Here is a 122,019-nt window from a genome sequence, read left to right on the forward strand (position 1 = left end):
ATCAATGAACTTGTTTTCTGATAGCCTGTATTTAATCAGTTTGCTACCAACCGTAGTGTCAGCCTATATGACACTGGACAAAAACTCAATTACTCTCTTAATGATTCAAGTCAGATCCCTGTTTAAAAGAATGAGCTTGGAGCCATGAGTTTGGCCTAGTGGTAGAGTGCTTGCCTAGCATGCGCAAAGACCCAGGTTCGATTCCTCAGTACCACATACATAGAAAAAAAGCCGGAAGTGGTGCTCAGGCTCAAGTGGTAGAGCTCTAGCCTAGAGAAAGTCCAAGGACAGTGCTCAGGCCCTGAGCTCAAGCCCAGGACTGGGAAAAAAAGGGGGGGGAGATGTGGGGCACATCACATCAGGGAAATGGAAACCTGTGCTGTAAAAGGAGGCCTAACTCGTGGCCTAGTGCTCATTCCCTGGTCTTGGGACCACACCTGGCTGAGATGGTGCCTGCCGCCCGGTTGGACCAGGCTCTCCCCCTCCTGAAGTAAGGCCACCTTTGGGATAGGCCCCGAACCCTTCTGCCCTCTCGGACAGCACGCGCATCCTATGTTAGCTGAATGGACTTCCTCAATAAGAGTACCTCCCCTGCCCTGCCCACATTTGTGCTGACAGGCTCCTGCACCCAATATTAGCTGAATGGACTTCCTCAGTAAACGAGTTCTGCCTTGATGGGTCTCCCTTACACGTCTGATTGTGCTCTGGCGAGGGAGGGCTGGGTGCGGGCAGTCAGTCAGCCCTCTCCTTTCTTGTCCTGGTCAGGGTGTGTACTCCCTATCCCTCCTGTGGGTCGGGAGGGTACGAGGACTAAAATGCCCGACAAGTAATAATGTGAGAAAATGGCTTTAAAGGGATATATTTGACTACTATGCTTTATTCAGCCTTTCATCCCCTCAGCATCTTCCTGGGGCACAGATATGAGGATGAATATACAGTAACTACCTACCCGGGTCTTCATACATGCTACACAAGCATTCTACCACCAGGCTAAACTGCCGGCCCTGCATTTGTTGTTTTTAAGATTGGGCTTTGCTACACCTAGCCCTTGATCTCCCCCACTCCATTAAATGACTTTGAACACATTTGCGCCCACGTGTTGGCTAAGATGGATTCCTTTTTTTTTTTTTTTTTTGTCAGTTGTGGGACTTGAACTCTTGGTCTGGGCGTTATCCCTGAGCTCTTCAGCTTAAGGCTAACATCCAACCCCTTGAGCCACAGCCCCACTTCTGGTTTTCTAGAGGTTAATTGGAGATAAGAGTCTCAGGTCCTTTTGAGCCCAGGCTGGCTTTGAATCTTGATCCTCAGATCTCAGTCTCCTGAGTAGCTAGGATCATAGGCATGAGCCACCATGCCCAACTCAAAAGTTTAATTTTTTGGCCAGCCCTGGGCCTTGAACTCAGGACCTGAGCACTGTCCTTGGGCTTTCTCAAGGCTAGAGCTCTACCAGTGGAGCCACAACACCACTTTCAGCTTTTATCCATACATGTGGTACTAAGGAATTGAACGCAGGTCTTCGTGCATGCTAGGCAAGCACTCTTACCACTAGGCCAAACTCATGGCCCTCAAAGGTTTATCTTTCTAATACTATCATCCTTAGGGATTAAGATGGCAACATATGAAATTGAAGTAGATACAAACTTTAAGACATTGGAACATGTATGAAAGGCTAAATTATATGTATAAAAAAGTTGATAGAAAGAAAATGCCTACATTTCTTTTTTTCATATATTTTTATTGTAATTAATAGAAGGGTTACATTATATTCACCAGATAGAAGGTGCATTATTGATACTCTTTCTCATGTCTTGGTCCCCATTTCCCTCCCTCCACCTCGACCTTCATCTTGTTTTCCCCTTCCCTATCCTATTTCAAATAACCAATTATGCATATGTACAATATATCAGATAACAAGGTAAAAAACTATAACAATATGAGATAACCAAGGGACAGCAAAAGAGATGAGAGATAATGTAGTACATTAAGGACAACAATCACTCATTATATGTCTTTTGTTTCTATATCCTGGCAGTCTTTTCATTTAGCATCATACTATATGGCCTTATGTATCTAGGTTTTGCTCTATTGTAAATCTCTGCTAGGAGAGTCCAAGGTTTCTACTGATTATGACAAACCATTGAGCCTATGTTCCTTTGAGTCTGGCTTACTTTACTTAATATAATTTTTTCTAAATCTTTCCATTTCCTTACAAATGGGTTGATGTCGTTCTTTTTGACAGCAGCATAGAATTCCATTGTGTATAAATACCACATCTTGTTGACCCATTCATAAACTGAGGGGCATTTGGGGCATATCTTTGCTATGGTAAATAGTGCTGCAATGAACATTGTTGTGCTAGTGGATTTAGCATGTCCTTGTTTCTGGATGATTGGGTAAATGCCAAGTAGTGGAATTGCTAGGTCATGGAGCGCTCTATGTGTAGTCTTTTGAGGAACTGCTACACTGCTTTCCATAGTGGTTGGATGAGTTTGCAACCCCACCAACAAGAGTGTAGTAGTGATCCCTCCTGGCCACATCCCCACCAGCATCTGTTGTTATTAGATTTCTTGATCATGGCCATTCTAACTGGAGTAAAGTGGAATTTTAGAGTTGTTTTGATTTGCATTTCTTTTATGGCAAGAAATGTCAAGCATTTCTTAATGTGTCTATAGGCCATTGTTATTTCTTCTTCAGAGAAGTCTCTCTTTAAGTCTTTGGCCCATCTTTTACTGGGATGGTTGTTTCTTGGGAGATTAGTTTGGGAGTGATTCAATTTTTTGAGCTGTTGATATATTTTAGCTATGTGAAAATGCCTATATTTCTTTAAGAGCGCAATGACAGAAATACAAACATTCCAAGGTATGAAAATGGGATAACTAAAATGTTTATATAATAATTCAATAATATTAAATAAGTCAGAAATAAGAAGAGAAATCCCCAACAAAGCTGAATTAGGATGAAATCAATAAAACTGACAAACTTTTGTCCAGGCTGATCAGTAATAAGATGATCATCATTAATAAGTTGATAGTGTATTGTTTATTTTATTTTTGCTAGTCCCTAGATCCTGGACTCTATGCCTGAGCATCCCTGTGCTCAGAGCTCAAAGCTACTACTCTACCACTTGAGCCACAGCACCATTTCCAGCTTTTTTCTGTTTATGTGGTACCGAGGAATCAAACCCAGGGCTTCATTCATGCTAGACAAGCACACTACCACTAAGCCACATTTCCAGCTCTCATTATAGAATTTAAAGATCTCAGATATGTCACAGGAACATTGCGAACAATACTACAATAATAAATTTGACAACTTGAATAAAAAGAGACACATTTCCAAAACAGCACAAACTCCCAAGACTAACAAACTTGAGAAAAATGAGTATTGGTGTCATGCATTCAGCCATCTCATCCAATTTAAGGGAAAGTAATCCCCTTAACTCACAGGAAGAAGACATGTGCACAACGGCTGGCAGTCTGCTGTGAAGTAGAAAGGAACCCCTTAACAAGTCATCAAGGACCCTCGGATCCTTGATCCTCTTCATTTTGTTCCACTTCGCTACTCATCTGCTTCCAGCTAAGCTTGTCAGCTGGCGAGGTATTAGCTACTGTCTTACAGACTAGTAGTTGTCCAGAGCAAACCTTTCCAGAGTTGCCAGCCAACTGTGCTTCCAATTCACTATAGGACACACCACTTAGATATGCTTTAGGTTCTTCACTTCAACACAGCCTTAGATGCACTATGCTCCTCCATCTCATCACTGGAGAAACTCTATTTTTCCATCTATGAATAACCAGCTTAGTGACTGTGGTTCAATCCCTCCTGCTACTTTATTCTAGTTCAGAAGTTCTTAAACATTACCATGCTTAAGATCCATCAATGAAATTTGTCAAAACACTCTATCGTGAGGAGCAGTCATAGGCATTTTGGTTGAGTAGGTCAAGTCGAGCACATGAGCTGGCGTATCTAACAAGCCTACAGGTGACGGAGGGTCACCTGGTGAGTCACTCTGCTTTGGATTACACATTGTATGGTCGCAGGTCTCCTGAGCTTTAGATGAATGCCTTGGAATGATCATGCTCTCTTTTAGTAAATCATTTGGATATTCTGATACCTCAGTTATTCTGAAAACTGATAGCCAGCAATCACAGTTATATGCAACTTTTCTAGTCCTCCTTCCTTGCCTAAACTGAAGGTTCTAAGCTACCATTGACACTAACGTTTGTAAAGGCTGGAGTCCAAAGTGGCATTGTAGAATGCCAAATTTATAAAAGACAAGAATCCTGGGCTGGGAGTTTGGCCTAATGGTAGAGTGCTTGCCTAACATGCATGAACACCCAGGTTCGATTCCTCGGGACCACATACGTAGCAAAAAAGCTGGAAGTGGTGTTGAGACTCAAGTGGTAGAGCTCTAGCCTTAAGAAAGTCCAAGGATAGTGCTCAGGCCCTGAACTCAAGTCCAGGACTGGCAACAAACAAACAAACAAATAAACAAACAAAAAAGACAAGAATCCTCAGGGTCTGCTTAAGATACACACGTTATCAAAGCTCCTCTCATATGATGAATCTGGAGAAAATGATGACATTCTACAAACCCAACTGCGAAGTTGGAGCAAGAAAATTCTGAAAGCCATAGAACTAATTAAAGAAATCAGTCATAGAAACGAGGTTATTTTTAGCTGGGTGCTGATGGCTCACGCCTATAATCCTAGCTACTTCAGGAGGCTGAGATCTGAGGATCTCGGTTCAGAGCCGGCCCAGGCACGAAAGTCTGTGACACTCTTATTTCCAATTAACCACCAGAAAATCAGAAGTGGCACTGAGGCTCAAAGTAGTAGAGAGATAGCTTTGAGCTAAGTAAGAGCTCAGGGACAGTGCCCAGTCCTTGAGTTCAAGTCTCATGACCAACCAAAAAACAAACAACAACAAAAACAAAAAGAAATGAGGTTACTTTTATGTTGAACCTCAATATATATGGAAGCACAATGGCTAACAATGAACATAAACTAAAGAGGTGTGAGTTATAATATTAATTTTTGTCCGCTATAAGACTTCATAATGCTCAGAACTTTTGTCCTCTCACCTATAATAAGGGACTGATATTAAACTACCTATATAGGGCTCTTAACAAGATGGACCATAAGAAACAATCTCTAAAGACTTGGTATAATACCTGGCCTATATTAAGATTAACCAGTGCAAATCTTATTTCTCTCCCTCCACATGGATGTATAATATATTTCCCAATAAACCTTTGGAAACTTCCCAAAAAGTGTCACTTAAGGAAAACCAATAAAAATGGTCCTTTCAGCCAGACACTGGTGGCTCATTCCTGTAATCTTAGCTACTCAGAAAGCTGAGCCTGAGGGCAGTAGTTCAAAAGCAGCGCAGGCCGGAAAGTCTGTGATACATTTATCTTCAATTAACTGCTGGGGGATGGGGGACCAGAAGTGGAGCTGTGGCGCAAGTGGTGCAGGGCAGGGGAAATATAAGGCTCAGGGACAGAATCTAGGTTCTGAGTGCAAGCCCAAGCCCCAGGACACTCTACCCTTTCTTTTCTTTTTCTTTCTTTCTTTCTTTCTTTCTTTCTTTCTTTCTTTCTTTCTTTCTTTCTTTCTTTCTTTCTCTTTCTTCCTCTCTCTCTCTCTCTCTCTCTCTCTCTCTCTCTCTCTCTCTCTCTCTCTCTCTCTCACACACACACACACACACACACACACACACACACACACACACACACAGGTTCTTTTCTGTTCCTTTGACTCAAAGGGACTGGTAAATGTTGCCACATTTCAGAAGACTTCTGCCAAACAAATAAATCCTTAAAGGACCTCTTAAAGTAAGCATATACAAAAAAAGTAACTAAATATTTTCATGTTTTTTTGAAGCTTGTAACATGATATGTTTCCCTTGCGCAATATTGGCCTTTGCTTCTATCCAAAGAACACTTAGTCTGTAACATTAAACAAACACTTTGGAATTTGGGGATGAGCCTCAACTGGAACCACCTGATTGATTTTCAGTATGCAATCTTCAGTAAGTATTTAAGAATTTGAATAACAATGTAAACATATTATTAGTAATTTAGTTTCATATAAGTGCAACTTCTGATACAGAATTTTCCTCTCTTTTTTCCCCCTGGAATTATCAGCATTTTGTTCCCATTCAGTAAGTACCAAGTATTTGAAATTCAACTGTTTAAAGCAGTGATCTCATCAATGACATGATCTTGCTCCTGACCAGAAAGGAATGAGAAAGTCATCATTTTAAGGCATACCAAACTTGTGGAGAAATACTGCCTTGTTTTAATTCTAGGAAACCCAAAGAACATACTTTCTGTAAGATGAGAGACTCTAGATCAATTTGGCGAATAAATCTGAGAAGCTGGAGATGCAGTTGCTCGGCTTGTACTTTCTCTATTACCGGCCCTGCTCTCATGCTTCTGAACAGGAATGTTATACTAAGAACAGATTGTAAAATCACCCAAATTGTATTTCAGAAACTTTGAAATTGTTCTCTCAGTATTTCACAAAGTAGACTCCCCCACCAAAAAATCACTACAGGTAACAGAACACTTTAACAACACTATTAATCAGATTGATTGAATAGATTTTTTATAGAACACTCTATTCAACAATATAGTAGAACATATTTACAGGGTATGCAGATCATTCCCCAAAAAAGAAATGCAAAGGGACTCTGATCACACTGAAATTAAATTGAGTCTTTATTTCCCATTTTCCTGTGTGGGAGGCAGGAAATGTTTCTCTTTTTTATTGTTTCTCCCTATTTTATCCTGTTATGCTAAAGTAAATCTCTACTAAAACTTTTAAGAAACAAATTTAATTAGAAATCAAAAAGATGGAACTACTTAGAAAATCTTCAAATATATGGCAAATAAGCATAACACTTCTAAATAATCATAGGATGAAATTACAGTAGAAAGTAGAAACTGTTTCATTTAAATGAAAACAAAATGATATAGCAGTTGTTAGGACTTTCCAGGAGAATGGTCCTTCTCCCTCCTGTTGTGAAGGATAACAGCTCACCTGGAACTGTTAAGAACAGAAGTTAAGCTTGACCAATAAATACTTTTAAGAGGCATTTATCCCTCTGTGGGTCTGACCGCAAATGCAAAGGATCAAATCTGTAATAACAAAGCTCAATCATAGTAGTAATAATAAGATCTCTGAAGCAACAATTGGTTAAACAATTTAGTTGATTTTTAACTAAATATAGCACTTTAGGGTGCTAAGATTGAAACCATGGTCAGATCTTTATCCAGTTCTACATCAGAATTCAAGGTCCAGGATCAGCATACACAAAGAAGGAAGAAGAAGAAGAAGGAAGAAAAAGAATGAGAAGAAAAAAAGAGAAGGAGAAAGAAGGAGGAGGAAGAGGAGAAGGAGGAGGAAGAGGAAGAGGAAGAAGAAGAAGAAGAAGAAGAAGAAGAAGAAGAAGAAGAAGAAGAAGAAGAGGAGGAGGAGGAAGAGGAAGAAGAGGAGGAGGAGGAGGAGGAGGGGAGGAGGGGAGAAGGAGGGGAGAGGAGAAGAGAGGGGAGGAGGAGGAGGGGAGGAGGGGAGGAGGGGGAGGGGAGGAGGGGGAGGAAGAGGAGGATACAAATTCTCAGTATCAACAGCAAAAACATCTGAACATTCATTTTTATTGCAGCCAAGTTATGGAAACAGCCCAGATGCCCTACAATGAATGATGAATCAAGAAAATTAATATAGATAGATAGATAGATAGGATAGATAACTATACATATATGGGGTGGAATTTCATTTATCAGGACAAATTATATTGTGTCATTTGCAAGGACAGGGATGGACCTGGAAAAACTCATAGTGTGAATGGAGTAAGCTAAACTCAGGAAAATATAGGCACACTTTTTTTTCTCATGTTAGATTTAAAATATAAACGCATATGTAAATGAATTCAAGGCCATGAGTGTGTGTACACACACACGCACACACACACAAACTGACATATGGTATATGCAGGAGTAAGATTTCATGGTGTAAATCCGTTTAACAAAATTAATAATAGGAACCTGAGATATGTCTTGTCTAGGGAGTGGGGTGAAACTAACAGAAAGTGGGCAGAAAACGGAGAGAGGAATGGGGGGGTAAATACAATCAGAATCCTAAATGTACATACAAGGAAATAAAAGTAGGAACGAAACTGGTGAGGATGGGATACTTGGGAGGAGAGAAGGATAAAAGGAATGACTGATGAAGATGCACTGTGCATAAACTGACATTTTAAGTCCATGTATAACTACTTGAAGATAATTTTTAAAAGTTACAAGTATCTGGAATAGAAGGGCCACCACCACAGACCTCCAGGACCAGAGCACTATTTAATAATGTAGATAAATGGATAAATCTTTGAAATAATTACCAAATCTAACTCAAGAAGAAACATAATTTGAATCTATCTATCTATCTATTAAAGAAGTTAAAATTATAGTTAAAACTTTGCCACAAAGAAAACTCCAGACCCAGATGACTTCATTGGTAAATTTTGTCAGACAGCCAGGCAAGAAGTAATACACACTTTACATAAATTCTTACAGAAAACAGAAGCAAGGAAAAAGCACACACTTATTCCATTCAAACCCAGAAATGTTCTTGTTTGTTTGGTTTAATTTGTTTAGTGTTCCAACTGAGATCTGAATTCAGGGCCTACCACTTAAGCCCCAGCTCCAATTCTGGCTTCTTGGTGGTTAACCAGGCTCATGGGCTTTCCTGCCTGGGCTGCTTTGAATCAAGGAGTTAGTATTATAGGTTTGAACTGCCAGCAGTCAGCCTTGAGTGAAAAAGCTAGTGTCCAGCATTGCCCAGGCCCTGAGTTCAACCCTTGGTATCCACACATACACAAAACTCAAGGTCAGCTTGAGCTACACAGTCTCAAAACAAACAAAAGGAGGAGGAGGAGGAGGTGGAGGAGGAAGAGGGGGAAGAAGAGGAGGAGGAGGAGGAAGAGAAGAGGAGGAGGAGGAAGAAGAAGGGAAGAGGAGGAGGAGGAAGAGAGGAGGGAGAGAAACGGATTAGTAATGAGAAATGGAAATGTATGAGGAAGCCAGGCATTAGTGGTTCACACTTATAACCCTAGCTACTCAGGAGACTCAGATCTGAGGATTGAGGTTCGAAGCTAGCCCGGGCATGAAAGTCTGTGAGATTCCAATTAACCACCAGAAAACTGGGAGTGGCACTGGAGCTCAAATGGTAGAGCACTAGCCTTGAGCTGAAGAACTCAGGGACAGTGCCAAAGCCCAGAGTTCAAACCCCACAACTGACAAAAAAAAAAATGCACGAAAGAAAAGACCAGGAGAGACTTACAACTTTTTCAGAATATAAATCTGGTCTGAATGGCAAAGAAGAATCCATGAGAAAAAAAATATTCAGGCCCAGGAGTTTGGCCTAGTGGTAGAGTGCCTGCCAAGCATGCACAAAGACCTGGGTTCAATTCCTCAGTACCACATACATAGAAAAAGCTGGAAGGGTGCTGTGGCTAGGTAGAGCTCTAGCCTTGAGAAAGCCCAAGGACAGTGCTCCGGCCCTGAGTTCAAGCCCCAGGACTGGCAAAAAAAAAATTGCCAAAGATGATATAAACATCAGCAATCACCTTTTGGCAGTTAGATTCAAAATATGAAGCTAATTAAATGGCATAAGTGAAATCTTGTCCTTTCTTTAGTTTCTCTGGATTCATTGCAAGTTCTTTTCCACTGACAGCTCAGGACCAGAAGGTGCCACACTTCAGAGCCAATCGTGGATATGTGAAACAGTGAGTTCACATGGGAGAGAACATGGCCACAAATCAACCCCTCACAGGCTTATGCTAAATTCTTTTTTTTTTTTTTTTTGCAGTGGGGGGTGGTTCATGGAGCTTGACCTGTGCTCTTCAGCTCAAGGCTACCACTCTAGATCTTGAGCCACAGCCCTACTTCCCCTTTCCTAGTGGTTAATTGGAGATAAAAGTCTCGAGTTCTTTAGTGCCCAGGCTGGCTTTGAACCAAGATCCTTAGATCTCAGCCTCCTAAGTAGCTAGGATTACAGACGTGAGCCACCTAGCCCAACTCAGAAGTTAAATCCTTAAAGTCAAACAAACAAAAAAAGAAAAGTTACAAGAATAGAAGTAGTAAATACAATACACATACACACCAATTCTCCTCCTCTTTTCCTTACTGAAACTTCAAAAGCAGCAATCGCAGTGAAAACAAAGGAAAGAAAATAGAAAAGAAGATAAACAAGTATTCACAATAACAAAAAAAAATCTGTTTTTAAAGTTGATTTCAGAGCATCACTTTTACTTCAAAGTGTTTGATCCATAAGCAGTTGATTTCCGGTGCAGGGACACAGATAAGGATCCACTAGTCTTTTTTTTTTTTTGATGGGTTACGGAGCTTGAACCAGAAGTGGCCCTGTGGCTTAAGTGGTGGAGTGCTAGCCTTGAGCTGGAGAACTTAGGGACAGCACCCAAGCCCAGAGTTCAGAAAAAGAAAAAATGATTTTACAGGTCCTAGAAAGCAACTATCTGGGTGCCAGATGCTGGTGGCTCACGTCTGTAATCCTAGCTACTCAGGAAGCTGAGATCTGAGGATCTGCCAGTGAAGCAGAAAAGTCTGTCAGATTTATCTCCAGTTAACCAACAAAAAGCGAATTGTACATAGTTTGTTTAATGGTAGCCCATCTGCACAACAAATTAATATAATAGTAATAATAAACTAGGGGGTGGGGGCTGAACTAGAGATGTGAGTGTGGCTCTAATGGAGGAGTGAAGCCTTGAGCAAAAAAAGCCAAGCAAGAATGAAAGGCCCTGAGTTCAAGCACCAATACTGGCACAAAAGAATCTGCCAAAGACAAACATTTCCTATCAAAAAAGAGAGATCTTCTGGGAACAAAGGGGGAAAATATCCATCTTTCCAAATCTCTCTTCTACACAAATGATTAAAAGATATCAAATTGCAAAATGCACACTGCATATAATATCATCTAAAACAATTTCTTCAGGATGAGTACAAGGTTCATCTTACCCACACAAAAAAATGATAGTGTGAAAGTGCAAATAAAGTATACAAACCCGAATTCATCTCAGCTAAACAAAATAGTCTACAATCAGAAGAGCTGACACTGCCATCTAGTGGTTCATTCAAGAAAAGGACATTTCTACCCTTCAAAATCTTCAGACTAGACACTCAACCTAGAAACTATAAACAGACCTTTGTCCTGAGGAAGGGAAAACTTGCTAAGCTCAAGAAACAATCAGTTTTACAGAGTGACAACAGACAGACAATTATACTGAAAGACTAAGATTTCTATCCTTTCTTTGAAATCTGCTATTCACAGTTACATGAAAGTGTCAGCACATGAAGTCAAACATCTCATTTCATCAAAGGGTAAAGGAGATTGGTCAGGAGTTGAATGCTCTTACTCCTTCCAGGCTAGACTATAAAAGTTAGTGACTAGGGCCCAGAGTTTGACCTAGTGGTAGAGTGCTTGCCTAGTATACATGAAGACCTAGGTTTGATTCCTCGGTACCACATACATAGAAAAAAAGCCAGAAGTGGTACTGTGGCTCAAGTGGTGGAGTTCTAACATTGAGAAAGCTCAACGGTGGTGCTCAGGCCATGAGTTCAAGTCCCAGGACTGGCAAAAACATCTTTTTTTGTTTGATTTGTCAGCCTTTATTAACCAAGAGTGAAGCCAAGCCCTAGAGTTTCCTTTTTAAAAAACTAAAAACAAAACAAAAAAATCCAAAACCCAAACAATTTAACTCTTAATGACTTTAGACTATATGTTCAATACCAGAGCAAGAATTGTTTGCTTTCCAACCATGTTTCTTCTAAGAATAAAATGCAAGTGTTAAACAGGTTAAAGTCAGTGACTATACTCCTTTATCAAAAGTAACAACATTAAAAATAACATCTCTCCAGGAACTTCTCTGATCATTCTCTCCCATAATCATTCAGACCTAGTGACAGAAATGGCTTTTTGTTGCTATCCCTGGCTCACAGCACTCTTTAAACCTTTTTAACCTCTTTTGAATTATTCATTTTGAGTAAATCATCTATTTCTAACTAGGATCCTGATCATGCTGCCACTGAAAAATCTGGTTTTGCTGCTATACTGTAGAGTGCTTTAGGGGTTTCGCTTAAATTTATGCAGTCAATATCCCACCAAAGAATATCTAAATTTGTTTCTAATCTTGATAAGGAGTCTGACTCCTGGCCAGACCTCTGTGTATGTGATCTTTCAGGCTTGACCACAGGCAAATCAAACGCCATACCTGGCACAACTTATAGGAAAATCTACTCTCCAGACTTGGTACTCTGCCAGTGCATTATAGTCTCAGTCATGGTCAAGGTCTTATGACTCCCTGCCTTTCCACCAGCCAGGCTCTTTTATCTATCTGAACTCCTCACCCATGCACCTCCTTCTGGAGACCCCTGTATGAGGAGTCCTCTGAACCCTCTGTCAACAAAGACCTTTCCCAGCTACTTTTTCTTTTTTGTCTTTTTGTTATTGTTGTTGCCAGTCTGGGGCCTGGACTTAGGGCCTGAGCACTGTGCTTGGGCTTTCTCAAGGCCTAGAGCTCTACCACTTGAGCCACAGCACCACTTCTGGCTTTTTCTACATATGTGGTACCAAGGAATTGAACCAGGGTTTTTGTGCATGCTAGGCAAACACTCTACCACTAGGCCACCTCCTAGCCCTTTCCCAGCTACTAATACTGAGACATTATTATGAGGAAGAGTGCTTGAAGACACTTCATTTTTCCAGTTGGATTTCAGCACTCAGTGCTTTTCTAATTCTAGCCCTTTCCCTTTTCCTTCCCCAGCTCCTGGATGCAAACAAGGCAAAATCTTGAACCCTACCTTGTGTCGGGAGCCGAGTAACGCCATGTCTAATAACTTTCTGCTAAGACCTGTAGTGGGGGTAAACACGTGGACCTCTTTGTCCTGCCCACCTGTTGTGCTGATAGGCTATGGCACCAAATATGAGGAGGGATTTGAGGAATAGAGAGAGATTTTCCTGCCTTGATGAAGCTGCATGGCGTCTCTGTTCATGCTCTGGGGGGGAAGGCTGAGTGTGGGAGGTCAGTGAGCCCTCTCCTCTCACGGCTCGTCCTGGTCGGGTGTGTTTCCCCATCCCTCCTACTAGTCGAGAGGGACCGGGGACGAAGGACCCTGACAAGCTGGTACTACTTCATGGGAGAAGAAAGGAACATTGTGATACCATTACTTCATTTGTATTACAGCAGCAACTGAAGGCTTGATTGCTATTATTTTCACTGGACAGTTAAACTCTCTTCAGTTCAGCTGTCTCATGACATTATTATAGACACTGTACCATTAATTATCCGGTATATGCATACTATCTCATATGTAGGATTACATACTAAAATAAATTCCTGGAATGTGGCTTCGTGGTAGAGTGTTTGCCTGGTATTATGAAGCCATGGGTTCTATTCCTCAGTACCATATAAACAGAAATAGCTGGAAGTGTTGTTGTGGATCAAATGGTAGAGTACTAGTCTTGAGCACAGAAAGGCTCAGGGTCAGTGCCCAGGCCCTCAGTTCAAGCCCCAGGACTGGCAAATAAACAAACTTCTGAAATACAATTGTTGGTCAAAGAGTAAATGATATCTTTATTTGACAGTAGTGAGGCTTGAACTCTAGGCCTGGGCATTGTCCCTAAGCTCTTTGGCTCAAAGCTACCTCTTGAGCCACAATGCCACTTCTGGTTTTCTAGTGGTTAATTGGCAGTAAGATTCTCATGGTCTTTAGTGCCCAGGCTGGCTTTGAACCTTGATCCTCAGATCTCAGCCTCCTGAGTAGCTAGGATAACAGGCGTGAGGCACCTCGCTTGGCAGTAAATGATAATTCTGAGAGGTATTACCCAACTTCTCTCCACAGAGATGATAGAAGTCTACTGTCTCCCAGCATTATATGACTACTGCCTTGCTAACCCAGAACATGAGTTTATTCTTGTGAATCCAGTAAAAAAAAAAAATCTCAGTGAAGCTGTAATTGGCATTCACTTAACAAGACCAAGGCAAGCATTTAATCACATGCTTATATACTGACATAGAATCTCTAATTCTGCTTTTTAGTAAAGGAAGCAAAAGACAAAAATAGGGCAGTATGCTAAGATTTATGAATAAAGGGAAAAATAATGTACATATTCTTGTATATGTTTGTGTAGAATAGCTCCAGAAGGACATACTGGAAACTGGATCTTTGGGCTGTGCAGTCCTAAAGCAGGGATAGGAGAGAGGGCCTTCAGTGTACACCCTTTTATAACTTTGAGTTTGTGTCTTCTGAATGTTGTTCATACTTCCTTACCACCAGCACCAAAAAAACCCAAAAATGAGCCGGGAGTTTAGCTTAGTGGTAGAATGCTTGCCCTAGCATGTACGAGGACCAGGGTTCAATTCCTCAGTACACATACACAGAAGAAAAAAAAAACCAAAAGTGGTGCTGTGGCTGATGTGGTAGAGTGCTAACCTTGAAGAATGTCCAAGGACATTCAGTGTTCAGGCCCTAAGTTCAATTCACAGGACTGGCAAAAAAAAAATGAGAATAATTTAAAATAAAAAGTGTTTTATAAATATTCTTAAATAACTTAAAGGAATGTATATTTAATGACATGAAAAACTGCTGAGGGAAAATAACAAGTTATAAAGCTGAAATGTCTATATAATCCAAATTATATGTGCCTAGAAAAAGACTAGTAATATACATTCAAAGGCTTTTTAAAAATAAAAACATAGTACTGTTTTTTTTAACTTCAAAAACATTTCAACATTCTAAACATACAAAAAATAACAGAACTTTGCAAATTGTGTTTAAGTACAGAAGGTTCTTGAACATTCCTTTGTTGACAATGAACAGTTCCAGTTTGTGTAAAAACAAAGGGTTTAAAACCCACCACACTTAACTGAAAAATAAACTTCTCATGCCAGCTGACCTTCCCTTTTTCACAGCTAAGAATGGCAGCAAATGCTATGTCACTATATACAAAAACAAGACAACCAGAAGGTAAATGGAGGCCCACTGCAGTGTCAACAGGTCCAGCCTCAAAGAGCGTGCCTCCTGAGCTATGGACCCTCCAAAAGGCATCTTCCTCCATAGCTTCCTTGCCAGGCAAGGGGCAGCGAGAGTCTGTCTTGGATGTTTTGCTCTTTTTACCAACTATAGACATGTACAGCTGGTAACTCAGGATTTCTAGCTCATAGCCATAGAGTTAATACTGCCTTACAGATTGAAAACAAAATGCCAGAAATATCTTCAATGTTTTGTCACACCCACAGCAAAGTGCACAAAGAGAACATGAGTGCCTTTTTTCCATAGTTCCTGTCTATTACTATAACAGCTGTATGAAACAGCACATTTATGCTATCTTTCTACAGTTCTGAGGTGTTATTCCATAATCAGTTCAACACTCACAAAGACCAACTTTGACTAACTCCTGAAATGAGAGCAGGAAGTTCTGTTACCAGAAGGAAGAGCCCCAAACTACAATGTTGGACAAGGAGATATTTGAAAGATTTTCAAGTAGAGAGGGTGACATGGGCAAAAGTGTTGAGACAAAAGAGCATAGTAAACTTGGAGTTTGTGCAATACAGTAATTTAGTATGCCTGAAGTACAGCATAGAGTGAATGGTGGGATGTGGTAAGAAATGAAGATTAGCCTCTCAAACACGCTTCAGGGTGATTTCAGGAAAAAGTCTATAATGAACAAATACATCACTAATGCAAGAAAACACTTTGTATATTATAGGACTAGACTTTAAACAAGTCTAAAGTTGGGAAAGGTGAAACAACAGAGTATCTTGTAAACTTTCATTAATGATAAAAATGCACTCATATGTTGTGATTATAGCATACGCGAAGCAAACATCATTGAAAATGGATATATTGTAGGCACACTATCAACATAGATAAATCTTAAAAACAATGGGCAGGCCCAGCACAGTGGCTCATGCCTGTAATCCTAGCTACTCAGGAGGCTTAGATCTGAGGATCCCAGTTCAAAGCCAGGCTGGGCACTAAAATCCATAAGACTCTTATCTCCAATTAACCACCAGAAAAACCAAAGTGGTGTTGTGGCTCAAATGGTAGGGTGGCAGCCTTGAGCTGAAGAGCTTAGGGACAACACTAAGGCCAGAATTCAAGTCCCACAATTGACAAAAAAAAAATCAATGGACAAGTGACAGAAAAATATATATGGCATGATTACAGACATACAAATGTACAAAATATTTAAAATTAACACACAGATGGTAATATCATATTAAAATGAAGGAAGAAGGTTAATGACTGGCTAATTTAAAATTTGTAGTACAGATTAACTGTGGCCATTATCAAGAAAATAAGCAATAACAGATGACACAGAGGAAGTAGTTGAAAAAGAACCCTTTCATATTGTTTAACCACTTTGGAAAGCAGTATGGAGATTCCTTAAAAAATTAAACAGAGGGCCAGGAGTTTGGCCTAGTGGTAGAGTGCTTGCCTAGCATGCACAAACACCCGGGTTAGATTCCTCGGTACCAGGTACATAGAAATAAAGCCAGAAGTGCAGCTGTGGCTCAAGTGGTAGAGCTCTAGCCTTGAGAAAGCCCAAGGACAGTGCTCATGCCCTGAGTTCAAGCACTAGGACTGGCAAAAAAAAATTAAACAGAATTACTCTATGATGCAACAATTCCACTCCAGAGGATTTGTCAAAAAGTTCATGAAACCAGGTGTGGTGGCTCATGCCTGTAATCCTAGCTACTCAGTGAGGAGCTAAAAAGCGCCGCCCCCCATTCTGATGCAGTAACCATCTTGCTGTTTATATAAACTATGAATGACCCAAAAGCACACATAAATTAAAGAAACAGAATTGTGGTGCCCATAAGTCCCAGGAACTGACCTGGCTGTGTTAAAATTAATCAGAAATCACATAAATTCCAGGGATGGCATTTGTTTTCTAAGCCATAAAACTACCCTCAGACAGATAATTAGGACTCTACTGGTGTGGGAACCTCCCATTAGCTCCAATTGCCCTGGAATGTCCCTAACCGCCCCCCCCCCCAACCTTATCTTACTCAGACACCTAGTTGCTGTAAATCTGTGGTCTTTGCCTTTAAAAGCCCTGTAAAATTTCAGCTTGGGGCTTCCTCCTAAGCTCCATTGTGTCAGGGTGTAGGGCAGAGGCCTGAGCTGCAGCCCGCCTGAATAAAGCCTTGTTTTTGCATTTCGAGAAGTCAGACTCTCAGTGGTCTTCTTGGTGGTCATTTCGCAACTTGGGCATTACACTCAGGAGGCTGTGGTCTGAGGATCAAGGTTCAAAGCCAGCCCAGATATTAAAGACTGTGAGACTTATCTCCAACTAATCACTAGAAAACAGGAAGTGGGTATGTGGCTCAGGGGTAGGGTGGTGGCCTTAAACAGAAGAGCTCTGAGACAGCACCCAAGCCAAGTTCAAGCCCCATGACCCACAAAAAAAAGTTCATGAACCAGCACAACGATGTTCATTGCAGCACTATTCACCATAGCCAAGGTACAGATCAGCCCAGATGCCCCTGAATGAATGAATGGATCAAGAAAATGTGGTATATATACAGAATCGAATTTTACTCATCCATTAGAAAGAATAATATTGTACCATTTGTAAAGAAATGTAAAGACAAGGGGAAAAAATCATAAGTGAAGTCAAGCCCAAAGTGTCAAAGGTTTTGTGGTTTTATTTATTTATTTATTTATTTATTTATTTATTTACTTGTGGGTCATAGGGCTTGAACTTCGCCTGGGGCCTGCCCCTGAGCTCTTCATCTCAAGGCTACCACCCTACCCTTGACCCAAGTCTCACTTCCCATTTTCTAGAGGTTAATTGGAGTCTCAGGTTCTTTTGTGCCTGGGCTGGCTTTGAAACTTGACCCTCATATCTCAGCCTCCTGAGTAGCTCGGATTACAGGCATGAGCCACTGCACCTGGCTGTGGTTTCCTTTATGTACAGAAGCTAGAATGAGCCTATAAACCTATAAGTGAACACCTGGGTGGTGTGTATGTGGTTTTACAAATGTATTAATTGAAATATGAAGATTCAAGGGAGAACTCAAATTGTGTAATTCCTTAGAAAGGCACAGTCAAAGCCCAACAAAATAAGTGCCAAGAAACAAGTACTTGCAAGAGAAAAAATAAGGTCAAGGAAAATGGTGTAGATGAATGAAGGGAAAAAGGGAGAAGGGAATACAATGAAGAATTCAATGTATATACTATAAAATTAAGAAAAGTAAGAGAGGGGATGGATTGGGAGAAGTGACTGAAAAGGCTGAAAGGGATGATACTGATCAAGATGCATTATATTCATGAACTGCTCTGTTAGATGACAACACCTTTGTAAAATTACTTAAAGATAATTATAAAATGACTGAGGAAAGGGAAGAAATGAAGATACTACATAAAGAACTTCAAAAATGTACAACTTCAATAAATTACTAATTATAATTTTCAAAGATCCATATGTATTTGCATGTGTGATCCATTTCTACTTTTGATGAAAGTAAAACTTTGAAAAATTAGTTTTATTTTGTTTTAATCTAATCAGCTTTACTATTGGACAGTAACATCCCAAGTTTGCCAGTTACAGAACCTGTGACTACAGATAATTGGAATCTATGCATCTCCATTTTCTGATCTCCAAAAATGGGGAAGTCTCACAAAGATTAACAGTATACCTTTTTTTTCTTTTTGGCTATGCTAAGGGCTTTGTGCATGCTGTCAATTTATTATTTCACTAAATTCCATATCCAGTCTTAGTAGTATTGCTATACTTATATCTCAAGATTATAAAAATTAAGTGAAATTATATGTGAAAGTACTTATTACAATTCAGTCAGTAGACACTGGGGACCTCCATTACTTTTATTATTAGGAAATATTTATTAAACAGTAATTCTATCTTTTTTCTTAGGAAGTGAAGAAGAACCAGTAAAAATGAAGATCCAGTCTAAATTTCAGAAGAAGAATCAAGCAAACCCATTAATTAATGTTTCTAACATTGGAATTGCATCTTAAAATCAAGTTACCATTTAATTTTCTTGGTTTTCCTTCCAGAAACCTCTTATTAAAATGAAGCTGTGTCTTACAATTAATTGTATCCCAGAATTGAGGAAAAACGTAATTATTATGCTGTTACCATAGCAAGCCTGACAGCTTTAAGACAAGAATAACTAAACTCCTAGGGAGTGTAGTCCAGACCATAGGGTTGGGGTCTTTTTGTGTTTTGTTTGTTTTTCATCCACTACAATGATCCCAACCTTCAAAATGATTGTGCATTTTGTATTAATAACCCAAACGTCCTCACGCTTCTGCAATTTGTAGAAGCAAGTGAATCAAATAGCTTTGACCCCATTTTTTGCCTCTAATCCCTCAATGCAAAGGGAATACATACCCCTAACCCCCCAAGACATACATTCACTCTCTCCCCCTTTCTTATGAATAGTCTCTATTTCTTCTCCCTCCTCTCTCTCTCCCTCTCCATCTTCCTCTGGGTCTATCTAGAAGTCTGCTATGCACAGTGTTATCATTCCATGGACTTCTGTCTTCTCTGTACATGCCCACACTGTGCTCAGCTACTTAAGGAAAGTGCTCCTGCTACCACTCCTAATCCTGACCCAGGCAGGAGGTACATATCTTGGTACTCAAAATCTATATATCCTTCATGTAAGTTTTCCCATTTATCTTAGAATTGTACATACAGAAACACAACACTAATTTCCTTATGTAACCTGGGTCTCTTTTAGACATTGTAGCAGTCCAATCTATGCCTCTGTTGGAAATGCATGTCACTCATGAAGTGTTGTGGGGAAGAGAAGGAAGTGGCAATCTTAAATAGGTTTTCTCATATCCATGCTCCTTGTTAAAAGGGCATCCTCTAAATTTCTACATCATGACTCGAGAAACATGTCATGTCCTTGGTTCTTAGGTAGAATAGAGAGAAACAATATCCACCAGCATAAAATTGACCAAGTCTTTCCTAACTCACACACTAACCTTGCTCACTTTTATTTTATCTGACTCGCCTCACTATAAAAGTCCTAAGGAGGACTCTATTTTCCCAGATGCTGTTATTTCCAACAGATAAAAAGAGAACTTTGAGCCCGGTGCTGTGGGGCCTCCTAGCTGGTGGTATAGAAGCCCAGGTTGCTATCTGTGCTTCTGTGATTCTGTGCTGGAAGGCAGGTACACTCGTGGGCACTCAGTGATGTGGGCAGTCCGGAACCCGAGAACCCTGACTACTTCCGCCTTGAGCAGGAGCTCCTGGAAACTCCCAGTAAGTGGAGCATGTCTCAGGACACCATTGGCTGACAGTTGTTTCAGGAAGGTCCCTATTTGCTGCTGGTATGAGATGGCAGCCATTGCATGATCTGTATTTAAGCAAGCATGTATTTTATTTTTTATTTATTTTTCTTTCTTTCTTTATTTTTTTTGCCAGTCCTGGGGCCGGAACTCAGGGCTTGAGCACTGTCCTTGGTTTAAGCAAGCATGTATTTTATTTTTTATTTATTTATTTATTTTTTGCCAGTCCTGGGGCTGGAACTCAGGGCTTGAGCACTGTCCTTGGGCTTTCTCAAGGCTAGAGCTCTACCACTTGCGCCACAGCACCATTTCCAGCTTTTTCTATATCTGTGGTACTGAGGAATTGAACCTGGGTCTTCGTGCATGCTAGGCAAACACTCTACCCCTAGGCCAAACTCCCAGCCAGCAAGCATGTGTTTTAAAATAAAGTTAGATCTGCACCTGGAGTCTGGTCTCTGGAGTCTGTGTTCCTGGGATTATTCGTGGGCTCCATTGCCATTTCACCCCCACCCAGACGTCTGAGAAGGACCCCAACGACAACAAGTGGTGCCCAACGTGGGGCACAACTAGCGGGTAAGTGGACCTCTTCAAGCAACTATGGGGAATGCAAACGCTCAGCAAAAGGAGAGTCAGATTCGCATTCTTCAAGGGAGCACCTTCACTTTTCTGATAGAAAGCTTGAGCAATTTTATGAAACTGTTCTATCCCTCTGCCCATGGGTTCTTGCAGGCCATATATGGAATGAGTCCACCTGGGAGAGGGTAGCCTGGCGGGATCAGAAAGGGGAGTATATTGATGACTTGCCCCCATATTTATTCCTCATTGTGGCCGCCATTTTGAGTTGCCTCTGGGGTTTGGCCACCTCAGTCCTGGCGCTCGTCACCATGACTAGGGGCCCCCTGGGAGAGTGTTCTGCTGCCCCTGTAGATAAAGGCACAGCCTTGCCCACGATGGCTGTGGCACCTGTAAATAAGGGACCAACCACCAACCCTAGCCACCCTGCCCCTGTAGATAAAGGCCAGCAAATTTATCCATCTCTGATTGATCTCAAACTTGAAAATGAAAGCAGACCTCCCCCTCATCCTGGTGGGTTGTCTATGGAGTTTCCCTCATGCCCCTCAGCCTCCTGGGGAATCTCCTGGGGTGGGGAGCCCTTCCCTCAGTAATCTTCTCCCATGCTTCCTTTACTTGAGACCAAGCTGAGCCCTCAACATGGCCTTCCGGAAGGGTTCCCTGTGCTTTCGGGATACAGTTTTTACAGTGGAAATCCGCCTTTTATGATGAAGCTCAAGTCAGGGGCAACACCAACACCTCTCATGGAATTCAGACCTCCTCCCACACCTTCATAGATACTGGAGCTGAAAGAACTTGCCTTAGGAAGCAGGAAGTTCCCCCCTCCTAGAAACTCCCTGCAGGCCCCGGCTCTAGGGCTTAGGCAGCCTAGCAGCATCCTGGCGGATGGCACGCCCTCTGCCCTGGTGAGAGCCATTCGGCCGCTGGTTTTAGAGGACCTGCCCAATAATCTCTTGGGAGAAACATTTTGCATTTGTGGCATTCTATGATGACTGCATTATTTATGAGAAAATTGGCATAAAACTGCTCCCCCAATTCTAGGGGCCACAGTCTCCCACAGTTTCTATTTCTCCCTACTGTTAACTTGGAAATCACATGGGTGGAGCAGTGGCCTATTGGCAGAAAAAACAATTGAAGCTACTAAAATTAATAGAGGAACAGCTTCAGAATTCCCCATTTTTGTTATCAAAAGGTCAGGCAAATACAGGTTTCAAATACAGGTTTCTTCATGATCTCCGTGTAGTAAATAATATGCAGCCCATGGGGGCCACCCAACCAGAGCTCCCAAGTCTTTCATCAATTCCTAATAATTTGTATATTTATGCTATTGAGATAAAGGATTGCTTTTTTTTTTTCTATTCCCTTTCACCCGCTGGATAAGCAATGGTTTGCCTTTACCACCCCTCCTATAACAACCTTTTTTTGGGGAAAAGATGCCCAGGTGAAAAGCAAAGGCCTCCAGAGGTAAGTAGAAGTCGGTCGACCCCCCCCCACCCCCCGTATGTTTGTATTTTTTTCTATAAAGTGCTCTGTGGGCCTAAAACAGAGAGGAAAAGCTGGACACTGTAAGCTCTCTAAGGCCTGGGTGGTCAGGAACGCCTTAACTCCCTTCTGGGTTTCTTGTTGATAATAGGGCACATCTGAGAGGACGTGTGGGTTCGAGTCCCACCGGCAAGATATTTCTAAATCTAAATAAGCTGTTTGGTGAGAATATTCATCTGAGTTCATGTTTTTGTGTTAAGTGTATCTGATTGAGTCCAATTTTCTTGTTATGAGTTCTGAATTACTGTCAATGTCTGGTTTTGTGTTCCCTTTTGCTTGAGAACCTTTCGTGGGTTAGGATGGCCTCCGCTGGCCGGCTACCAAAAAATGGAAATCTCCAAAGGGAAGGTGCCCCCTGAGTTCAGGGCCCTATGGTCTTTCCATCACTCTGATAGTTTAAGGCCAGGCATGCCATCAGAAGTTTGGGGGATACTTAAAAGTCTCTGCTTCTCTGTCTTGTTCTTGTTACATGTTTTTCCTTATCCTGTTTTGTCTTTGAAACTGGTACCAGTCCTAAATATGGATCCTTGTGGTTTCTGTGTATGTGTGTGTGCGCGCATGTGCACATCTTTGTTATCTATTTGAATATTTCTGGGGAATAAAAGTTTTGGCCCCACCTGGGGTAATAGGTCTCAGGCCTGCTATGACCCCTCCCACTCAACTGTGGTTGAGGAGAGTCTAGGTCAGACACGGCAGCTGCAGGCCTAGTCTAGTTGCTTTTTCCTAACAACCTGGTGAAGTGACAGTCTGGAGACAGTTGTTGGCAGGACGCAGACTTCAGTCTTAGTTACCCTAGGTTTAAGACTCCCACCCAGCTTTCATCTGCAAAAGGTATTATGGTAATATGTCTGATATCAGGAACAAGCTCTGAAAAAATAAATTTCAGCTAAGTTGCCTTGTTAGAAAGGTTTGTTTTAAAACTTGGTTGTCACCTGCAAGAGTTAAGGTTGGCAAAAAGAAAAAAAAGCTCTTGATACTAAAACTTCAAAAATGTACGGCTGATATTAATTTTGTGCGCTTTAAGATGTTTGAGTGTGAATGCATGTGAATGTGCATGTGAGTAAACATGTTCAAGATTAAATTGTCAGCATGCTGTGTAAAACAATGAGTGAGTTTATATTTGAAAAAAAAAAAAGGTAGTTGGTTAAACTTAAGTCTAAACTCCAAGAAAAGTCAAATGCCTCAAGGGATAATTATATTTTGTTTTATTTTGTTTTGCTTTTTGCCAGTTCTGGGCTTGAGTTCAGGGCCTGAGCACTGTCTTTGGACTTTCTCAAGGCTAGAGCTCTACCACTTGAGCCTCAGCACCATTTTCAGCTTTTTTCTACGTATGTGGTATGGAGGAAATGAACCCAGGTCTTTGTGCATGCTAGGCAAGCACTCTACCACTAGGCCAAACTCCTGGCCTTATTGTATTGTTTTAAAGAGGAACTACTTTAAAAAAATCTTTCTGAAATTTGCATTTTTAAAATTTGCAAAGAGCTGTTTACATTGTAAACATGGTATCCTGTTTAGCAAAAAGGCATCAGGGAACTTGGAATTTATTTCCTTGAGTTTAAATTTGTAGATAAGTATCAGAAATTTAAATGTGAATTTATCAGTTTCAGAAACTTTGCCTGTCAGTTTTTTAGAAAGGACAGGGCTTCATCCTGTCTCATTTCCTTGCAGACTGACACCGGAAATCTGACAGTAAAGTGGGTGATGTGATTAGTATTTCTTAAACTTGCCCCCTAAAATGTATTAAATTGGGTAAAAAGAGTTTTAAGAGAAATGCTTAAAGGTTTATCTCCTTATGACTTGGTTTCATGCTACTTCACAGTTGGATGTATTTTTTAAAAAAGAAAGAAAGAAAGAAACTAAATCTGGACTTTTGGTGCAAGGATGATGTTTGCAATTCTTGCATTAAGGAAAAACTGTTATTGGAGTTTAAACTGTTATTGGAGTTCTAAGCAGTAACTTAAACTGAAAAAAAAAAAAAAGCCTCTTCTAAAAGAAGGCCTGGAAGCCAAGGGAGTGCCTTGAGCCTACAAGGGTTCTTCAAATGCAAATTAGAAATGGGTTTCTGGACAAAATTTGGAAGAGGTTATCCTGTTTGTTTCAAAAAAGAGAAAAAAGGAAAATTAGGGCTAACAAAATGATTGTTTAATTGCTATTTCAGTTCACCCTTATAGGTTTGTTTGTAACTGTTTCAAGCAGACCCACAGAGAAGAACAGCAGATCCTTATTCAGATGTAATTTTGGTCCTTACCAAGTTCCAGGTAAGATCATTCTTAGAGACTACTTCTGTGTTGACCACCTGTTTCTTTAATTGGAGTAAAGTGGCCTTTTAAAGGAAACTGAAAACTGCAGTTTGGAGCCAGCATGGGCAGAGCAAAGTCCCTGTGAGACTGTGATCTCTAATCTGCCAGCAGAGTGCTAGTGAGGCAGAGTTGTTTTGGAGCTCAAGAGGCAGAGTGCTAGTCTTGAACTGGAGAGCTAATGGACAGTGCCCAGGCCCCGAGTTCAAGTCCAACAACCAACCAAGTGATGGGACATTTATGCCTGTGTGAAGAGACACTCCTGCGACAAAAGCTATGAAGCATCCAGAGGCAGTAAGCCAGTGCTTAGATGGTAGAGATGGCACCAGATCCTACAGTCACTTGTGCTTGGCCATTCAAAATTATCAGAGCCAGGAGGTCATAGAATAGTTTGTAAGCATGCCTTACTAATGCCTGTGACTACTGGGCAGGAACTTGTCAGTCATCTATAATAGTGGGTAGTTAAAACTTATAAGGTTGTCAAAATAAATGGGTAGTTTACAATTATAATTTTGCTCAAAGCCCTAACTGAGCAGATTTTGGGTTGACCCCAGCCACAAATTCAGGAAAGAAGTTTGTGAACCTGAGGCTGTGTGCCTATCAATCTGTAAAATAGCCTAAGTTTTTAGGGTCCCTGGCCAAGTATAGAAACAATGCCCCTGAGTCAGCTTGAAGAAGTTATACAAGATGGATTTTCACCCAGATTCTACTCTTGGGGCTTGAGCTAACCCACTCTTGCCCCTAGTCCCCCTTAAAAAAAACAAATATAAAAGGGGGAATACAGGCACCTAGGCATGAGGACTCAAAATAAGGTCCTTGATGTTTTATTTACATTAAACCTTCTAAATTTTTACTTTCCCCCACTGTGCTACCTCACCCAACCCCCTTGTCCAACTACCAACACCTGGCAGGAGCTGGCTTCTCCGTTAACAATGGGGGCTAGGGTTTGCTTGTGTCTTTCCAGATGAAGCAGAATATACACCCCCACACAGCCCAGGGAAAGGGAACCAATGCGACAAGTGCTACAGGAGATGAGCCTGATGGAGGGGAACAATTCTGAGGACCACTTTGAGGACAGCCCTGGAGCAGACAGAGAAACTACTTCGGATGGCTGCTCTGCCTGATGGACACTGCCTCCACACTCACCTCCAGGCTACCTCATTTTATGTCTGCCCCATCACGGGAACTGGACCTTATTAAGGTGGTCTGAAATTCCACCTCCTCAGGCATGGGACCATGATTATCAACAATGCAGTCCTAGGAACTGTAACCCTATTGTCATTTTCCCACAGATCAGGAAAAGCAGGATAGATATATGAAAAAAATAGAAAGATCTATTATTCAGTTGGAGAACTCCCTCGATTCCTTTGCAGGGGTTACCCTTCAAAGTTGAAGGGGCCTTTATCGTCTCCTACAACAGGAGGGCCTTTGCACAGCCCTAGGAGAACAATGCTGCTTTTACTCAGGAATTAGGCATGGTTTGATTAGTCCCCTTTGGCCCACCACACTCATTCCACAGCAGCAGGACCCATGTTTGCTTTCACTAAGTTGGTACCATTTAGGCCCCATCCTGAGTGTCCACAAATAAAGAAAAAGGGGGAACTGTGGGGCCTCCTAGCTGGTGGCGCAGAAGCCCAGGTTGCTATCCGTGCTTCCATGACTCTGTGCCGAAAGGCAGGTACACTCCTGGGCACACTCAGTGAGGTGGGCAGTCTGGGACCCGAGGACCTTGGCTACTTCGGCCTTGAGCAGGAGTTCCTGCAAATTCCCAGTAAGTGGAGCGTGTCTCAGGACACCATCGGCTGACAGTTGTATCAGGAAGGTCCCTATTCGCTGCTGGTATGAGATGGCGGCCATTGCATGATCTGTATTTAAGCAAGCATGTGTTTTAAAATAAAGTTAGATCTGCACCTGGGGTCTGGTCTCCAAAGTCCGTGTTCCTGGGATTATTCGTGGTCTCCATCGCCACTTCACCCCTCTCCCAGATGTCCAAGAAGGACCCCGACGACTACAAGGTGCCGTGGCTAACGCCTGTAATCCTAGCTACTCAGGAGGCTAAGATCTAAGGATCACGGTTCGAAGCCAGCTGGGGCACTTAAAATAGTGAGACTCATCTCTAATTAATCATTAGAAAACTGGAAGTGGGGCTGTGGCTCAGGAGAGAGAGAGAGAGAAGGAGGGAAGGAGGGAGGGAGGGAGGGAGGGAGAGAGAGGGAGAGAGAGAGAGAGAGAGAGAGAGAGAGAGAGAGAGAGAGAGAGAGAGAGAGAGAGAGAGCGAATGAACTATGGGCAAAACTTCTAAAAATGAGGACTCTGTTCCCTCTCATTTCCAAAGTGAAATGAAAGATCATTTCATTCATTCATGAAATAAGCCTTCATTTCATTGTGGATTTCTCTCCCCCATGTCTTTCCATGAAAAGCCAAAGTTCCTAGGCTTCTTTGTTTTATATTTTTAGTACTAAGAAAACTATTTCTAATTCAAAGTCTGAGAGAATTCCTAAAGACACGAGCATTTCTGCAATCAATGGAGGGAAACTCCGTTTGTTGGAAAAAATAGTTTAGGAAGTCCTTGTTACTAAATATAGGCCTTATATATACATAATCCTCTGCTAGATGCCAGTCGCTCATACCTGCAATCCTAGCTCAAGTAGTGGAGTCCAGTATATGGCTCTGATAATAATAAATAATAAACAAAAAATAATCCTTGTCAGATTCTGGTGGCTCACACCTGTAATCCCAGCTGATTGAAAGGTTGAGATCTGAGAATCGTGGCTCAAAACCAGCCAGGGCAGGAAACTCCATGAAACTCTTATCTCCAGTTAACCACCAGAAAACTGGAAGTGGAGTTGTGGTTCAAAGCCGTAGAATGCCAGCTTCGAGCTGAAGATCTCAAGGACAGTGCCCAAGCCCTATCAAGTCCAAAGGCCAACAAAAAAATGAGGAGAAAGAAGAGAAGGAGGAGGAGGAGGAGGAGGAGGAGGAGGAGGAGGAGGAGGAGGAAGAGGAGGAAGAAGAAGGAGGAGAAGAAAGAATCCCTTCTCTACACATCCCGTATCAATCTTCTACCTCTAAGATCTGTTAAATGGAATTCTAAGCCGGGCAAGGTGGCTCATACCTATAATCCTAGCTACTCAGGAGGCTGAGATGTGAGGATCAAGGTTCAAAGCCAGCCCAAGCACTAAAGACCATGAGACTCTTATCTCTAGTTAACCACTAGAAAACTGAAAGTGGCTCTGTGGCTCAAGGAGTAGGGTGGTAGCACTGAGCTGAAGATCTCAGGGACAGCTCCCAGGCCCAGAGTCCAAGCCCCATGACTGACAAAAAAGAAAAAGAAAAAAATTCCATATTGAAAAATCTGTTCCTTTATTATATAATATCTGGTGCCAATGGACAGTTTGGATGAGGAGAATACAGCTGGTTCTTCATATACATATAGATTTTTCAACCTTGACTTCAGCTGTAACCCTCTGCCGTAATTATGTACATAGCACCAAAGAGAAGAAATAATAGTTAAAACTATTATATCAATTTAACATTCTAACAGTTTGGGCTTTAGAAATATACTATCAATACTATAACTATTTATTTTATTGTAAAAGTGATGTACAGAGGGGTTATAGTTATGTATTATGGTAATGAGTACATTTATTTTTGAACAGAGTTATCTCCTCCCTATTTTTCTACCATTTCCTCCCCCCTCATTCCCTCCCCCTATTTTTTAAAAAGCTAATTAGGGGACCTGGAGTGTGGCTGAGTGGTAGAGTACTTACCTAGCATGCACAAAGCCCTGGGTTCAATTCCTCAGAGGAAGCTGTAAGTGGTGCTATGGCCCAAGGGGTAGATCTCTAGCCTTGAGAAAGCTCAAAGACAATGCCCAGGTCCTGAGTTCAGAGTTCAAGCCTCAGGACTGGCAAAAAAAAAAAAAAAAAAGCTAATTAGTCCAAGTAGCAAGATTGCTAAAAGGCAATGTCATCCTGATTAACCAGTGAAATATGAAGATTGATAACAATAATCCTTGTAGTTACAAACTGGTATGTTCCTGTTGGTGCTGTACAATAATATCTATCTTTGTACAATATAAGAAAAAGGACTACCAATATTTTTGATAGTAATTTTTTTCTTGTATTCTCAGTTAAATGTAGTGCATTTATGATCATAGAAATAAACTTTTACATGAGCCACATATCCTGTTTAGAGACAATCTGAATCAACAACATAGATTATTTTACAAGTCAACCTAATCAGAATGTTTCCTATTGATCATTTATCAGATGGTTCAACCTACTGGCTCTGGCATAAATCCCTAATTATTTTCAGGCTTGTGTAATCGATCACTATAATCTTATTCTCCCATTTCCAAACTACTGAGAGCTGGCTGAGCGGTCATAGCTTTGATCTTATATTCCAGTTTTCAAGAATGTATTTATAAAGCATCATATATACAGGCTTCTAGACATCAAGTGGGAAATAAAAGAAACCCCATCTACTTTAATACAATCTTTTTTTTTTTTTAACCTGATGAAGGACTGGGTTAAAGCCATCACCCTTACTTGAGCAATGATTCAGAGTTCATTCTTGACTAAAGGAACAATGACATCTTCTGTGGGATCAAAAGATAGCCCTACCTACCTCACCATGGTGGTCCTGGTCTAACTTGAACACCACAACTCCAGAGAGAAGGCCACCACCTGCCCTGGGAACAGTAGGTCCCTCCCCCTAGGCCTCAATCTAGAGGACTTCCTGCTGCGCCACCCGGAAGTGAACCTTGACTGCGGAAGTGAACCCTGACTGCGGTAGCGACTCCACAGGCCAAGGTCATCGACCTACCAGCCCCGCCGCCACTTCTTCTGTGGGCGGGGAGATGGACCCACCGGGCCTGGCGTCTCTTCCCACGGGCCAGGAGTCTGATCCCACGGGCCTGGATTTCGAGTCTGCTCGCCACGAAATGGATTCTCTCTACCAAGAACTGGACCTTGATTCTCTCCACGAAGATCTCTCTCTATCCGTGCCAGCAGATCCCTGTGCGGGTCCCTCGCGGTCCCACCCCGTCTATCAACCAGAGACTCTATCCGAGGCTGAGCAGATAGAGCTCAAATCCGAGCTTGCCAAGCTGGAAGCCGAAATCTTAACCCTCCGCGATGTGTTGGCCGCCAAAGAGAGACGCTGTGGGGAGCTCAAGAAGAAGCTGGGCCTCACGGCCTTGGTGGGGCTGAGGCAGAATCTCTCCAAGAGCTGGCATGAGGTTCAGGTCTCCAATACCTACATGAAACAGAAGACTTCAACTGCTCTGTCCAGCGTGGGCTCGGCCATCTGTAGGAAGCTCGAAGATATGAAAAAGTCGGCCACTTTCAGATCTTTTGAGGGGCTGATGGGGACGATTAAGTCAAGAGTTGTAGGTGGCAGGGAACTGGACGGTGACTGCCTTCCTTCATCTGTGGGGAATGTCGATGATCCCCTCGCCATTCCAGGCAGTGGAGATGATGCGGTTCCAGTGCCTGAACAGCACTTGCTCCCTCCCCACAAACCAGAATGAGCAATTTGTTGACCTCGTTGTGGCCACCAACCCAGTGAAAGAGCTCAGCCAACAAAAACAAGCACTAAGCCACGATGGTAAAGTTAATTCATGAAATGGACAAAACTCCAGTTTGGGAGGAAAAAAAAAAAGGTGGTGGGGGGGCGAGGGGAGGGAATGCCATTTGCACGTAGATATTTGCTGCTCTTCAATGAGATAGAGAACTTACAAGTTTTGTACCCATTTATTTTACACTAAAGCATGTAAGTTAAATGTGTATCTGTGTACTAGCATTTCTAGGGTTGCATTTAAGGGACGGGAAGGGTTGGCCAGAGCCCAGACAGTGTATTAGGCCAAAGTAGATTTCTATTTAGGACTGAGCACAGGTAAAAGGATGATGCAGTGTTACTCTCTCTACATTTTCTTTCCTCCCTAAGTCTCAAAAGAAACCTTGTCACCTTGAAAAGGCTTTCTGGGGCCCAAGCCCAGGACTTTATACATGCTGTTGAAAGACTGTACTACTGAGCTAACTATTGCCTCAGCCCTACAGCTTTTATTTTATTAATGATGGTCAAGAAAACTTTCATTTTTATCTGAGACCCCAGGGAAGATGTGACTTATCATCACAGTAATACTACATTTATAAAATCTACCCCCTCCCCCCAAAAAAGCTCCCAATTTAACAAAGAAACTTACTCTCAGTTTAGGTGATTGTAATTATTCTGGATTCAAGCTGACACTGCAACTTTTAATTTGCCTTGTAGTTTTAAGACTCTTTACATATTAAAATGAATTTAAAATTTAATGCTTGTGCAGTGTGTCTCTGCATGCTACCTAATATGGAAGAAAACAGCCTTTGTTCTGCATCCATTGCCTATTACTAACCACCTTCCATTGAGGAAGTAGGAATAAGGGGACACTATGTAAATTTTAGAAAGATAAATTCCTGTTTTTAAACATTTAAAAAAGAATAGCAGTCCCTTCTAAATCTGGCTGATAGTCCTTTGAATGGACCTAATTACCTGATTATTCATATTCCCATTCTACTTCTCACATTCCCATTCCCATTCTCTAAGTTCTGTCCTTGTTTGTAGTTAACCCAAAACCTCGGGAGGTATCAGGTCAGTAAAACCTACAGGAACTTGCTTTAGATTTGTTCAAATTTTGTGATATCTGCTTTTTGTAGGCTTTCATAATGCTGTTATTGTTTTGGTTGGGGGATTGGTTTGTTAGTTTCCTTTCCCATTTTCAAATGTCTTTACCTGACAGCTTCATTCTTCCAATCACAATATCTGAGGCAAAAGTGTGTGTATTGTTGGCTCTCAATATACCTTTCTGTGCTTGGTACATTGCATACTCTTTCACTGCTTCAGGAAGGCCCTCAGCTGATTCCTGAATACTTCCCCTATAATCTTCTGGGTTTTCTACAGGTAAAACTAAATATTGCTATAAATACAAAAGCACTTGGTCAACTGTAAAGTCACTGGTGGATCCCAACCTTCCACAGATTCTTGAAGACAAAGTTTTGCTTGAATTAAAACAAGATGTTCACTGTTTTTTCATTTGTGTCTTATTTTATCAACTGAAATAATTTTTTATTAGAGAAAAAGAGGCAAACCCACTTCAAGTAAAAAGAGAAATCATTCCAGTAAGGCAAAAACTTTAACCTAATATTTCAGAAAGTCCTATATTGTGGACAATCTCAAACTGACATTGTAAATCAAATCTCAAATATACTCTATGGGAATGCTATAGCATAAAAATACTATAACAGGTCCCTCAGTATTATTTTGTGAGCTGAGATCTTGCTGATATAGCCCATACTGTTCTCAAATTCAGGATCCTCCTTCCTCAACCTTCTATGTAGATGAAATAAAAGACAACCTCAAATTCTTAACTCCACAACATTAGTAAAATATATCTCTGTTTTGTTAAGGCCATTATATTACCATGCTAGCATAGAATTGACATTCAGTATTTTTGTTAGATCAGTGAATCAATACTACATCCTTTAGATCCCAAGTCTTGGACCCAAGAGATTCAACATGAACTGATTGACAGATTCCTTCTATTAAACAGAAGTTTTCAAAGAATTTTGTATATTCAAAGACAATTGATACTTCGTCACGTGTCAAGAACTCTACCAGACCGTAGAAGCACAGAAGTTATGTAGTCATGGCTCATACCCTCTAGAAACTCAGATTTTCCAATTGCTGCAATTCACTGCAGTGGATACTAGAGACAATGGAAGTTCTAAGGAACATGTTTTAATTTTGTTGTGAAAAGTCAATAAATACTTCACCGAGGTGCCAGCTATGGTGATACATGCTTGTAATCCCAGCATTTAGGAAACTGAAACAGGAAGAACAATAGTTCAAATTAAGCCTGGGTTACATAGTGAGACCTGTCTAATTAATTAATGAACTAATAGCAGAACCAGAAAGTCTTAAAGGCCTAGAGGAAGCATGTCAGACAGACAAGAGTGGAAACATTCAAGACTATCCAGAGGAAATGAGTCATGAAGAAATGTACAAAAATGGCACATTCCAGGAAATACCAGTAAGTCATTGAGGCTGGGAAAGGAAGGGAAGTGGTGAGATAGAAGTTTGGAAAAATAAGCAGGGGCAAGATCACAAGATCATAAATAGATGTGCTTATATGCTGCCTCAGACATTACTACTTAATCACATAGAAGTAGGGAGAGTGTGAAGTGCTTCTATACACATGTATTTGTTATATTTGTGTTTTAGTTACGTTACTCTGGTCACCAGAGAAATAGATTAAAAAGTCATTAAGAGGCAGAATCTCTCAGTGTTAAGAACAACCTACCTTGGACAGATGGATATATTTGAACACTAATAAGAATGTATAAAAAACAAAGCAGCGGACCTGTAAGTTTGGTCTAGTGTTAAAATGCTTGTCTAGCATGCATGACCACCCAGGTTCTATTTCTCGGTACCATATACATAGAAAAAGGCTGGAGTGGTGCTATGGCTCAAGTGGTAGAGCTCTAGACTTGAGAAAGCTCAAGGACAGTGCTCAGGCCTTGAGTTCAAACCCCAGGACTGGCAAAAAAAAAAAAAAAGAAAGAAAGAAAGAAGAAGAAGCAGAAAGTGCACATTCATTTTTTTCCCCACACCTTGTTTTTATTAGATTTTAGCCTACCTGTATCAGTGGCCAGGGGCACAAACATGAGTTTGATTCATAGGTTTTCTCTAGATCTTTCTTCTCTGTTTCTACTTTCTCTTTACATTAGTTCTCAATTGTCTAGCCTTTCTACTTTCCTAATTTGATCACCCCTAGTCATCTGGGCCTATTTAGATTTGATAGCCCATTTAACCTCTAAGTACATGATAAAATTTCCCATAGTTTCTGGAATATGTGAATAACTAAAATTGCCCATTACTAAGTTAACCTGAGAAACACTGATTGAATACAATCACCTCAGTTTCTTTGAACTTCCATTACTCATGTGAATGAAGAAATCAGAATAGAAGGTAGAGGCAATGTTCCATGGCCTACATATTTATGCCCTTCTCCCAATATCATATACTGAAATCCTGTCTAGCAGGGTTGATTACTAGGAGATAGGGACCCTTGGGAAAATGACCAACTCTCATTAATGAGATTAGTTTAGTACCTTTATAAGAAGACCCAATGGAGCTTGTTTGCCTTTTCTACTATGGAAAAATCACAGAAAGAAGGACACCATATGTGAACCAGAAAACCTTTGCCAAACAGTAAATCTTCATGCACTTTGATCTTGGACTTCTTAGCCTTGAAAACAATAGTATTTTACTATGACAGCTGGAATGGACTAAGACACAGGGTTGAAAGTTATGTTTAGTGCTCTGTAAGAAATAGTCAAGGTGAGGGCCGGGAGTTTGGCCTAGTGGTTAAAGTGTTTGCCTAGCATGCATGAAGACCCGGGTTTGATTCCTCGGTACCACATACATAGAAAAAAAAGCCGGAAGTGGTACTGAGGCTCAAATGGTAGAGCTCTAGCCTTGAGAAAGTCCAAGGACAGTGCTCAGGCCCTGAGCTTAAGCCCAGGACTGGCAAAAAAAAAATAAAATAAAATAAAATAAATAGTCAAGGTGGAATAGGAGTTTGGCCTAGTGGTATAGTGATTGTCTAGCATGCACGAAGACCGGGATTCAATTCCTCAGTATCACATACATAGGAAAAGCTGGAAGTGGTGCTTTGGCTCAAGTGGCAGAGCTCTAGCCTTGAGAAAGTCCAAGCCCTTGAGTTCAATCCCTATGACTGGCCAAAAATAAAAACTAAAAAAAATTAACGCAAAGCCATGTGAAGAACTAAATACCTAAACAAAGATAAATACATCAGAAAAAGAAAAAACTAGTATTATTATAGCAACAGCTTCTACAATATTTATACAAAACTTATAAATGAGTTTTTCTTTCTTTTTTTTGGTCGGTCATGGGGCTTATGCACACTGTTCCTGAGCACTTCAGCTCAAGGCTACTACCACCCTACCCCTGAAGCCATAGCACCACTTCCGGTTTTCCAGTGGTTAATTGGAGATAAGAGTCTCATAAACATTAGTGCCAGGGCTGGCTTTGAACCATGATCCTGAGATCTCCTGACTAGCTAGGATTACAGGCGTAAGCCACAGTGCTGGCTTATAAGTGAATTTTAAAAAGAGATTGGGTCCGGGAGTTTGGCCTAGTGGTAGAGTGCTTGCCTAGCATGCACGAAGACCCGGGTTCAATTCCTCGGTACCACATACACAGAAAAAAGCCAGAAGTGGTGCTGAGGCTCAAGTGGTAGAGCTCTAGCCTTGAGAAAGTCCAAGGACAGTGCTCAGGCCCTGAGCTCAAGCCCAGGACTGGCAAAAAAAGAATTAAAAATAAATAAATAAATAAAAATAAAAAGAGATTGGGTCCCACTGGTTTGCCCACGCTGACCCCAAGCACATGGGATCAAGTAATCCTTCATTACCTGGGACCAGAGGTATGCACTAGTATATTGACTTTGGTTTCTACATGATTTAAGAGATAAAAACTATTTGAAAAATTATTAATCTAAAAACTAGTATTATCTTAATTTTGGTTTGGAACTCTACTCTTTATTTATTTATTATGTTTTTATTTTTTGCCAGTCATGGGGCTGGAACTCAGGGCCTGAGCACTGTCCTTGGGCTTTCTCAAGGCTAGTGCTCTACCACTTGAGTCACAGCACCACTTCCAGCTTTTTTTATGTATGTGGTACCGAGGAATCAAACCGGGGTCTTCGTGGATGATAGGCAAGTACCCTACCATTAGGCCAAACTCCTGGCTCCTATGTTTTATTTTCTACATAGTTTAAGAGGCCAATGCATTTAGATGAATTATTAACATTTAATGACACACATATATAAAACAAAATTTTATGACACTCAAGACTGAAAGAGGTAGGGAAAGAGGTATCAAGGAATAGAGTTTCTGTATGCTGAAGTTAAATTGGTTTAAATCCAGATTACAGTGTTATAACTTTAGGATAGTACATGTGATTCCCATGAGCTGGGCACTAGTGGCTCATGCTTGTAATATTAGCTACTCAGGAGGCTGAGATCTAAGGATCATGGTTTGAAGCCAGCCTGGCTAAGAAAGATGGTAAAACTTTTATCTCCAGTTAACCCCCAGTTTTCTAACTGGAAATGGTTAGAAAATGTGGTGACTCAAAGTGATAGAGAATACTAGCCTTGAGCAAAAAATGCTCAGGAAATGATCAGGAGTTTGGCCTAGAGTACTTTCCTAGCATGCACGAAGACCCGGGTCCCATTCCTCGGGACCACAAATATAGAAAAAGCCAGAAGTGGTGCTGTGGCTCAAGTGGTAGAGCTCTAACCTTGAGAAAGTTCAAAGACAATGCTCAGGTCCTGAGTTTCAGCCCTGGAACCAACCAAAAATAATAATAATAAATAAAAGAGTTAAACATAAGCAGAAATTATGTGTGAGAAATTAGACGTAGCCACGAGCTGGTGGTGCATGCCCATAATTCTAGCTTAGAAGGCTGCCAGCCCTGTCAGGAAAGTTCATAAGACTCTCTCCAGTTGACTAACAGAAAACTGAAAGTGGCACTGTGATTCAAAATGGTAGAGCACTAGCCTTGAGTAAAAAAGCTAAGGGACCACACACAAACTCTCTTGAGTTCAAGCCTTTGATCAACAGAAAAAAAAAAGAAGAAAGAAATGAAAGGTATACATGTATACAGAGGTATGTAGGTATACAGAAAACAAATGCCAAAATTTAACTGGAAAAATTATCCTTCTCAGTAATTATTTCAAATGTAAATAGATTAAAATTTCTGATGTCTGTGTTGTGGCACAGAGGTTGGCGTAATGAGTAAAGATCTATCTAAGTATACTGCCTACAGGAGACTCACTTTAGCTCCGATCTAATCATATGGTAGATCCTGTCAGTGTGGCCAACATCCATCCTAGAATTGGGAGCAAATTCTAAAGGAATCTTATTAGCATAAATCTAAAGAGCTCATCATGAATAGCAAAGACACCTCTATCCATCAGGAACTACCAAACATTTAGAGGTGTGAGGGAAATAAACCAACCAAATTACTATATGGCATCGATTAGGGAATCAATTGAGGGCATATCAAAATTTACATGTTGAATCTCTAATTTCCTACAGTATCTAATATATTGTAAGTGACGAATAAATAAATGACAAAAGAAAGAAAAATCAGTGATGGACTAGACCTAGAAAGTAGGAATGAAGGCATAAAATCAAGTCATGGTTTGTGCTTAGAATGAGGCAGCACAATGACAAATATCATTTAAGCAACAGACTAGCCAGCTACAAAAACAAACTGAACTAGACACTATGTTGAAAATGAGCTATACAACTTGTCGGTGGGAATAGGAGGGGAAAACTAGGAGAGAATGAGGGGAGGGATGACATTGTCCAAAAAGAAATTGTGTGTGTGTGTGTGTGTGTGTGTGTGTAACATATACATTAATGTATGATAACAATAAAGTTTATCTTTTGTCGGTTATAGGACTTGAATTCTGGGCTTAGGTGCTGTCCCTGAGCTCTTCAGTTCAAGGCTGCCACCCTACCCCTTGAGCCACAGCACCAGTTCCGGTTTTCTGGTGGTTAATTGGAGATAAGAGTCTCACGGACTTTAGTGCCCAGGTTGACTCTGAACCATGATCCTCAGATCTCAGCCTCCTGGGTAGCAAGGATTACAGGTGTGAGCCACTGCACCTGGCTTTACTGGTTATTTTTGAAGCAGAATCATTTCCAGTCCTGGTTGATGCCTGGGAACAACCCACCCAGGTTAAGATTCTTGTCTAGCTACAATAAGAGGCAGCTGCTATCATATCCAGTTTTCTATTGAGAATGGGTCTTATTAACTTTTCTACCTAGGCTGACCTTATATTTGAAGCCTCCAAATTTTAGCCTCAAAGAGCTAGGATTATAGGCACGAACCACTGGCACCCAGCTAAAGGTACACTTCTTTAGTGATATTCAAGTTAGTTTTATGGATTCAGATTCTTAAATTAAATTTTAGCAGATTTGGCATAATTGTATGTGCACATAAGAGAGAAAGAAAATGACTTATGCATGTTTTTTTCTCAGTGAAGCTGAAAGTCCAGTTAGTCTTGAAAAAGTTGCTGTTGTGAGCTCTGGCTCACTATTTGTATGTAAGCTACCTATGGGGACATATTTTTTGAGGTGGGGAATGTCTCTTAGTGAATCCAACGATCTCATGGAGACTTTTCTACCTGGCAGGCTTTTGTTTTGTTTTTGTAGAGTTGGAGATGGAAACCAAGACCATGGGTATACTAGCCAAGTGTTTGAACCATATCCCCATCCCTGAAAGGTTTTCTAGAGTAATAACAATCTTAATAATCATACAATCTAAAACCAACAAGAAATGACATGGACATTCACATGCCTCTTCTGTAATAAACTTTTTTTTTTTTGTCAGTCCTGGGCTTGAGCTCAGGGCCTGAGCACTGTCCTTGAACTTTTCTCAAGGCTACAGCTCTACCACTTGAGCCTCAGCACCACTTCCAGCTTTTTTCTATGTATGTGGTTACCGAGGAATTGAACCTGGGTCTTCATGCATGCTAGGCAACCACTCTACCACTAGGCCAAAATCCCAGCCCTAAAATTTATACTTTTTGTGCATTAGCTCTGTGTGTGTGTGTGTGTGTGTGTGTGTGTGTGTGTGTGTGTGTGTGTGTGTGTGTGTGTGTTGGTATTGGGGTTTGAACACTGGATCTCGGTATCTTTTTCGTTCAAGGCTTGAGCCACAACTCTAATTTTGGTCAGTTGTGGGGCTGGAACTCAGGGCCTGAACCCTATCCCCAAGTTTTTATGCTCAAGTCACTCTATATTACTTGACTCACAGCTCCACTTCTAGTTTTGGAGTGGCTAATTGGTGATATGAGTCTCATGTGCATTGCTGACTGGGCTAGCTTCAAACTACAATCCTGAGATCTCGGCCTCCTGAGAATCCAGGGTTACAGGAGTGAGCCACAGACACTCTGATCTTGTCTTCAGGATTCTGGATTTACTGAAACCATAGCCTTGTTATTAGTTAACAAAGGTGGCTTTGAATTCAGTGGCTCATTACTTTTTTTCTTCTTGATGAGCGTAAGCAGTTTTGCTGGCCTAGGGTGAAAGATCCCAAACACATAGAACTGCAACAGTTTTGCCATGTGGTATCAGGAGGTAAGATGAGACAAGCTTTGAAAACTTGCAAGACAAAGAGAGAGGGCCAGAAGTGTGGCCTAGTGACAGAGTGCTTGCCTAGCATACACAAAGCCTGTCTGATTCCTCACTACCACATACACAGAAGAAGAAAAAATCTAACAGATAACCAGAAGCCAGAGGTTTGCATTGCAGAACAAAGAGTTGAGAATAAGAAAAACTGGAATTTAGTATACAAGAAGTTAGGAAGAAAATGAAACTGTCCAAGGATAGTGCTACAAAGAATCTCAGGGCAGAAAGAAACGACTCTGTGCGTGCGCTGGAGCATGTGTGTCCCCCCACCCCACCTCACGCCTTCACCTCGACTGGTGCGTGCCTCTCCCTGGTGGGACCATGAGACCCGTCGCAGCCGCAGATTGGCTGGACCCCTCTCTTGGAGGCTGGACGGCCCCGGCCTGACGGCCTCATGGAGGATGCTGCTCAGCCAGCGGCAGGCTTCATGGCATCCTTGGTGGACCGAGTGTGGCGCAATGAGCGAACCGCCGCCAGGCTCCTGTTTAACCTGCTGGTGTCCATCTGCATCGTGTCCCTCAACAAATGGATCTACGTTCACTACGCGTTCCCCAACATGAGCCTGACCCTGGTGCACTTCGTCGTTACCTGGCTGGGCTTGTCCATCTGCCAGAAGCTGGACGTCTTCGCCCCAAGAGCCTGTCGCCCTCCAAGCTCCTCCTCCTGGCCCTCAGCTTCTGTGGGTTTGTGGTCTTCACCAGCCTTTCTCTGCAGAACAACACCATAGCTATCTATTAACTGGCCTAGGCCATGACCACGCCGGTGACCATAGCCATCCAGACCTTCTGCTACCAGAAGAGCTTCTCCACCACAAGACAGCTCACACTGATTCCTATAACTTTAGGTGTAATCCTAAATTCTTATTACGATGTGAAGTTTAATTTCCTTGGAATGGTGTTTGCTGCTCTTGGTGTTTTAGTGACATCTCTTTATCAACTGTGGGTAGGCGCCGAACAGCATGAATTGCAAGTCAACTCCATGCAGCTGCTGCATTATCAGGCCCCAATGTCATCTGCCATGTTGCTCGTTGCTGTGCCCTTCTTTGAGCCAGTGTTTGGAGAGGGAGGAATTTGGGGCCCGTGGTCAGTTCCTGCTTTGCTTATGGAGCTGCTATCTGGAGTCATAGCTTTCATGGTAAACTTGTCAATTTATTGGATGATTGGGAACACATCTCCAGTCACCTCTAACATGTTTGGACACTTCAAGTTTTGCATCACTTTATGTGGAGGATACATTTTATTTAAGGATCCTCTGTCGATTAGCCAAGGTCTTGGCATTTTATGTACACTCTTTGACATTCTGGCCTACACCCACTTTAAACTCAGTGAAAAAGAGGGAAGTAAGAGTAAGTTGGCACAATGTCCCTGAGTTTCTCTGGAGAAAACAAAAGTTGCTGTGAGAACATAAGAAATGTTAAGTGTGTAAGCTAGCTCTCAAAAAGAAAAGAAAAATGTAGTATAAAATTCAACAAATGAGAAAAATAATCAAATGATCTGCAAATGCAAATGTTATTTACAAATATGACTTAGTATCTTTTTAAAAACTTAGTTCTCTAAAATATTTCAAGCTTCTTTTCAAAGATGGTTATGAAGTGGGGATGTGGCTCAGTAGAAGAGTGCCTGCCTAGCATACATAAAGCCCTGAGGGAAAGGGATGCTACATGATCTGTTATTATATGTATACGTGTATATGTATGTGTGTATAGACATACACTTACATATAATAATTTGGTTATATCATGTAAAATACACAAAAAATGATCAAAGATCTGTTTTCCAGGTCTACAGGTATGTTTTGGCTTTTCAGTGCTCAGACCTCTCCACGGAAGGACACACAGGACTCTCCCACTTCCTAATCAATGATTTTCCCACCACTGACTGCATTTATTATCATTTTAGTCAAAGTATTGAAACAATGTTGGGAATCAAACCCAGGGCTTCACACTAGCTAGGCAAGTACTCTACCTTTAAGCTACACTCCAAGCCCTGAAGTCAGAATTTAACTCTAACATTTCTCTTTTAATTGGTTTCATTTAGCTTCTTCATTTTGCTTACAGAAATGAAAGAATATTTATGAAAGGAAAATGAACTAGAGATGATCATGAAACAGTCCATTTCTAAAATTGTTGCTTTTCTAATAGAAAACTTATATAAATGTATAAATTATGAGGCCAAGCATTATGTTGACCATCTATACTCCTTGCTCCTCAGGAGGCTAAGGCAGGACCACTGTTTGAACCTAGGAGTTTGAGGCCACCCTGGGTGATATAGCGAGCCCCTGTTTCAAAAGAAGTCGCTAGTTATCTGAAATACCTTACAGTTTTAGAGCTCTTTTCTTGGCTTTGAGTTTTCAGTGAACACTAGAAACTAGAGAGTTATATGACAAAATACCACCAACAAAATAAAGACTTCAAGCCCAGTGCTCCTCTACTTGGGAGGCTGAGATCTGGAGGATCATGGTTCATAGCCAGCCTGGGCAGAATAGTCGACAAGACTCCCATTTCCAATTAACTAGCAAAATTCTGGACTGGAGGCATGGTTCAAATGGTAGAGTGCTAGCCCTGAGCAAGAGAGCCAAAAGAGAGCTCAAGGTCCTGAGTTCAAGCACTAGTACCATGACAAAAAAGAAAAGCACACACATATACACCTTTTAGTATGTAGGAGTTTTCCTACATATCTATATGGAAAAGTCCTGTCCCATTTGAAATAAAAAGCCTCGCAGAAAATAAGTTTTGAAGAAGTTCAGTCTGTCAAACTGTTATATAATTAATATATGGGACTTCTCTGGTTTTTTTGAGTTTACAGATATTTTATTTGTGCTAAGAAATACAGAACTCCTTGTCTTGATTACATGAACCTGATGTATTATTTGTCTTAAAACATACTTTGTGTACTTTTAAATTAGCATAATTATTTCCCCAAAGCTGGAGAAAAATATTTTAACATAGTGATTGATTTCTGTATACCAGGAGCAGTTGATTTGTGCCCTGTACAAATTCTTAACTGTAAATAAAATTTGGAAACACACAGTGGTTAGAAAAAGTGTGTGAGGTTAGACAATAAATGACTGTTGAGATAGAAATAGAGTAACAAAGTTGGGGCAAGAGAGATGAGGATGCATTTATATAAATGAATAAACTATGTACTGTCAGTATTTTTGCCTTGAAGACAATCATCAAATTGAGAAGGAAGTTTCTGGGGAAAAAACACCTGACAATGTGACCAACCAGAGGTAAACCCGAGTGCTTTGGTAATAAACATGTTTTCCTTTTGTTGCCAATGTAAAAAAAAAAATACCAACAAAAAAACCCCACAAAAAAAACAAAAAAAGAATCTCAGGGCATTTGTGAGTTGGTGAAGAAATCAGGAAACAGAAGGATACAGGGACAGATTAGTGTGCAGCTTTTTACCTCTTCTCTCCCAGGTAAGTTGGAACTGGTCCTGTTGCTAGTTTCAGGACTAGTAATGTTCACGAGTGAACCACAGTATGGAAAGGCTCTTTCCTGAGGGTTGTAATGAAAGTCATGTTGGCTGAACCTTATACTTTGCCCTACTGTAATCTTTGCTTGATGACAGACTAGCTGAAATCTCAGGTTTCTTGCAAAGGGTTTTTGTTTTTTGTTTTTCCACCAGTCCTTGAGCTTTCTTGAGGCTAGTACCATAACACCACTTCCAGCTTTTTCTGTGTATGTGGTATGGAGGAATCAAACCCAGGGCTTCATGCATGCTAGGCAAGCACTCTACTACTAGGCTGTCTTCCTAGCCCCACAAAAGGTCTTCTTGTCCCAAAGCTTTGGAGATGTAATTCATACAAAGTTCCGTATTAGTTCCCATTTAAGTGGACCTAAAAGTACATTCTATCTGGCCAACAACTCTACTAATAAAACTAAAAATCCAACTACCTTGTTAGGCACTTCATGATTTGGTTCAATAAGACTTGCCCTCTGTCACAGAACATTAAATCCTGAGTGATTGGGAGACGACCCTATTCCAGTGAATTCTGCCTTTCCAGCTTGATATTTTCCTGCTCTGATATCCTCAAAATCCACTCCAACATAGGTTCCTATTTTCTGCTGGTATATAATTGCCATATTCTCTCTCTCTCTCTCTCTCTCTCTCTCTCTCTCTCTCTCTCTCTCTCTCTCTCTCTCTCTCTCTCATATATATATATATATATATATATATATATATATATATATATATATATGCTATTTATTTCCTAAGCAAGAAGTGTTCTTACCCTTTCCAGCTGTGCTAAATTATGATTCTGGCTACTGACCTGGAAATAATCAGACATGGTGGAGGCAGCTTTGGAGGAGCCCAGTTATCTTCCTGCCAGATACCTGCTTCAGGTGAAGTTATTGTACAGTTTCTTATCTCAAAAACAACTGGTGCAGAAAAGGGCTGGAGGTATGGCTCAAGGGCAAACATGAACTCTTGATTGCTAACCTCACTAGCACAAAAGAAAAAAAGAAAAAGTTTCATCCTCCACAAACTGAATGTCATACATGAGCAGGAAAGAAAACAGGTCTGTATACCTCACCTTCACAACTAAAACATTCCAAATGTAACTAGTTTGTAGTCTATATTTTTCTTTTTTTCTTAATCTTTTGTCCTTTATTATGCTATAAATTTGCTCTCTACGAATTATTGGAATCACAACAATAAACATGAAAATAAAGAATTGTTTCAGCCAGGCAGTTCAAAGCCAGCCCAGGCAGGCAAGCACTGAACAACATTCAAGTTACAGCTCCATTTCTGGTTTTCTGGTGGCTAATTGGAGATGAGTCTGGTGCGTTTGTCTGTCTGGGTTGGCTCTGACACATGATCTTCCTATCTCAGCCTCCTGAGTAGGATTATAGGTGTGAGTCACCAGCATCAGGCCTTAAAAGTTTTAAGAAACATGGGGCCGGGAATTTGGCCTAGTGGTATGCCTAGCATGCATGAAGACCCGGGTTGTGGTAGAATTCTAGCCTTGTGAAAGCCCAAAGACAGTGTTCAGGCCCTGGGATCAGTCCCCACCACTGGCAAAAAAGAAAAAAAAAAGTTTTAAGCAACAGCACAAAGACCTAAGTTTGATTCCTCGGTACCACATACATAGAAAAAGCCAGAGGTGGCGTTGTGGCTCAAATGGAAGAGCTCTAGCCTTGAGAAAATCCAAGAACCTTGTTCAGGCCCTGAGCTCAAGCCTGGGACTGGCACAAAAAAAAAAAAAAAAAAAAAAAAAAGTTTTAAACAACAGATTTCCCCTCCCTGATTATCCAACAAAAAATGCAAAAGATGCAGTGTTATCTTGGGACAACTGGATTGCCTTAGAATGGCCTCTTTCAATGGGGCTAGGAATGTGGCTTAGTGATAGAGTGCTTGCTTTACGTGTATGAAGCCCTGGGTTTCAATTCCTCAGTATCACATAAAAAACAGGAAGTGGTGCTGTGGCTCATGTGGTAGAGTGCAAGCCTTGAGTACAGAGAGGCTCAGGGACAGTGCTCAGGTCCTGAGTTCAGGATTGGGGCCGGGAAGCGGGGGAGAACTACCTCTTTCACATCTAGAGGTATACTTTTACCTTTAAAATAATAATTTAAAAAGCCTCTTCATCTAGGCACTGTGGCTCACATTTATAATCCTTGCTACTCTGGAGTCTGAGATCTGAGAATCTTGGTTCAAAGACAGCCCTGGCACTAAAGTCGGTGAAGAGCTCAGGGACAGTGCCCAGGCCCAGAGTTCAAGCCCCAGGACTAGAAAAGGTGGGGAGAACCAACCAAACAAACAAAAAACTCTTTTCACAAAAAGTTTCTTTACATGGTGTGTTTTCCTTTCCCTATTGTCAACATAATGTTCTAATTAGACATTGTACCCAAAAACCAAAGACATTCTTTATAAGGCTACCACCAACTGCTGCTGGGAAAATATTTTGGTCTGTAAGGTGTGCTGCTTGATAGAGGTTCCTTTCTAGAGAGTTACCAAGGGGCCCCATATTTCCTTTTATGTGAATAAAAAGCCCCTGAACCAAGAGGAAGCAGGTAACTCAAGATGAGCATGCCTTTATGGCCGTACGTGGAAGAGCTGCTAGAGATCTTTCCAATCTAAGAATGAGACACGTTCTTCTCATGTGTGCTTATTTTTTAAACCACTGCATATCATTGGATCAGCTGTTCCTGACACCCCCATTCAGACCCTCGTTATCTACAGACACCCACAGTGGCTTTGTCTCTTTTCTTTAGTCTGAGAATCCTCCTGCAGATAATCTTTGGTAGAACTGTTATTAGAACTAGATTTGGGGTTGGGGGAAGTGGTCCTTGGGGGAGGTAGTCCTGGAGCTTGAATTTAGTGCCCGGGCACTGTCCCTGATAGTTTGTGCTCAAGGCTAGCACTCCTACCCTTGAGCTGAAGCTCCACTTTTTGTGGCTTTTTTGTGGCTGTTTGGAAAGAAGAGTCTCTCGGACTTTGGGTTTGCTTTGAACTGAGATCCTCGGCTCTCAGCCTTCTGAGTAGAAAGGATTATAGACATAAACCACCAGTATTTGGTTTAGATGCGTGTGTGTGTGTGTGTGTGTGTGTGTGTGTGTGTGCGCGCGCCGGTCCTGGAGTTTAAACTCAGGACCTGGGCAATATCCTGAGCCTTTTTTCTTAAGGCTAGTACTCCACCACTTGAGCCATAGCTTCATCTTTCAGCTTTGGGTCTTAATTGGCAATGAGTCTCAAGGACTTTCCTGCCTGGGCTGGCTTTAAAGTGTGATCCTCAGGTCTCAGATGCCTCAATAGTTATGATGACAGGCATGAGCCAATGATGCCTGGCTAGAGCCATTACATTGTTTAAGCCTTTATCAAGTCAATCACCACAGACACAGGCAAACAGCTGGATTCACAGACACATAAACAATTAAACAAAACCAACAATGATCACAAACATAGGCTAACTAGAAAGTAAAAGAACATACAACACAATTTACATTAAATCAGAGTGAACTCTTTGACATTTAAGCCAAGCTGTGTTTTCAATAACAAATCATCCTTTTTATTCCTAGCTCTATAATTACAAACAGATTTATCAGTCAGAATTCTCCCCAAGGGGTACCATGATAGAATCAACATGGTTTATTCTTATGCCAGTCACAACAAAGATTTCAAATGCCATGTTTTCTCTGTATGCCTTATGTACATTCCCTGCTGGTTAACACTACTAAGTAATAAAATCCAGGTTTTCTAGATAAATGGTGGAAGCTCAAATTAATTAAAATATAAAGTGACTGTTTGTCCTTAGTGTTGCAAAGATAAATTGCTAGCTGTTTTTCAGGGGATTACCTCCCACTTATTACAAGTTCAAATTTTAATAGCATTGATAAGATTTTTAGAGTACAGATTGCTCAATTTTCTGACTTTAAAATTATTTAAATTCAGTTTAATTGCAAATGAGCTCATGTGAAAACTGAAGAAACTGTCATTTAATTTTATAGTAAAGAATCTGAGTTGTCTGAGTTACCTCCAAAATTCTAAGCCAAATTCGATGAAAAACCCACTGGTGTACCTCAGATGATATATCCCAATTGAATTTGGGCTTTCAAACATCTGCATTCAGTTTGTGAATCTGGATACCATGTTTTCAAGATCCAAAGAAATACTGGGCCACAAGAATTCTTCTCTTAGGAGTCACTTCTCTTGAAATAACAGGTTGGATAAAAATGGCAAATGACCTAAATGGGTTATCATAACCACATTTTATGACAAGTCTGCCTATGGACAAATGAAAAGTATGGTATTATCTTGGGGTTAAGTAGTTTGACTGATAGCCTTTCTAATAAATACCTAGTGAAATATTTTTGAGATTCCTAAGACCACAAATCAGAATGTAAGGATGGGTATATCAAAAAGACATTTCTCCAAATGGTTCTTACGATGACTGAAGTTTGAGAACTAATATAGAAGACAAGCACTTTGACATATTCTAAGATAGCATATTAATAAAGTTTTTATGAAAGCAATTCAGGAGAAACTCTCTCAACCAACATGAGTTAACCAAACCATCAGATTAATTGACACACTATCCTGGCTATAAGACATATATGGTGGCTCAGTCTTCTCAGTATTGATGTCAGGAAGCTACCCTTTGATTTGCTCTTGGTATTTTGTACTGTCTTTTCATCAGTGGCGTGTGTGTGTGTGTTTAAAACTTTCCTGTTGAAAGTTATCAGGTGTGCTGATGTACACCTCTAATCAGAATACTTGGAAAACGAAGGCAGGAAGATAGGGGAGTTCAAGGCCAGCCTGGACTATATGACATGATTTGTGCTTAATTTATAATTATGCTATTAATATTACATAAAAGAAAAGAAAGCTGGGAGTTGGTGGCTCACCCCTGTAATCCTAGATACTCAGGAGGCTGAGATCTGAGGATCCTGGTTCAAAGCCAGCCTGGGCATTAAAGTCCGTGAGACTCTTATCTCTGATTAATCACCCAGAAACCCAAAGTGGCACTGTGGTTTAAGTGGCAGAGTGGTAGCCTTGAGCTGAAGAGGTCATGGACAACGCCCAGGCCCAGAGTTCAAGCCCCACGACTGACAAAAGAAGAAAGAAAAAGAAAAGAAAAGAAAGAGTTGTTCTGCTTGGTATTGGCACAAAAACAGACCAGATCAGTGGAACAGAATAGAAGACCCAGAAATAGAACCACATACCTATAGGCAACTTGTATTTGACAAAGGAGCCAAAGATATACAGTGGAACAAACACAGCCTATTCAATTATTGGTGCTGGCAAAACTGGGCAGCCACATGCAGAAAACTAAAAATTGACCCTAGCCTTTCGCCATGCACAAGCATTAACTCAAAGTGGATCAAAGACCTCAACATCAGACCGGAAACAGTAGGAGAGACACTGGAACTCGTAGGCATAGGCAAAAGATTCCTGCACAGAATCCCAGGGTCACAACAGATTGGAGAGAGACTCGATAAATAGGACTATCTAAAAATAAAAAGTTTCTGTACAGATAAAAACATAGTCGCAAAAGTAGAGAGACAGCCAACCAACTGGGAAAAGATATTCACCAACAATACATCTGATAAATGCTTAATATCCAGTATCTACAGGGAACTCAAGAAACTAATCCCCCCAAAACCCAGCAAACCAATCATCAAATGGGCAAGGGAAATAAAGAGAGACTTATCAGAAGAAGAGATTAAAATGGCAGAAAAGCATATGAGAAAATGTTCATCATCTATGGTCATAAAGGAAATGCAAATAAAAACAACCCTAGATACCACCTTACCCCAACAAGAATGGCCAAGATTTTGAACTCAGACAATGACAGTTGCTGGTGGGGTTGTGGAGAAAAAGGAACCCTACTACACTGCTGGTGGGAATGCAGACTAGTTCAGCCACTCAGGAAAGCAGTGTGGAGGTTTCTTAAAGAACTGAAAATAGACCTTCCCTATGATCCCGCCATACCACTTCTGGGCATCTATCCCAAACATCATGACCCAAGATATTATAAGGACACCTGCTCAGCTATGTTCATCTCTGCATTATTCACAATAGCCAGGTGATGGAAACAATCCAGATGCCCTACTGCAGATGAATTACAGAAAATGTGGTATATATATACAATGGAATTCTACATAGCCAACAGACAAGATAAAATAATGGCATTCACAGGGAAGTGGATGAATCTAGAGCGAATCATGTTGAGTGAGACAAGTCAAGACCTAAGGAACAAAAGGCACATGGTATCCCTAATACGTGGCTATTAAATCCAAAGAGTACAAGAGCGAGGACTCAATAACTGCATACCCAAAGCTATGGACATGGTAATGGAAATACAAACATAACTATATAGACATAAAAAACCTATGACTCTATAGACATAATATTTTATTTAATAAATTAATATGTTTCTATGACACACAAACCCGTAGCCTAATTGTGATTAAGTTCTAAATACTAAGTCCCAGTGATTGTAAATAGAGATGCCCTCCTTGAACACTTGTATGTTAAACTTGTCATTTAAAATATGATGTAAAAATCAACGTTAATAAATTCTTTTTTTTTTAAAAAGAAAGAGTTGTTTCTGCTAAAAGTAATTGGGATACACCAGATAAACTGAAAAGTCTATGGCTGGGAGTTTGGCCTACTGGTAGAGTGCTTGCCTAGCATGCTTTGAAGACCCAGGTTCTATTCCTCGTTACCACAAACATAGAAAAAGCTGGAAATTGTGCTGTGGCTCAAGTGGTAGCCTTTGAGAAAACCCAAGGATAGTGCTCAGGCCCTGAGCTCAAACCCAGGACTGGGGAAAAAAAGTCTACTCATACACAAGAGTTGTCAAATGAAAGGTACATATTGAAGTAAAATAAACATTTTGAATTCAGATTACTTCATCTATCTATCTATCTATCTATCTATCTATCTATCTATCTAGTTCTTGCTCCACCTTAAAAAGAGAAGGCATGGAGGGCCAGGAGTGTGGCCTAATGGTAGAGTGTTTGCCTAGCATGTACAAAAGCCCTGGGTTCAATTCCTCAGTACCACATACACAGAAAAACCAGAAGTGGTGCTGTGGTTCAAGAGGCAGAATGCTCTTGAGGGGGCATGGGGACTAAAAACATTTAAACAATTCATTATGACATCATTTATCTTATGAACTATAAATGGGAGTTCTATAGTCAAGAAGAACAAATTACTTTGTCCCAAGAAAACTTTTACATTCCATGAAAACAGTCTATTAGTATGCATTCTTTACATTGTTTTATTTTTGTATCTTCTGGTTAAAACAAAATGTTTAGGGGACCAACAATCACTATATTTTCAGGATATAGAAATCAAACAGCTTGAGAGAAACTATTGGTGGGAAGGCATTAAAATCTCAGTTGTAAATAGAGTGTTAAAAAACAAAAACAAAAACAAAACTCCCAAGCTCAACCCTGTAATCCTAACTACTCAGGAGCCTGAGATCTAAGGATCACAGTTCAAAGTCAGCCCAGGTACAAAAGTCCATGAGACTCTTATGTCCAATTAACCACCAGAAAACTGGAAGTGGTACTGTGGTTTAAGCGGTAGAATGCTAGCCTTGAGCTGAAGAGCTTAGGGATAGCACCCAGGCGCAGAGTTCAAGCCCCATAACTGACAAAAAACAAAAATAACAACAATGACAACAAACCGTCCTGCCAGATGCCACTGGGTCACACCTGTAATCCTAGCTACTCAGGAAGCTGAGCTCTGAGGACAGCAGTTCAAAGACAGACAGGGCAGGAAATCTGTGAGACTCTTATCTCCAAGTAACCACACACACACACACACACACACACACACACACACACACACACACACACACACACACACAAAGCTGGAAGTTGAGCTGAGGTTCAAATGGTCGAGTGCCAGGCTTGAGCAAAAAAAAAAAAAAAAAAAAAAGAAAGGAAGAAAGAAAGAAAGATCTCCAAGCAACAACAACAACAAAAACAGGAACAGCATTGAGGCCCTGAGTTCAAGCCTCCAGATCAGCACCAGAGAGAGAAAGAAAGACAAAGGGAGACAGGAAGAGAGAAAGACAGAAAGACAGAAAGACAGAGACAGAGAGACTGAGACACAGAGACAGGGACAGAGAAAGAGACAGAGAGGGTTAGGAGAAAGAGGAAGGGAAAATACAAGGATTCACATGCACAAGAAAGGTCAGATGAGGACACAGAGAGAAGATGGCCATCTGTCAGCCAAGGCCAAAGGCCCCAGGAGAAGTAAAATCTCTGATGCATTAATTTTGGTCTTCTACACTCCAGAACTGTAAGAAAACAATTTCTGTTATTTAAGTCATCTAGTTTATGGTGTCCTGCTGTGGCTTAAGTGGTAAAGTGCTAGCTTTCATCAAAAGAAGCTCAGGAACAGTGCCCAGACCCTGAGTTCAAGCCCCAGGACTGGCCAAAAAAAAATTATAAAGTATTTTAAGCTAGAGATAAATATCCACTAATGAGCATAGAAAGAAACTTTGCAGGAATTTTGCAAGTAATTTAAAGGAAGAAGGTAATTGAAGACTATAGTAAACTGGGTATAGGCACAATAGGAAATAGAATGTCTACATGGGTCAAATGTTTTACTGATTTTGCTGGGCTGAACTGACTGAGTCCAAAATGGGGTATTTTCAGAGTCACCATATTAATCACTATATGCATTGGAACTGATGATCCCAGAAAAAAAATGTAAGGGAATCATACTCCCTCTATACACAGCAATAGTATCAAGTATTGGCCTGACTAGACTTTCTGTTTACACTGTTATGCAGAATAGCAAAAACTTTATTAGAATAGCTCAAGGTTTTAGTACTCAAAGCCTGTACCCTTCCATGAAACGTTTTGTAATTTAGACTGAAGGGATGCTTCCTCATTTTTCTTGTGTGTGGATGTAGTTGAAAACATTTACAATATAGCACACATGTTCATAGAAACATATCCATACTCACGTATGTTCATATACAAAAACATATCTGCATGCATTCATACATATACATGAATATACATCACCATACTTTCCAGGTAGAACCACCAATCTTTCATCGATAACCTTAACTTATAACTTACAGGTTTCAAATGTAGTTTTTCTTTACCTTTGACCAGATCTAAGTTTTGTACAAGACTTTCTGTTTAATTGGCCTCTTAAAAGGGGAACTCTGAAAGAGCTTTTGGGTCTTTCTTTCTTTTTCTTTTCTTCTTTTTTTTTTGTTTTGTTGGCTGTGGGGCTTGAACTCTGGATTTGGGAGCTGTCCCTGAGCTCTTTAGTTTAGGACTGAAGATTTTCTAGTGGTTAATTGGAGATAAGAGTTTCATAGGCAGGGCTGGGAGTTTGGTCTCCTGGTTAAAGTGCTTGCCTAGCATGCATGAAGACCCGGGTTCGATTCCTCAGTACCACATACATAGAAAAAAGCTGGAAGTGGTGCTGAGGCTCAAGTGGTAGAGCTCCAGCCTTGAGAAAGTCCAAGGACAGTGCTCAGGCCCTGAGCTCAAGCCCAGGACTGGCAAAAAAAAAAAAAAAAAAAAAAAGAGTTTCATAGGCTTCCATGTCCAGGCTGGCTTTGAATCGCAATCCTCAGATCTCAGCCTTCTGAGTAGCTAGAATTATAGCCATGAGCCAGTGGTGCCTGGCTCTTGGGCCTTCCTTTGTAATATCTTTACACATATTAACACTGAGGCCATAGGCAAGATTTATGTTTTCATTAAATAAAAACTCACTCTTCTCTAAAAAGGACCTTTATATAATAATGTGATTATAGGCATATGTAAATTTCAATATATATAAAGTGAACAACTGAATATATTCTCATTGCAAATTTATATTTACTGCTATTGCTTAGGTCAGAATATAGAATATTACTATCACCCAGAAGATTTCCTTGTGCGCTTCCTCCTCTCTTGCAAGTTTTGACTTCATCCTGACCTCACCAGAAGGATAAATTGTACAGGAATAAGTACAGAACGTCTTGACTAGTTCCTTAGACCTTTGCTACTTCTTCCTGTCTCAAACTGCTGTTTCCAACTGTCAGACCTCCTCATCTAGGCATATTTTGGATGTATTTCAAACATAACACAGCTTAAGTGGATCTCTCTGCATTTTTCCAATTTGCTTCCCTTTCTTGTTGTTAAATGCACTATTTACTCAACCCATCCATTGAAGTTTCCCAGAGACTTGAGAATAATTGTGAACATTCCACATGTTCACATCCATATGACCCATGAGTTGTCAAAGCTAGACTGTCCAGAATACTCTAGTATATCCTTTCCTCTCTTGTCACTAATTTGCCCAAATGGACAATTGCCAATATTCCTGTAAGAATTTCCCTACATCTTTCTATCCTTCACCCCCCCCCCACTATCCTCCTGGGTTTTCTAAATATATATATTTAACCACAGCAATACACTCCTTTAAAAGTCCTAGTTTCTCCCTGAGGCTTACCAAAAAAAAAAAATCTGCTTTGTATGCTAATGCTCACACATTGCTTTTTCTACAGATTTAGTCAACCTTTCTCTGATGTGCAATCTCTTCTGAAGTGTGAAATGCACACTTTTCATCTTTGTTTAAGTATCCTATCTGCTTTGGGTATTGTCTGTATCTGAATCTTGATACCAATAGAACTAAAATGCTTTATTGTGAGCTCCCGAAGAACAGGCAGTGATCTAAATAAGCACTTCCCATTCGATAGGTGTTTACAGAAGGGAATTGAAAGCAAGTTATTTGTTCAAGGCCACGTTTTTAACTAAACAGCAAAGCAGATTAAAATTCTAGTCTGTCATCCAGGAAGGGCTCGTTTAAATGATGCCTCTGACTACAATATACCAAACTCAGACCATACATGTGTTTACATTGTGAGCCAGGAACTGGGTGGGGGAGGGAGGAGGGAGGAGTTGTAATGACCTTGTAATAGCAAATAATTACTTTTCTTGGGTTAGTTGGTCAAAAAAAAATGTGAGCTTAGACATAATCTATCATTTCCGATACATAGGTAATGAGTACATAATATTTAAATTGCACGCTAGCGAGAGGAATTACATTTTGAGGTGATAGGTGCATGTTAATTTTTTCATTAAGGACACGGACACAAAATACTCCGGTCCTTCCTGTGTTAGGCCATGTTTTTATTTTTAAATAATATCTATTGGTGTCCTCTGGGTGTGTAATCATTTCTAAATGGATCGTTATACAAACACTACTCAACCTGGGACCGATCACACCGCTCTCAACATTGAAGTGACCGATTTTTGGCAAACCTAAGTCAAAGTTGCTTTCTTCCGTTCGTTTCCTCCCTCCTCGTGGGGACAAGTTTGTGTCTTTATACACAGTCCCGTGAGGAATGCCGGCCCCGGGCCTGCGCCTTCGCCGCCGAGCTCTTCCTTCGGAGGTGTGCACACGGCTGTCAGCTTCCACAACCGTTTCCCTACTCAGGCCAAAGGCACCGCGAACTCCGAGGGGTCCAGGGCCCCGGGTACCTCCGCAGGCCCGGCCCGTGGGAAGGCGGATGCTGGCACAAGCCAGCGGCGGGGCCCGGCGGGAATCGTCCTCACGCAGTCCCCAGCTCCCCTGAGGCTTTCCGCGGGTGCCGCCAGATCGTGGGGTGCGTGCACTCCGCCGAGCGCCGTGGGACTCGGCCGTGGGACTTCGGCGGCTCTCCGAGATCCGCGCGGGCCCCGCTCCACTCCCCCATTTTGTAAGCACACGCCGGCACATCGGGGCTATTCTGGGTGTGTTTTTTGACACCTCAAGGCGGTAGGTGCTAGGCCGCTGGCGCCGCCCGCCTTCTCGGGCGCCCAAACCAGGGCCTAAAAGCACCACGGCTAGGGGTAAGCCCCGAAGCCAGGGCTGCAGGGCGTGCCCCGCGCCCAGGTGCAGCCTGGCGGTGCCCGCGGGCGGTGCCCGCTAACGGCTCGCGGAAGCCCCGCCCCTCCCCGGCCCCGCCCACCGCTGCCTCTTCCTATTTTAGCACCCACGGGTTTGAAACCACCTCCTCCACCCGCTTCCTCTTCCAGGCGGGCGGAGTCCCGCGTGGATCTCGCGAGATCTGGCTTGGCGCCGTGACCTGCATGTGGGAGCTACAGCTCCCTTAAGTAAACACTCCGCCCGGCCCAGACTCGGCTTTTTCCTATTCGTGAGGCGCTGGCTGCCCGAGCGCCCCGGGGCTAGTTCCGGTTTTCCTTTCCCCCCCCCACCCCTTCCTCTGCTGGGCTGGACGGGCGCGCGGTCCGGGAGGCGCCGCCGCGCCGCTGCCGCCGCGAGTCCGAGCGCGAGTCCGATCCGTCTTCCTCACCCGTGCGCGCGCGCGCACTCGCGCTCGCCTGCCCGCGGCGGAGATCCGGAGCCGCCTGGGAAGGCAGCGCGGGCCAGGCGGGGCGCGGCGTCCCGAGCACCGGGGGAGACAAAGGGGAGCCCGGCCTCTCTCTCCCGGTACCAAGATGTGGATCCAGGTTCGCACCATCGACGGCTCCCAGACGCGCACCATCGAGGACGTTTCTCGCAAAGCCACCATTGAGGAGCTACGCGAGCGGGTGTGGGCGCTGTTCGACGTGCGGCCCGAGTGCCAGCGTCTCTTCTACCGGGGCAAACAGGTGAAGCGCACCCGCCTCGCCCCTCGCGGGGACCGCCGCCTCGGGATGCGTGGGCCTGAGGCTGGACGCGACGCCCGCGCGGGCTCCGCCTCGGGTGGGCAGGGGTGCGGGGTGCGGGGCCTGCGGTGTGTGGTGGTGGTGGAGACGGTGTTCGCGGGGGGGGGGGGGGAGCGGCGGTGCGACTACAGGTGCGCCTAGTGGGCTGAGAGGGGAGGACAGCCCGAGACGTGGGGACCTTGCCCCGGGACAGCGGCCTCGGGCTCAGCCTGCCCCGGCTTCCCGCGCTCGGGAGGGCCTGGGAGGGTGGGGAGGGCAGCGGTCGCTGGCAGCCATGCCACGGCGCGGGGAGGCGCGAGCTGGCGTCTCCTCTGACTTTGCTAGGGTCCGCTTTGTACCCAGCTCAGAGATACAAACTATACATGACATTGCCCCCTCTGGAACAACCTGGAAGGGGTCTGGGCACGCTTGGGTTAGAGGGATTTCTGAACAGTTGGTACCATCTTTTCGCTGTGTATCGTAGATGGTGGCATCGATCTTCGGTGAGCCAGAAACCTGGGCTAGTGGACGGATTAATGGAATCTGGGTTGGGTTTACTCCGCCGCGTGTTCTTCTTCCGAGTATTCTCCCTGTTCAGGCTTTTTAAACAGCCCTATAGCCTTGCCAGAAGTAACTCGGAGGCTGAGAGTGTTTCGGCTGTGCGAGTGATGATGAGCATCTCCCATAACTATATGGTGTTTGCTAAGATCTGGTTAGTCTGCGATACGTGCAGTCCCTCCAATAAATTATTGAACCATGCCTAGAGAGACACCCACAGCCTTTTTTTTAAAAAAAAATTTTTTTTGTTGTTATTCCATTGAAAAGTTGGCTTCCTGCATTTGATAGATCTGTTTGGCCCCAGTCCTGAGGTTTGAAATAAATACAGTTCATTTTGATTCGGTAGAAGTAGCCTACAAGCTGCAAAACGTTTGCAAGGAATATCTTTCTCCCGTTCACAGCTTTACCTTGCTAAGACTGTCCAGATAATTGAGAGTAAAAAGAAAATAATACTCTGGGAAAGAGCCAGCCAGGTTTTGTTGTTTTATGTTTGCATCCAAACACAAAACACCACAAGTATTTGTGATTTGTAAAATAAGATGTCTCACTCAATTGTAAGCTTTGAAATAGTTGTACCTGTATTAAATGCTAGATAGTTTTGTGTTTCAGTGCCTCAAGTGGCAGAAAACTTTTTTCCCCTTTCAGTCACAGGTGAAAAGCACGTAACTGAGTTGCCAGAATTTTATTTTCTAGTAAGTACATAGTAGTACATAAATTTCTAGGACACTTCGGTGGCTTCAGAACCAGAGCTAGAAATGAAGAATGAGACTATATTTTTTGATGATATTCCTAAAGTCTAGTGATCAAATTCTCCAAACTATAGTGCATCTGGATGTCTTGGGGAGATGGTAGAGACTGAAGTAAATTCAGAGCTACAAAGTAGAATTTCAGTAAACCAGGAAAGTTCCAGATTCTGGGAAAGACAATGGAAAGTGCAGCTTTTCTTTAATACTTCCAATGCCTGCCATTGACATAGAAAAAAAGAGACTAATCCAGTGGTGGTGTTCATGCCCTTATGAACTGACAGGTAGTGCAGCATCTGTTTGTCTTTGAGGATCCATAAACTTTAGAGAGTTTTGTGTGCTTCTAGCAGGCAGCTACTGCATAGGCACACAGGGCTATTACTACCCTAAAAAGCCCTTTGTGCTTATTAGAAAAAGGGAAGTCTTTTTCTCAAGATGCTTTACTGCTACTGGTAAAACATCGTACATACATGAATAGGCAGTATAGTTCTCCAGCATACTTAGAAGGTCCAGAGAGAATCTTTTGAACTTATCCTTGATAACATAGCAAGATACTGACAACACACTCCCCTCTCCCGCTCCCTGTACTTCCCTCCTCCCCCTCCTCTCCTCCCTCCTTCATGCCCATAATCTGGCCTAGTGATAGAGTGCTTGCCTAGCATGCACGAAGACACAAGTTCAATTCCTTGGTACCACATACATAGAAAAGCTGGAAGTACTGTGGCTCAATTAGGAGAGCGCTAACCTTGAGGAAAGCCCAAAGACAGTGCTCAGGCCCTGAGTTCAAGCCCCAGTACTGGCACCTCCCAGAAAAGAAAAGAAAAAAAGAAAAGAAAAGAAAGCTGAGATCTGAGGATTGTGGTTTAAGGACAACCTGGGCAGGGAAGACCATGAGGCTTTTTCTTTTTTGATTGGTCTTGATCTTAGGGCCTAGGTGCTGCCCCTGAAACTCTTACCACTTGAGCCACAGCTCTGCTTCTGGTTTTCTGGTGGTTAATTGGAGCTAAGAGTCTCACAGACTTCTCCATCCAGGCTGGCTTTGAACTTTGATTCTTAGATCTCATCTTCCTGAGTAGCTAGGATTACAAGCACTAGCCACCAGTGTCATGAGACTTATCTCCAGTTAATCACCAAAAAGCTAGAAGTGAAGTTGTGGCTCAAGTGCTATTGGTGGAGAGCTAGCCTTGAGCAAAAAAAAAAAAAAAAAGTCCAAGGACTGTGTTCAGACACTGAGTTAAAGCTGAGTTAAAGCCTCCAGCACCACCACACACAAAAAGAAATGACATTATACAGTGTTAACCCTTTCCTATTTGTTACCCTTTCCCATTTGTTAAGGCTTCTTTTTTGTAGAAACCAGTCATAAGGATTGAGATTAGTAACGTCCCCCAAGGTCTCTCTGATTCTTGTGACTCAGACTTAATAGGAAAATGATTGTAAAGGCAGGACTTGGTGGTTTACAATTGTAGTTCCAGATAGTAGGAGGCAGAGGTGGGAGGATTTTTGGTGGAGGCTGGGACAAAAGCATGGACCCTGTTTGAAAAAAAAAATAACAAAAATAATTTAGAAATAAATAAAAAAAGGCCTGGGGACATGGCTCCAGTGGTAGAAAACCTGCCTAGCAAGTAAGAAACTGAGACTTCAAACTCTACTCCCATAGGAAGGGAGGGAGGGAGTGGGAGATGGTCTCACTATGTAACCCAGGTTTCTAGAACTACCAGTCCTCTTGCCATAGCCTTCAAAGTATAGGAATTGTAGGCCTGAGCCACCATGCTCATTTTCCTTCCCCTCCCCCTTCAGTCTTGGGGCTTGGACTCAGGGCCTAGGTGCTGTCCTAGAGCCTCCTTGTGCTCAAGGCTAGTGCTCTGCCACTTAAGTCACAGTGCTATTCTGGCTTTTTCAGAGTAGCTTATTCTGGCCTTACACTGCAGTCCTCAGATATCATTCTTCTGAGTAGATAGGATTATAAGTGTGAGGCACTGACACCCAGCTTTTATTCCTTTCTTTTTTTTTTTTTTTTTTTTTTGGCCATCTTGGGGCTTGGACTCTGGGCCTGTGTGCTCAAGGCTACTGCCCTACCACTTGAGCCATAGCCCCACTTATCGTTTTCTAGTGATTAATTGGAGATAATTGTCTCAGGGTCTTTAGTGTCCAGGCTGGCTTTGAACCTCTTTCCTCAGATCTCAGCCTCCTGAGTAGCTAGGATTACAGATGTGAACCGCCATGCTCAGCTTTTATTCCTTTTTTTTTTTTAAACTGCTGTCTTTATTGTGGGAATGCTCTAGCTACTACAGAATCTTTTATTTTCTACTCTAAATACTATATTTTTTTTGTAATTGTCAGAATGTTCTTTGATTTGACTGTTTCCTCATGGTTTTTTTGTTGTTGTTTGTTTATTTGTTTTTTCCCATTGCTTCCAGAATTAGAGTGTTTTTTGTTTTTTGGACTATTGTCCCTTGCTTACCCAGGATTCTGGATTAGTAGAGTCGTTTGTTTTGATTTTCCAGATTATATTGACATTCCTGTTGATTTAAGGGATTGTCTGCTTACTGCCCGTGGGATATTATGTTTATTTAGACTAAGCATCATGTCTCTGTGTGTGTGTCTGTGTGTTTTATAGGACTGTGCCTATAGTAGTCAGTTATTTTGCCATTACCATTAAGTTGCTTTTTCAGTCTCTAGGTAGGCTAACTAATATGAAATAGTACCTGGTTTAATTCTTCCCTCGTTCTACTTAATAATTGTGAATGCTTATGACTTATAGGTTGCTCTAGGTGTGTTCTTGGATTGCTTAAATATACAAGTCATTGACCCAGTACATATGTGACTTTTTGTTCAGTGGACTAAATAATTTTTTTTTTTTTTGGTTGGTCATAGGGCTTGAACTTGGGGCTTGGGTGCTATCCCTGTAGTCTTCGGCTCAAGGCTACTGCTCTACCACGTTGAGTCATTGCACCACACCACTTGTGGTTTTCTGGTGGTTAATTGGAGATAAGAATTTCACAGACTTCCGTGCCCTGGCTGGCTTTGAACTGAGATCCTCACATCTCAGCTTCCTGAGTAGCTAGGATTGCAAGTGTGCAAGTGTGAGCCCCCAGCGCCCAGCCAACCATTGTGTGTGTGTGTGTGTGTGTGTGTGAACACATTTTGACATAACTTAAAAACATTTGTTATCTCAAATAACAAATAATTTATGCAAGGTAATTTATTTGCTGTTTATCCTGAAAAACCTCCTGATAAAACTTAATCTTTGGGCCATGAATTTGGCGTAGTAGTAGACTGCTTGCTTAGCATGCACATAGACTGGGGTTGGTTCCTTCATACGAGATACAAGGAAAAAAGCTGGAAGTGGTGCTGAGGCTCAAGTGGTAGAGCTCTAGCCTTGAGAAAATCCAAGGACAGTGCTTAGGCCCTGAACTCAAGCCCAAACTAACAAAACAAACAAAAAAACTTACTCTTTGAAGTTGTGTAGATATTAAGAGAACTGTCTGGCGCGGTGGTTCATGCCCTATAATCCTAGCTACTCAGGAGGCTGAGATCTGAGGATCAAGGTTCAAAGCCAGCCCAGACATAGGACAGTGCCCAGGCTAAGAGTTCAAGCCCCAATACCCATCAAAAAAAAAAGAGAGAGAACTTTAGGTAAGTGGGATATATAACATAAAAAATTTACAGTGTTTCAGAAATAGCAAGTATTTGACTTAATTACTATGACTAAGGTCATAAAACAATTTTTGAAAATATACTTTTTTTCCTTCCATTGGATTTAGGAACAATTCATTAAAATGAAACAATCTGCTGAGTTAGGCACAGCTGTAATCCCAGCACTCATGAGACTGGAGTAGAAAGAGCTTGAATTGGAGATCATTGTGGGCTACGTAGCAAAATCCTGTCTGTAAGACTAAGCCAAAAACAAAATTAATGAAGCTAGTGTAGAGGTATAATGGTTGCTTTTTTTTGGGGTGTAGAAGGGGGATCATGATGACAGGCAGCTATGCTTTAGAAAAAATGTTTAAAAAAAAGTTTAATATGATGTAAAAATCAGTGTTAATAAATTCTTTAAAAAAAGTTTAATGACTAGCAGTGTTCTGTCTAGTTAATGTGGAGTAGTTCTTAAGAATTTATTGGGGTCCAGAGAAGATTTACATCAGAGAACATAAAACAGTAAGAATGGTTTCGCGATCACTAAGTTTTACAGCTATGAATTTTATTTGAATAATTTGGCTTGGGCATTTGGGCAACTAAGGTGTAGGAAAATTGTTTTGAGGGAAATATTTCAATAATTTCTTTCTTTCTTTTTTTTTCCTAGTTGGAAAATGGATATACTTTATTTGACTATAATGTTGGACTGAATGATATAATTCAGCTACTAGTACGCCCAGACTCTGATCTTCCTAGCACATCTAAACAGACTGACGTACAGGCTAAACCCTGTTCTAATAGTCCACCTAAAGTAAAGAAAACTGCAAGGGTGGGATCTTCCAGTCAGCCATCTACATCAACTCGTGCTTGTCTCATTGATCCTGGCTTTGGACTGTATAAGGTATGTCATCTTCATATTTGTTAGTTGTGAGACTACAAATGTGTACTTGACTCAAAACATCATGAATAAGTAAACACTGCCATTTGAAACTAAAGATTGGGCTGTTAATAGTTTTAACTTTTAAAAGTTTTTTGTGAATTATGTAGATAACTGTTACATGCATATTTATAGTTTAAAGAATAATAACGCAAATACTTGTGTAATTCCATCAAATAGAATGATGTCTTTTTAAAGCCTTCAAGAATACATCTCCTGGGCTGGTAGTTTGGCCTAGTGGTAGAGTGCTTGCCTAGCATGCATGACACTCTGGGTTCGATTCCTCGGTGCTGCATACACTGAAAAAAGCTGGAAGTGGTGCTGTGGCTCATGTGGTAGAGTGCTGGACTTGAGGAAAGCCCAAAGACAGTGCTAAGGCCCTGAATGCAAGTCCTAGGACTGAGGAAAAAAAAGAATACATCTCCCGAGCTGGGTGCAGTGGCTCACGCCTGTAATCCTAGCTACTCAGGATGCTGAGATCTGAGGATCAAGGGTCAAAGCCAGTCCTGGTACAGAAGGACCTAAGACTCTTATCTCCAATTAACCTTTAGAAAATGGGAAGTGGGGCTTGGCTCAAGGGTAGGGCAGTAAGCCTTGAGCTGAAGAGCTGAAGAGCTCAGGGACAGTGCCCAGGCCAAATTCAAGCACCATGACCCACAAAAAAAAGAATACATCTCTCTCTCTCTGAAAGGTAAACTATTCTGACTTTTGTGATCATTTAGTTTTTCTTTGGTTTTACCATCTGTATATTTCTCTAAATAATAATGTTATTTTGTCTATAATGGAATTTTTATGGTAGTAATTTTACTTTCTCCAATATTGAGGTATTTTTCTGGTGCATGTAGCTATTTTATTTTTTCATGCTATTACATTCTGTTTTATTAACATGCTACTATTATATACTTCATCCATAATTAATAGATGTCTGGGCTGTTTCCAGCTTCAGCTGCTTTTAATAGTGCTATTGAACTTTATTGTAACTCTAGCCTTATAGCCTTTTTTGATTTCCATTTCCAGACCTTTGTTTCAGTCTTTAAGAGTGGCTTTTGGTTATAAACACTGGAAACACTCAAAATTAAAATTGTTAGAATTATCAAAGCTCCACAAAACCATTTGTTTGGGTTTCAGTGGGATTACATCTGTAGATCAATATAGAGATTGACATCTTTAGCAATGCTGAGGGTTTTTTGTTTTGATTTTTGTTTATGGTTTTGTTTTGTGCTGGTACTTGAACTCAGACATGGATGCTGTTTTTGAGCTTTTTTGCTCAAGGCTAGCATTCTACCACTGAGCTACAGCTCCATTTAAAGCTCTTCTCGGTGGTAATTGGAAATAAAAGTCTCAGGCTTTCTTGGCCTATCTGGCTTTGAACCATGATCCTCAGATCTTAGCCTCCTTCCTACTATCTAGAATTACATGTGTGAGCTACCAGCAATGTTGAGTTTCTTAATTCATGAACATGTTAAGTCTTTTAGTTTATGGACATGCCCACTAATTTAGATCTTTTGACATCTTTTGAGGGGATGAGGTGCTTGCAGGCCTGGCTCATGGCCTGGGTGTGCAGGCTGGCATTTTACTACTTGAGCCTGACACAACTTACAGCTTTTTTAGTGGTTAATTCTAAGAGTCTCATGGATTTTTCTGCTCAGGCTAGCTTTGAACTGTGGTGCTCGGATCTCAGTCTCCTGAATAGATAAGATTACAGGCATATGAGCTACTGGTGCCCAATATCTTTTTTTGTTGTTGTTGGTGGTGGTAGTTGTGGGGCTTGGACTCTGGACCTGGGCACTATCTCTGAGCTCTTCAGCTCAAGGCTACTGCTCTACCACTTAAGCCATAGCACTACTTCCAGTTTTCTGGTGGTTAGAGATAACAGTCTCATGGACTTTAGTACCCAGACTGGCTTTGAAACTTCCATTCTCAGCTCTCAGCCTCCTAAGTAGCTGGGGTTATAGGCATGAGCCACTGGTGCCTGGCTGTCCAATATCTTTTAATGAATACTCTTTTTTTTTTTTTTATCTATTTCTGGTAGTATTTTTTTGTACCTGTACTGAGGCTTGAACTCAGGACCTGTCCCTTAGTTTTTTCACTCTTACCATTTTACCTTCATTTTTGACTTTTTCATGCTTAAGTGGAGATGAATCTCAAGGATATTTCTGCTCCAGGTGGCTTTGACCCTTTATCCTCAGTTCTGGGCTTCCTAGGTAGTTAGGATTATAGGCTTGAGCCACCAGTGCTTGGATATAAATGGTTGTCTTTGTAAATGATAATTTGCTGGTGCGTAAGAAGTACTGTTGACTCGTTCATTGACTTTTTGCTCTGCAGTGGTTTCAAATTCCATTATAAGGGTGACAATTTTATTTCTTCTCCTGTTATGCACCTTGTTTATTATTAGTCGGGGGTGAATTGACATTTATAAAAATATGAACAGATTTTCAAGTGTTTTGAAGGTTAAATTTTAATAGATGAAAATTTTATTTAAGGAAAGGCAAATAGATTTAACTTTGAGTCAGGAAAAAGTGCAAACATAAACATGGAAGGATTCAAGAAAGCTAGCAAAGAGCAAGGTGCAGCAGCCTCTTGCCTATAAACCTCAGCGAGGAGGGAGGTAGAGATCAGGAAGATTGTGGTTCAAGGTAAATCCATGCAAATAAGTTAGTGAGATGCCATGTCAATCAGTAAACTGGTTGTGGTTGTGTGCACCTGTGATCATAGGTTATAAATAGGAGGATTGCTGTGGGAGGCCAGCTCTGGGTAAAAATAGGTCTCCCTATTTGAAAAATAAATGATAGAATACCTGCCTAATGCCAGATGCAGTGGCTCATGCCTGAAAATCCTAGCTTCTCAGGAGGATGAGATCTGAGGATCGAAATTCAAAGCTAGTCCAGGCACTGAAGACTAAAGACGGTGAGACACTGTCTCTAACCACCAGAAAACTGGAAGTGGTGCTGTACTTCAAGGGGTAGGGTGGTAGCCTTAAGCTGAAGAACCCAGGGACAACGCCCTGGTCCTGAGTTCAAGCCCAAGGACTGGCAAAAAAAAAAAAAAAAGCCAGTTGAGGAAGCCAATTAATGCTAGTGTTATTTAATGTCTTTCGTGGAAGTGCTAAATAATAGGCAGGAGAGGAAAAAAAAGATTTGTGAGGTAAAGTTACTATTGTGGATAGCTGGGAAAATAAATGTTTTAAAACAAACCTAATATTGGCCCAGGAGTTTGGCCTAGTGGTAGAGTGCTTTCCTCATGCACTAAATTCCTCAGTACCACAAAAATAGAAAAAACCTGGAAGTAGTGCTGAGGCTCAAGTGGTAGAGCTCTAGCTTTGAGAAAGTCCAGGGACAGTGCTCAAGCCCAGGACTGGCAAAAACAAAAACAAAAAAACCCAATCAGCTAATACTGTAATAAATTTCCTTGTAACCAATCAGTAGAGGGGAAACTCCAACGAAAATACCATACATATAGAAATAAATTAGAAATAATATCCCTCCTTCTCTCCCTCTGTTCTTTTCAGTAAATATTTCTTTGAATATCCAGTTGTGACAAGTCCTATTCCAGATGCTGTTGGTATAATGATGAACAACTGTGGTTTCTTCATGGCATTTTCAAAGGGTGTGCTTCTGTACTGTTGTAGAGTTATCTTAAAACACTGAAAGTCAACTTGTTACTTATCTACATCACCTATTTATTTGTATTATATGTACCTGTCTTACTCTATTTTCTTTTGCCAATAATACAGTGCCACAGACTGGATGAGGTTTGGTTGTTGTTGTTTTTTTTTTTTTCTTCTCTTTTTTTAATTTATTAGTTGGGTGCTGGTGACTCACACCTGTATTCCTAGCTACTCAGAATGTTGAGATCTGAGGATCCCTGTTTGAAGTCCACCTCTGTAGGAAAAGTCAGAGGACTCCTCCCCCACCCTCGCCTCTGATCCTGGGGCTTGAACTTAGAGCCTTGATGCTGTCTCTGAGCACTTTTGCTCAAGGTTAGAAGTGCTCTACCTCTTTGACCCAGTATCACTTCTGGCTTTCTGGTAGTTAATTGGAGATAAGAGTCTCACAGACTGGGGCCAAGAGCTTGGCCTAGTGGTAGAGTGCTTGCTTAGCACACACAAAGACCAGAGTTCAATTCCTGGGTACTACATACATAGAAAAAGCCGGAAATGGTGCTGTTGCTCAAGTGGCACAGCTCTAGCCTTGAGGAAGCCCAAGGACAGTGTTCAGGCTCTGAGTTTAAGCGCCAGGCAAAAATAAAAAGTCTCACAGACTTTTCTGCTGGGCTGGCTTCAAACTGTAGCTACCCAGCTTTCCCTGAGACTCTTTTTTTTTTTCTTTTTTTCTTTTTGCCAGTCCTGGGCTTGAGCTCAGGGCCTGAGCACTACCATTGGGCTTTCTCAAGGCTAGAGCTCTACCACTTGAGCCTCAGCACCACTTCCAGCTTTTTTCTATATATGTAGTATTGAGGAATTGAACCCATGTCTTCGTGCATGTTAGGCAAGCATTCTACCACTAGGCCAAACTCCCAGCCCATCCCTGAGACTCTTAACTCCACTTAATCACACACATACACACACCAGAAGTAGAAGTGTGATCAAGTGACTCTTAACACACACACACACTAGAAATAGAAGTGTGGATCAAGTGATAGGGTGGTAGCCTTGAGTGAACAAGCTAAGGGACAATGATAGGTCCTGAGTTCAAGCCTGAGTATTGGCATAAGCATTCAAAAATTATTTTGGCTTACACTTTTTTTAGAGAACAATGGTCTACATCTAGTGATGGCTTTCTTGTTGGCAATTCAAATGTGGCATAGAGCAAGAGATACAGTGTGGATATTTATAAATTGTAAAGAATTTTCTTATGAGTTAGCTTTGCACACTTTTTTTTTTTTTAACTAATCCTGGGGCTTGAACTCAGAGCCTGAGCACTGTCCTTGGGCTTTCTCAAGGCTAGAGCTCACCTCTTGAGCCATAGCACCATTTCCGGCTTTTTCTATGTATGTGGTACCAAGGAATTAAACCCAGGTTTTTGTGCACACTAGGCAAGCCCTCTACCACTAGGCCAAACTCTTAGCCCTATTTTTATTTTTAAGAGATAGTTACATAGTTAGTGTTTTCCATGTTGCCCAGATTGACCTAGAGCTCCTAGCCTCAAATAATTCTCTTGCTTCACCCCCTAGTTGCTGAGACTACAGGTATACCATGCCAACATTTTCTATATTATACCTCACAGTGCAACACAGTCAAGCACAGCCATTAATAGGGGATTAACTATATTTAAACTATAGCATTATCAGTACTCTGCTTTATTGTTTCATATTTTACTTTCTAAATAAACTTCTTATTTTAGAACATGCATTAGTAACTTTTTTTTAGTTTTTTGACCAAAATACTTGACAAACAATTGTGGATATGGAAGGATCTGTCACTTTACAGAAGTCTGTAGGCAAGAGAGCTAGGAAGAGACTGAGAACCAGGTATAACCTCCAGAGTATTACCTCAGGGACCTCCTACCTCCAATATGACCCTACCACCTGAAGTTTCTGGAACCTCCCAAAATAGTTCTATCAGCACATGAACTATAGGGGGTATTTAAAAAACTTAAGCTATAACATTCTATACCTAGCCCTCAAAGGTCAGCTCACGATCTGTTTTGGTGAACTAAAATGTATTTAGTTCATCTCTGAAGATTCTCAGAAGTCCAAATTCAAGTCTGTTGAGACTGAAAACAGGTCTTAACTTTGAGCCCTATAAAATAAAAAAGTTGCATATTACAAAAATGTCACAGAGTAAGCATTCCCATTCCAAGAGGGAGGAATAGAATCCTAGCAAGGAAATATCACACCAAAGCCAGACAGAAAACCAATATGGCACATATCAGATCCTGTGACTTCATGTCTGTTATTTTGGATACACGGTATTGTGATAAGAACTCCTTTGAGCTTGGAAAGCTCGGTCATTTAGGTCTTGCTGTTTGCAGCCTACAGGATTTTTCTCTCAGACTGGTTTCATGTATGCTGTGGATTTCCTGAATAGATAATCCACATTCCTGGCCTCTGCCAACATTAGGAGTTCTCCATTGCAGGTTAGGGTTTACTCTTTTTTTTTTTTTTTTTTTTTTTGCCAGTCCTGAGGCTTTAACTTAGGGCCTGAACACTGTCCTTGGTCTTTCTCAAGGCTAGAGCCACAACACCACTTCCAGCTTTTTTTCTATGTATGTGGTACTGAGGAATCAAACCAGGTTTTCGTGCATGCTAGGCAAGCACTCTACCACTAGGCCAAACTCCTGGCCTAGGGTTTACTCTTAACAGCTTCACACATCAACCTCTTCATCGCTGCTTGCAGGGATCCTGACCATACTATACAATTCCTGGTCTTTAGGTATTTGAAATCTGGGTGGAAGCCTACATTCTACATGCCCCCAAACCAGAATCATGTAGATGATGCTTAAATCTGCCACCAGCTTCAGCACTAGCCAGGCCCAAGTGTTCTTGCACCATGGCTACAGTAGTCTCTGTGCCTAGGTGACTGAATTCAGGGAAACACTTACTTGAGCAGAAAAAACACACTATAGTCACTGTCTTTTTACAGGAAAATATGTGAGGCACAGTCTTAATCTGTGAAGGTCGAGCTAGTTCTATTTTTTTTTTTTTGCTGGGGGTGGGGGGGGAGGACAAGGGCTGCTAGTCCTGGTGTTTGAACCCAGGGTCTGAGCACTGTCCTTGGGCTTTCTCAAGGCTGGTGCTCTACCACTTCAGCTACAGCACCACGTCTGGCTTTATGTCGTGCCTGGGAATTGAACCCAGGGCTTTGTGCATGCCCTCTACCACTAGGCCACACTCCTAGCCTAAGCTAGCTCTTAAAATGCCCTTTTGTAAGGTATCTTTCCTATTGTCCTATGCCTTTAGGCATCTATCACTTCAGAAACTGTGGCTTCCATAATCCAAGTTTCAATAGTCTTTTTTGACCAAACTGAAGGTTTCAACCTCTTCTTTGTCTTTTTATCTTGGAACACTTATTAAATGCTAACTTTTTAACTAAAATGAAACAGCTGAAAAGCTGCTACTTTTGAGTTGTTTCAAATTTCCTTTCTTCTTGTACAAATTTGATTAGTGTATCAAAGTTTTGTTAAATTGTTTCTAGGTTACTTTGAAATTGGGAAGTTTTGCCTTTTTGTTTAAGCAAGAATATGCAAAGAATATACAAAAGTTTTCCCTTTTATTTTGAGTTTCTTACTCTATAATTTTACTTGGTAAAGATTTTTCTTTAGCCAGTCACTGGTGGCTCACATCTCTAACCCTAACTACTCAGGAGGCTGAGAGCTGAGGACTACAGTTCAGAACTAGCCCAGGCTGGAAAGTTCCGGATTCTCTTATCTTCACTTAACCACCAGAAAATCAGAAGTAGCTCAAAGCACTAGCCTTGGTGCAAAATAGCTCAGTGACAGCATCCAGTCTCTCAAGTCCCAGGACCAAGCCCACCTCCCCCCCCACCCCCCATTTTTTTTTTTCCTGGTAGAGTGCTAATGCTGCTTGGGATTGAATTGAAAATTTATGCTGCAGGGCTGAGTATGTGGCTTAGTGGTAGAGTACTTGCTAAGCATGCATGAAGTCCTGGGTCGATTCCTCAGTACTGCATACACAGAAAATGCTGGAAGTAATGTTGTGGCACAAGTGATAGATTGCTAACCTTGAGCAAAAAGAAGCCAAGGACAATGCCCAGGCCCTGAGTTCAAGCCCCAGGACTGGCCAAAAAACAAAACAAAACAAAACAAAACTTGTGCTACTATTGAATTAATCACTAGTTCTAGATGTTCCTTTTATAAGTGTAGAGCTTTCTAGATGAACAAGTTTTTCTTTTTTCCTTTCTTTATTTTTTCTTTACTTTTTTTTTTGGTTAAGTGGTTGTGGGGGGTCCTGGGGCTTGAACTCAGGGCCTGGGTGTTGTCTCTGAGCGTCTTTGGAAGCACTCTACCATTTGAGCCACACCCTACTTCTAGCCTTTTCTGAGTAGTTTTTTTTAAGAGTTAAGAGAGTCATAGACTTTCCTGCCTTGGCTGGCTTTGAACTGTGATCCTCAATGATCTCACTTCCTGAGTAGCTAGGATAATAAGCATAAGCTACCAGCACCTGGCCTCCTCTTTCTCCTCCTCTTTCTTTCTTTCTTTCTTTCTTTCCTTCTTTCTTTCTTTCTTTCTTTCTTTCTAATTCTATTTTTTTTTTTTTTGTCAGTCATAGGGCTTGAACTCTGGGCCTGGGTGCTGTCCCTAAGCTCTTCAGCTCAACGCTAATACACTTGAGCCACAGCACAACTTCTAATTTTCTGGTGGTTAATTGGGGATGAGAGTCTCATAGACTTCTGTGTCTGGGCTGGCTTTGAACCATGATCCTCAGCTCTCAGCCTCTTTTTTTTGTGTGTGTCATGAGGCTTGAGCCCCATGGGGCACCTGAGCTCTTCAGCTCAAGGCTATCACCCTACCACTGGGCCTGGGTGGGTGTTGTCCCTAGCTCAAGGTTACTGTCCTATCCATTGAGCCACAGCCCCACTTCTTGTTTTCTAGTGATGAGTTGGAGATAAGAGTTTCAGGTTCTTTAGTGCCCTGGCTGGCTTTTAACCGCAACCCTCAGATCTCAGCCTCCTGAGTAGCTAGGATGACGGGTATGAACCACCTCGCCCAGCCCCTGTTATTATCTTTTAACAACCTATTGCTATCATTTAAACTGTATGCAACCCTAATTTTCCTGTTTTTGAACTTTATGTAAAATGAATTATATTGCATTTTTAGATAGTCTGATGAAACCAAGTACAAGTGAATCATGTATAGTGGAGAAATTCATGTTCCTAGCTTAGGTGTCACTTTTTTTTTTTTTTTTTTGGTGTCTAGCAGCTCTACCACTTGAGCCACAACACCACTTCCAGATTTTTCTGTTTATGTGGTACTGAGGAATCCAACCCAGGACTTCATGTATACTAGGCAAGCATTCTACTGCTAAGCCACATATCTAGCTGCCTCTTTTTTTGTTTGTTTGTTTTGTTTTTAGCTCTATATCTTTTGAGAACAAGTATGTTCATATCTGAAACTTATTGGAAAATAGGAATAATTTTGTATTTATGGTAATAATTATTGTTACTACTGTTTTGAAAGTACTATGGTTTGAACTTAGAATCTCAATCATTTCTGTCACGTGAGCCATATCCAGTGCTCTTGTATTATAATTACTAAAGAAGTGACTTATGCCTGTATAATCCTGGCTACTCAGGAGGCTAAGATGTGATGATTATGGTTCAAATCCAGCCTGGAAAAGTCTGTGTGACTCTTTAATTAACCACCAGAAAAATGGAAATAGTGCTGCGACTCAAGAGGTAAACTAACCAAAAAAAACAAAACAAAACAAAAGAAGAAGCAATTTGTCCTGTATTGATTGTTAATGTTTACCATGTAAACTGGAAAAATGAGAGGCTATGTTAAATTTTAATGAGTGTTGAGTGAAAGGACAGTTTTTGTCTAATGCCAGTGGGTCACACCTGTATCCTAGCTACTGCTCAGGAGGCTGAGATCTCACAATCATGGTTCAAAGCTAACCTGTGAGATGGGTCTTAAATTCTAGGCCTGAGTGCTGTCCCGGATCTTTTAACTCAAGGTTACTGCTCTACCACTTGAATCCCAGTACCATTTCTGGTTTTCTGGTGGTTAATTGAAGATAAGAAGCTCACAGATGTTTTCATGCCAGGCTGGCTTTGAACTGAAATCCTCAGATCTCAGCCTCCTGAGTAGCTAGTAATACATGCGTGAGCCATGGGCGCCAGGCTCTAAGAGACTTACTTCCAGTTAATCACAAAAAAAGCTGAAGTGGTACGGTGGCTCAAGTGGTAAAGCACTATAGTCTTGCAGAAGAAGCTCAGGGACAGCGCACCAGCCCATATTTCAAGTCCTAGGACTGACAAAAAGAAAAAAAGCAAGGGCCTGCGTGTGTGGCTTAATGGTAGAGTGCCAGCCTGACATGCATGAAGCTCTGAGTTTGATTTCTCAGTACCACATAAACAGAAAAGGCTGGACGTAGCTCTGTGGCTCATGTGATAGAGTGCTTGTCTTGATCAAAAGAGAAGCCCAGAGGCAGCGCAGGGACAGTGAGCGGTGAGGCCCAGAGTTCAAGCCCCAGGACTATCCTTCCTCCTCCCCCACCCAAAAAAATACAAAAAGGGGCAGTTGTTTTATTTGTGTATATTATATACTTGCTAGGTTGCACTTTATGTGGATTTTCTTACTTTATCTCAAAAATATCCTGCAAAGTATGTCTTTAACACATCTCAAAATATGAGGCTGAGAAGTAAATTTGTTTTAAGGTTATCCTTACGGTGATAGATGGAAGACTTGAACTCAGGTTTATCTCCACCACTGGAGTGTTGTCTATAGAGAAAAATGTGAATAGAAACACACTCAACAATCCCAGGTACTTGGGAAGTTAGGAGGAAGTTCATAGCCAGCCTGAGGTATATAGAGAGTTTCAGGCCATCTTAAACAACATATTGCAACCATGTCTCAAGAGAAAAAAAACAGAAATGTATTTAAGTAAACCCTCTAGTATTTGGTGTTTGGTATTAATGTCTTGTGATTTTTCAAAAGAATATTTCTTGTTTACCACCATATTTTAGAGTGGTTGTCATCACTATCTCCTCCTCTTCCTCCTCTTCTTCCTCTTCCTCCTCCTCCTCCTCCTCTTTCTCTTCTTTTTCTTCCTCCTTACCAATACTTGAGCTTAACTCAAGGCTTTGTACTATCACTTAGCTTTTTTGCTCAAGACAGGTGCTGACCCTTTGAGCCACACTTCTATTTCTAGCTTTTTGATGATTAGAGATAAGAGTCTTACTGGGAGCTGGGGGCTCAGGCCTATAATCCTAGCTGCTCAAGAAGCTGAGACCTGAAGATCATGATTTGATGTCAGCCCAAGCAAAAAAGTCCCATTAGACTCTTTTTTTGTTTGTTTGATTTTTTTTGGTTGGTTGTGGAGCTTGAGCTCCCGGCCTTGTCCCTCAGCTCTTCAGCTCGTCTACCACCCTACCCCTTGAGCCACAGTGCCACTTCCTCCATTAGACTCTTATATCCAGTGGACTACTCAGAAAAAGCTGGAAGTAGTGCCATGGCTCAAGTGGTAGAGGGTAGCCTGGAGCACAAAGAGGCCAGCCCTGGACAGTGCGTAGGCCCTGAGTTCAAGCCACAGGACTGGCAAATACAAAAAAACCAAAATATCACTATTTTGAGATTTCAGCCTCTTAATTCAGCTAGGTTTACAGTGTCAGCCACCAACATTCAGCAAGTTTGTTCTTTTTTATTGCTTTATTGGTATTAAAGCAGTGTGCAAAAAGTTCTGAATGTGCAAAAGTTCTGAATTTAATAGCCTCTCCCAGTTTAGATGCATTTTTGTATGATTCACTATAGTTAATAGGATAATAAAATTTTTGATTTGTGTTCTAGTTATAAATGTAGGCTTACTTTATTCACATGTTGTCCCAAATTGTGTCTGTGTTTAAGCATTGGCAGTGTTTTTGTTTCACTTATTTCTCCTCCCCTCCCTCCCCTTTTCCTGTCAGTCCTGGGGCTGAACTCAGGATTGGGAACTCAGGGTGTGGGCACCGTCTTTGGGCTTTCTCAAGGCTAGCACTCTACCACTTGAGCTGTAGCACTTCCAGCTTTTCCTGAGGCAAGCACTTTACCACTAGGCCATGCCCCTGGTCCCATCTCTCATTTCTTAATACATTGGCACATATTGGAGTATCTGGATATTAGATCTACCTGCTACTTTGTTATATTTGATAGCAAATTCAGTTATTTCATTTGTACTTCTTATTAATCCACAGTAAGGTATATTGCTTAAGAAGTTTTTGTTGTTTTCTCCTTCTTCTTCCTCCTCTTCCTCCTCCTCCTCCTTTTTTGCTGGTCCTAGAATTTGAACTCTCGGCCTGGGTGCTGGCCCTGAGCTTCTTTTGCTCAAGATGAGTGCTCTATTGCTTGAGCCACAGCATCACTTCTGGCTTTTTTGAGTAGTTTCTTTGTTAGAAGAGTCTCTTGGAGTTTCCTGACAGTGCCTAGCCATAGAGCATAGGCTGGCTATAATTTGTGATCCTTCTGCCACAGACTCCTAAATGCTGGGATTAGAGATATGCCCAACTCTACTCAGAGTTTAAGGTGATTTTTACAGTTAGCATTTTAATATCAGAGAGTACAGCAGTATTTGTGTACTGCTGTAAGGAAACCTATATTTTTATTTTCTGTAAAAGAGTAGTAGTAGTTTAATCTCTCAGGTATCATAAATCTTCATATTAGTTTTTGTTTGTTTTAGATATGTTGCCTATAAGATTAGGCTAATGTCCTCTAAATTTGTGTCCATAATACTTGTAGAAGAAAGGTGCTTATATCAATTTAGTGAATGAATAAATTTGTGCAATGAATAACATTCCATACTTTATTCTTTATCATATTTAACCTGGTTGGCCTTTATGTCTTTTTTTTTTCATTCTTACATTACATTGAACTTTCTCGTGATTTAATTAATTAATTTTTTATTTTTTACAGAGAATACCTTAAGTTAGATGTTGTATCTCTTCTGGTAGTGAAAGTTAATATATTTTCACAAGTTTTAAGGTCATAATGTCTTCAGATACATGACCTTCCATTTCTTCAGCTTTCACATAGAGCAAGTTAACTTTTTGGAGTCTTTGCTATAGTTAAGCATATAAAATAGTAATTATTAAGCTTGTTTAAATTGCCAGTCTTAAGTAAGGCATTTACATACTACATAGCATATGTGTATTTAAGTTTTAGTATATACTTTCCCTCTTTACATTATACCACCTGTCAGACTTTAAACACCTTGAAATAGTCTCTCTCACTTGAGTGGAATCTGCCTTGATAAAGTGACAGTCATTTATTAATTTTTTTCATCTGAGACCAGTACTCCAACTTGCAATTGAATGTTTTAGACTTATTAATAGGCACATTGGCACCTAAGCCATACTCCAGTCTCACTTTTTTCAAGGGTTTTGTGTTTGTCTGTGTGTGCTAGTCCTGTGGCTTGAACTAAGGGCCTGGTGATTGTGCCTGAGCGCTTTCTCACAAAGCCCTGCCATTTGAGCCACAGGTCCACTTCTGGCTTTTTGTTAGTTAATTGTAGATAAGAGACTCACAGATTTTTTTTTCCTGTTTGGGCTGACTTTGAATTGTGATCCTCAGATCTCAACCTCTTGAATGTTAGTTATAGGCCACTGGTGTTTAAAAGGCAAAAATGTTGAAGAGATTTTTTTGTTTTGTTTTGTCCTGAAAGTCTGCAAGACAAATGTCCTTTTTGTGTGTTTAAGTATGCTTCCATTTCTTTTGTGTGTGTGTGTGTGTGTGTGTGTGTGTGTGTGTGTGTGTGCCGGTACTAGGGCCTGAACTTGGGGTGTTGCATGCTTTTTCACTTAAGACTGATGGTTTGAGCTACACCTCTACATTTAGCTTTTTGATAGTTAATTGGAGATTTTTCTTCCTATGCTGGCTTTGTACTATGATAGTCATATTTCAGCTTCCTGAGTCACTAGGACGTGTGAGCCACTGACACCAGTCCTGGGACATGAACCCAAGGCCTGAGCACTGTCCTTGGGCTTTCTCAAGGCTAGCACTCTACCACTTGAGCCGCAGCACCACTTCTGGCTTTTTCTGTACATGTGGTACCTAGAGATAGAACCCAGGTCTTTGTGCATACTAGACAAGCACTCTACCACTAGGCAACACTCCCAGCCCAGGCCATTTCTTAACTCTTACTTTTCATTTCATTTCATTTCTTTTTTTTTTTTTAACCAGTCTTAGGGCTTGAATTCAGGGCTTGGGCAGTTTCCTTGGCCTTTCTCAAGGTTAGTGTTCTACCACCTGAGCCACAGCACCACTTACGGCTTTTTTTTTTTTTTGCTTCTGTATATGTAGTACAGAGGAATCAAACCCAGGGCTTCATGCATGCTAGGCAAGCACTCTACCACTAGGCCATGCTCCTGGCCCTTAACTCTTAATTTTCTATGCCTGTATTTGAACACGGTTTTCCTTTTGTCAGATTAGATAGCTTAGTTCTAGATCATTCACTGGATTTGACTATCATGTGTCTTATGGCCCTGTTCTGACATTTTAATCTTTGTTCTTTGAGGGGGTAAATAAATTTATTTGCCTAGTGAGTTACTAACTAGTTGTGGAAATTTTTCATTTTGATGGTATGAGTTAACACACTCTTGTTCTTAAGCATAATTCTTTTATTTTCAGGTTTTATTATCTGTTAAATACTATTTTCTGGTTGGAATGTACTTTTTTTTTTTTTAGAAATTTGAAGGTATTAATGGAGCAACATATCAACATATTTTAAAATGTTGAATTTTCATTGGATTATAAGAATGACTCGGCTATATAAGAATTAAATTTTTAAAGATAGTGTAGACATGTGGCAATAGTAGTTAAAACACCTGTTTTAATGAGAGAAATTTAGTGGAAGGTTAACTTTCATCTTAAATACCAAGTTTATGACAGTATAATACAGGGAGAATAGTTTTGATCTAATCTGTAATTATTTCCAACATGAGTAGTTACACATATTGTTTACCATAATAAATCTCAAGTAACTTGAGTTATCCTAAGGTTTTTGAAGCAGTAGTAGAAATTAAGCTTCATTAACTAATTTTAAACTTTTTTTAGGTAAATGAATTGGTGGATGCCAGAGATGTCGGCTTTGGTGCTTGGTTTGAAGCACATATACATAGTGTTACTAGAGCTTCTGATGGACATTCACGTGGCAAAACTCCACTGAAGAATGGCAGTTCTTATAAAAGGACTAATGGAAATGTAAATCATAATTCCAAAGAGAACACAAATAAATTGGACAATGTACCCTCTACGTCTAATTCAGACTCTGTTGCTGCTGATGAAGACGTTATTTATCATATCGAGTATGATGAGTAAGTGCTCATGCTGTTGAGGACTTCATTCATGTTTTTGTGTATAAAAACAAGCCTCACGTTTAGTCTTTCTGAAAAAATCTTTTAGAGGTCATGTGTAATCTATTACTTTCTGCTTTATTTATTTGGTGATTGTTACCTAGTGAGTAAGGTCCCTTCATCTCTTCATCATCTGGCCTGTAAGTGGTTTGTTTTCACTATCCTAATATTTGGCTGAATTTAGGATGTTCAGTTTTCTGTTTGTCTTTTTACTATAAACAGTATTTTGTAGCATGTTTAATAGCCATTAGAATTAGATAAATATTTTAAGCAGCTTTTTATTTAGATAATTTAAGTTGTTCATTTGAATGGGTACAATTTAATGTTTTTTAAACACATTTACAAGATTATACAGTATCACGAACCAACTTTAGAACATTTTTTGCTCCCCCAAAAGGAATTGTATTGTCATTTCACTTACCAATCCTCTTTGTAAACAAAATATATTCCAAAATATTGCTACGGAAATGGGTTCAGACTTGGCCTTGAGAACCTAGACTAACACATTTTAGTTATTCCCTAAAAAATATTTCAGAGCAGGGTACTGGTGGCTCACACTGGTAATCCTAGCTACTCAGGAGGCCAAGATCTGAGGATTATGCTTCATTAACCCCCAGGAAACCAGAAGTGGTGCTGTAGCTTGAAGTGATTCAGCACTAGCCTTGAGGGAAAAAGCTCAAGGACAATGCCCAGGCCTTGAGTTCAAACCCCAGGTCCAACAACAACAAAATTTTCAGTATAAAACTTAGTATTGGGGCAAATTTAGTAAATATTAAAAACTAAATTATAGAGATTCCCTTCTTGAATACTTGTTTGTTAAACACATCATTTGAAATATGGTATAAAAATCAATGTTAATAAATTCTTTAAAAGAAAACACTAAATGAACTTAAGTCTCCACTCAAATGATATATCTTCATATATTGAAAATGTTACCAAGTCCTTGTCATGTATAAGAGTTCAAATTCTTAGGATGGTTGTGAATTTTCTTAACTCAAGATGACATAAGGAGACTTTGGTAGCAAGTCATACTTTTTTCTGATGCTTCTTTTTTTTTTTTTTTTTTTTGCCAGTTTTGGGCTTGGGCTCAGGCTCAGGGCCTGAGCACTGTCCTTGGACTTTCTCAAGGCTAGAGCTCTACCACTTGAGCCTCAGCACCACTTCCAGCTTTTTTCTATGTATGTGGTACCGAGGAATCTAACCCAGATATTCATGCATGCTAGGCAAGCACTCTACCACTAGTCTAAACTCCCGGCCCCTCTGATGCTTCTTATGGTTATAGCTAACCTACCTACTGATAATTTATTTATTTTTTTATTTTTTTGCCAATCCTGGGCTTAGGCTCAGGGCCTGATCACTGTCCTTGGACTCTCAAAGCTAGAGCTCTACCACTTGAGTCACAGCACCACTTCTAGCCTTTACTATGTATATGGTACTAAAGAATCGAACCTGGGTCTTTGTGCATGCTAGGCAGGCACACTACCACTAGGCAAAACTCCCGGCTCTCCTACTGGTAATTTTAAATGAGCCATCATATTGCTTGTTATCTATAAGGGTTTCAGTTCAGGCAGAAGACAGTTTATTGGGAGAACCAAACTGCTAGCCTGTGTCACTATGCAGAGCATAGTGTGTAGCATGTAGCAGTTTGACTAGTGGTGGAGAGAGATTATATAGGAAAAGGGGAGGAAGAGGTGTTGTCAAAGCAGAACTTCAGTGCCTGGGGTGTTACAAGTGGTTTCTGGTAAGGCTACATGCTGTCCTTCATGTAGAGGAGAGGGAAGGGGGCTGACCTAATGTTATCATGGTTAGGGAAAATAGAACCAGTAATGAGAATGAGTATAAAGTTAGGGCATTTGCCGGGACTAATAATATTGGTGATTTGGGAGTGTATGGAGATAGTAAATTTATATGACATGGCATCATGGCAACAGTGATTGTGGGAGACTTTGGCTGATTGTATTACCTGTTGACAAGAAGTAGTGCTTTAAGTTCTTCATTGAGTCTTCTCTCTTGACAAGCTGGAGAAGTAACTAGGAAAACTGCTATGTGGGATCTCATTTTAGCTAATAAAAATGATTATTTGAGGAGCTGGGAGTTTGGCCTAGTGGTAGAGTGCCTGCTTAGCATGCACGAAGACCTGGGTTTGATTCCTCAGTACCACATACATAGAAAAAAGCCTACAAGTGGTGCTGAGGCTCAAGTGGTAGAGCTCTAGCCTTGAGAAAGTCCAAGGACAGTGCTCAGGCCCTGAGTCAAGCCCAGGACTGGGGAAAAAAAAAATTACTATTTGATTATACTTGACAGAATGGCATACATATTAAAAACAGCACTGTGGCGATTTAAAAATGAAGTAAATCAAAGCTGAATATGTTTCATCTTTTTTGTGTGTGTGGAGGGGGGGAGTTTGTGCTGGTCCTGGGGCTTGAACTCAGGCCTTAGGTGCTGTCCTTGAGTTTTTTTGCTCAAGGTTAGCATTCTACCACTTGAGTCACAACTCCATTCTTGGTTTGGGGGATTTTTAAATGGAGATAAGCATCTCATGGACTTTCCTGTCCTGGCTGTCTTTAAACTATGAACCTCAGATCTCAGCCTCTCAAGTAGTTGGAATCATAAGCCTGAGCCACTGATGCCTGGCAGCTTCAGTGTTTTAAAGACTGATTTTGAAGTAAGAGGCTCTAGAGAATAGATAGGCCCAATGCTTGAGTTTGGTATAACATATTAAGAGCAAAAACACACAATTTTAATGTTTATTTGGCTACTTTTTTAATGGAGAAAGTGTCTTAATTGCAATGAATGACAATAGTAAAGAGTCTAGATTCAACATACATAAAAAGTCTACTCTTACATGACAGAGTTTAATGTTTTAAGTCTTACTAACCCAAAGCTATAATAGATGAACGACAGAGTTTAATGTTTTAAGTCTTACTAACCCAAAGCTATAATAGATGAACTTCCTTTGAAATAATAGATAACAGTAAGTAAATCTCACTCACATCTTTACAAAAGCTTAAAAGAACTATATTAAAGATACTGTAAAATATAAAATATGAGCTCCTAGATAAAGTCTTGTATAACAAATTAATAGTATAAGGACCTAGAAAAAGGAGCCTTGTGACCTGATCTGAATATCATGATCATTATTAGAACAATTAAGTTTAAAATCATTGATGGGCTACTTGCTGATTTTAATAAATCATAAGTTCCTTGGATAGAGAAACCATTGAAGAGAGCTGATGGAGCACTTCCCCCATTCTCTCCTTGAGACAGTCTTCTTGTGTTGCTTAGATTGGCCCCAAACTCCTGTGCTTGAGTGATCCTCCTATCTCAGCTTCTCACGTGGCTGAAACTGTGGGCCCATGCTGCTGTGCCCAGTTGGGATAAACTTTTGTTGAATATTAAGCTTCAAGTGAATTAATAGAATGTAGCTGTCCAATAAGTGATGTTGCTGTGATTTTACGGGACTGGCTGTCCATATTTGGAATATCATAAACATGTAAATCACAATGAAGAGTAATTGAAAGAACTAAATATTTAGCTTGATAGACTTGAATTGTAATCATTTTTATTGTGAACACTATTTAGTGGGAAGTTCCATATAACACAGTGGTAAGTTTTGGGATTAACCAAACTACAGTCAAATCTCTTAAAGGTAGAAAATGATTTGACTTGAGAAGTAGCCAATTTGGAAACAAGCCTTGGCCATCTTCTACTTTGTGGAGATATGATTGCTAAGAGAAATTATAGTTATTGATTACAGGTGACATTTATCTTCAGTATGATTTTTACTTCCAAAACATTGTTTCTCAAGTTTACCTCTTTTTTTAATACTTAAAAGAAGGCTGTCATCCTATTTCAGTTATGCTACTAACTAGGTACTACCATATTTTCCTCAGTAAACTCTGTTTTTCTCATACTAGAATAAGCTGAAAGCAGTTAGTCTGTTTGGCAAACCTTTATGTAAGCATTACCTCCAAACCTGTGAGTATCTAGAACCAGTTGTCCTTAAACATAGGTGATGGAGGTATTCTACATGGGATCCTACATGTGCTCTACTGCTTGAGCCATATCTCCAATTTGGTTTTTGGAGACTTTTCTTCCTGGGCTAGCTATGAACTGCAACTCTTCAGACCTCATCTTTTTATTCTTTGTTGTTGTCTTCGAATTGCTATTAAATGATTCATCTATCATCATTCTTGTTTTATTTAAATTCAACCAATGTAATTTGCGTTTAGAAAACAAAATCACACTATAGATCTAGATATGAAGAAGGTTTTTTTTTGTTTTGTGATGGTATTGAGGGACTCAAGCTTGTACCATTAGGCCATTTCCCCACTTGTAAATTGATTTGAAAAGCACCTTACTGGGTGTATACAGCTTAGCCATGAGCGGAGCTACCTCCCTTCTTCGCCCCACAAAACCCTGACACTGGGGACAAATTATACCTGAATGAAAGCTCTACTTTAAAAAAAAAAAGGACTAAAAGTAAGCCAATGCCTTAGTAATATAATCAGTCTAATCAATTATAAAGTATTTGTCAAGAAGACACAAAGTTTAATTTTAGTAAGATTGTGAATGTTCCCAAGTGCTCTTTAACTCTTTATTCCCATCATATTAAAAGTGGAGTTGAACAGTTTTACGTATCCTTCAACATCTAAAGTCACAAAACTATATATATATGTTGCCAGTCCTGGGGCTTGAACTCAGGACCTCAGGACCTGACCATTGTCCTTGGGCTTTCCTTAAGGCCAGTGCTCTACCACTTGAGCCACAGCACCAGTTCTCGCTTTTTCTATGTATGTGGTACCAAGGAATCAAACCCTGGTCTTTGTGCATGCTAGGCAAGCACTCTACCACTAGAGAAAACTCCCAGCCATAAAACAATATTGTTGAGGAAGTAGATTCTAAAGCCACTGATGAAAAGCGACAAGAATACTAAAGAAAGGCAATAGTTTCCTTAGTGTTTCTGTCAGGTAATGTCTATGGAATATCTTCACTGTGCTTTAGATAATGTTTGGTCATATGTGCTATATTCTCAACTCACTTTTACAAGTAGGATTTTATGTTTGTTCATTGGTTTTTGTGCCAGTACTGTGGCTTGAACTTTAGATCTCACATTATGCTTGACTTTTTGGAACAGAGTTGGCACTCTACCATTTGATCCACACCCTCAGTCCAGCTTTTTTGCTTAGTAATTGGAGATAAGAACTTCATGAACTTTTCTGTCCAGGCTGGCTTTGAACTGTAATCCTTACAACTCAGCCTCCTGTACTCAACTCACAGGTGTGAGCCACTGACATCTACCTATAATGATGTTCTTTTTGTTTATTTGATTTTGTTCTCCTTGAATAGTAATTATTCATTTAGTTATAAGTCCTGTGAATGGTGATCAGTCGCCAGAGGATAAGAAAGTGATAAGTAAATATAGAAATTACTAGTGGTACTTCTATTCATATGTAAATATAATATCATTTAAGTTGAATATTATAAATATTACAATAGTTAACATTAGAAATCATGGAGAGCTATTATTTGTGGGTTACAAATGATGGTAAGTTATTCTACAGAGCAGTTGATGAATAGGATAGTACATTTCATAAGGGAGTTTGATTCAGCCCACAATTGCATATGCTGGGATAGGTAGTATTCCTAGACTAAGGATTATACTTCAGTTAATTGTTGATGAGATTTGAAATAAATGAGATAAGCTCTAATGTCTGTCTAAATCTACTAAAATTAATATTTGGTGTGAATTAAATACTGTGATTATAATACCTAGGAGAAGAGTTGTTACAACTCAGGGGGCTAATGTTTTTAAATTACTATTATGAACCACTGTGGCTCATACCTGTAATCTTAGCTACTTAAGAGGCTGAGATCTGAGGATCCACAGTTCAAAGCCAAGAAAGTTCATGAGCCTTTTATCTCCAATTAACCTCCAGAAAACCAGAAGTGATGTTGTGGTTAAAAGTGAGTGCTAGGGGGCCGGGAGTTTGGCCTAGTGGTTAAAGTGCTTGCCTAGCATGCATGAAGACCCGGGTTCGATTCCTCGGTACCACATACATAGAAAAAAGCCGGAAGTGGTGCTGAGGCTCAAGTGGTAGAGCTCTAGCCTTGAGAAAGTCCAAGGACAGTGCTCAGGCCCTGAGCTCAAGCCCAGGACTGGCAAAAAAAAAAAAAAAAAAGTGAGTGCTAGCCTTGAGCAAAAGGGCTAATTGATAGCACCCAGGCCCTGGGTTCAAGTCCTACAACCAAAGATAAATAAATGTAATTAAATGTTGTTATTATAAAGATGAAATACAAAGCGGTTACTGTATTATAGGTCAAGTAATGAGTCCATTTCTTTTTGGACAGTGTCACCCTTCTGTTTCTGTTTTTTCCTCCTATCCCAACCACAAGTTGTATAGTGTTTCAACATATACTGCTGCATTTCTTCACCTTTTGTTCAACCATTTCCCTACATCCCCTACCCCTTCCTTCCCCCCAAACACATGAATGAACAAACAAGTCAAAAAGAAGTGAAAAAGTGTTGTTTCTGTTTCCTGGGATTCATTTAGATAAATATAATTTTTATCTGATCAGAGGCTTTGTTCTCTTTTGTGTTCCTCCCATAAGAGTTTCCTTCTTTGGTCTCACGATGAATGCCTAGAGTCCTGTATAATTTATCATGACTGTGTAAAATTTCATTGTGCATTGGTTCTGCTCATCTATTGTAGAGTATCTGGGCTGTTTTCATAACTTGACTAGTGTGAATAATAATACGTGTAGCAGCAGATATGGATGTGTAAGTGCTTTTAAAATATCCTGACTTGTAACATTCTGGGTAGATGCCCAGAAGTGGTATGGCTGAGTCATAGGGAATGTCTGTGTTTAGAATTTTGAAGACCCTCAAGTCCACTGTCCATAGTGGTTATATTTTTTATTCCCAACAACAGTGCAATGTGGCAGGAGGATTTCTTTTTTTTTTGGTTAGTCATGGGGCTTGACCTCTGGGCTTGGTCACTGTCCCTGAGCTCTTCAGCTCAAGGCTACTGCCCCATGCCTTGAGCCACAGCACCACTTCTGGTTTTCTAGTGGTTAATTGGAAATAAGCGTCTCATGGTCTTTAGTGCCTGGACTGGCTTCGAACCACAATCCTCAGATCTCTTGTAAGGCCTCTCTTGTATTACCATGTAACCTATACCTTCAGCTGGCTTTTTGTTGGTTATTTTATAGTGTCATGTTAAATTTTCTGCTCAGGCTAACTTTAGTTAAAATTATAGGCATGAGATTCTGGCTCCTGGCTAAGATTTTTAACTTATTTGAAGTATATTTAAGAGTGATCAAACCTCTATTAAAAGTATCAAAGTAGGGCCTGGAGTTTAGCCTAATGGTAGCCTGCCAGCACGCATGAAGATCCGGGTTTAATTCCTTGGTACCACATATATAAAAAAAAGCCAGAAGTGGTGCGGTGGCTCAGGTTAGAACACTAGCCTTGAGGAAAGCCCAAGGACAGTGTTCAGGCCCTGAGCTCAAGCCCAGGACTGGCAAAAAAAACAAAGTATCAAAGGTAGGGGCCAGGGGCTGGGAGTTTGGCCTAGTGATAGTGTGCTTGCCTAGCTTGCACAAAGACCCAGGTTTGATTCCTTGGTACCACATAAATAGGGAAAAAAACCCAGAAGTGGTGCTGAGGCTCAAGTGGTAGAGCGCTAGCCTTGAGAAAGTTCAAGGACAGTGCTCAGTCCAGAGCTCAAGCCCAGGACTGGGAAAAAAAAAAAACAAAGTAGGGGCCAGAAGTTCGGCCTAGTGATAAGAGTACTTGCCTAGCATGGATGGAGACACAGGTCCAATTCCTTGGTATCACATACATAGAAAAATATGGAAGTGATGCTGAGGCTCAAGTGGTAGAGCTCTAACCTTGAGAAAGTCCAAGGACAGTGCTCAGACCCTTCCCCTCCCCCAAAACACATGAAAGTAGCTAATTGGATATAATTCTTACCTTTGAGGAGGAGTATCTGATAATAATAATTGGTATAGATGCCTTGCTACATGCATAGGATAGAAATGTTTTTCCTAATGAAAGATTGAATGACAAATCTGGGGATAGAAAACTTGAGATTGAGGGTATTGTTAATAAAATTAGTTGTATAAGTTTCTGGCATGTGGGGATTATGAATGGTCTTAGAAAAGGGATTATTGTCAAAGCATTTCTCATAATAATAGTAATATACTTTTGTGGGCAGAATAGAGCAAATGGGCCTGTGACATATTTGACATTGAAACCCGAAACACTTGATACTCCTATCAACTCTGAGGAGTCAGTTAGTTTGCTACTATTTAAATAAATAATCATATGCACTTGAGATAATTATACAATAAAATATATTTGTCAGTGAAACTGTTAGTAGACTAATGGCTCTTGTAACCATATGAGATTATCCTATCAATGAATATTTTTATTTTTGGCAGTGAAACTGTTAGTAGAATAATGGCTTAGATAACTATATGAGATTATCCTATCAGTGTGTGTGTGTGTGTGTGTGTGTGTGTGTGTGTGTGTGTGTGTGTGTATTTATTTACTTATTGGTCGTGGGGCTTTAACTCAGGGCCTGGCACTGTCCTTGGGCTTTCTTAAGGCCAACACTCTACAACTTGAGTCACAGTACCACTTCTGGCTTTGAGTATGTGGTACTGAGGAATCAAACCCAGGCTTTTGTGCATGCTAGGCAAGCACTCTACACTAGACCATGCTCTTGGCTCTTTCCCTTTTTGTGGGGGGTGGGGGGAGACGTGGGGCTTGAACTCAGGGCCTTGGCACAGTCCCCAAGTTTCTTTTGCTCAAGCCTGGCACTCTGCCACTTTCAGTCACTTCAGTTTTTCTGGTGGTTAATTGGAAATAAGAACGTTGTGAACTTTCCTGCCTGGGCTGGCTTTGAACTGTGATCCTCAGATCTCAGCCTCTGAGTATTATAAACATGGCTGCTGGTATCTGTCCTCCTTTTTTATTTTTATTTTATTTTATTTTTTTTGTTGGTCATGGGGCTTGAACTGGGCCTGGGTGCTGTCCCTGAGCTCTTCAGCTCAAGGCTATTGCCCTCCCCTTGAGCCAAGCCCCACTTCCTATTTTCTAGAGGTTAATTGGAGATAGGAGTCTTACGTCCTTTTGTGCCCGGGCTGGCTTTGAACCTTGAACCTCAGATTGCAGCCTATTGAGTAGCTAGGATTATAGGCATGAGCCCCCACTCCCAGCCTTTTCTTTCTTTTCTTCTTTTTTTTTAAGATGGAATCTCCTGCACTTTGCTTCCCTGAGCTAGTTTAAAAAAAAAAAAAATCCCACAATCCTCCATGTCTAAGCCACCTGCTTGCCTACGGGTATAGCCATGAGCCACCAGTGCCTGTTAGGCCAAATGGATCAACATTTGCTCCTATTTAAAGTTGTATATATCCTAATAATTGAACACAAGACTTCTCAAATGCTAGGCAAACTCCCTGTCATTTGAGCTAATACTCCAGCTCTTTTGGATGATGATGATGATGATGATGATGATGATGATGATGATGACAATTACAACGACAACGATAACTTTGAGATATGCTCTCCCCAAATTATCCAGGCTGATCTGAAACTCAAAATCCTCCAGCCTTTACATCTTGAGTGCCTGAAATTTTCAAGTCCTTGCCACTATGCCTGACTTGTTCGAGATTTTTGAAGCTGTTGTTAGACTGTGCTACATAGTTTTTGTTATATTGATGTCTGCAACAAATAGAAGTCAGTGAGCTACTTGTGCACAGAATCAATTAGTATTTTTACATGGGAGTAACTTTTTTTATAATACAGTATTTCTAAAAGAATCCCCCAAATGTTTAGAACATTGCCAAGTGCGATGATTTCTGGGTTTTGGACTAAGTAGATTTTTTTTTCCTTTTTTGCTATTCCTGGGGCTTGAACTTAGGGCCTGGGCACTGTCCTTGAGCTTTTGCAAGGCTAGTGTTCTACCACTTGAGCTACAGCACTACTTCTGACTTTTTTGTGTGTGTATGAGGTATGGAGGAATCAAATCCAAGGCTTTGTACGTGCTAGGCAATCACTCTTCCACTAGGCCATATTCTCAGCCTAGTAGATTTTTCTTGAATGAAATTGAGTATAGGAAGCTCCAGTAAAATTTAGTCTCAAAACTTGGGTGCAGTGACCAGCATTTTTATTTATTACTACTATATTTTCCAAAGACTGCCCCCCCTTTTTTATTAATTTTTGCCAGTCCTAGGGCTATTTCCAGCCTTTTCTATTTATATGGTACTGAGCAATCAAACTTAGAGCTTCCTGTAGGCTAGACAAGCACTCTACCACTAATCCACATTATCAGTCTTGAACTTTAGGTCTTTATTTATAAGGTTTTGGTGATTTTTTTTTTTTTTTGCCTGTCCTGGGCCTAGAACTCAGTGCCTAAGCACTGTCCTTGAGCTTTCTCAAGGCTAGAGCTCTACCACTTGAGCCATGGCACCATTTCTGGCTTTTTCTATGTATATGTGGTGTCGAGGACTTGAACCCAGGTCTTCGTGCATGCTAGGAAAACACTCTACCAGTAGGCCAAACTCCTGGCCCTGGTTTTGGTGATTTTTTTAAAAAAATATTTCAGCTTTAATTATTTCTTTTACTTGGTATATGTTTTTTTTCCTTACAAATTTGAAAAGTAGCTCCTAATAACAGAAGCAGATTTTTTTTATTGCTAATTAATGAAGATGATTTTGGTAAGTATTCTTAAATCTTACTTAGAAATACTATATTTGAGGCATAGATGTTTTTAAAATAATTGTATTGTTTCCACTACTATCAAAAGTTATCCACCATTGTTAATCTGTTTAAAAATTAAGATTTATTCTCGTAATTTATAAAAACCTCAATGTAAGCAGTCTTAAGTTATTCTTAATTATCTGTGAATATGATTTAAATGTAGGGTGTTAAATTTCCTAATGTTACTTATTAGAGTAAGAAATACTTTTTCCATATGGTATGACATTAAAGATTTGTAAGTTGTCTGCAGATGAATGATGTCCTTATTTAAACATAATGGCTTCAGGAAGCTTATGTTTTGAAAGAGTAGGGTTTTGCTGGTAGTGCTTTTTTTTTTAATAAAGATTGAGTGTTTTAGAATTATTAGCTTATAAGCACTTTTGACAATATAGTTCCATTATTATATAGTAAACTTAAAAAAAAAACATGAAGCTTAGTGTGTTTCTCTAAAATTTAATACTGTGGGCACTACCAATTATCTGCTGTTAGCAAAAAAGAGTTTTATTTTTAATTAGTAGCAATGTATTGTTAAAAATGTACTCTTAAGGAGAACTCAAAAGAATCTTAGTGCACAGAATAACACAAAATTTACAATTTAACAAGAGTTAACTGTAGGGCCTGGAGTTTGGCCCAGTGGTAGAGTGCTTGCTTAGCATACATGAAGACCCGGATTCAATTCTCGGGAGGGGAGTTTCAAGGCTCAACTGGGGGAAAAAAAAATTGTGAATCTAGACTTTCATCTCACCAAAGTTTTTTTTTTTGCCAGTTGTGGAGTTTGAACTCAGGACCTGCGTATTGCCTTTGGACTTTTTCTCAAGGCAAGAGCTCTATCACTTGAGCCATAGCACCATTTCCAGCTTTTTTCTATGTATGTGGTACCAAGGAACCAAACCCGGGTCTTCATGCATGCTAGGCAAGCACTCTACCATTAGGCCAAACTCCCGGCCCCAGTATTTTTAAATTCTAAAAGGCAAAATATGTTATAACTCTACTAGAACAATACCGTGGCTTCCATGGTCTGAGCACCTGAAGTTGTGCTTACAAAAGAAAGAGAAAGGACCCTAGTTTCTTCCTCCCATGGGATTAAGGACTGGCTTTTGGCATAGTAACATTGACTTGATTAATACAATCCTATCTTTCTTTGTCTTGGTTCTTTCAAGTTTCCCTTCCCACAATATTTCGTATAGTCTATGCAGTCTGTTCTCAGAGGAAATAAGTGCTGGAGGTCATGTTGCTTGGGTTAACTGCAGTAGCCTCAGCTGCACATTAGGCTTCATGAACATGGGAATGTTTTGTTAGTAGCTGCCTACACTTGACTAGTCTTTCTTTTAGCATCATTGACTACTATAAGTCTTTGCTCTTGTTTTTAAGAAAACATAAAGCATAATAAAACACATTTCTTATTCATTTGCATGGCATTTTATGTTTCTACTTGGTGTGGTTTGGATATGGTTTGGGTATGCTATCTAAGAGTTCATGTGCTGGAAGCCTGGTCTTCAGAGTCAGAGGTGGTGAACCATTGAAAATGTGGAGCCTAGTAGAAGGTTATTAGATAATTGAATGTATATCATTGGAAAGTATTTTCAGTCACTGTTGCTTTCTAGCTTCCTGTTTTGAGATGTGATTTCTTCCTCCAACATTTGCCTTTGCAATGTGTGGCAGATCCACACATTGTCTTGAGAATACATTGTCTTGTATTCCTAAAGCAGAACATGGAATGCCAAGGAAAAAGAAGTAGATGAGTATGGAAATGTGGTAAAAAGAAATGAAACTAAAGGTAAAATGTTTCAGTTTAAGATCCGTATTTGTTTCTACTACATTCTGTTAAAAAAAAATCCTTTTAGAGGGCAGTAAAAGAAATCAGTAAGCACCTGGACTAAAAAATAATAATCTGGAAGATTTGGAAGGTAAAACCCCTTTGGTTGAATGGTGTCTGACTTAACCAGTCAAAAAAAGCTGAAATCTTTTAAGGACAAAAAGCAAATGAAGAAGCAAGTAAAAATGGCACTGGGAGACTTTGGGAAGGGTAAAGTCTTGTACTCACTTAGAGTACTTGTACGCACTTTAGAGGTGGCACATGAGCAGGACTCAGAACAAGTGGCTTGGTTAATTTCTACTGAATCTTCTAAGGGGGCTAAGATCTGAGGATTGTGGTTCAGAGTCAACCCTAGCAACAAGTCTGTGAGAGACTAATCTCCAATTAACTGTCAGAAAACTGTGGCTCAAAGTGGGAGAGCATTAGACTTGAGTTGAAAAAGCTCAAGCCCCATGACCAATGAGGGGAAAAATATTTAGAAATCTCTAAAGAGATTCTTTGAAGCACAAAGGATTAATGTCATTTCTGCAGATTTTGAACATAGAGAAGAGTTATAACTGTGGTAGAAGGGACATGATGAATGATAGTGACCTAGAAAACTAGTACCTAAAAAGAACAGTTAGGTACTCAGTGGAAAATGGAGTTATGGAAGAAAAATTGATTAAAGTGTATTTCATTACTTAGCTGTTAACACTTTCCTCTAAATTCTCAACTATGATTGGTAGCCACTATTAAGTGGTGATAGATTTATAAAACCCTTAGAAGTAAGGGCCATTTTATTTGAATTTTATAGATAGGTACAGAACAGAAGTTAGGTAACTTAGCAGTCTAAGAAGCAGATACACATGTCAAGCTGATCACCGAACTTTAGACATCACATGCTAGGCAAAACAGGTTTGAACTCAGGGCCTTGTACTTGAAGATATGGTGAATATTACTCCTTTAAAAAGATCTGCTTAAGCCAGTGCTTCTGGCTCACACCTACAATTCTAGCTATTTCAGAAAGCTGAGGTTCATAGGACTGCATTTCATAGCTAGTCCAGGTAGAAAAGTCAGCAAGATTCTATCACCAATTAATCAGTAAAATGTTAGACTGGAAGTGTGACTGAAGTGGTAGAACTCCAGCCAAGCAAGCAGGCCGGTCAAGCATGACCTCTTGAGTTCAACCTGAATAGTAGGGAGAAGAAAGCAAAAGTCTACTTATATGGTTGGCCCATAGCTGAGTTTTAGGAACTTAGCTTCAAATCCAGAATTTTGGTATATGCTCTGAAGTGAGTACCTCTGTGACAATCACTTTGTGACAAAAGGAAGTATGTCTGGTATATCAGGATTCCTTGGGTTACCTCATGTCTTTTTTTTTTTCTTTTCTTTTTTTGCCAGTCCTGGGGCTTAAACTCAGGGCCTGGGCACTGTCCTTTGGCTTTCTCAAGCTAGAGCTCTACCACTTGAGCCATAGCACCACTTCTGGCTTTTTCTGTTTATGTGGTACAGAAGAATCAAACCCAGGACTTCATGTGTGCTAGGCGAGCACTCTACCACTAGGCTATGCTTCCAGCCCCATCTCATGTCTTTTTCTTTTGATTTTGTTTTGTATCCTTTGGTTGTAGTAAGTTGTAGTATTCTGTGGTCTGAGAAGTCCTGTGCATTATGGTGAATCATTGAACTATAGTGGTATTAAGAACTTTGGTACATAAAGTATAATAACAAACCTCACACAAGGTCTGATGATTTATTATCAAATGCTCAAGAGTTCTAGAATTGTCCATATACCTAAAACAACATGTCTTTGCGACTCAAATCTGTAATACTAGCTACTCTGAAGAGTGAAATTGGGAGGACTGGGGTTCAAGGCCCGCCAGGCAATAAAGCTTCATGAAACTCATCTCAATGAATAAAAAGCTAGCTGTGCAGAAAGCCTAAAGATCACAGTCCAGACTGGCTCAAGCAAAAAAACATGAGACATTACTGGAAAAAGAAAGGACTGAGGGCGTGGCTCAAGTGGTAGAATATCTACATGGAAAGTAGTAGATCCTGATTGCAGATCCCAGTACTGGAAACAATCCCTCCTAACCCCAAAATTGGGATAGTCAAAAGGTGGCGGTATGTCTGTAATACCAGCATTGAGGAGTTGGAAGCAAGAAGATTATAAACTGGAGATTAGCTTAAGTCACAAAGTAACTTCCTGGCCAGCTTAGTTTATACAGTATGAGCTGGTCTCAAACAAGTAGTGACAATGAAATAATAAAAGTATATTCAGATTTTATATTTTTTTCATAGCACTTTCATTCTGAGTATCTTTTGGCAAATTTAGGCAAAGGGAGAATATTTTTGTTATTAAAGCATATTGTTACTATTTTAAGAAACATACCATCATGATTCATATCACTAAAACATAACTCACAGCTAAGAAAGACTCTTCATCTAAAATAGACTTTTTCTATCATGATTTGAAAATACAGCTAGAAATTTCATTCACAGCTCTATAGATAGAAAAAGTCTACAAGATACAGTGGAACTTCATTTTACAGGTTAAGAATTATGTGCATGTTTTTAACAAAGCCCTGTGAAACAATATGTATAGGGTGTTTAAACACCAGATGTTGGGCTAATGATCTCTATATTTAGTTCTGACCTTTAAAAAGTAGGATTGAAGCTCAGTGCTGGTGGCTTGTTTCTGTAATCGTATTTACATGGGAGTCTAAGATTGGTAGGGTTGTTGTACCAGGTCAGTCCTGGCAGAAAAGATCCTAAAACTTCATCTCCAGGAAGTGAACACTGTGGCATGTGCCTGTGGATCCTCTAAATGGTGGGATTCTTGAAAGCAGGTGGATCTCTGCTCAGGTGTATGCCCCATCCTAAAAATAACTAGTGAAAAACTAGAGCTGAAGGGGTGGCTCAGTGGATCAGACTAGTTCTAGCAAAATACCTCATGTAGGAGAGAAATAGAGAAGGACCATAGATATGTGGTTGTACTTGCCAAGGTTCCCCTTTAGGATTATTTCTATTTAATATTGACAGATTCTACTGAAGAGTGACATTTACTTCATCCTATAGTATTTCTGGCACTCAACACATGAGGGGTTTGACAGAGGAGGTTTAGTAACTGAGTAGACAGTCTCTAAGGCTTATTAACTTTCCCTGGGATACACTGCAGCAAGAAGCTAAGTTAGAAACCTAAACCTAGGCTGGCTGAAAATAGACTACATTTTGAGCAATGAATTGCAGGAAATTCACTAAAAATAATGTTTCAAGTTGAAAGAATATTAGACAGACGTTAAGGAGTAGGCCTGTTGTAGATTATATGGAACTTAAGACTTACAGTAAGCTTCAAAATTTAAACTGATCTGTATCAATTACCTTTTCTTTCCTCTTGGAATCATGTGAGGATAGGGAAAACAGCTTTTTTTAAGGGCTAAAATATGTCATCACTTGTTCTCTGAGAAGAGTCTGATTGGACAGATTAGGTCTCTGAGTGGGCTGGGAGTTTGCCCTACTACTCTAGTGTACAGTGCTGGCCTAATGGTTGAATGCTTGCCTAGTATGCATGAAGACCCAGGTTCGATTCCTTGATACCACATACATAGAAAAAAAGGCTGAGGCGGTGCTGTGGCTCAAGTGGCAAAGCATCAGTCCTTGAGAAAGCCCAAGGACAGTGCTCAGGCCCGGAGTTCAAGCCCTAGGACTGCCCCCCCCCCCCAAAAAAAATAGGTCTCTGAGAGAGTTAAATGGACCAGATAGTCTGTGAAGACCCTTCTCAATAGAAATTTCTCCTTCCCCTGATTCATTAAAACTTAGGGACTGATTAAGTTGGATGATTGAAGATCCTAGTTAGGATTACTATCTATTATAAATGATTTGGATATTCGAATGACTAGCTCCCAACTTTAGACCAGTTTTTATTTTAAGAAGGCCACTCTTAGTTACCTGAGGAGTGAAATTTTCGCCCCTTTCTATCTTGTTTAATGTTACACCAGGGTACAATATTATCTATTCTCCTGGTTCTACATAGAACAGTAGATTGTCAAACTTCAATCGCTGAGAGCATCTGTAAAAGTAAATAACTGGGCTTATTGCCAACTTTTCTGATTTTCTTAGCGAGGACTGAGAATGTTGCATTCTAATACATATCCAAATGGTACTACTGATAGTGCTAGTGTGGGACTACACTTACTGGCTGTACCAGTTTGGCCTCTCTCAATAGATTGCATTCTAAAAGAACAGGAACCAGTTTTTACTCATTGTGTACCCATACTGCTTTAAAGGCAGCACATCTTAATTTTATAGAAACCACCATAGATTGTTAGTTACATTGCTGTCTTTGGCCTGATAGTAACAAGAAGTTAAACTTAAAACTGCAGAGTTTTACAGGAAAAAAATTGGAGTTTTGGAAGACAAAAAGAAAACTCCAAAAGGAAATAAACTTAAGACTTTTTCAAAATTATTTTCACATGGTTTTGCTCTCTGATACATATAAATATTCTCTGTGTGGTGGGAGGAGTTGTTTGTTTTATTTTTGTTTTTAAACATTACCAGGGAGCTGGTTACGTTTTGTGAAGCTAATTGAAAGGACCTCCAGGATAGTGAAACAAAAGCCATATAATGAAGGATTGTTGTCCTTAATGTACTATGTTGTCTCTCATCTCCTTTGCTGTCCCTTGGTTATCTCATATTGGTATAGTATCTCACTTTGCTTTCTGATAAATTGAATTTATTTGTATTTGGATATTTGAAATTTGATAGGGAAAGGGGGAAAACCAAGACGGGTGGGGGGTGGGGGGGAGGGAAACGGGTACCAAGACATGTGAAAGGGTATCAATGTATGTGAATTAATGCACCTTCTATCTGGCAAATATCATGTAACCCTTTTACTAATTACAATAAAAATAAATGAAAAAAAAAAAAAAAAGAACTCTCCTTGAGAGAATGGAGGCTGTTGGAGCATGGTTCATGTTACTATTCTATATAAGCAAATGTAAGAGTTTGATGAGCCTGTTTCAGGAGGCAAGTTGTCATTTGTTAACACAGGCTGACCTTAAACTTGGTATAAAACCCATACTGCCTCTAATTGATTTTCCTGTAATCATCACTTAAATGCTAGCATTATAGAGACATGTCCCACCATGCTGAGCCCCTCGCAAAATAATTCTTTTTTTTTTTTTTTTTGGGTGGGTCATAGACTTGAACTTGGCCTAGGCACTGTCCCTGAACTCTTCAGCTCAAGGCCACCACCCTACTCTTGAGCCAAGCCCCACTTCCCGTTTTCTAGAGGTTAATTGGACATAAGAGTCTCAGGTCCCTTTGTGCACAGGCTGGCTTTGAACCTTGATCCTTGATCTCAGCCTCCTGAGTAGCTAGGATTATAGGCATGAGCCACCCACTGTGAGCCACCACTCCCTGCTAAATAATTCTTAAACTTAGGGTTAAGTATGTGCTTTTTCCACCCTTCCACCTCTATCCTAAGGTATCTGACTTTTAATAAGAATTATTTTAGGGGCCAGGAGTTTGGCCTAGTGGTAGAGTGCTTGCCTAGCATGCACGAAGACCCAGGTTCAATTCCTCGGTACCACATACATAGAAAAAAGCTAGAAGTGGTGCTGTGGCTCAAGTGGTAGAGCTTTAGCCTTGAGAAAAGTCTAAGGGCAGTGCTTAGGCCGAGTTCAGGCCCCACAACTGGCCCCCCCCCCAAAAAAAGAATATGCAGTCTTGAATACTTGTTTGTTAAAGATGACATTTGAAATATGATTTAAAAAAATCAATATTAATGAAATGAAGAAGAAGAAGGATGAGGAGGAGGAGGTGGTGGTGGTGGTGGTACAAGCTCAGGGACCAAGAGTTTTCCATAGTGGTAGAGTGCTTGCCTACCACACGCGAAGACCTGGGCTTGATTCCTCAGTACCACATACATGGAAAAAGCCAGAAGTGGTGCTGTGGCTCAAGTGGTAGAACTCTAGCCTTGAGGAAGCCCAGCAGTGCTCAAACCCTGAGTTCAAGGCCCATGACTGGCAAAAAAAAAGAAAAATAAAGATATATACATATAGATAATATATAATATAATGTATACATATACATATATAATATATATAGGCTCATTCAGAATATCTAGAATATAATAATAATACTTGAAAGACTAAATGTGTTATATATATATTGTATTCTAGAGAATAAAGTCCTCTAAAAGTTGATACTATACTGAGGATTAAACCTAGAATCTCATACATGCCAAACAAATGCTCTACCACTTAAATTTCACTCCCAGCCCATTTATTTGTATGCTCCAGTCCTGGAGCTTGCCCTTAGGGCCTGGGCACTGTCCTTGAGCTTTCTCAAGGCTAGTGTTCTACCACTTGAGCCACAGTACCACTTTCGGGTATTTTCTGTGTATATGGTACCAAGGAATCCAGCCCAGGGATTTGTGTATGCTAGGCAAGCACTCTATTACTAGGCTACATTCCCAGTCCTCTTATTTACTTTTAAGACAGGGCTTGATTTGTCCAGACTGGCCTGGAACTCCCAATTCTCCTGCGTCTGCCTCCTAAGTAGGTAGGATTATAGGCATGTATCACCACACTCAGGATGATGGTTCTTTGAACATGGAATGTGCATTTACCTATCATTCTGTATACTATGAAGCAAACCATCTTTCCAAGGCCCAATGGCACTTAAGAAACCACCATGAGATACAGCTAGCTCTCCTTAAGGGATCTTGAGACCTCTTTGACTATATCTCCTAGATCAATCCTGCAAATTACATTTTTCTACATGTTATATATAATTGCATTCATTTTTGATAATAGTCATAAGTTATGTTGTATTTTTTTCCCCTCTCTTTAGATATCCTGAAAGTGGCACAGTAGAAATGAATGGTAAGGATCTTCGACCACGAGCTAGAACCATTTTGAAATGGAATGAGCTAAATGTTGGTGATGTGGTAATGGTTAATTACAATGTAGAAAATCCAGGAAAAAGAGGATTTTGGTATGATGCAGAAATTACCACATTGAAAACAATCTCAAGGACAAAAAAAGAACTTCGTGTAAAAATTTTCCTGGGGTAAGATTCTCTTCACTGATCATTTAATTATTCATTTAAGGGATGCATTTTTTAAGTTTAAAACATGTATTCCTCATAAGAAAGAATAAATGAAGACATTTTCATATTCTAAGGATATTCCCACAAATTCTTGAGATTTTTTTTTTTTCTTTTGGGTCATGGGGCTTGAACTCTGCCTGCGTGCTGTCTGTCTTTGAGCTCTTCAGCTCAAGAATATCATCCTACTCTTGAGCCAAGCCCCACTTTCCATTTTCTAGAGGTTAATTAGAGATAAGATCCTCAGGTCCTTTTGTGCCCCGCCTGGCTTTGAACCTTGATCCTCAGTTCTCAGCCTCCTGAGTAGCTAGGATTACAGGCAAGAGCCACTGAGCCCAAGCCAAGCTGAGATCTTTTATTTGAAAGAAATACCTTAGCTGGGCACTGGTGGCTCACTCTAATCCTAGCTACTCAGCAGGCTAAGATCTGAAGATGGCAGTTCGAAGCCAACCTGGACAGGAAAGTCTATAAGACTTTTACCACCAGAAAACTGGATGTGCTGCTGTGGCTCCAAGTGATAGAACATCAGTCTTGAGTGAAAAAGCTCAGGGACAACTCCCAGATCCTGAGTTCAAGCACCATGACCAAATCTTCCCCCTTTTCCCCCCAAAAATAAAGGTTAAATCTTCATTTGTAAGGTTAGAGATACTATTTGGAAGAATTTTGAGAATAACTGGATATCTTATTAGAGAAATCATTACTTACATCCCAGGAGTATAATTGCAAAAGAACTTTAATAACTGTTGATTTAATAATAATATAACTATTGCTGGACTTTACACTGGCAAAATTTTTCCTTAATTTCTCTTAAACTTACAGAGCTTAAAAAAACTTAATAAAGAGAATTCAAGCCAGGAGCGTAGCCTAGTGGTAGAATGTTTGCCCAACATGCACAAAGCCCTGAGTCTACATACACAGAAAAAGCCAGGAGTGGTACCATGGCTCCAGTGATAGAGTACTAGCCTTGAGAAAGCCCAAGGACAGTTCTCAGGCCCTGAGTGCAAGCCCCAGGACTGGCAAAATAAATAAATAAGTAGAATTCAAAATGCATAAAATTGGAACCTAGAGTTTGGCCTAGTGGTAGAATGCTTGCCTAGCATCACAAAGACCTGGGTTCGATTCTTTGGTACCACATACACAGTAAAAAATCCAGTGGTGCTGTGGCTCAAGTGATAGAGCTCTAGCCTTGAGAGAAAAACAAAACAAAAAACGCAAGGATAGTGCTCATGTGCTGAGCCCAGGACTGGAGAGAGAGGGTGGGGGGGGAAGGAGAGGGAGAGGGAGGGAGGGAGAGAGAGAAAGAGGGGGGGGGGGGAGAGAGAGAGAGAGAGAGAGAGAGAGAGAGAGAGAGAGAGAGAGAGAGAGAGAGAGAGAGAGAGACATAAAATTGACCAATCACTGGTGCTTCTCATTAATTCTTTTTTTTTTTTTTTTTGCCAGTCCTGGGCTTGGGCGCAGGGGCTAAGCACTGTCCTTGGACTTTCTCAAGGCTAGCACTCTACCACTTGAGCCTCAGCACCTCTTCCGGCTTTTTTCTATGTATGTGGTACCGAGGAATCGAACCCAGGTCTTTGTGCATGCTAGGCAAGCACTCTACCACTTGGCCAAACTCCCAGCCCCGCTTCCCATGAATTCTTTTTTTCTTGGCCAGTCCCGGGACTTGACACAACGTCTAATCACTGTCCTTGACCTTTTTTCAAGGCTAGAGCTCTACCACTTGAGCCACAGCACCATTTCTGGCTTTTTTTCTATGTATGTGGTACTGAGGAATTGAACCTAGGTCTTCATGCATGCTAGGCAAGTACTCTACCACTATGCCAAACTCCTGGCCCCATCATTAATTCTTTAAAACAAAACAAAACAAAAAAACGTGAGGGGGGCCTGGTGTCCCTCCCCACCAAGTCCTGGGCTTGAATTCTGGAGTCTGGGCACTGTCCCTGAATTCCTTTTGCTCAGTGCTAGCATTCTACCACTTAAGCCACAATACCACTTCTGGCTTTTTCTGTGATTATTTGGAGAGACTCTTAGTCTTTCTGCCTCAGCTAGCTTTGAGCCACAATCCTCAGATCTCAGCCTCTTAAGTAATTAGGATTACAGACATGAGCAACCAGTACCCTGCCAATTAGCTTTTATACCTGGGAAATTTTTCCACCATCTGTCTACTTATGAAGTTTAATGGCTTCATAATTGTTAACTTACTATTTTTAAAAAAGATACTTTCTATTAAACTGTTTCCAAATCTTTACTACATTTTTTAAACTTTGTTACACATATTGTTGTATATTTCATTCTTTCTAATGAATTCTTAGTAGATTTACTCTGTTGAGCATAAAGGATTTTAGCATGATGCCAACAGTCTTCTCTTAACATAAGGCAAACAGCCAGATTTATATTCTTGTCAATTCTAGCTAACAGGAGAAATACTTGCCTATTAAAATATTAAAATTAAAATATTAAAAATATAAAGTAAGCCAGGTGCTAGTGGCTCACATCCTGTTACTCAGGAGGCTGAGATCCGAGGATTGCAGTTCAAAACCAGCCTTGGCAGGAAAGTCTATGAGACTTTGATTTCCAGTTAACCACCAGAAAACCGGAAGTGGCCCTGGTTCAAGAGGTAGAGAGATAGCCTTGAGCTGAAGAGCTCAGGGACAGCACCCAGGCCCAGATAAACAAAAACAAATACAGGCAAATTGACTTCTATTTTAAAACTTTTTTTTAATTTAATACTGGGGTTTGAGCTCAGGGCGATGTACTTGGCAGACAAGAGCTATACCCCAGTCCTACTTCTGCTCTGGTTTTTTTGGATAGGGTCTTGTGTTTTTGCCTGGAGTCGATCACAGCTGTGTTCCTTTGTTTACATTTCCAGCACTGCTGGGATGACAAGTGTGTATTGCCAAGCTCATATGTTGAGGGTAACATCTCCAATTTTTTATCTAGGCTGATCTCAAACCACCTTTCTACCAATCTCTGCTCCTGAATAGCTAGAGTTACAGGCACAAGCCACCACGGAAAGACAAAAAAGAAATCACTTTTTTTTCCTGTTTTTATTATTTTTTCTATTTTCATTATAAATGTGTTTAAACTTCATTGTAATTAACAAGGTATCGTAGTATTTAAGCTAAACCTACATAATAATTTCTTTTTTACCAGGTAGTCTTAAGTCCTGAAGTTGTGAATTGTTTTTCATGATATGGCATTGCTAACATTATGCGTACCATGAATATTAACAAATCACTAGTAAACTTTTCCCACTTGTAGAGATAATAGATTAGAGTACTTGGAATGGCAGTAATGCAGATTTGTAAGTGGACAAATAGTGAATTTCCAAACTGGCTTCTAATAGCTATTATTTGCAATTTGGTTTAGATACTTTGGAGAAAAGTTAACCTTTGTTTCTTTTTTAAACAGGGGTTCTGAAGGAACATTAAATGACTGTAGAGTAATATTTATAGAAGAAATCTTCAAAATTGAGAAGCCAGGAGCCCATCCTATTTCATTTGCAGATGGAAAGTTTCTAAGTATGAAATTTTCTTTTTAGCTTTGACTGCATATGTTGTACATGGTGGAAATTTGTTTTTTACTAATCAGTGAATAACTTGGGAGCTAACAGTGGTGAGAAGGGATACTTAAACTTGTGGCTGGGCACTGTCCCTAAGCTCTTTTGTGCAAGGCTGGTACTCTTCCACTTTGAGCCACCTTTCCACTTCCAGTTTTTGAGTGGTTAATTGGAGATAAGAGTCATATGGGGACTTTTCTGCCTCGGCTGACTTCAGACTGTGACCCTACATTTCAGCTTCCTGAGTAGCTAGGATTGCAGGTGTGAGCCACCACATCCGGCTGACTTAGTAATTTTTTGGCATCCATAGGCATCCAATACCAAATTGTTCCATTTAAAGTAACTTTAACAAATGATATTTCCCTTGAAATTTTAGGATATCCTATGTTGTCTGCCCTTGTTGGTGTACAGTTGGGGAACTCTGTGAATCGATATATGCATAACTTTTTTATTGTAATTAATAAAAGGGTTACATGATATTTGCCATATAGAAGGTGCATTAGTTCACATACATTGATACCCTTTCACATGTCTTGGTACCCTTTACCTTCCCCCTCACCCCTCCCACCCCCGTCTTGGTTTTCCCCCCTTCCCTATCAATTTTCAAATAATCAAATACAAATAAATTCAATATATCAGATAACAAAGTGAGGTACTGTAACAATATGAGCTACCCAAGGGATAGCAAAGGAGATGAGAGATTGTGTTATTCTCATTCCATTTATCACTGGCATCTGCCCAGGCACTACTCTAGAAATTCTGACGTAGTATGTCTAGCAGAAGGCTCAGGTGTTTACTCTTAAAGCTCCCACACTTGACTGTTTTTCTTGATCACTTTCCTTTAGTCTAAAAAAATGAAATGCAAAACTATTTCCTAGGAGTTTCTTTGTGAGATTAATTGATCTAAAAGTTATGTTAAAGTAAGAGTTACTGTAATTTTGTTCTTAACAGGGAAAAATGACCCTGAATGTGACCTCTGTGGTGGAGACCCAGATAAGAAATGCCATACATGCTCTTGTCATAAATGTGGTGAGAAACGGGAACCCAACATGCAGCTTCTGTGTGATGAATGTAATATGGCCTATCATATTTACTGCCTGAATCCACCTTTGGAGAAAATACCAGAAGAAGAATATTGGTATGATTGCTAAGATTCTAGTGTTCTTTACTTTTTTTTTTTTTTTTGCCAGTCCTAGGGCTTGAACTCAGGGCCTGGGCATTGTCCTTAAGCTCTTTCAAGGCTAGTACTCTCCCACTTGAGCCACAGAAGCACTTCCGGATTTTTCTGTGTATGTGGTAATGAGGAATCAAACACAGGGCTTCATGCATGCTAGGCAAGCACTGTGCCACTAGACCACACTCCTGGCCCCATTCTTAATTTTGTAAAGAATTGAGTATGGAGCTGGGTGTAGTGGCTTATGCCTACAATTTTAGCAGGAGGTTGAGACCTGAGGATTGTGCTTCAAAGTCAGCCTGGGCACTAAAGTTGTGAGACTTTTATCTCCAGTTAACCACTAGAAAACTGGAAGTGGTGCTGTGGCTCAAGCGGTAGTGTGATAGCCTTGAGCTGAAGAGCTCAGGGATAATGCCCAGGCCCAGAGTTCAAGTCCTACAACCGACAAAAAAATAAATGAGTATGAAATGGATATTTGGATTACTGAAAGTAGATTCGTAATGATATATAGTGTATATTAAATAAAGTGCTTAAAATATTACAGTCAGTGGGTACTTGGTATTAATACATTTATTCAATTACTATAATGACTTCTGAGCTGGGTTCTGGCTCCATTTGTGTAAGTGTAGTATGTAGGTCTGTGGGTGTAGGTGTAAGGTATAGAGGAGACTTGCTCACCCACGCTCTTGTTCAGCTTTTTTCACTCTGTTATCTGAGTCACAGCTCAACCACTGGCTTTTGGATTTGTCTGCCCTGGCTGGATTCAAACCTTAGTCCTCAGATCTCACTCAGACTCCTGAGTAGCTAAGACTTCTGATCTAAGCCGTGGACACCAAGCTTGGATTCATTTAAACCACCCTCCCCCATTTCCTTCTCCAATCCAATAGAGGGCCCGTGTTCTTTCAAAACATAAATCTGAATATTACTCCTTTGCTTTAAAGGCTAAATATTATTATTTAATTATCTTTCTTTAGCCTATTAGAAAGATGTTTGCTGTGTTACAACAGAGGTAATAAGAGTGAGAAAAAGTGATAAAAGATATTACTTTTTCATGCTCCCTCTTACTACTATGTTACATGGTTATAGTCTGAATTTTACTATTACTAGATAATTGGGTATGCTGGAGATGTGAGGCTCTCTGTTCAAATCCCAGTAGAACATCTTCCTTCTGCTACCCTGCTCCCCCCAAAAGAAGATTAAGACAATTTATGAGAAAAGACAAACAAGTAGAAGGGATTAAAATTAAGGCAGGAGAATATAATGAATATCTTTGATGTCCTGTACACTTGTTATAATAGACTATGTATAGTTTTCACTCTAACTAAGTTAGTTGTGGAATGTAGCTACTGCACAGGTCAGTATTTGATCTAGAAACATTGATTCTTTACACTTTTGTTTAAATAATAATAATTTCAAGTGAATAATTAGGAGTTAGTAAAAGTTAGAGTTGGTGATGTCATTTTGAATTTCAGAGTTTTATCTGATTTTTGAACTAAATGTAAGGATTTATAACACTGAACGCAATGCCAGTTCTTTTTTCCCAGTCCTGGAGCTTGAACTCAGGGGCTGAGCACTGTCCTTGGTCATTCTCAAGGCTAGGGCTCTACCACTTGGGCTGCAGCACTATTTTTGGCTTTTTCTATGTATGTGATACCTAGGAATCGAACCTGGGTCTTTGTGCATGCTAAGGCAAGCACTCTACCACTAGGCCAAACTCCCAATCCCACAATGACAATTTTTATAGCTACCCAATCATATAAAAATTTTGAAAAGTTTAATACTTTAATGCTAGCTGAGGCTCTATTATATAGACCATGTAATACATCTTAGAACTCAACCTAATCTAAAAAGGCTTCTATGCTGTGACTGTTATTGATTGGACTTAATATACTGTCAAAATTCCTTTGTTCTTTTTCTTTATTTAAAGGTATTGTCCTTCCTGTAAAACTGATTCCAGTGAGGTTGTAAAGGCTGGAGAAAAACTCAAGATGAGTAAAAAGAAAGCAAAGATGCCATCATCTAGTACTGAAAGCCGGAGAGACTGGGGCAGGGTAAAAAGCACATTTCTGATGTTTTTTTCCTTAGTAGCAATTTATAGTATAGAATGTTTCAATAGCCAGGCCAGGAGTTTGGCCTAGTGGTAGAGTGCTTGCCTAGCATGCACAAAGACCCGGATTTGATTCCTTGGTACCACATACTTAGAAAAAGCTAGAAGTGGTGCTGAGGCTCAAGTGGTAGAGTTCTATCCTTGAGAGAAAAAAATCCAAGGACAGTGCTTAGGCCCTGAGCTTATGCCCAGGACTAGCAAAAAAAAAAAAAAAGAATGGTTCAATAGCCACTAAAGGGATTAAGCAGTACAGTAATTAATAGTTAATGGTAATATATCAGCCACTAGGTTTCTATTTTTGTTACATTTTTGGAAATAGTTGTGAGTGAATCGTTAAGATTTTACGTAATTGGTTTCTTAAACACCTTGTTTTATGACTTACAGGGAATGGCCTGTGTTGGTCGTACAAAAGAATGTACTATTGTCCCTTCTAATCATTATGGGCCTATTCCTGGTATCCCTGTTGGATCAACTTGGAGATTTAGAGTTCAGGTATGTTTTTATGTTTGTCTTTTTTCCATTTTTTGTTTTTGAGGTGATTTCACTACAGAGTTCAGGCCCAAGCCTTTTCTGGTTGAGTTGGTCGTACCTTTTTCTTGTTGGTTTCCCAGTTGTCTTCTATTCCAAAAAATTCTTCATAAGTTTGAACTTCAGCTTCTTTTAATCCAAGAACAAATGGATGACACACTAATGAGTTAACAGTACTTTTCCTAGGGACTTCAAAGAACACAAAGTGACAAATGTTTCAATGAGGCGGAATTCAAGATGAGAAAAAGAAGTAGGCCACTAAAGTAGAATTGCATAACTAAACTAGAAAGGGATGGCATGTTTGGTAAAACTGAGTAGTTTTGACTGAAATATAGAAGATGAATGAAAAAGAAGCTACAGAAGAATCTGGGAAGGTAGAGAGGAGCCAGAGTGAGAGAGGGCAATTTATAATGCTTAACTTTGGCTTGTCACTATGATACCATGTAATGGTTTTTTGTTGTTGTTTTTTTTGTTTTTTATTTTGTTTGTTTGGTTTGCTAGTCCTGGGGCTTGAACTAAGGGCCTGTCACTATCCTTGGGCTTTCTCAAGGCTAGTGCTCTGTCACTTGAGTCACAGCACCACTTCTGGCTTTTTCTGTGTAAGTGAAACCCAGGGCTTTGTGCATGCTAGGCAAGCATTCTACCACTACGTCACGCTCCCTGCATTGTAAGCTGTTAGAAATTAAACATTGACTAGTTCTGTTTATGCTAGGTAGAAAGGGTTTAAAGGAGCACAACTGGATTCAGTCAGGGCAGAAGTATTCAATATTGTAAGCATTCATGTCTCAAACCAAGACTGAACAATAGAAGTAGAAAAACATGGGTTTGAATTTAGTAGACAGAATCATAATAGTCCTGGAATAAATGGCTTTGAGTAATAATATAGAAGAACGAGGTTAAAAGGATTGTTACATGTTTGAATTGACAAACTTGATAGGAAACATCTACTATCAAGTATGATAAACAGGGGCTGGGAGCATGGCCTAGTGGTAGAGTGCTTGCCTAGCATGCATGAAGACATGGGTTTGATTCCTTGGTACCACATAGACAGAAAATGCCAGAAATGGTGTTGTGGCTCAAGTGGTAGAGCTCTAGCCTTGAGGAATGCCCAAGGACAGTGTTCAGGCCCTGAGTCTAAGCCCCAGGACTGGCAAAAACAAACAAACAAACACATCAAATATGATAAACAGGATCATTCTGCTGATCATTCTCCTTGAGCTGAATTGAGCTAGAAGTTCTGATTATATAAAGTAATGATTATTTAGTCATTATTTTTAAGCTCAGAATTCTAGGTTTGTCAGCTCCATACCTTTAGGATTTGTTTGGGGAGAACAAAAGAGCAGAAGATAGAACTCCGGGTGAAATGCAACATTTGGATTTTTAGGGTCCAATAATATGTGAAAGCATTTGTTAAACATAATTTAACTGTTAACAAGTAGCGTGAGAGTATTTTTTACTTATTTTATAGGTGAGCGAAGCAGGTGTTCACAGACCCCATGTTGGTGGAATTCACGGTCGCAGCAATGATGGAGCTTATTCTCTTGTCTTGGCTGGAGGATTTTCAGATGAAGTAGTAAGTGATCATTTGACCTTGTTCTCTAGAACCTGTCTTGTTGTATAAAATACAGATGCTTTGTCTAGGATACATCAAATTCTATTCTCCCTCGGTAATATAAACTTTATGTTGGGGTAACTCGTTGTATAGAAGGTATGAAAGAAATCATTTTAAACATCTAATCTTTACATGTACTGATTTAACTAGTTTTGATTTATATGTATTTGGGAAGTATTAAAAAGAAAACATTCTTTATGGTGCATTTTTTTACACATTAAGATTATTTTAAAACAGTTGCAGCTTCATCTTAACATTAGAAATTAAAGACATCCTGTGCTTGAGGATGGATGATTGGATAATATTTAAGTGAAGAGGCTGAGAAGGATGGGGATGATTTCAGGAATGGAAACACCCCGTCGTATTAGGCAGCTACATTAGTAGCTTGGAAGGTAGAATAGGGATTAGGAAGGTATGTTCATCTGAGACAGTGCCTTGTCTCCTGTGGTATACTGGGGTATACAGTTTGTTTATGTGCTCCCTTCCTAAGCAGCAGTCTTGTTTAGAGTACTACTCTAGGTACAGTTTAGTGGCTGAAGGAATAGAAGATGCAACAAATTAAGGCTGATCATTTTTCCATAGGAAAAGTGGTCTGAAATTGTATTGTCTGAGTTCTAATAAGATGGCAAATCATTTTTTCCCTGTGAAAATATATACTTTTCTTACCTTTATAAAAACAAGAAAAAATATACATTTTTGTTACTTTCATTGAAGTACAAATGAATTAGTGATATAGAATTTTAACTGTTATTCTTGGTCCCTGATTTTTTTGGTTATATGCTGCCTAACAAACAATCACAGGGTTAGTTTTATGCTGGTCCTGGGGCTGACTTCCTGGCCTTGACACTGTCCCTGAGCCACTGTGCTCAAGGGTAATGCTCTACTGATCCTAGCTTGAACTAACCACCAAAAAGCCACAAGTAGACCTAATTGTCTAGCCAACTTTCTTGTGTAGGCTGGTTTTGAACTGTGATTCTAAGATCTCAGTCATTTAAGTAGATAGGCTTCTAGGCATAAGCCATCAGCAGCACCTGGCCTTGTTTTTATTGTTATTATTATTATTATTATTATACTTTCTATTGTTAAAAAATTTTCTTTAACTAGTAGTACAAATGCATTGCCATTCTGCCGATCCCTCCTAAGTTCACCCCTTTCTTCAAGGTTTTTTTCCCTCCCCTTCTGTTTTACATATAGTTTAGCTTAGAATGTACTTATTCCATCATGGTCCTCACTACTTCTTTATAGTATTGTCATTTTTTAAAAGGTTGTTAGTCTTAACTAGTAATATTGTGGAATCAAGCCGGTGTGGTGACTCACACCTGTAATCCTAGCTACTCAGGAGGCTGAGATCTGAGGATCAAGGTTCAAAGCCAGCCCAATCACAAAAGGACCTGAGACTCTTATCTCCAATTAACCTTTAGAAAACAGGGAAGTGGGGCTTGGCTAAGGGTAGGGTAGTAGCCTTGAGCTAAAGAGCTCAGGGATAACACTCAGGCCCAGGGGTAGGGTTGTAGCCTTGAGCTGAAGAGCTCAGGGACAGTGCCCAGGCAGAGATCAAGCCCCGTGACCCACAAAAAAAAATAAATTATATATCTATATATGTTCAAGACCCACAAGCAACCAAAAAACAAGAAGTTTTCTGGACTAGATGTACTGAGAGTTCCTTTATATAGAATACACGCTGAAGATAAAGTTCTTCAATGTGTTATGTTTTTAAAAAGAGAACTTTCAAGGTTTTTGGACCAATAAAAACACTTTTTTGTTTTGAGACTAGGTCATACCTTGTCACCCAGAACTTACTATTCACCCTAAACTGGACCAACTCCAACTCAGTCCATCTGTGTCTACCTTCCCACTGCTAGAATTACAGGCATGTACCACCATGCCTGATTTATGTCAACAGCTTTAACCCAAGTTTTTAGTTAAGCTTTAATTCAAAATGAGACAAGATATTTGACCTCAGTAGCAAGTAAGAATTGAGTAGAAAGATGGACACTGGTGATTCATGTCTGTAATCCTAGCTACTCAGGAGATTAAAGACCAGAAGTGGAGCTGTGGCCCAAGTGGTAAGCCACTAGCCCTGAGAAAGCCCAAGGACAGTGCTCAGGCCCTGAATTCAAGCCCCAAGACTGGCAAAAAAAAAAAAAAAAAAGAAACCTTAATATGCTACTAGAATGCTAGTATGAAGTTTTTATTTAAACTTGATTTATAAAATTTATTTAATATCTTTGGGTGCTAGTAACTCATGCCTGTAATCCTAACTACTCAGGAGGTTGAGATCTAAGGGTCATGGTTCGAAACCAGCCAGGGTAGGAAAGTTCATGAGACTCTTACTGCCACTTAACCACCATAAAACCTGGAACTAGAGCTGTGGCTCATCAAATGGTAGGGTGCTAACCCTGGATAAAGAAAAACTCAAGGACAATGCCCAGGCCCAACCCCAAGACTAGCACACACACTTATAAATTATTAAGTATCAACATCAGAATTTGAATCTTCAGTAACAAACTCAGGTATGGTGGAGATGACAACTGAAAATTCAGTTATGGATTGTAGTGGTAGTGGTACTGTCTTTAAGGGGCCTTAATCAAGTATTGATATTAAAATACAATGTTTCCAACCCATAAGACCTTCTCTCATTCTGGAGATTTTTTTTGCCTACATACATACCTGAGTATTAACAAGTTTGGAGATGTTGGAAATTAGAACTTCAGATATTTTCACCATCAGGTCAAGTGATACCTTAAGGTAGAATTGTGTGATTGTATTTGAATTTTGTCTTAGTTTCATAGATACCATGAGAGAACATATCAATTCGTAATATCCTAACCAAATGTTCTGACTTTAAAATAAGAGAGTGAAATTATACTCATGCTTAGATATTTTCTTGTGAAAATATTCTCCTGTAGGATCGAGGTGATGAATTCACATACACTGGAAGTGGTGGTAAAAATCTTGCTGGTAATAAAAGAATTGGTGCGCCATCAGCTGATCAAACATTAACAAATATGAACAGGTACTATTGTAAAGACTGTTTCGTATTTGGATGTTGTATATAAGTTTGATTACTGAGTAATCAAACTTGCAGGTTATAACTTGTGACTTAGGCTGCAGAGAAGAATGTTAAATTAAAAGGTAAAGATCAGAAATGAAAATCTGATTGCCTGCTTATGTACCTATAAGCATCCTACCTTACTTCTTCATATCGTTCAAGCCTTATCTTAGTGTGTGCCCTGTGCATTTGAAAACATTGATAACTTTGAAGGGAGCCTGTATATTTGAAGTAAAATTGAGAACAAGGTGGCTTGTTTACTACTGCCCCACTAGTCAAAACTAAAATAATCTGCTAAACAACACAGATTTATATTTTAAAGTGACAAACTTCCTTTAAGAGGAAACTCAATGAATGTGAATTTGAATGTGAATTAGGCTTATGGTTGGAAGCTACATAAGCATAAGTGAAATATCAGGTATGAGAACTGTACTCAAGGTACTTTTTTATATTAATAAAGTATCTTCCAAATGTTATAGAAGATAATGTTGATTTAACTTAAAAAGTAATCTTTTTGAACTAAATCCTCTTAAGGCTTACAAAAAATCTACCTTATACTGACCTTTATTATGTGGAAGTATTAATGACATCTTAGCTTTGAGGGGAACACAAAATTCAACAATTTCAACACATTTTAATTTGTAAATGCATTCTGATGTCAGTATTGCGATCAGATGACAGTTATCACATCATAACTTGTCATAGTAAACTTCCTCTGATCATATTACAAAAGGTTTTGTGTCTTATTAAGGGTTTTTTTTATATTGAGTGAAAGTGAGTATGTTTCAGTTTAGATCTAAATCACTTGGTTTTTAGTCCCCTTTTTATTTCTGATTACTATGTAAAATAATGAATGTGTCAATATGATTTCAAAACTTTATTGCATACTGAGTTCCGTAGCGTTTCTGTTTTTATGTCTTGTATATTATTTCTGACAGTAGGATTATTTTACTGAGCCAGCAGGGGAGACAGGTCAGATTTGCTGGTGGAGTCATTCCTGAGGTAGGAGTCCAGCCCCTAGATGCTCTTTTTGTATATCAAGAAGGCAGAACAATCTTAAAACATGGTAGAAATTTTTCTGATACGTTTTCTCAATGAAACTATATCTTAAATTTTCAAAGGGGCTTTAAGTTGTTAAATCTGAAAATTGTATTTCTTGTTAATAGTAAGAGACTATTTTGCATGAAAGAAACTTCTTTCATAATGATCCACACCTATAATACACATAGTAGATTCATTTTAAGTTTTAGACAATCCAATAAATACTGTTACAATCTCCTTTTAGGGGGCAAAAATTGACAACTAGTAAAAAACATTTGCTTTTAAAAGGAAGATTCTGAAAATTAAATTTTAACTGAGAATAATTTAGGGTTAGCTTGTGTCGAGAATATAGTGCACTTTAACATCCAGTTGATTACTTTGTATATTAAACTTTAAAGATACCTCTTTCCCCCAGTCTTGGGGCTTGAATTCAGGGCCTGTGGTATTATCCCGGAGCTTCTTTTCGCTCAAACCAGCATTCTACCACTTGAGTCACAGCTTCACTTTCAGCTTTTTCTGTTTATGTGGTACTGAGGAATCAAGCCAAAGGCTTCCTGTATGCTAGACAAGTATTACACCACTGAGCCACATTCTCAGCCCTAAATATATTTTATGAACATAAAAACTGAGATGAAAGGTCTTTGTTTCCCAAGTGATATGTGCTGTATTTGTCTTTCCTTCTCTGCTAATAAGAAGTAATGATAATGTAGTAGAAGAGCTTTGCTGCTGTTCTGCCTCCTTTTCATCCTCTGGATTCCTTTGCTGCTGTTCTGCTTCCTTTTCATTCTCTGGATTCATTCACATTGTGTGTGTGTGTGTGTGTGTGTGTGTGTGTGTGTGTGTGTGTGTGTGTGTGTGTGTGTGTGTGTGTGTGTGTGTACGCATGCACATGCGTGTATACATTGAACTCAAGACCTGAGCACTATTCTTGGACTTTCTCGAGGGTACAGCTCTACCACTTGAGCCACAGACCCATTTCTGTCTTTTTCTATGTAAGTGGTGCCAAGGAATCTAACCCGGGTCTTCATGCATGCTAGGCAAACACTCTACCACTAGGCCAAACTCCCAGCCCACATTCACATGCTTGAACAGTCTGTATTTTATCTGAAGACAGAAATGAGTTGATAGCAGTAATTATGACTACTGTGAGCTGGAAAGCCTGCTACTAGTGACATGAAGTTAATACTTACCTAGCTCCTCAAGATGAATTACCTATAGGTATTCCCTGTAAAAGATGCCAGTAGTCCTTGAATTGATGGCTATATTTTCTTCTACCCCCTAGGTTTTGAAAGTACTTCCCTTTTAGATAAAGATGACTTAGTAAGCTTACCTCTTGGATCATAGCCTCTAAAGTTATTTTATAAAGCAAATCTTAGCCAGGCATGGTGGCTCACACCTGTAATCCTAGCTACTCAGGAGGCTGAGAACTGAGGATCAAGGTTCAAAGCCAGCCTGGGCACAAAAGGGACCCGAGACTCTTATTTCCAATTAACCTCTAGAAAATGGGAAGTTGAGCTTGGCTCAAGGGTAGGATGGTAGCCTTGAGCTGAAGAGCTCAGGGATAGTGCGCCCAGGCTGAGTTTAAGCTCCAGGACCCACAAAAAAAAAGGCAAATCTTTTAAAATCTTACTTACTCTAAAAATATAACTTTGGTCAAACAATTCCTTTTCAATATATTAGTCATAGTCTTAAGGGCTTTCTTGGCCATTTGTGGGGCCGCCCCTGAGCCTTTCTGTGCTCAAGGTAATGCTCCACCACTTGAGCCACAGCACCACTTCTGGCCTCTTCTGTTCATGTGATGCTGGGGAATTGAATCTAGGATTTTATGCATGCTAGGCAAGCATTTTACTACCTAGCTACATTTCTAGCCTTAAGAGCCCCTCCACTTTTTTTTTATAAACTTAACATAAAAAGTACTACATCCTGAAATTTTGAATTTTATCATATCTGATTCTACCACTTGGCGTCTGGCATTCTCCCTCTCCCTCTCCCTCTCCCTCTCCCCCTCCCCCTCCCCCTCCCTCTCCCTCTCCCTCTCCCTCTCTCTCTCTCTCTCTCTCCCCCTCCCCCTCCCTCTCCCCCTCTCCCTCTCCCCCTCTCCCTCCCTCTCCCTCCCTCTCTCCCCTCTTTCTCTCTCTATATATATACATACATACATACATACATACATACATACATACATACATGTATATATAACCTTGTGTATTCTCATAAAACCTTATTTTCAATAAGACTAGATGCTCCCAAGAAAGATCTTATAACAATAATAAACTCACTGATTTATTCCTGTGAGTGAATATACTAAGGAAGCTTTTAGTTACCATCAGGCATTCCTTCCACTTCAGTCTATCATCAGTAAACTAGTAATCTCAAGCAGTCAGACATCTTTATTGTTGTGAGGTAGTACAAGCATGATAGGGATTCAGTTTTATCTTTTTATGAAGAATTTTTAATATTTTTATATTGCAGTTATTTATAATGCCCTTAAATATGTCAGAATTTTGCTGTCTGGAATATTGAAAGCAAACATAAAGGTCATTTGTACCTTACTGGCTATTTTTCTAGATTTCTTTCTACATTATTCCAGAAATTGACCTCATTCCCTTACCAAAAATAACAAAACAGTCACTTGCTTTAGTTTTCCAACATTCTCCCTTCCCTCAACAAACGTTATTTAAAGCAAATTCCATGTATTTCTAGTTGTTTTCTATTATACGTGGCACAGATGTTATTACTTTCAGAAGAACCCTACAGGCTATCTGACAACCAATCCCCTGGCTTAGGGGTGACATCAGGAAACTGATTTGTCTTCTCTGCTGGTGGGGGAAAGCATAATCCTATTATCTGGAATAATATGGAAAGAATCATAGAATCTTAACCATCAGGTAAGGCATAATTCACCCTTTAACTGACCTAATGACTGGATTACATACTTGGAGAAAGATTACTTGGTATAAAGACTCTTTTATTTTATTTTTTTTTTAGGGCATTGGCCCTAAACTGTGATGCTCCATTGGATGATAAAGTTGGAGCAGAGTCTCGAAATTGGAGAGCTGGTAAGCCAGTCAGAGTGATACGCAGTTTTAAAGGGAGGAAGATCAGCAAATATGCTCCTGAAGAAGGCAACAGATATGATGGCATTTATAAGGTGCTCTATCTGGCATGACATCTTGTTAGTCATTCTTCCTGGGCTTTCACAACAGGGTTGCCACAGAGAACTACTGTGGGTGGGCTAAGAGGAAGAATAGGCCACATTTCTACTTTTTCTGAAAATATGAGTAAAGTGAACTGTTAATTTTAATACTTTATTTGTTCATAGCTGGAAGCTGTACCATTTGAGCCAAGCCTCCAGCCCAGCTTTGATGCTTTTCAGAAAGGGATTATTTGAAGTTCCTAAGGGTAGAGTTTGGTTTTGATTCATGATGATTTTCCTTTTTTTTTTTTAAGTAGTATAGGGATAAACACTCTACCACTCTACCTGAACATTCTTTAATATAAGTATATAACTTGACTGTTGCAGGCATTGGTTCTTGTATATTTTTTAGAAGTACTTTTAATTTTAATGATTGCAGTAGATTTTCAAAGCAGAATTCATTTTAACATTAAAAATTGATTTGTATCTTTTGTTTAAAAAAATCAAATTATCACCACAGTTATCTATGTAACTCACAAAATTCTGTTCATCAGCATGATTTTGTTTTTGTTAATATATTTATAGCAATATATGCTTATGAACAATATATGCTTAATATATTTATAGCAATATATGCTAATACTGTCTTAATAGAAAATAATCTAGTGAACTATACTCTTCTTCAGCAAAGCAAATGTCTTCTGATTACATTTAATTCTGGCAAGTTTACTTAAACCACTAACATGATGACATTATGGATAAAAAAATTGTAAATCTCAATCTAGTACTGAAATATTACAATATAGGTGGTGAAATACTGGCCAGAGATTTCATCCAGCCATGGTTTCTTGGTTTGGCGCTATCTTTTAAGAAGGGATGATGTTGAACCTGCACCTTGGACCTCAGAAGGAATAGAGCGATCAAGGAGATTATGTCTACGTTTACAGGTTAGATTGCTGCATTTGCCTAGGCTGCCTGTGTGCTTATAAACATACATGTCTCTGTACTGTCTATGTGCCTTAACACTGAACGTACCTCATGGCCCGTGATCATTGGACTCTTAAGAGGTATGGAAGTGGGGGAGCTTAGGTAAAGGGGAGCATCCTAGGTGTCACATTGTGTAGAAGCAAGGGTTATTGTTGGGGGAAACTGGACTTGTCCAAGAAGAGCTAAACATTTCCAATTTTATTTGGAAATGACTTGAAGTATAAAGGGACTCCTAAAATTTAGGTTAGGTGGCCTTAAAAATAATTTCTGTCCTACACGGCACAGAAGAGGATATGTTTCTCATAGGGGAAATGGGGGGGGAGGTGGCTTATAAGAATGTTCTGCTTCCTACCCTTCTCACTTTTCCTCACCCCTTTTCTCTCTTCCCTGCAAAGCTGCTTCCCTGTCCTGCCACCATTTTGAATGCTTTCACCTCCCCCCCCCTTTTCCCATGCTCAACTGTTTACTCATAAAAGACTTTGTTGGTTTTGTGTGTATAGTGGACGATATGGCTGCATTCCCCCTTCGCTGCTTGTATACTCTAGACTTTGTCCCTGACAGTGATTTCAGAGCATGCTTTGAGTTCATCCCCCATCTTCCCCATCATTGTGCTTCCTGTAAAGACTGCGAGCTTTGTCATTTCCCCTGGCTCTGCCCACACTGCATGTGTAGGGGCTGAACTATGGGCAAGTGTCTGACCACCAGGCAGGTGAGTGTGTGTCTTCTAGTACAAGTCTGTTTATGTTTTTGGTTTTAAATTCAAGAAATTGATTGTTTGATTAAGACCCATCCACTGCTAAAATAATTATTTTATGACCAAATTTTAAAAAAATCTTTGCCAGAGTCATTTTCAAAAGTTCAGATTCTAGTATTTATGTTGTAGATACGTTAGATTTGAAACTGAGAAGCATAGAAACACATATGATGAATTAATAACACAACCATTGAGACCAGAAACACATGAGTGCTTAAACATGAGTGCTGCCACAAAAGCATGGGAGGGGTGAGGGGTGGGTAGCTATTAAAAATAGAAGTATCCATTAAAGTGTGGCTCTGGGGGGGAGGTAACGAACTTAGTAATTTACTCATATCAAATCAGATCTTCTGAAAGTTCCCTTCACCTTTTACCCCCAAATTTTGGGAAATGAGAAGTTTGGCATTTAGGTTTTTTAATTTAGATTGACTGCATGATTTAAAGTTATCCTATGTAGTTGAATACTACCACTATTGTGCTGTGTGACTGAGTCTCACCTGCATATGTAAATTCTCCTCTTTTTTTGTCCTGGGGGGGTTGTCCTGGGGGGGTTGTCCTGGGGGGGTTGTCCTGGGGCTTGAACCCAGGGCCTGGGCACTGCCCCTGAATTTCTTTTGCTGAAGGCTAGCACTTGCCACTTGAGCCACAGCGCCACTTCCAGCTTTTTCTGGTTATGTGGTACTGAGGAATCAAACCCAGAGCTTCATGCATGCTAGGCAGGGACTCTACCTACCTCTAAGCTTCGTTCCCTGTCCCTAAGTTCTCCTTTTCTTAAGTGTTCAATCCACCTAGAAAAATACATGAAAATTTCTTACCTTAGATTTGAAATTAAGATTATTGTATTATAGATTGGAATGTTTGAACACTCAAAACTGCATGACTTAGCTGGGCACTGGTGCCTCTTGTAATCCTACATACTGAGGAGACTGAAATCTGAGGATTGTGGTTCAGAGCTAGCCAGGGCAGAAACTTCTATGAGACACTTATTTCTAATTAGTCACCAGAAAGCTAAAAGGGGAGCTGTAGCTCCAGTTGTAGAGAACTAACTTTGAGCAAACAGGCCCTGAGTTCAAGCCCCAGGACTGGCATGGACACATATACCCTACATGACTTACAAGGAAATTGGGATTCTAATAGCCTTTGAATTCTGTTTTTTAAATATGAATTTCTTTTATGTAAATTCTCAGCTTTGATAAAGTATAAACTCTGAACACCATAAATCTAAATTGTCCTCTTTCCCTCCCCACCAGTATCCAGCAGGTTACCCATCAGATAAGGAAGGGAAGAAAACTAAGGGACCATCAAAGAAACAGACCAGTGAAGCCACAAAAAGGCCTACTTCAGATGGTAAGTGACAGTTGCCTAGTACATATACTAACAACATACATTTGCAAAAGGAAGATATTAAGAGAAAAGAATGAGATTTGTAAGAAATCCAAAACAAAGGTGTTTGTCATTACTTCGTAGGGGGAGACGGGTCTATTTGTGTATCTCAATGGTATTGGAGCCGTGGCAGCAGCAAGCATAATATGGCACACTCAAGGGAAGTCAGATGCTGCTTTGTGTGGGTTATCTTTCTGCTAAACGTGACTGACTCAAGTTCATTCTTATTGTGGTTTTAAGCAAAACTGTGAAAGTGTGACATATTCTTAAATCTAGATGAATGTCCAAGTGCCTCCAAAGTGGTGAAGCCATCCGATCCAGCGGAAGAGGTGGAGGCTTTCCAGCTCACCCCGCAGCAGCAGCGCCTCATTAGAGAAGACCGTCAGAACCAGAAACTGTGGGCTGAAGTGCTTGCATCACTTGCAGAAGGACCAGTATGTAAAGATTTTTTTAATAATAAGACTATTCACAAACAATAAAAAGTCATACTTTCTTATAAAGTATGATTTACACAAGTTAAAACTATGATCTAATCCTTTTTTTTTTTTTTGTGGTCAGTCGTGGGACTTGAACTTATGACCTGAACACTGTCCTTGGGTATTTTCCTCAAAGGTAGAGCTCTGCCACTTGAGCCACAGCACCACTTCTGGCTTTTCTATGTATGCTACCAAGGAATGGAACCCAGGTCTTCGTGCATGCTAGGCCAAACTCCTAGCCCCTCCAGTTTTTTCGTCTTGTGCCACCACCTTTCAGAAAAGTGACACTGATTGATATGCAATTTGTATGCATAAATTTACATGTTGAAACCCTTTTGTAGAACTATTTAAAATAATATTTAAAATGATTTGAAAGTAAAATAAGTTGGTGGTGTGGCATAAGTGGTAGAATTCCAGCCTTGAGCAAAATAATCAAGTCTTGAATTCAAGGTCCTACTTCAAACCCCAGTACCAGCAACAAAACAAAAAGGAAAGGAATGAATGTAAATGCCTATGTATTTATGTTAAATATCTTAGACCGTTTTTTTAATTGAATGCCTGAACTCAATAATTCACATTAATGTTAAAAAAAGAGCTAAAAAAATAATCTGAGTAGTAGCAAAAGATTAAGCAGTTTTTCATCAGCTAGAACAGCTTGTAGAAAAAAACATTAATGTGTAATGACGTTGAGACAGTGTTTTGTTAGCTTTTACAATAGTGAACATGGAATCCAAGGCCATGTATGTTGTTTTTTTGTTTGTTTGTTTTTGTTTTTGGACTGTTGTTTTGGGGGTTTTGTTTTTGTTTTTGTTTTTTGCCAGTCGTGGGGCTTGAACTCAGGGCCTGAGCACTGTCCTTGGGCTTTCTTAAGGCTAGGGCTCTACCAGTTGAGCCACAGCACTATGTATGTATGTGGTACCGAGGAATCAAACCTGGGTCTTCATAAATGCTAGGCAAGCAGTATACCTCTGGGCCAAACTCCCAGTCCTGTTTTGTTTTGTTTTGTTGTTTTGACAGTCCTGAGACTTTAACTTGGGGCCTGAGCACCATCCTTGGGTTTTTCTCAAGGCTAGACCTCTATCACTTGAGCCACAGCACCACTTTCAGCTTTTTCTGTGTATATGGTACCAAGGAATTGAACCTGGGTCTTCGTGCATGCTAGGCAAGTACTCTACCCTAGGCCATGCGCCCAGCCCCTGTTTTGTTTTGTTTTTAAGTGAAAAATACCTGAGTGTGGAACCATGTGCTTCTAGTCTAAGCACTGGGGAAGCATAGGTTGAACTGAGGATTGTGCTCGGTAGAAAGACCCCGTCAAAAAGAAAACAAAACCTGAAACAACAAAGAAAAACAACTATCCTAGAAAATGAAATGTAGATGGATTTCTTCACGTTTTTATTGTTTAAGTCTGCTTGTCTTAGGTAGTTAAAATCACTATTTTATTTCCTTAACAGGAAGCATATTAAATGTGACAGAGACTGGTTTTGTTCCTATGCAGAATTTTATTAGTATATTAAGAGCAGCTGGCCATGAGTTTGGCCTAGTTGGTAGAGTGCTTGCCCAGCATGCATGAAGACTCAAGTTTGATTCCTTGGTATATATTCATAGAAAAAGCCAGAAGTGGTGCTGTAGCTCAGGTGGTAGAACCCTAGCCTTGAGAAAGCCCATGGACGGTGCTCAGGCCCTGAGTTCAAGCCCCAGCACTGGCCAAAAAAAAGGCTAACATTATTTTTTTTCCTTTCCCTCTGTTGCCATTGAAGAATTTTTTGAAAAAATTGGAGCAGTCTTTTATGTGTGTTTGCTGCCAGGAATTGGTTTACCAGCCAGTGACAACTGAGTGCTTCCACAACGTATGTAGAGTAAGTGAAACTCACCTCTGCCTTCCTGTGATAGACCTTTAGGGGTTTTGCATCCATCAATTTTTAGCATATGAATAGCATCTTTCCATGAAGGAAGGAAAATAGTTATAAAACCTTGCCACTTAAGAATTTAATTTCATCTTACTGATAAATATGTATTCATTAAACAACAATAGTAATTCTGATATATATATATATATATATATTAAGGTATTCACCATATTTGGAATTACTGAGAAGGGATTGAAATGAAATTATAGTATCACTGAGCTTATACACACACATATTCATATACATATATACACACAAATTATATATGTTTTACGTATGACAGTGTTAACTAAAAGTTTCATTTGAGCTTCAGTTAAGCTGTGGTTGGAGTCATTCTCTACCAAGTAGTGGTTTTGTATCCTGATCTTAATTCAGAAATTCATTTTCCAGTGTAAAATGGAAATAAACCTACATAGGTGTTTACTATCTAACTTATCTAAGTTCTTGCCCAACTATTTTTAGAAGGCTCAGTATGTACTAAGTGATACATAACTTCAGGGCCTGAAGTATAACCTAGTGGTAGAGTGCTGGCCTAGCACTCTTAAAGCCCTCTGTTTGATTCCTTGGTACCACATATTCAGAAAAAGCTGGAAGTGGCAGAGCACTAACCTTGAGGAAAAAGTGTCCAACGATAGTGCCCAGGCCTTGGGTTCAAGCCCCAGGACTGGCATAAAACAATGGAACAAAAACATAACTTTGTTTTAAGCAAGATCCTGAATTTTCTTTAATTTTCTTTTTTAGTGCTCTAGGACAAAAAGAAAAAAAACAAAAATAAAACAGGATCAGTGTCTAACCTGAAAGATTAGGCCAGTGAGTAGCATATGCTCTTTAACACTGTCATTTTATTGGGTGAGGAAAATGAAGCACAAAATTTACCTCATTTACCTCAAATCTCACAATATACATTGGAGGTAGAGCTAAAGCCACAGCTGCTGATAATCATACTGCAGATCAGGCCTTTTATATTCTTCCTTAGCCATTTAGAGAACAGATAGGGTTCTAATTTCTATTAAAAATGTAAGTTGTTGAGTACTTTCCTACATATGTGACCCTGCTTAAGTTTGGTGTTTGTGTTTCTTTTTTTTTTTTTTTTTTTTTTTACCTTAGGATTGCTTACAGCGCTCCTTTAAGGCCCGGGTTTTCTCCTGCCCTGCTTGCCGGCATGATCTTGGCCAGAATTACATCATGATTCCCAATGAGATTCTGCAGACTCTACTTGACCTTTTCTTCCCTGGCTACAGCAAAGGACGATGATCTCTCTACGACTGTTATTCCTGGTGGCTTTTTGGACAATGAAGAATCGAAATGGGAAGGGAGGATTGAAGCAATGGTGGACCATAGCTCACATTCTAAAGCCACTACTCCTCTTTCCACATAGCCATCACCTTGTGTGTGTAGTAAGAGACCCATTTCTCACCTGTCTTTTATTAAATATCAAAAGGTAGTTTCTGTGAATAACAACTAGTTTTAATGAGTTAATAAAAGTCTAAGCCTCAGCTCTAGTTGATATCCAAATTTTGATTTATTTTGCAACTACCTCAGGACAGAAAAGTTTTATGGGGATTTTAAAAATCATTGAATAAGGACAGAAAAGATTTATGGGAATTTTAGAAATCATTGACTAATTAGTTAAGTGAGATTTTAGCTACACACTGCCTCCCAAATATTAGTTGTGCCTGGTTATTGTCATTTGATCTTACAAAAAAAGATGACACTTGAGGTTCTTGGAATGAACGAAGCTTCTGTAGTATGCTTAATACTTTTTTAATGTCCCTTCTTCCATTTACAGTGTATGTTTTGCAAGGTCAGGTTCATTTTAAGCCCATTTTGTGAGCACCTTGTGCTTTTTTTCTGGTGTTTTATGCAAGTTGACTACTAATAACTAATGAGAACAATATGAATGCATTGTTGCTGCATTAGTGTAATGTGGTGTGGTTTTGCAATTCAGAGGTGTTCACATGCTCTAGTTGTAAATGTTCATTAAAAAAAAGCCACTTCTGTACTAGTCAAATTGCTTTTAGTGAGTCTTACTAGTGGTTTTACATCTGCAGAGTATTGAGGGCTGTACTGACTTTGGAGAAGATTGAAATTGCTTCATATTGTGATCCTAAATTTTATATTCACTATATTCCTTAAAGTATACCTTAATAAATATTTTATGATCAGAAAATAGATCATTTTGCTTTACTTTGCTACATTTTTCTGGCTTGTGTTACGGATTTTTATTAATTAATTATTGGTTTTCATTGTGTCTATTAAAACAGACATTTTAACTCTTGATTTTAGTAATTAAAACTAGAGTGAAGTCTTTTGCACTAAAAACAAATTTTATTCTCAGCTTTTTTTAATTCTAAATGAGAAATATTTTCAAAGTAAGATAGTGACTGTTGTATGTAATTTCTAAATTGTATTCATTTTTAGCATGACTGCTACCTTATATTTCAGATACAGGATATTTTAAAACAGGCTGTTCTCAATACTGCTGTCTATTTTCATCTTTGAAGTTTTAATGTGAAATCAAGTCAGTCTTTCCACCTCTATATTCATGTACATGCATATTGGCAACATTTACTAAATATTTGTACTAGTTGCTCACATATTATATACCAAATGGCAGAATTGTGCTCTGAAGTTTGAGCATGATCTGTGTTAAGAACTGATCATCTTTCCTTCTATGCTGTATGGGCTATTACTCTTTGCTATGTGGCAAACTAGTTCCATTTAATGTTTCTGCATTCAATTAAATTCAAATTAGCTTTTGGGAGACACTTAAAACATTATGATTAGTTTGTGACATTCATTACAATATCTATAAATAGCCCTAGGTGACTATAAAGGGTTGCTTACAGATACTGAAATAATTTCTTACTGTGAAGAATCAGAATTTAGTTAGGATTTTCTTAGATTGAAAATGAATCATTAAGTGTATTTCCCCTAGCATTGGCCACACTGAATGAAGAGTGGGAAGTATCTTCCAGTTTGAGCTGCTTGAATTGGTTTGGTAATATTGCTTTTATTAGCCAGTGGCTCGTTCTCAGTTATGCTACATAGTGTCTTAATTCTGCTATATGATCATATACTAGGAAAAAAGCTGATTATAACTTAACACATTTGTGTCAGAAATATTCCAGAGCTAGAAAACGTTTTCAGATTTCTTTACACAAATATTCCAGTTTGTACTTAGGAAATAAGCATTTTCAGAAAACATGAGCGCATGGGCCGGGAGTTTGGCCTAGTGGTAGAGTGCTTGCCTTGCATGCACGAAGACCCAGGTTTGATTCCTTGGTACCACATACTTAGAAAAAGCCAGAAGTGGTGCTGAGGCTCAAGTAGTAGAGCTCTAGCTTTGAGAAAAATCCAAGGACAGTCCTTAGGCCCTGAGCTTAAGCCCAGGACTGGCAAAAAAAAAAAGAAAACATGAGCGCAGTACCTTTGTCACAACATGCTAAAAAATATTGACAGTAGTTTTCAAGTACCTAATGCTCTGATTTCCCTAGTTTCAAATATCATAAACGGGCATATAATTTTTAGTTGGTTTGTCTGGATCAGGATCCAAATAAAGACCTCTCATTGTGATTAATTGCTCTCAGATATTTTTAAAATCTGTTCATCCCTCAATCTTTTATCCCCTCAATCTTTTAACTTCCTTCCTTTCTCTTTATAATTTGTATGTCGAAACTGAATTGTTTTGAAACTTTTCTGACAGAATACATTTAAGTGAAGTCACCTTGTGGTATAGCTTAACATGATTATATTTTTGTGAACTTTGGTAGTAGAATTAAAGCATGACCAAATTCAGATTTGACTTTTTCTGTAGTTTTTGTTTATTTTATGGGCAATGCATCATAGGTAATGTCCTATTCTTTAGGAAGTCCATAATATCTGGATGTTTCTATGGCTTAAGTTTAAAGATAGGTCTTTTGAAAATGTAATTTGCAGCGTTTAGTGGGCTATTATGGACTTGACCACTTTTTTTTTGGTCAGTTCTGGCACTAGAACGCTGGCCTGAACGCTCTCATTGAGCTTTTTCACTCAAGGCTAACACTCTACCGCTTTGAGCCACAGCATCACTTCTGGTTTTCTGATGGGTAATTTAAGAGTCTGGTAGACTTTTCTTCCCAGGCTAGCATGATCCTCAGATTCTCCTGAGTAGCTAAAATTACAGATGCAAGCCACTAGTGACCGACTCAACCAGTTTCTTTCTTTTTTTTTTTTTTTTTGCCAGTCCTGGGCTTGAGCTCAGGGCCTGAGCACTGTCCTTGGACTTTCTCAAGGCTAGAGCTCTACCACTTGAGCCTCAGCACCACTTCTGGCTTTTTTCTATGTATGTGGTACCGAGGAATCGAACCTGGGTCTTCATGCATGCTAGGCAAGCACTTTAACCACTAGGCCAAACTCCCGGCCTCAACCAGTTTCTTATAAGTACTCTGCACTAGCCAATTGAGCCACTGAAGCTCTAACTCAATCACTTTAAAATAGGGGCCTTGAAAGTTTTTTTTTTCCCTAATTACAGTAGTTTAAGCCTTTAGTTCTAATGAACTCAATTTTAGATAATATAGTATAAATGCATAGTAATACAACGACACTAGTATGCTTGGGGTATTCAGCAGCTTAAACTTTCTGAAGCTGACAGTGTAA

General features: G+C 40.1%; 2 protein-coding genes and 1 pseudogene across 3 annotated transcripts; all 3 read left to right on the top strand.

The window, feature by feature from the left end:
• The first annotated feature begins 29,547 nt into the window (after positions 1-29,547).
• Positions 29,548-30,429, top strand: Tpd52l3 (TPD52 like 3). Its single transcript, XM_090329098.1, has one exon. It carries the CDS (start codon positions 29,621-29,623, stop codon positions 30,290-30,292), a length of 672 nt encoding a protein of 223 aa, XP_090185224.1. The 5' UTR covers positions 29,548-29,620; the 3' UTR covers positions 30,293-30,429.
• Positions 30,430-39,451: 9,022 nt separating this feature from the next.
• Positions 39,452-40,392, top strand: LOC150065384 (solute carrier family 35 member E3 pseudogene; annotated as a pseudogene).
• A 14,293-nt stretch (positions 40,393-54,685) lies between these two features.
• Uhrf2 (ubiquitin like with PHD and ring finger domains 2) lies at positions 54,686-120,957 on the top strand. 2 transcript variants are annotated; one of them, XM_090329954.1, is made up of 16 exons: positions 54,686-55,090; positions 60,731-60,964; positions 75,703-75,962; positions 95,417-95,635; positions 99,080-99,189; positions 100,179-100,365; positions 102,329-102,452; positions 102,893-103,000; positions 104,505-104,609; positions 107,558-107,664; positions 111,727-111,889; positions 112,681-112,821; positions 114,866-114,962; positions 115,275-115,432; positions 117,232-117,330; positions 118,489-120,957. In XM_090329954.1, the coding sequence occupies exons 1-16, from the start codon at positions 54,938-54,940 to the stop codon at positions 118,633-118,635; spliced, it is 2,412 nt and encodes an 803-aa protein (XP_090186080.1). In that variant the 5' UTR covers positions 54,686-54,937; the 3' UTR covers positions 118,636-120,957. The 2 variants fall into 2 exon arrangements, with proteins under 2 accessions (XP_090186080.1, XP_090186081.1); XM_090329955.1 differs by lacking the exons at positions 54,686-55,090; positions 75,703-75,962 and having other exon boundaries at positions 60,886-60,964.
• The last annotated feature ends 1,062 nt before the right edge of the window (positions 120,958-122,019 follow it).

Source organism: Megascapheus bottae, chromosome 3 (assembly GCF_031878675.1).
Source record: "Megascapheus bottae isolate mThoBot1 chromosome 3, mThoBot2.hap1, whole genome shotgun sequence".
Classification (NCBI taxonomy): Eukaryota; Metazoa; Chordata; class Mammalia; order Rodentia; family Geomyidae; genus Megascapheus; species Megascapheus bottae.

Bases quoted from the DNA above. Each gene is read 5' to 3' on its own strand.
- Uhrf2 (XM_090329954.1), top strand. From the start codon at position 54,938: ATGTGGATCCAGGTTCGCACCATCGACGGCTCCCAGACGCGCACCATC. The intron at 100,366-102,328 runs GTATGATTGCTA...CTTTATTTAAAG, and splicing joins ATACCAGAAGAAGAATATTG to GTATTGTCCTTCCTGTAAAA. The intron at 112,822-114,865 runs GTTAGATTGCTG...CCTCCCCACCAG, and splicing joins GATTATGTCTACGTTTACAG to TATCCAGCAGGTTACCCATC.
- Tpd52l3 (XM_090329098.1), top strand. From the start codon at position 29,621: ATGGACCCACCGGGCCTGGCGTCTCTTCCCACGGGCCAGGAGTCTGAT.